Genomic DNA, 121,896 nt, shown 5'->3' on the forward strand with positions numbered 1-121,896 from the left:
CCAAAGAAGCAGAAAGAGGAATTCAGAAGGAAAATAAAAACTTCTTAGAGTTCTAGAAAGATCAATGCATTTTCTCGCTTCTAATCCTTCGGTTAGAGAATCCATCTTGTCCCATTTACCGGCCCTAAGAATCACGAGTAAAAATTAGCACCTGAAATCCTCAAACTTCAAAGCGCATTAGCCATCTACAAAAGCAACCCTAAGCTAAGTCAAATAACAAGGAGAAGACAAAGGCCATATTGAGTTGCCCTCAGTACACCCTATACAAGTATCTGGTCTCTGCTGCTCTGAGCGTTTTGAGATCTAAGATGTTAAAATCATCTTTCATGGAAACACACCTGCAACACACGACTGATTCTCCAAATGGTGGATATATTGATAAAATGGAGTAGAAAGGAAATTCTCAATGGGGGTGAAACTCCTAGGCTCCCATTCAGTGAATCTGTGATCAAATGCAAAGAGCGTGGCTTTAGAGGTGGGTATGAGTCGGGGTACAAATCCCAGACAGAGTAGTCAGCTGTTCCAAGGCTTAATTTCCCCATCTGTAAAGTGAGTCAACGATATTTCCTCCGTACCCATTACCCAGCCACTTCTAGCTATGGTTCCCAAGTCAGCACCACCACGATGGATGGGAAGAGTCTTCAGCAGCCCTGATGGTCAGAAGTAAACCACACCACGCATTTGTGCAAATGTTTGGGTTTCTTTTATGACGACATGTCACGTGGGCCTGCATTACTCAGATAATCACCCCATTTCACCCATCGGGTGTTTTCCAGTGAGCCCGTGGAAGCCTGAGGTCAAAGAAGCACTTGGTAATTAAATAATGCCCACAAGTTTCCTGAACAGAGATTTCAAGCCAAGCCCATAATGTAAGGAAAGCGCTGCCCACTTCCATCAATTCATTTCGGCCTCTGCTTCCTGAAAGGTCCCAATTAGCGATTGTGATCAGCTCCACTTGGGGAAACCTGAAAACCCTTCCAGCTAATTGGCCCAAGGAAGAAAAGAGGGACTTGAGTGGAGTTCATGGGACACGGGCTGACCTTCGTCCTCACCCTCCCCAGCAGTTATTTCTTGCATTGAAAGGGGAAGCTGAAGGGATACATATGATGGCGGCCAAAGCCCTCACGTTGGTATTAGGGAAAAGTAAATGGGGTTGGGGGCAAGGGATATCAAGACAGCTATTATAACGGAAACTGTATCCCCATCCCCAGAACAGAACACACACCAACATTCCCTCACTTACTGATCGGTCTTAGTGTCTTTCCTTGTTTCTAGAGATGGTGAGAGATTCCAGCAGACTCACTTCCTACCTGCCATGTTGGAAGGTTGGCGCCGGTTTCAGAGTTGAGATCCTCTTGTTGAGATCTGATTAGGCTCTTCTCTGTGCTATCCTTGAACAGAACCCTGGCTAGGACTGAGGACTCAGGGCTGGGAGTGGGCATTACGCACAGCAGTCCACGGGGGAAGATGATCGGTGGTGAAAATCCTCTGTGCACAGCCAGAAAAACCTGATATGAGCCCCAGAACTAGCAGCTATGGGTCTGTGTCACCCTTGAACAAGTGACTTGATAAAGCCTCAGTTCCTTAATCTATAAAATAGGCAGAAGATTCCTCACAACAGAACCCTGTTATGAAAAGTGAAATCATTCCCTTCCTTTGGAAATTCATTAAAATGTACATTGAAATCACCTACGAAAACTGTTTACCGTAGTGCTCGACACTTAGTGGACGCTCAGAAAGTGGTGTTTTGCCCTTACGAGTATCCAGGGAGGTAAATGTTCCCGAACCTCTTTTATGGAGGCATCTCGGTATAACTTATTTAAAGATCACACACCCGGTAAGGGCTGGGGTTGGATGGGGCCTGAAACTCAAAACCCAAAGCTTATACCCTCCCCTCTACAGTAGGGATCCTAATTCTTTGCTGGGCATCAGAATTTCTTGGGAGGCTGGTTAAAAGTGAACATTCCAGGCCTCGTCCCAGATTCTGATCCAGTCGGTCTGTAGTAGGCCCCAGATCTAATGTCGAAATTCCCATAATTCCTCTCATTCACATTTAGATATTATTATTATTGTTATTATTATTACCACAAGTAGTAGTGGTATTCAAGTTACTATTAGTTTTTACTTTTACAACTAAGGTGAAAGTTCAGTATAGCTCCTGGTTCAGAGATCAAGACGAAAAACACAATCACATACATGTATGCACACACATACATATGTAAAAAGTACATACTGGATCCTACTCACTCCAAAGGGTGATACAGAGTACATGTACTAAAATTCCGTGGGCCAAGTAAATGTATATTTTAATAAATTTGTTAAGTTAAACTATGTTCTGTGAGCTTATAATTTTGGCCATAAAAACTGTTAAATTTCTCAAAGAGTCTCTGCGTTTTAGGGAGATTGTTTCGATAACACTGTGGAAGATTAGGGAAAGTGAAATCCATTCACTCATCCAGCAAACACGTGTTGTTTATCTATTTTGTGCTCGGCACTGGGATAAGTGTGAGGGATTCAGAAATCAACAAGACTAGAAGCTTCATGAAGCCCCAGAACTTGTCTATCTTGTTGGAAAAACAGATACACTTGAGTAAATCAAATAATGCCAGAATATGGTAAGTGCTATAAACGAAAAAAAAAAAAAAAATCAGGGTGCCGTGGCAGAAGTATTGGGAGCCAGGGAGCGTGACACAGAATGCTCTTTCTGAAGAGCAGAAGTTTAAGCTGAGAACTGAAGGTGGGAAGGGCTCAGACGTGTGAAAAGCCAGCAGAAACAGCAAGCACAGAGGCCCTGACACAGGAAGGAGACGTGTGGGCTCATGGGAGGGAAGGCAGCTCTGGGAGCTGAAGAAGCAGGAGGCCGTGAAGTGCCTCACAGGGAAGGAGGCCACAGTGGGGGCAGCCGGGCAGGTCTGCCCCATCGCTGCCCCTGGATCCCCGGTTACACACGCAGCGACCGCCCACACGGGGACCTGACACAAAGGCCCTGTGGGCTGTGACACACCTCGAGCCTGAGGATCTTGTTTCTCTCTTCCTCTCCCAGGACAGCTGCTGGAAGGACAGCCTCTGTCCCCTTCAGCACTGGGTCCTATGGAGCCCAGGCCCCTTGAGAAGGAGGGAAGAGGTCGCTTCCAGGGGCCACCCCCATCACAGGCGCCTCTGTCTCCCACGCCAGGCTAGGGACGCTTTGATTAACCCACTAGTTCCCGAAAGGGATGGCCGGACCCCCAGGGGACCTCTGGCAACGTCCACAGACGTTTTTGGTCGTCACAAGTGGGCAGTAGATGTTACTGCCATCCAGTGGGTCAGGCCAGGGATGCTGCTATCCAACCTACAATATACAGGATGGTCCCCTCAACAGAGTCATCTAGACCCAAATGTCAACAGTGCCAATGTTGCAAAACACTGGCTTCTATGTGGAATCTAAAAAAATGGTACAAAATGGAAACAGGGTCACAGATGTAGAAAACAAACTTATGGTTACCAAGGGGAAAAGAGGTAGGGAGGGATAAACTGGGAGATTGGGATTGAACACAGACACACTACTATACATAAAATAGATAACCAATAAGGACCTACTGTAGAGCACAGGGAACCCTACTCAGTACTCTGTAATGACCTACATAGGAAAGGAATCTAAAAAAGAATGGATATGCGTAACTGTATAACTGATTCACTTTGCTGTACACCTGAAATTAACACAACATTGTAAATCAACCATGCTCCAATAAAATTAATTTTAAAAAACCACAACCCTGGCTCAGAGGTTCATCAAACTTTTATTTCTTCTCTAATAAAGCCAAGGTCTCCCACTGCAGTTCTCCCAAGGATAAGGAAGAACTCAAATCCTTGTAAATGAGGCAGAGAAAAGAAAAAAGGCAGGCACCGACTGATCTACTGCGTGCCAGCCAGTGCACTTCACATGCGTTAACTCGTGTCCTGTGCTTTCGGTTTTTTGATTGCTTGTTTATTTGCAACAGACCTATGTACGATGGGTACTTTCACTACTAGAGAAGGGGACTGAGATCCCCCTGGGTAAAGGCAACTTTCAAAATCACAGAGCTGAGATTCAAACCCAAAGCTCAGTGACTCCCAGTGGGGTGCCCTTTTCTGAATTCCAGCAGAGCTCTCAGGTCAGCTGCAGGGGGAAACGGAGCAGTCAAGTCTGACTGTAGGAGTCTGGTGTCTTGCCTGGGAAATGTAAATAGTTTAGAGTACAGGGGCTGGAGGGTAATCATCCTGTCTGGTTCCACAGGCCACCCAGACAGCTCTGAAGCCCCTCTCCACCACGCACACCCCACGGTCACCTCGCTCCCCGTAACCCATCTCCTTGCAGATTCTTGTCATTCCGGGGATGAGAACCTCCTTCTCAACCAGAAGGAAAAAGGTGAGAGGTGAAAATACCATTTGGCAACCAAGTTCCTCAAGCAGAGAAACACTATTACAGGCTGAGGAAATGGTACGGAGGCAAGACTCAATCAACGTGTGCTGACTTGATGCCTACTGTATACAAGGCTCCCCACTAAGAATAGTGAGGACTGGAAAGGTGAGTAAGAAACATTATGTGGACCCCTTTCATTCATTATAAGATGGTTTATCAGGCGTATATTTTATGCCAAGCCAAAGGCGAGGCTCCGAGATACCAGGATAGAAAAACAGTACCCCTGACCTATGGTCAAAGGTGCTTTGAGGTCAGGGGTCTTGTTATTAATTGTATTAATAAATTAGTACAAAGTGTTAATGTATTAATAAAAGTACTAATTAAGATATGGATTGAAAGCAGCAGTGAGCTAGGGGGAGAATGGACAGACGAGGTCCCAAGTGGATGAATGAATGAATTAAAATTAAAAAGGAGAAATTATCATTCAAAAGCACAGCTAAAGTTCTGGGAAAGGGAAGGTACAGAAGTGAAACCTGACCTACAGGAGAGAAATCAGGAAAACCTTCGTGACCAATTGTCTTTTCATGTTAACAAGATTCAGACATGTGGATATGAGACGACTTGCATCCCGGAAAAGGAGAATGAGTCGAAGTTCTGAAAAAAGGCTTCCCCTGACTAGAAGGAGTCATTTATCCAGAGGCCAGAGCCACCTGGAAAGAAGGATGCATGCAGCAGGATGGTCTGAGTGCCCATCACAGGGGAGAAAGTATTTGGAGCCCTTCTTGTAAAGACTCACAAGAATACAAAGTAGGTGCTTTTATTAACCCATTTAACAGATGGGAATGATGGAAAGCCCACCTACAATCCCATCAGGTAAGTAGTGAAGCGCAGGTGGGATCCAGGCCTTTTGGCTCAGAGCAGGTGACTGCAAACTACAGTGCCTGGGCCAAACCTGGGGCATCACCTGTCTTTATAAATAAAACTTTATTGAAACACAGACATGCCCATCCACTTGCACACTGTCTATGGCTATGATGGCAGAGCTGAGTAGTAGGGCAAAGACCATCTAGTCTGCAAAGCCTTCAGTAGTTACTATGTGGCCCTTTCTGGAAGAAGTCTGCCCCCTGCTCTCCAAAACTCATTCTCTTGACTTGGGTGACCCAGCACGTCCCGAGCTGGTATCACCAGATGGAACCCTCCACCTGGGGGCCACTCCCAGCCTTTGGCCACTGCCAGCCGTTTCCCCCTCTGATGGGGAAGCTGAACCCCAGGGTCTTCTCAGGACGTAGAAAGCCCTGTAAGCGAGCACATCCCTGGGGTGCTTGAATTCCTGTGGCATCGCCGCTATTTATATTGCAAACACCGCAAGAACTCATTTTTCATGCTATTTCAGCTGAAAACGGCCGTGGCAGGCCCACAGTCTGGAGATCAGGACGGTGGGGGCGAGTGGGTCTGTGCAGCTGGGCTCAGCCAACCGCCCGGGCTCCAGGTTGCCTATCCCAGGTGCACTGGGCCCAGGCCAGGCTTTCTTCCGGGACAGTGGGCTTGAGGAATGAGGGCAAGTCGAGAGGAGAAAAGGCGCCTGGTGGGAAACGTGGCCACCTCTCATCTAGAAAAGCCTAAAAACACAAGGTGGCGTGCATACACCCACCTTGTTCGACAACCCAACATGGGTCATTAATTGAAATAAAATCAAACCAAATGGAATCCAGATGTTGGTAAATATGCACTTGCATAAAATTCAGAGACATGTCACCCAACGGAAAGGCACCAAAACTCAAGCAGGAGTTATTTGAGGGACCTGGGGTTACCTCCTAGTCTCTAGCTCAACCACTTGTCTTTGGTTTGTTCTCCTTTCATGGCACTTAGGACTTTATCTGTCCTTTTCTCTTCTCTTTGCCTAACTAGAACTATCTTGCATTTCTCCCCGTAAGAATGGAAACTCCACAAGGAACTGTGTTTGTTTGTTGTTAACTGGTGTATCCCCAGGGCCCAGGACACAGCCTGGAACAGAGTATGTTTCCAACTAATCCTTGTTGATTGAATAGATGGTTCTATTTTCATGTATGTCAGATGATCCACAAGAAACGTACACATTACTCTTAGAAAAAAAAAAAAAAACCACTGTTTTAAAAATATGTATCAATCGAATCAAAGAATGGAAATCGACATTTTATTTAGCAAATATTTATTGATTACCTACTGCGTGTCCACATCACCAATTTCCCCTCGCCTCCAGAAAGCCACGCATGATACAATATGCAGAGCAAATCTTCAATGAATACTTCGTGAATATCCCTGACCACACAAATTGCACCACCGCAGTTACCACCTACTTTGAGAATGATATATAAAAACAGCAGAAACAACAACTCAGCTATAAGAGATTAAATGTTCCAGTGAGCCCACCACCACAGTCCCCAAGAGTCTGGAATGCATTTCCCTGGGAGATAATAAAACTGAATCGCAACCGTAGCGCAAAGAACCCAGCGTTGTTTTGGAGAAGTTAGCAACAGACATCGTGAGGCCGGCAGGTCCCGTGAATAAACAAGTCAGCGTTTATGAAAGTTTGCAACACAAAGTCTAGCAACCTATAGGCTTCATTCTACCCCTCTCCATCAAGCTGCAGACTCGGAAGACCAAAGTCAAGGTACAGAATAAACTTGAGATGTTGGAAGGACAACTACAAAGCATCTGAGAGTTACATGAGTGGATACATGCTGAGTGTTAAGCAGGAGATGCTGAGGCAGATCTGGACTCATTTTTTCCCTCTTCACAAACATGGTAATGAAACGCTTATTTTAAAGGCCACTTATTAATGTCAAGTAAGAAAAGACGCCCAGAGAATAGCCAAGATTGCAAAGTAACGGCTGGCCTGAACGTGCTACTGAAGTCTGGCTCTCCAGTGAAACAAGACTGGTGCTTGGATAGAATAATAAACCCCACGACTCTGTGGGTCAACCTGCCCACTCTGAGCTTTCATCATTAAAGATGCTTGGATCACCCTCACCGTTACCTACACCACATCTGCCAGCTGGTAAGTGGTTCCGATGCAGTAGGGGGACGTGAAGGGCAGCTGGGAAAATGGAAAAAAAAAAACTTGTAAAAGAGAAATAAACATCCCTAAGAAGATACTACCCTCCACTAGCCATGTCCCAGAACTATAAAAATAAAGAAAGAAAATAGATCTATACTGCACTGAGCAGAGGGGCAATCCTTCCATCCCGGGGAGGATAAGAGAGCAACAAACCAAAACGGCAGGCTAACGTAGCTGACGCCGCAGTCTGTACGAAAGACGGTTGAAGTAAATGCTGGAGAGGGCGTGGAGAAAAGGGAGCCCTCCTGCACTGCTGGTGGGAATGTAAACTGGTGCAGCCACTATGGAGAACAGTATGCAGGTTCCCGAGAAAACTAAAAATAGACTTGCCATATGATCCAGCAATCCCACTGTTGGACATATATCTGGACAAAACTATAATTTGAAAAGATACATGCACCCCTGTGTTCATAGCAACACCATTTACAATAGCCAAGACATGGAAACCACCTAAATGTCCATCGACAGAGGAATGGATAAAGAAGATGGGATATATATATATATATATATATATATATATATATATATATATATACACACACACACACACAATGGAATACTACTCAGCCATAGAAAGAATGAAATAATGCCATTTGCAGCAACATGGATTGACCTAGAGATTATCATACTAAGTGAAGTAAGTCAGAGAAAGACAAATACCACATGATATCACTTATACATTGAATCTAAAATATGACACAAATGAACATACCTGTGCAACAGAAACAAAGTCACAGACATAGAAAACAGACTTGTGGTTGCCAAGGGGGAAAGGAGTGGGAGAGGGGTGGACTGGGAGTTTGGGATTAGCAGATGCAAACTGGTATATATAGGATGGATAAACAACAAGGTCCTACTGTATAGCACAGGGAACTATATTCAATATCCTGTGATAAACCGTAATGGAAAAGAATATGAAAAAGGAGATATAGATAGATAGAAAGATACGTTTATGTATAATTGAATGACTTTGCTGTACAGCAGAAATTAACACAAAATTGTAAATCAACTATACTTCACTAAAATAAATTTTAAAAAAAGAAAGACTGTCGAATGATGGGTTATCAGACGTTATCTCTTCCTTCCACAAATGAGAATTAATCACCTGCTGGGTGGCAGGCCTCGGTGCTGGGAAGAAAAGGACCAGTCTCTGCCCTTAACGACAAGTATGATTAACTCCTTAGGAACATGGTGAAATTTGCTAATGGCCTTCCATGACCCAAGTTTGGTGCTAGACTTCATAAATGTCACTCGGCCACTCAATAAGCACTGATTAAGCATGTACAATAATCACACTGTTCTACGCACTAGGGTCACACTGAACAGACAAAAATTCCATCTTCATGCATCTCAGTGCATGTCCATAAAACACCACCCCGTGGCTATTACTCCAGTTTTAAGGAGACGAAGCGAGATTAGCTACAACCTACTCAAGGTCACACACTAGTAACGGGGCCAGAGCCAAGACTTGGGCCCCGCCCACCTTCAGACCTTTCCTTCCCCACAAATGTCTGCAAGGACCACCTGGCAAAGGTTATGGTGGGTCAGGTTTATTAATAACAGCAGCTTGTGTTTGTTTTTATCTTTGTTTCTACACAGACACACTTTGCCTATGAAATCCACAGTTTTTTTTTCACTTCTGCCAAGATAACAATAACAATAGTAAAACAACACAAGAATAACAATAATAGCAACAACAGTCATAGTAATGCTCCTTTCTCGTATTTCTCCAAACACATAGCCCTTTCAGGCGAATTATTTTTGGCCTTTAGACAGAGCTAGAGTTAACAAGAAATACTTCACTTTCTGTTCAACACTGTTGTAAGGAATCATCAGAATGACCGTGGTGATGACTGGCAAACTGCTGCTCGTCAACCTCCATATTGAGGAAGTGATGGGCAAGGTGGGGGCCGTGGGGAAACGGGGTGCATGAGGCCCGTGTCTAAGGGGCAGCTGCTTCTCAACCTCAGCTGATGGTCACCTTGCAAAAAGGAAGCCAAGCGTGCCCAGAACTTCTGATTTTTCAAGGGAAGCCAGAAATCTGGATCGCTATGCCAAATCTCCCCAAATTTCAATATTGGCAATACATTTAAAAAAATACGTGTACCAACATTTTGCTGGCTAAACGATACAAATTTTGGGGTTAAATCTGTCACAGGCCTCTGCATTATTCTAAGTGTTCTTTCCAGCAAATATCATGCATATTGAACAGCATTTTAATACATCTATCTAGAATACCTATCAATGGTCTCTTCCTTTCCACACTTAGAGCTATGACGTAAAACCACCTCCACAGAGAAGGAAGAAACCGTGTCTGTATCGAGTAGCATTATAGACTCCAAGCACCAAGCACACGATGTTGACAAGTGCCGTCAAAATTCAGAGGGAGGGAGAGGTCACCCAATTCTCAACTGAGTGTCCTGGAGGAGAGGAGACTTTACCTTGGATTGAAAAGGAGGGGTCTAATTTGGACTTAGAGAGAAATGGCAGAAATTAGATCAGAAAGGCACAGAGCATGAGCAAAAGCTTGGAGATGAAAGTGAGCAAACACTGTTTAAGGGAATGTGAATACGAGAATGTCGATAGGGGTGAAAAGAGGACAAGGGAGCTGCAGATGGCGAGGACAGAAGGTTACACTGAGGCAAATAACCTTGTACAAAATGGCGCCCGTATCTGGTCTACTCTAGAAAAGGAGGGTAGGGGAGAAACTGAACTCTGAGGAAGGGGCTGTGTTGTAAGTCTTTTGACATCCCCAACACTTAACACAGTGCTTAACATGTAGAAAGCTTCCAATAAAAATTTAAGGATGAAATGAGCTCATATATGTGAGGCATTTTGACCAACACCAAGTGTGCACAACACCAAGGGATTAGGAATATTGATGAGGAGACAGTTTTCAAAGGAAACTTATATCGGACCCTCGAGAGAAGACTAATAAATTGAAGGTCTCTGGCAATTGTTAAGGGTGTTGTCAAAGTTTAGCAGGCATTTTCCTTCTTAAAAACAATGAAGGGAAACTCATTCCATGGATTTCTGATCCAACTGGGGATATTAAGCCAAAAGTGAAAGGGAAATAGAGGTTAATATGTGGCCCTTTTTGGATGTCAGAGTCAAGAGACACACCCTACCCTTCCCCTACAGCCTCTCCTAATATAAAAAAAAAAAGCAATAGCTCTTAATCTAAGAGCACTACATTTTACTTTCATCAAAAGCTATGTTTTATAAATTGAGTTATTTGTAGTGAGGTGGACGGACCTAGAGTCTGTCATACAGAGTGAAGTAAGTCAGAAAGAGAAAAACAAATAACGTATGCTAACGCATATATATGGAATCTAAAAGAAAAAAAATGGCACTGATGAACCTAGTTGCAGGGCAGGAATAAAGAGGTAGACATAGAGAATGGACTTGAGGACATGGGGTGGGAGGGCGAAGCTGGGGCGAAGTAGAGTAGCATCGACACACATACACTACCGAATGTAAAATAGTTGGCTGGTGGGAAGCAGCAGCATAGCGCAGGGAGATCGGCTCGGTGCTTCGCGATGACCTAGAGGGATGGGATGGGGAGGGTGGGAGGGAGGCTCAAGAGGGAGGGGATATGGGGACACGTGTGTGCGTATGGCTGATTCGCTTTGTTGTGCAACAGAAACTAACACGGCATTGTGAAGCAGTTATACTCCAATAAACATCTATTTAAAAAAAGAAAAGAAAAGACGTTGATAAAGATCCCCCCCCCCAAAAAAAATAGTTATGGTTTACTTTCCACTGCGTGACAACGCAAGGTTTGGAAGCAGACCCGGGTTCAAGTCCCAGCCCAGCCACTTACCAGCTCTGCCACCTTGGATAAGTTACTGAGCTTCTCTGAGCCTCTCCATAAAGGGATGAGGCAGCAAAAACAGTGCCTATCTCACATGACTGATGAGGATGACAGGAATAATGTACAGTGAAACCTGATGACCTTCCTGTAAATATCAACTTGGACACAAAATGATCTCATTTCAAGGAGACATCAAAAGCCAAGGAGCCGATTCTGTCCAGATGAAAATCCCACAGAGATTCCATCCAGGATGTAAATTGCTTCTTGATAGTCATCTCTTTCCTGGCTCCTAAGTACAGCGTTCTGCTACCACGCGTAGATGTTTCTCTCAGCAGGGTAATCCACACACACAGATTGCCCACAGCTGTCCCAGCCACATGAAAGCCCCACACACTCCCCGGTGCCCTATGGGTAAAAGGTAGTCATTCATCAAATGCTGAAGACTCAGCACCAGACACACTGAAAGGTCAGCCCTGGGTTTTTACTGCATTGGTATTAGCTTTCCCTGTCTGCAGCCATTTGCTCAGTACAAAGCTTTACAGTGTTTACAAATGGTGGAGGGTCCTGGCCTTTTCTTCTTATTGACTTTTAGATCCTTGCATCATTAATCTTTCATTTTCATTGGAAACTTCGGCTGGCCGTGAAAAGGAAACACTGCCTTCTGCTGTATGACTCAAGTTCTGCTGGGCTGTGCACCTCTACAGGAGGTCTGGGTGTGATAGGGTGTGTTGGGGGAAGAAGTTTCAAAAATTGAAACTGTTATTTTGGTGACACTGTGCTTGCACTTGAGACCAGCCACACCTGCCTAAGGAACTTAACACAGTGTTTACTATATTGTGAGCATTCAATAAAGAGCATCGGTTGTTATTATTATCTTATTATTAATTTTATTCCATTGTAGTTATTTCCGTAACTTGTATGCTTGAGAAAAGAGAATATTTGTCAACAATAGGAAGTGACTTCTGAAGCAAGTAACACTTTCATCGGTAATAACTATTAAAGAAATAGCAGAGCAATAACAAAAAATAGCTATCATCACTACGTAGTCCAAGCTTCAAAATGCTGAACGTGGGCACGATGCAAATTTGTTATCTTTCCTACTTTTTGTGAAAAAAGAATTGTTTTCTTCCAGGTTTCTTTTAAATAATTTTCTACATCGACATCATCAAATACAACTTTCTTTGATGATGGAAAAGTTGTATAACCTAGCAAAAAGCTTACTGGTACATCCATGTTATTAAACGCTCAATGTGATTGAGCAATTTTAATTAAGATCTAATAACATAGTCTATGGTGTGTATATACCATACTTTACAAAGCTATCCCCTTACTTTTTCTTCTTGTAATTGCTTTCCATTTAGTATTGACAATTCAAAGGATACTTTTCAGATACCTCACAAAAATATGCAATGAAATTGGGAAAGCTAGCTGTTCTCTTAATAATCCTAATCTCTTAGAGTTTGGTACATCATCTAAGCCTAACCAACCTGTGAGAAAGAGTCAACATCATCCTAATCCATTCATAAGTACGCCACTTAGATAGAATTATTGTATCCTTATTGTATTATATCCTTCCCCATCTCTCATTTCTAGTCTGTTAGCTTTGAATCACCAGCAATGCTTCTTATACCGCCCAGAAATCTGAGGAAGAACAGAAGTTTAAGAAGGAAGAAAGGCAACCTGGGAATGATGCTACAGAGAGTGCACAAGTGGATGAGAGAGTCCTGGGGGGGGGGGGGGAGGGGGCAGCCCGATGGCACAGACAAGCTGCATGATCGCCCATCCCTGCAGCGGTGCCACCTCCTGCCCCAGCCCCAGAATACTTCTCTCACCACTTTCCACAGGTCACAGAAGAAGAATTCATTCTCTCTTTATACCACTTTGTGCCAAGTATCACCCCATCCACTACCTCATTTGATTATCACAATGACCCTGGATGCGGGTGAAGGGTGTAAGTTGGGCAGATAACATTACCATATTCACATTTTACACAACAATCTAGAGATACTAACTTGTCTAAGATTACATGACTACCCCACACCAACACTAGAATTAGAACTCAGATCTCACAGCTTCCAAGTCCAGAGGTCTTTTTAGTAGCTCGTTTCTCCATTTCCTCCTGCTCCCCAAGAACAAAACAGGGCAGCTGTCTGGACTGGTGAATAAACAGTAAAACCGGAAGGCTACACATCCTGCTAAGTTAATAATTAAGGATTTCTGATTCCAGGAAACATGGAGGAAACACACTCCACCCTGCCTCTCCCACTGAATATAGCTATAAAAACATGGACCTAACGCATGAAGGTGTTATTTGAGGACTCTGAAAAGTAAATTGTGGCAATAAAATCAGAATTTAAGGTAACACTGAACTGGTGGTAGGTTTTCCACTTCTTTTCCCTCCAGTATACTTTGGCTTGAACTCAACACTCTAGACTTGGCAGTGGACACCAGGACAGAGCAGAGGAAGCTACTTCATTCTGGCCTGAGGCCCTGAAGAAGGAACTTCTAACTCCAGAAGACAGTATGGAGATTTCCTGTTTTGTTTTCTTTTTCTTTTCTCTATTTCTCACACCCCCAATCAATTTTGTAAGGGTGGTAGAAGTGACTAGAAGCAGGAGCCCATGGGAGCCAAAACTCTGATGGAGAAGAATGCTTCTGTCAATTTGGTGGAGTTGCAATCCCAAGAGGGTGGGGAGGACCTTTATTTTCCTCCCTCTGTTCCGCCACCATTGGCCCTTGACACAGACAACTGAAGTGACTAATCCTTAGTTTTCAGAGGACAAAAAAGGAAGAGCCCTAGGGAATGAGAAAATACGGAAGAGAAAATACAAGAAGAGAACTCAGGAAAACAGACTCATAAATGTGTTCATGAACTCTGGGGTTCACTCCCCTACACTGCAGGCATTGATCTGATCCTATTCAGCACACCAAGCACGTTGATCAAAGTCAAACTACCTCCCAGGACCCAGACTGGCCACTAGGTGGAGAGCATGCTGGACAGATCTGAATAGCATTGAAAATGCTTTGAAAACCAGAGGACATTAGAATCATAGCCCACAGAATGTGGGATAGAACTTGGGGCCTGACCATAAAAATAGGTCAACTGACTGCTGAAAGAAAAACATCAACATTCTCCAAGGATTTTAGAAAGACCCAGAGTCTCTTAACCTAACACTAAAAAAGTTTAGGATACAATCCAAAATTACTCAGCATATACAAATGTTGAAATTACTTGACAAAGACTTTTTTAAAACTAGGATAAAAAAGCTTGAGCAAGCAACTACAAACACTTTGAAACAAAAGGAAATATAAGAAGTCTCAGTAAAGAAATAGAAGATATAAAGAAGACTCAAATAGTTTTAGAACTGAAAAGCAAAACTGAAAGAAAAATTTACTGGATGAACTTAATAGCAGAATAAAGATGACAGAATAAAGAGTCACCAAAATTGTAGATAGATGAATAGAAATTATCCAATCTGAACATAGACAAAAAGATTGGGGAGAAAAAAAAAAGGAACATACCCTCAGGGATCTATGTGATAATGACTAGAATTTTAACATTCACATAACCAAAATCCCAGAAATGAGATAGTATAGTACTGAAAACTATTTAAAGAATAATGGTTGAAAACGTCCCAAATTTGATGAAAGACACAAACCTACAGATCCAAGAAGCTGAGTAAACTCCAAAAAGAATAAACCAAAATAAATCCACACTAAGACACAGCATAATCAAACAGTTAAGAACAAAAGACAAAGAGTAAACTCATTATCTATAATGGAACAACAATTGAAATGACTGTAGATTTCTCATTAGAAACCATGGGGCCATAAGAAAATGGCACAATATTTTTAAAGTTTTGAAATAAAACAACTGCCAGTGCAAATTCTTTATCCAGCAAAAATATCCTTCAGAAATAAAGGTGAAATAAGGACATTCTCCGATGAAGAAAAACTATGAAAAAAATCAGCTAGAACGGACCTGATCTATCCAAATTGCTAAAAGAAGTTCTGCAGGAAGAAGAGAAATTATGCCAGATAAAAATGTGGAGTATCAGTCATGAAGAGCAGAGGAAAGAATAAATATAATAGACTACTCTTCTTTCAAGGCCCTTAAAATACATTTGAAGGTTGAAAGAAAAATTAAAACTTTGTCTACTAGGGTTTTCAATATATGTAGATTTACTATATGAGACAATTATAAAGGGGGGCATAAAGACATGCATATGATGGAATGTGAAAAGATGCATATGGTGTAATGTAAAGAGATGCTTATGATGCATGTCGTGGTAAGGTGTTTACATTCCACTTGAAATGGTTAAATGTCGATTTTCAGTAAAGAGTGGAAAGCTAATATATATACACATACACACATATTTACATACACACACACATACTCACATATACATATCATAAACCCTAAAACAACTACTTAAAAACTTTACAAAGATAAAATAGATAAAAGATTTAAAAGAATAAAAAATGGCAGATAATTTTTTAAATGTTTAAACAACCCAAAACGAAGCAGGAAGGAAGAAACAGAGGATGAAAACAAAACAGACATGGTCCTTACTTTCAAGACAACAATTAAAGGAGCAGATAAATATTTGCATTTCATGATGAAACTCCTGAAGGAAAATGTAAAGCAGAGCACTCTGACATAGACTAACCATCACGATCAGGAAAAGCCTCTGTGTGGAGACGAGCTTTCAGTTAAGACTAAGAGCAGATCTGGGGAAAGAGTATCTCAAGAAGATGGAACAGCATGAGCAAAGACCTCCAAGCCAGAAACAGATTGGGTGTTAAAGGAACTGAAAGATGATGGTGGCTGAAGCAGTGAACAAGGAGAATGTGAGATAAAAGAGGTAAGGGAGAGAAAGACTGTGAGATCTCCCAGGCTGTACTTACTAGTTTGGATTTCATTCCAAGCACAGTGAGAAGCTGCTGAAGTACTGCATTTGAAAAGCAAAGGATTCTATTTTTAATGTTCTGAGGAACCTCCATACCGTTTTCCATAGCAGCTTCACCATTCTGCACGCCCATCAACAGCGTAAAGGGTTCCAATTTCTCCACATCCTCACCAACACTTGTCTGTTGTTGTTGATAACAGCATGAGTCCATTTATATGAGGTATATAACATAGTCAAACTCATAGAACCAAAGAGCAGAAAGGTGTTTAAAGTTTTAGTAATGCAAGATGAGTATGTTCTAGAGATCAGTGATTATGGGCTTAAAGCTTCAGTAATGCAAGATAAATAAGTCCTAGAGATCTACTATACAGCATTGTGTCTAGAGTTAACAATACTATATTGTACACTTAAAAATCTGTCAAGACAAATATCGTATAATATCATATATGTAGAATCTTTTAAAAAATGGTACAAGTGAACTTATCTATAAAACAGAAATAGAGCCACAGATGTAGAAAACAATCTTATGGGTAACAGGGGGGAAACGGCAGGAGGGATAAATTGGGAGGTTGGGACTGACATATATACACTACTATATATAAAATACGTAACTAATAAGACCTATTGTATAGCCCAGGGAACTCTACATAACACTCTGTAATGATCTATATGGGAAAAGAATCTTAAAAAGAGTGGATATATGTACATGTATAACTGATTCACTTTGCTGTACACATGAACCTAACACAACACTGTAAATCAACAATTCTCCAACAAAAATTTAAAAAAGAAAGAAAGAAAGAAATGGAGGAAGACACACAAAAAAATCTGTCAAGAGTGTAAATCTCATGTGTTCAGTGTTCTTACTACAATACAATTAACAGATTTAAAAATAAAATGAAGATGAGAATTCATCTGAAAAAGGAAAAGGAAAGGAAAGGGTTATTCTGGAGAACGCTACCTACCCCCACCCAAGGTGGGAGATTCCTGGGCAGAGTGTATATGTGCTCCCTCGGGCTTTGGCTGAGGATAACACAGCAAAATAAACAAGGAGGTCCCAGGCAAGAGCAAGCTTTCTCATTCCTTTGACAGCTGAATGGTTAGCTTCCCTGGGCAGAAATGTGTACAAATCTGGATTACATCGAACAGTCAGATGCCTTATCTAAAAGACGACAGCCAAAGCTTGATCTTTGGCCTTAGGGGAGAATTAAAAGATGTTTATGTTTCAGAAATAATCAGAGTCAGACATCTCAAAATTAAAATTCTTTGTCAGCCTATCAATATTTATGAATGTGTAAAATTTCCGACAGCCCCATTCCACAATTTCCATGCACTGCAGGTTGAAAGAAGTTTGACCTTGGAGACAGAAAGCATTTCTCTGCCAGCACATTTCTCACTTACTCTGCAGAGCAAAGCTTGTATAAAACTATACCCATCTTCCAGTTAAGTTACCTATATTCACCTTTCTTGTTGAAATCAACCAGAGTGAGACTTCTTTACTTTCAGCAGACCTTGCAGGATTGAAACAAGTAAAACTACAGGTTCCTCCATATACAATCAACTCCAAAAAAACCATGAATTAATGAACCAAGACTATTACATACTATAGCCAATCTAGTTTGAAACAATGGCAAGATTTGCATTCGGAATAAAAGGCTCCTACTCATAGTTTTGACATTAACTCATCATGTGAACTTGGTCAAGTCTTTTTTTTTTTAATTTTTTTTTTTTACCTTAAGTGGCTTCATATCTATTATCTGCAAAGTAAGGAGTTGCACATTTTATGTGTATGTATCCATGTATGTGTGTGTGCGTGCGTGTGCGTTTGTGTATGTAAAGATGAGGTTCTCTAGAAGCAGAGTCTGAGACAGGGATTCAGAGGCATGTGATTAACTGAGGGACACCAACCTGTAAGGGAGGTGAAGCAAGAGAGAAAGGAAAAGTGTTGAACAAGGATACGGTTAGGGTTATGCTTAGGCTTAGCCTGACTCACAAGAAAAGATTAAACAGACCAGGAGCAAAACACATAAATCTGTAACTCACAATAGTCCCCACTGTGAGACAAGAGGGTCAGCCTTTTTTTTTTTTACCCTGTTATCAGGCACTGGAATGCCCCCAGGATGGAGATAATAATTAATTTCTCTTGGGTGAAGAGGCTACCCTCAGGTGAAGATAATTCTTTGGAGATGCGCTCCCTGGAGCAACATTTACAGCAGCTGGGGAATGGACACACTGCCCCATAGAGGAGCTCTGGACAAGGCACTAACATCTATGTTGTGTCTATACGAATAAGAGTGTATTGCACACACATGAATGAAGGTAATGGAGGTCCGTGCGTGCACGCGCACACACACAAACACAAACGGGGGAGGTTAGTAGTGAGGAGAAAGAGTGAGAGGGAGATTGACTTCTATTTTCTCTATTGGCTTGCAAGGTTATTATGAAAACAAAAGATAATACTTGAGAAAATACTAGAAACTCATGCCTCGTGCATTCTCAAACCCATCACAAGCTTCCCTGACTCCCTTTTGCTATTCTCTCTGCCTCTGACTGCCCTCCCCAACAACCAAGTTTACTGTGACCCCAAGTGGCTATCAGGTCCCTTTGGAAAGTCCCCAGGTCTACCTCCTCCTCTGACCAGCCCTCCTACTGCTTACTCATAATGTAAGACACCATTAATAAGGACCCAAGAACAGTACCCTGTTGTGTGGTACCCATCTTGGGAATCCATAATTAGAGGGTCCAAATCCCAACTCTCCATTTAACACTTATGTGACCTTTGGCAAAGTCAAAACCTCTCTACACCTGCCTTCCTCCTCACCTCAAGGTGAGCGGCGGCACCGACCTCAAAGTTTTTATTCTACATGTGACAGCTTTTGGAAGCTATGGTGATACATTATTTGACGGTTCTTTTCTCTGTCCGAAGGAATGCATTTCTAGCATCTCCCAGTTAAGCAGACCCATAATACCCTTGGAAACTCACGACTCTATCCAAGAAGGAATGGTTCTACTTGGACTTAAAGGAAACAAAAGGAATGCATAGTTCTTGCACTGAAGGAATCTAATGCTGAAGAGAGGAAAAAGCATGAAAATGGGGTTGGGGGGTGTCCCAGGCCATGAGCCAAAAGCCCTGATAGCAGCTGGCTCAGCAGACAATGCTCAGCTATTTTTAGCCTCTGTTTGGGTATACTGATTTCCGGGAAAATATCCTCTAATTATGGCGTCTAGGATTGTATCCTGCCCTCCCACCCTCATCCCACCAGAAGCCGAAATTCTGCACTGTCAGGCAGCTCTTTCTAAGTGCCCCTCAAACAAGACAGGGATTCTCAGCTTTCTAGAAACGCCATCCTGGAACTGGCTTTAATTTCAACAGCCATCCAAGTGCTTTGCTCATAGCAAAGGGCAGTCTTTGAATCCTCCCTGCATCAGGCTGCTTCTGGTGCCTGTTGGCATCCAGCACAAAGCACTGGCATGATTTTTCTCCTTGTTTTCAAAACAATGCTGCAAAAAAAAAAACCCACAATTCCATCTTAGCATCTAGTGTAGTGGGATAATGAAGTGTAACGCCTATTCTGGTTACACGTTGCCTTGTAACAAGTCACTCTAACACTTAGTGGCTTCAAACAGCCATGTTGTTCTTTCTTGTGGTTCTATGGGTTGGCTTGGCTAGCTGGGCAGTTCTGCTGATCTTCCTTGGGGCGTTTCATGCCACTGCCGATGGCGGTTGGGGTTGGTGTTATCTAGACGTCTAACTGGGATGTTGGCTGAAGCGTTAGAGCATCTTGTAACAGTGTCCGTGGGGAGGAAGAATCCACAGGGTAAGGGGAGGAGAGGAAGAGGCAAACGTGAATACCTTCATCTCATTACTTTAAATGATGAACCAAAACAAGAGTCCAGGAGGCCATCAGATACCAGCATATGGGCCCTTGCCTCCTTCCTTTCCACCTCTTCTCTTTTCATGACCTCGTCAGCCACAGTTATGGGGTGAAAATGAGCCAGAAATGATGGGAATCGTTGAGCCAACATCCAGGCATGACCTTAAACACACACTTCAGATCTAAATGCACACACACACCAGTCAACAATGGGAGCTGAAGGAACCATTTATGGAGACACTTTCATGAGGCTCGTAATTTTCTATCTGAAAGTATGAGTGCTCTCTGGGGTTCATCACATTTCTGATAAGAACCTCTGCTGCTCCTGCAGTGCGTCTCATGTCACAGGCTTACAGCCCTGGAAAAAAGTCGTGGAATTCTGAGTCCAATTACCTTTCCCAAAGGGAGTACTAAAAGGGATAAACTAATGAAAAATGATTATATATTTCTGAAACTTTGTGGCTAAGCAAGTCCAAGGTGATAAGACGACCATAGATTTTCTTTCTGAAAATCACATATCTGGATACAATGCCTCTCCTGCCTGCCTTACCTAAAATAGCAAGTTATTACCCTTCACCCGGACTTAATTCTCTCCGTGCGTTTCTAACTGCCTGATATTATGTCCATTAGTTTATTGTTTGACTCTACAAAATGTCAACTCCATGAAGGCAAGGACCTTATCTATCTTGTCCACTGTCTAGCCCCTTCAGTAGTACCTGGAACACAGTAGGTAATCATTAAATATCTGTTGAATTAATTAATTAATATTATTTTAATTAAGTATAAGACACTGTAGTATTTGCTCTGTGAGGTTCTGTTCTGCAAGATAAGAAGTTATCCTCCAGAGCTGTGCAATGGACATTAGTAACTATACTGCTCAGAGAACTACAAGGGCATTTAGATGAATGAACGGAAGGCTATTCAGACAGCACAGAAAAAATCACGGAAGACTATTCATTTGGGCATTACCCACTGAAGGTGACAGAGACATGATTCAGACAAAACTCCAGCCCACAGTGGGCTCGCTGCGGCGTGGGTACTGTTTGAAATGCCCACCATCTGAGAATCAGACTTCCTGACTTCCTGACTCGGATTATTAACCTGTATCTGGTGGAACTCAGTTTCCTCCTCTGTAAGATAAACATCTATGCCTGGATAATCACTGAGGTTCCTTTCCATGACAACAGGGGACGGATCTAGGAACAAGGGAACTGGGTTTGGGCACCAAGTCCTCAGTAAGGCAAGACCCATAAGCAAACTGTCTGCTGTCAAGATCTATCCACAAGCCACAGGAAGTTCCCTACAGGGTTAATTATAACAAAGAGAAAATTGGAAACCAAATTAGAGACATTTTCGAATTTATTTGGAACTAGTTTTAGACTTAAAGGGAAAAATTGCATGAATTGTTGACTTTCCATATACCTCACCCAGCTTCTCCTAATATTTTAATTGTCTCATTCTCCTTAATGCTCTAAAATATAAGTGGGTTCTATCTAGTTTGGGGTCTTTATTCTCTCATCCTGCTCTGTGCTTGGTGTCTTTGCTCAGCACTGGCAAACTATCTTCTATTATGTCTTTGATTATTTCCTCATTTCCACTGTCTCGATTCTCTCTTTAGGGAACTCCTAGTCATTGGGGATTTGACCCTTGTATGCTGATCATCTATGTCAACTGTTCTCCCATGTTTACATTCTGAGAGATTTTCAAAAATGTTTCTTCCTGGTGTTAAAGCACATTTCTTTCTTAAGACTATTACAGCAATAATAGTTTCAATTTAGAGCAAGGTTTCTCATATTGGTACTACTGGCATTCTAGGATAGGTAATTCTTTGTCTTCGGGAACGATCCTGTGCACTGAAGGATGTGTAGCAGCATCCCTGGCCTCTATCTGCTAGATGCCAATAGCACCGGAACCCCCATCATCACAATCAAAATATCTCCAGACACTGCTAATCACCCCACGTTGAGACAACTGATTTAGAAGAACTCTAATTTCCCTTATTTCTTCTCTTTTTCATTTGGCCACAGTCACTAATACAGTTAGGGCTTGTTAAATTTCTCTTCTGTGTCTTGAATTATTTCTGTATTCCAGAGTCAAATGTTCTGTTTGTTCATCTTGGTTCTTCTCTATTGTTGAGATTTCCTGCAAACGTCTGGTGGTTTTGACTTTCTGTATATATTTACCAATGCAGGGCTTCATCAATTAATATAAGTCACTGGATTGAGTCTCCAGTTTTTTGAGTAGGTTTTTGCCCCCAACAGACCTCTTCCCTGAATCAGAGTGAACTCGGGGTGAAGTGTATGAGTAAGCAGGCTTCACTATAGGATGGACGAGTTCAGAGCAGGCAGACAGAGCAACTGATCACTTCACCAAATGTCAGATCACAGTGTGTTTACTCTGCGGCACTAACGCCCATACCAATGCTCTAGAGAGGTCTTCCAATAATCACCCTCATTCCTGCCTCTTCTCCAACCCTCATACTCTGTAACCTACTGAACCCAAGCCAGGAATGTCTTGAGGCTCCAGGAAAGAATAATTCCCAAATTGAACCAAACCATTACCACCTGGCCCTAGGTGTGCTCTGGGCCCCTTCCTCCAAATGTCCTTCAATAAGTAAATGATTAAATAAATTGTGTTACAACCATACCATGGAATAAAATTGTGTTACATCCATACCATCAATAAAAAAGAATAAGCTACTGATGCCTGCAACGATTTGATTGGATCTCAAGGGAACTATGCTGAGTGAAAAAGCCAGTCTCACAAGGTTATATAGTGAATGATTCCATGACAAAATTCATAGAGGTGGAGAACACATTGGTAGTGGCTGGGAGTTAGGGATGGAGGGGGAGTGGCACAGCACAGGTGTGATTATAAAGGGTAGCACAAGGGAGATCTTTGTGATAATGGAATACTTCTGTGTCTTGATTGTGCTTTTAGTTACATGAATATACACATGTGATAAAACTGTAAACACAAACACACAGAGCATGTAAAAGTGATGAAATCTGGATAATCTCTGTAGCTTGTATCAAGGCTGATTTTCTGGCTTGGATATTGGGCTAGTTATCCAAGACACTACAAGTGGAGAACCCTGGGTTAAGGGTAACTCCCGTCACGGAACCTATAAGGAATCTCCCTGTACATTATTTTTTTCAACTCCCCATGACTCAATTGTTATTTCAAAATAAAAATATTTTTAAATGAGGTAACTGTGACTCCACCTTCATGCTCACCTCCATACATTCATGACCTTCTCCGGACACAGTGAACACTCCATCTCCCATTCTTAGGCAAATAGGGGTTTTATTCCTTCTATCATCTTTCCAGTGGGATTTCTGGAGGTAGAGGAAGCAAACTCTTTGTGTTCACGTATGTGCAGACAGCAACCCTGAATTGGAAAGCACGCGTGCATTTCTTTTGAATTAAGAGAACTATAAGGAGGGCTCAAAAGGTTGAGTTAATCGAAACCCCAGCTTAAAAAGAATAGAGATTTAGGGCTTCCCTGGTGGCGCAGTGGTTGAGAGTCCGCCTGCCGATGCAGGGGACACGGGTTCGTGCCCCTGTCCGGGAGGGTCCCACTGGGCCCGTGAGCCATGACCGCTGGGCCTGCGCATCCGAAGCCTGTGCTCTGCAACGGGGGAGGCCACAACAGTGAGAGGCCCGCGTACCGCAAAAAAAAAAAAAAAAAAGATTTAAAAAGAGTAAGTTACATTTAGAAATATGTTATGTACTTATTTGTTTAGGAACTCTAAACTCTATCTATGAAATGAAGTAGCACATCAGAAATGTTGGACATTGTCAGACCATGTCAACTGAGCATACTGTAAAATTCCCCTTCACAGAGTTGTAGCTTTAGTTTTGGTTGACGATCTTTCCAAGGACCATACATGTCAAAAAGGCCTTTGCATGCACTGTGGAACTTCTTTTAAAGCTATTTTCCCACAGCTTACTCAGTGTCTCATCTGAGATATCACTTTATAAATCTCCTTTAGAGCAGTGATTCTCAAAATGTGGTCCTTGCACCACCGCATCAGAATCACCTGGACAGTTGTTAGTAATGCAAATTCCCAGGACACACGGACTCAGAAACTGGGGATGGGACCCAGAAATCTGTTTTTATAGGCCCTCTAGGAATTTCCAATGCATGTCAGAGTTTGAGAACTACTACCTTAGAACTTAGTGATGGGTTCTCTGCTGTTGGATTTGGTTGCAGTGAGAAAGTTTTCTATGGTTTAAAATAAGAGAAAAGGGCTTCCCTGGTGGCGCAGTGGTTGAGGATCCACCTGCCAATGCAGGGGACACAGGTTCGAGCCCTGGTCCGGGAAGATCCCACATGCCGCGGAGCAACTAAGCCCGTGCGCCTAGAGCCCGTGCTCCACAACAAGAGAAGCCACCGCAATGAGAAGCCCACACACCACAACCAAGAGTAGTCCCCGCTCGCCGCAACTAGAGAAGCCCGCGCGCAGCCACGAAGACCCAAGGCAGCCATAAGTAAATTAATTAATTAATTAATTAAAAGAAAGAAAAAAGAAAACACAAGAGCATTTTAAAAATAGATACATAAAATAAGAGAAAAAATATGGAGTGATGTGGAAATCCCTTATAAAATTATTTTTATTCTAACTTTCTGCCACTGGGAACCTTGTATATTTTAAATTTCTTTTCCTTTTTGGTTTCAGTTAGTTTGTTTTGCACTCGCTGCTAGGAAACTTAGAGTCAAATTGGAAGGTCAGCCATGGGAAATGTATTAATCCGCAGAGTTATCATGTGGATTCCTTCCTCAATTTCCTTTCCTTGCCCCAATTTCTTATTTTTATTTTATTGGATTTTGTTCCTTTGGGGAGAATAGAAAGTTTTAAGTACAGTCAATAAATCAGAGAATCCTTTACAACAGTGGCAATGTGTTCTTATACGCTGACACATGTTCTGTTCCGAGTGTGAAATACAGCTTGAGCGAACAGATGTTACCAGATATTAAATTGTTTCAGAAGTAGATGAGAGAAGAGGAAAATCCAAATACTGCCCAGAAAAAAAAAATATTTTCATGTATAACTCCCAGGGATAGTCTTACAGAATAGAATTACTATTGCTCTTTTGTTTAAACATAAGAGAAAGCATTCAGGCTTAGATTTATTATATTAGTATATTAACCACTATTGCTCTTTCGGCTTCTTGCCTTTGGGTGATGTTTTCTTGCTGAGAATTATTTTCTATTTCCATCATGTTGAAACAAACAACGTGTGTTTCCATTGTCTTTTTATATTTTCTGAGCCAACAGTCTGATATAATTCCCATTTCAAAATGGATGCAGGGGACACAGGTTCGTGCCCCGGTCTGGGAAGATCCCACATGCCGCGGAGCGGCTGGGCCCGTGAGCCATGGCCGCTGGGCCTGCGCGTCCGGAGCCTGTGCTCCGCAACGGGAGAGGCCACAGCAGTGAGAGGCCCGTGTACCGCAGAAAAAAAAAAAAAAAAAAAAAAATCAATAACTGTTTTTTGAACAACATGTGCTTCCTTTTTCTAAAAGTCTGAACTTCGGAAGATAGAGAAAAAGTATAAAATATATTCTCTGAAGACTGAAAACCGACTCGCATAGGGTGTTTGTGCTCCCACTGGACAGCACTGCTCTTGATCCTATGTTCCAGACCACAGAACTCCACATCCCTTCAAACCTGACCGACTCGTACTTGGAGACGCCGCCCGATCACTTGCTAGGAGCTGGTCCCAACCAGGCCCCTGACAACCGGCCAAGTCCCGTTCTAAATCAAGCAACTCCACAGAACCTTGAAGCTACCACTCAGCTGCTCCAGACACCAACACCTGCTAGAAGCCCGTGCTGCTCTCACCGACCACACAGAGCCCCGGGGCATCGATACGGTAACGCTCCAGGCGTCTGATAATTCTCTCAGAACCCAGCATGTGTATTACTTTCGAAAATGACTGCCGTAAGAAATCACCATATACCAAACGGCGCAGAATAATACAAATTTATTATCTTACCGTTCTGGAGGTCAGAAATCTGAGGACAGACTCGTTGGGCTAAAATCGGGAGGTGAGCAAGGCTGTACTTCTTCCAGGAGGTTCCAGAGGAGCATCTGTCTCCTTGCCTTTTCCAGCTTCTGGAGCCCACCTGCAACCCTTGGCTCTGGACCCGTCGTACCCGCAAGGCCAGCAGAAGCTGTTGACTCTCACACCCCGTACCTCGACACTGACGCTTCTTCGCCTCCTGCTTCTACTTTTAAAGACTCTTGTGATTACATTGGGCCCACCTGATACTCACAGGTTACCTGCATACTAGCCTCTATTAAGGATCGTTGATTAGGAAACGTTTCCATCTGCAGCCTTAATTTCCTTCTGCCACGTAACATGTTTACGACTTCTGAGGCTTAAGACAGGGTCATCTTAGGAGTCATTATCCGGTCTACCATGACCAGTGAGCCAACAAGTGAGTAAATGAGTGACCAACAGACTAGCCTGGTGGACTGACTGAGTGAGTGTCCAGCTCGGGGTGATGACCGCTCAGCTCCTTGAAAGCAGCCTGTCTCCAGGAGTGACTGGATGGCAGCGTGGGAGCTCAGCTTCCCCCACTCACTCCGCCGCCCCTCTGAGCTTCACTTGCCTTGCCTGTCACATGAGGTTAACAGGAATACCTATTTCGCAGGCTGATTGTGAACACAACATGAGAAAACATGTCAGTGTCCGGAATAGAGCAACAACACAAGAGAAAGGCATTGAAACAATGAAAATGGAAGAAGGAGGGGGGAGGAGGGGGAGGCGAGAGGAAGGGGGAGGGGAGAGGAAGGGGGAGGGGGGAGAACCAATGTTCCATGGTACTAAGGTATACTAAGTCTAGACACAGAGCATCCTAGAGCCGAAAGTATCTCGGCAATCATCAAATGGGAAAGAAAGGCAGAGACGAGAAACAATGTCATTCAACTGTGACAGATATAAGATTAGCAATCAGCACCAATTAGAAGCCATGAGACCTCTCTCTTCAATACCACTCAAGCCTTTATCAAGACTGTGATGCCGAGCAAGGATGCTCTGCATTAGCAGATGGTGGGTGTTCGCCCAGCCGTGGAGGACACTTCCTTCCAGCTCTGGCTGTGTAGGGAGCCCTGCCTTTCTGATGCGTGGGAGCCACACTCCCCTTCAACTTTAAGATAATATTTCAGTCATATGGGGACATTTTTCACCATGGATATAATGCAGGATACATAATTGTATATTCACGATAGCAGCAGTTATGTAGAAATAAACACTTATTTTACTTGAAATTATTGCAAAAAAATGTGTTCACGTTGTTTATCTCAGTGTTGTATTTGCTGGGGGCTTTTCATTTTTTCCTAACTTTTCTTTGTTTTCCAGATGTTCTAAGTGAGCACGATTTTTATAATAAAGAAATGTAGAGGTGCTTATCTTTTACAAAAAACCAATGAGAGAGATTACTTCTGGAGGACATTGATTTTGTTCTGTCATGACCCCAGATCTCTAGAACCTGGATGTTCAAAAGAAATATTTCCTTTGTACTCTGAAAAATACTTCTTCTAGCTATGTCTTCCCCTATTTCTAGGAGATCTCTGATTTATCCCACCTTGTTACACACACACACACCACCACCATCAAGAAACGTTCTAACGTTAACTACCTCTGTAAGCAAGCCTATGGACCATATAAAACTGAAATGTGCCCATCAGTGAAAACAAGAAATCAAAGCCTGTGGCTATGTTCACATCCCATAGTCACCATCATCAGCCTCGCTCAACCGAAGTTCTCTGGCTTCATGATGTTTTCCCTTTCTGTTATCGGTACATTCATTATCCAGGCAAACTCTTTTCTAATAGAATTTCATATCAAATAAAGAAACACACTGAGAGACAGTAACCCTAAAGAGGAACACAAGTCTAGTCTCTCATAACCCACATTCCCCTGGATGCAATTAGTGTAATCTCTTTCTGAACGTGCTCTTAAGACAGGCTTTTACCATGGACCATTTTTCATGTGTCTTGGTTTTTCATCACTCAATTCTTGAGTAAGACCACAGACATTAAAATGATAACATATCATGTTGAAATCATGGTTAAGTTCAAGGGGGAAATAACATGCTTTGTCTACAGTTAGAATGGAGGAAAGTGATTGCAGGTCACGGCTGCATCGTTTTCATAATATTTGGACTTGTTTCTTACTGTCACATTTGGGTTAATGGAGTTACATTTCGAAAGCTGGTCTAAAGCATTCAGAGGTCATTGTGTACATGGCGGGGATGGAGTGGGGGTGAGAGGCAAGTTTTCTCAGAACTTTAACAATTCGTTAAGATGGCAATCAGATCCCTATTACAGAAAGATCTCAAAGCCCCCAAATAAAAAGGGAAAGAAACGGTCTTACTCAAAAGTACCTATGAATTAAAAACCCATCTGAGAAAAAAGAAATCAAGCCCTACCTGATTTCCAAAACGATGATTCCCAACAAATCAGACTTATGAGATGTTCAGGGTTTATTATATTAATTATTAATAATATAGGGCTTCTAGGAGTCTCGTGAGTGATTGGCCTGCCCTTCTCTGTTGTGTCTCTGAAGATGCAGAAATTTCCCAGTGTGGCCCCTGTCAGCCCAGCTTGTTTCCTTGTATCCTACATTCATTGACTTTTCCCCCAATTTTCCCCCACTGACTACCACCTCTTTCTGTAGCTTCATTCCCTGAAACCACCTGACATAAAGGAAGGTCATCAGCTCTCAGGGCTTAGAATTTACCTGACCTCACCAGCCTGCTCATGTTTTCTAAAAATCTCCTGTCTCCACTTTGATAATAATTGTGATCATAATCACATTAACAGCAAACACTCACTGGATGCTTTCTATGTGCCAGGCATTTTTTACTTATTTCGTTTAAGTCCCGTGACCGCCACGTGATGTAGGTATCCATTATTAAACTCTCTGAGCCTCAGTGTTCTCATCTGTAAAATACGGGTATGTAAAATGACGAAGTTCACACAGTGGGTGAATACTAGGTCTGAGAATCACACCCAGGAATTCTTAATCCCAGAGTCCATGCTCTTAAATACTGCCCTATGCTTACTCTGGTCTACTTGCTATCAAAATTTCCAAGGTCAGCCTCATCCATTCGGATAATAGAACTTGTCTTCTAGACTGTATCATATTCCAAAGGATGGACATACATATATAGATAGACAGATAGATAGATATAGATATATCCCTCCTTTGATATATAAAATTTTAGAATTACAGAAGAGTTGTAAAAATAGTACAGTTTCCATCCATCCTTCATCCAGCTTCCCTGAAGGCCATGGTTTTTTCGGTCTTTGGGTCATCATTGTCAAATTCAAATCAACTGAACTGCAACACGGTAGGGACACAGAAAGAAAACCAGCTAATATTTTAATAGTACCTCACATGGGTGGCTTTCCCCCTTGGTGGAGGCTCTCGGCTGCCCCTCTCACACTTTTCCTGTTATTACTGATAATTTCCTCCATACATAGCACAGGCACTGACCACAGATCTATACTGTTGACATAACAGATAGACCAAGGATTCTTAATTTTGCTGGGTCCTTGATGAATTTAAAGAATTGCCCCTTTCCCTAGAAAATGCAGAGGTAAACAATCCCATGTAATTCAGGCAGTTTGTAGACCCAGGGTACCGCTCTTGTCTGTTTTATTGTTTGAAAGCTAACGATTGCAGTCTGACCTGCTAACCTCACTCACTATCTTTTCCTCAATCTTCATAGGGCTTCTCCACACCACTAACCCCGGGAAGGCTGCCAAGGAATTAGAGCCACTCCTCCCAAGACACAGCTTTCAACCACTGAATTGTTGGTTTGGGGCTGCGGAAATGGCTGTTTGCCAAAGAATACATGTTACTGCCACCAGGACAATCTCATCAGGCAGTGAGGACAGTGGATCCACGGCTCCCACCATGTCAAATCCATTACTTCTGGGATTTCCTGACAAAGGGGCAGCCCAGTCAGCTCCTCAGTTACGTACTTGCTGAAGGTCAATCCACTTATCCATACAGACCCCAGTGACTTCTCACAAATTAGTATTTATGAGCCTGATATCCTGTCCAATCTAAACATTCTACGTGGAATGTAGCTGGTTTCTTTCTTGATAAACTGAAAGTCTGAACTTCTCAGGCTAATATTCTACTAGGGGATCAGGTGGTTATTAATGAAATCACAACACCTAACAAAGGTCTTAAAAGAGAATCAGAGGACAGTTGGTCCTTGAGTTACTCCAAGCAAGAGAGTGAGCCCTCTTCGGGTAATATAAGAGCAACATGTTGATTGCCTTTTCAAATATTAATGGGTTAAAAAAAACAGGCTATTTTCAAAAATACTCACATTTCAAAAATATAAAATTAGTCTATCCTCAGCATCATATGATGAAAAGAACTCAGGCTTTGGAATTAAACAAATAAACCTGAGCTTGGATGTGCCCCTTGACTGAGTTGTGCAACTTTGCTTATCTTCTTCTGTAAAATGAGGAAATAATGCACATGAAAAAGCACTATGATGAAGATGAAATGTGGCAAATGTGCACAAGGGACTTTGCAGCAAGGACTAACTTAATGAATCTTACTTCTCTTTCCCCTAAAATTCTTTCCACAACTCCCAGGTATCCAGCAGCAAGAAGGTAGACAAATCTACAACTTAAGACACATCAAATTTTGAAACATATTTAAAATTTAGGGAATGTAAGCGATTAAGAATGCAAATCTCTATGTATGTCAGCTATTCAGAAGTCAACAAAGAACACTTAAAATACACCTAACAGCAAAAGACCTAAATAGACATTTCTCCAAAGAAGACATACAGATGGTCAAGAAGCACATGAAAAGCTGCTCAACATCACTAATCATTAGAGAAATGCAAATCAAAACTACAATGAAGTATCACCTCACACCAGTTAGAATGGGCATCATCAGAAAGTCTACAAACAACAAATGCTGGAGAGGGTGTGGAGAAAAGGGAACCCTCTTGCACTGTTGGTGGGAATGCAAATTGATACAGCCGCTATGGAGAACAGTATGGAGGTTCCTTAAAAAACTAAACAAAGAATTACCATATGACCCAGCAATCCCACTACTGCGCACATACCCAGAGAAAACCATAATTCAAAAGGACACATGCACCCCAATGTTCATTGCAGCACTGTTTACAATAGCTAGGTCATGGAAGCAACCTAAATGCCCATCGACAGACGGATGGATAAAGAAGATGTGGTACATATACACAGTGGAATATTACTCAGCCATAGAAAGGAACGAAATTGGGTCATTTGTAGAGACATGGATGGATCTAGAGACTGTCATACAGAGTGAAGTAAGTCAGAAAGAGAAAAACAAATATCATATATTAATGCACATATGCGGAATCTAGAAAAATGGTACAGATGAACTGGTTTGCAAGGCAGAAATAGAGACACAGATGTAGAGAACGAATGTATGGACACCAAGGGGGAAAAATGGGGTTGGGGGTGGTGGGATGAATTGGGAGATTGAGATTGACATGTATACACTAATATGTATGAGACAGATAACTAATAAGAACCTGCTGTATAAAAAATACAAATAAAATAAAATTCAAAAATAAATGAATAAAATAAAATACACCTAACAGAATGGCTATCATCGAAAAGTCTACAAAGAACAAATGCTGGCGAGGATGTGGAGAAAAAGGTACCCTCGTGCACTATGGGAATGTAAACTGGTGCAGTCACTATGGAGAACAGTAAAAAGGTCTCTCAAAAAAATAAAAACATAACTATCATATGACCCAGCAATTCACTGCTGGGTATATATCCAAAGAAAACAAAAACACTAATTCAAAACATACATGCACCCCAATGTTCATACGAGCATTATTTACGATACCAATCTATTTACAAGATATGGAAACAACCTAAGTGTCCATCAGCAGATGAATGGATAAAAAGATGTGACACACACACACACACACACACACACACACACACACACACACACACACACACAGAGTGGACTATTACTCAGCCATGAAAAAGAATGAAATTTTGCCATTTGCAACAACATGGCTGGGCCTGGAGGAGATTATACTTAGTGAAATAAGTCATACAGAGGAAGACAAATACTGTATGTTCTCACTTACATGTGGAATCTAAAAATTAAAACAAATGAGTAAAATAGAAACAGACTCACAGATACAGAGAACAAACTAGCAGTTACCAGTGGGGAGAGGGAAGGAGGGAGGGGCAAGATAGGGGTAGGGGATTAAGAGGTACAAACTACTGTGTATAAAATAAATAAGCTACAAGAACATATTCTACATCACAGGGAAATATAACCATTATTTTGTAATACCTTTAAAAGGAGTATAATCTATAAAAATATTGAATCACTATGTTGTACACCTGAAACTAAGATAATATTATAAATCAGCTATATCTCAATATAAACAAAGAAACAAACAAAACTGATTGCAATCAGTTCTGGGCAAGCTGGGGTAATCACACTCCAGCCTGTCTTTCCACTGAATGCAAATATCAAACCTGGACAGAATGTGTGGAGCAGTTATCTAAGAAATATATGGTAGCAGGCAGATCAGGGAAGCAGAATTGGAAGCATCACCGAACTGGTGGTAATATCCCCACTTTTCCTCCTGAGTGTCACCCAGCCCAGACACACACACAGCTCGAACCCAGAAGTGGACATTGGTGTGAACACCGGTATTCAGACCCAAGGATTAGGAAAGGGGGCTGCAAGGATCAGAGACAGTAAGAGAAGTCCCTTTTTCTTTATTTAAAGTTTCTGTCCCAGCTGCTGAGCAATCCTGTCCCATTGCAACAGCAGCAGCAGACTGGGAAGATGCCTAAAACTGAGGAAAGGGAATCCTTTTCCCTGACCAGAGAGCATGATTCCAACAGCATTAGGCAACTAGCCATTACATTTTTCCCCCTCTATCTTCAGCAAACACTAAACACAATAAATTTTTAAATAATCATACCCAGACATATCATAACATGGCTTGAAAACTAAAGACAAAGAAAAACCTCTTAAAAGCAGCTAGAGGAAAAAGGCACATATAAGGGAACAACAATTCAAATTTCTATAGATTTCTCATCAGAATCCATGGACACCAGAGGAATGAGAACTTTTAAAAATTTCTGCAGGTAAAGAACTGTCAACCGAGAATTCTACACCCAGTAAAAATGTCCTTCACAAATGGAGGTGGAATAAAGACATTCTGAGATGAAGGAAAATTAAGAGGATTCATTGTCACCAGAATCTTCTCTGAAAGACATGTTAAAGGAGGTTCTTTAGACAGAAGGGAAATGATACTGGGAGGAAACGTGGAACATCAAGAATGCAGGAGGAGCACAAGAAATGGTAACCATCTCAGTCAATAAAATAAAGTAGTCTGCTCCTCTTTAGTTGGCCAAAATTTGTATGATGGTTAACATAAAAATTATAACACTGACTGATGGAGTTTTCAATGTCTATAGATGTAATTATACATATGATGCAAATATACATATGATAATTACTACATATATATTACATATAATATATATAAATATGTGTATAAATACATATGATAAATACACTACATATAAATAAAGAGGGGAAAGGTAAAAGTACCTATATTGTAGTTAGGTTTCTATACTCCATTTGAAGTTGAAAATATTAATTCTGAGCGGAAAGTGAAAAGCTAAGTATATTATATTATATCATGTTATACTATACTATATTTTATATTGTAATCAACAACTAAAAAAGAAACAAAAACAAAACACAAAAAAACTTTTAAAGTGATACAGTAAAAATCTCAATAGAAAAGTTAAAATAGAATACTAAAAAAAAAAATCGAATAATCCAGAATAAAGCAGAAAAGAGGAAACCTATAAATGAAAAACAGAAGGAAGAAACAGAAAACAAAAAAAACAGAATGGTCCACCTAAATCCAAACACATCATCACATACACATGAAATGTAAGTAGACTAATCACACTATTTAAAAAACAGTTATTGTCAGAATACATTTTAAAAATAAGATCCAAGGTGGGCTTCCCAGGTGGCGCAGTGGTTGAGAGTCCGCCTGCCGATGCAGGGGACGTGGGTTCGTGCCCCGGTCTGGGAAGATCCCACATGCTGCGGAGTGGCTGGGCCCATGAGCCATGGCCACTGAGCCTGCTAGTCCGGAGCCTGTGCTCCGCAACGGGAGAGGCCACAACAGTGAGAGGCCCAAGTACCGCCAAAAAAAATAAAATAATAAGATCCAAGGATATGTTCTCTACAAGACACACTTTTAAATATAATGCTGTAGGTAAGTAATAATAAAGGGATGGAAAAAGATGTACCATGAAAATACTAATCAAAAAAAAAGGTGGAGTGACTCTATGGATATCAGACAAAGTACACTTCAGAACAAGCAAAATTACCAGAAATAAAGAGGAACATGGTATAATGATTAAAAGGTCGGCTGACAAAGAGACATAACAATCAAGTGTGTATTCACCTAAAAACAGTTTCAAAATACACGAAGGAAAAATTAACAGAATGAAAAGGAGAGACAAAGAAATCCACAATTATATCTGAAGACTTCAACCTTCTCTTTCAACAATAGATAGCATGATTAAACAACAACAAATCAGCAAGGATACAGAAGAATTAAACAACCCTCAACTGACTTGATTTAACTGGCCTTTGTCAATTGTCAATTGTCCCATTACCAAGACAAGAAGGACACTGTTTCAAAAGAACCCTAGCGGCAGAAAAATGGTATTAGACAACATCCTGGACAAGTTGCTATCCTGGATGGATAGCACGTGTCTTAAGTCCAGGATTAGCCTGACTGGTGATGAAGAACAAGCAGCCCTTTCTGGGCTTTCGTCTTTTTACCTGTGGAACAGGCAGCTGGTGGACAGGGCAATGAAGTGCATGTTAAGAGGTTGAAGACAGACAGTCTAGGTTAAAATCCTAGCTCTGCCTCTTACTAGTTGGATGAGCTTGGTCAAATGCCTTGACTACTTCTCTAGTCCTCTTTATGCTTCTCGGTGTAGCACTCCCACATTCATATGTAAAAGAACACACAAAAGCACCTACGCTACATGGGGAGAGGAGGGGTGTGAAGTGGGAGGTGGGAGGGGAGAACGAGGTAATCTCAGTATCACACTTAAAACAGAACTTGGTCCATGGTAAACAGACAACAAATGTTATTATTAAAGCTATTATTAATTCCAAAATTATTGAGATAGAGCAGTGTTTCTCAACCTTTTTATTATTGCCTCCTTGAGAAGCTGTTTTCTGACATTTTTTTTCACCTAATCATACCTCTTCTCCCTGAAATTTTAATACCACAGATCTATACTGTATATCTGTGTATGTGCTGTGGCTCTTTGGAGAGCCACAAACCAGTTTAATATTTAAGAACCAATTTTCACCCTCTTGGGAGAAATATTACCCCTGTTGAAAATGCACATGTTAAAGAAATCAATCTCTAACTTTCTATAATTCTAAATTGGTATAGATCATATTATAAGACCTTTAAAATTACATATTTATGTTACATAAAATGTGAATGAAAGTTGCCAGTGGAATTGTTTATTTATTGTTAAATTACGCTAGGCAGCATTTGGGAGTATAATGGGTTAAATCAAAGGGTTTGGGAAAGGCTCCCTAAATAGTACAGGCAGGCAGCTGGCCAGAGACTCGGTCTCATTAGATAAATATCATTACACCCTGGAAATATATTTATGGTTAAGTTACTGGTATACACTATGAGTTTGAAGATTTATGAGATTATAAAAAATTTTTAGTCATGAAGAATATGAGAAAATGAAATATTTTTCTTTTAGTCATGTAACTGGGCAGATTGAAATGTTCTCCTAATTTCTCTTGACATATAGCCCATCTCTCATTTGCTTATAAGGGTGTCTGTAACTGCAGCACCTGTCAAATACTTATTTCCAATGATCAACGATCACATTGCAAAGACAGCCCAACCTCATCTTGTCTTTAAAGGTGGAGAAAGAAGCCTAATACTAAATGTCTCTTCTGGAGCCAAGAAAGCATGTATTTTCTCAGCCCCTAAATCACACATTGATGGTAAAATAAGGCCCAAGCAGCTGTTTGGAATACTCCAGCCTTTCATTCCTTACTGACCTTAGAGATATTCAGCCTAATCTTGATAAATTAGCAGAGTATCATTTACCCTTCACGTTGGCTTATTTTTTTTTTTTCCCTTGAACTTCTTCTGCTGTGTTTTTTCTTCCATTCTGGTCATAATGAGTTATTTCACATTGGTTCCACCTCTGATGCCATCCAGTTGACAATTATTGAAGTATTTCGAATTATTTTGGAAAGAAAGAATATAGTGATGTCAGAGAAGTAAGCTGACCAGTTTCCCAAACAGGGAATGTCTTCTGGGAAGATCACACTCAAGGTCAGATTTTCACATGAAGGAATTTACATTATCAGTTGATTGTGACTCTGGAACTGACTCAATTTAATCAAACCCCTAAACGATTAATATAAATCATAACGTCAAACTTCTGGTTTTAGTTTCTGGCTTTATTTGTTTGTTTTGTTTTTTCTTTACTCTGAAGAAAACACCTATCTAGTGACTGAAAAATAGATGTCTGTCATTCAGATCGTACCTACCCAAATAGCAAGGAACACACGGACACAAATTAGTAATTGTTAGATCAGAATGTAATCCCCAATAAAGGGGAAGATGCGTGGGAAATGATGGTGTGGAATAGCAAAGACAAACGGTTGACATGTGTTCCACTATTATCCTTACTGAACCAATGACAGACATTGTTAATCAATCACTGAGCAGTTTTCATGATAAGCTCTGATGCGGACCTGTATCCGTCCCACGGAGTACTCGAGGCAGCCCCATCCAATCAATCAGAGTTATTATATGAGATGAAATCTTATACGCTATATTGGCCTAGGGGGATAATTAGTCCAAGCCATGGATCTCCTTTTTCTGCCATAAGGCAGAGAACTCTTCACTAGTTATCAGAATTTATATCTACAGCAGGTTTCATACTCTTCTCTCACTGCTGGGACTAGAAAATTATTGCCATATTCTCCTTTTGTTCTGGTGGAGCATATCTGACAGATAAAATTAGAGAGATAGAATAACGTTGAACTTTAGGAAAAAGACTTTAGTGATGAAACCTGAGCCTCTGTAGTATTTGTCGAAATCTCCATGGAGATTTTGTGCTTCTTAAAAGCACCGATGCTGGCCATCCAGGAAAGGGAACTACCCAGCCCATGTGATTCCACGGTCCTGACTCTGGCATTACAGATAACGCTGACTGATCGCAGCCTTGCTTGATAAGCGAGGACAGACACAGTACTCAATACTTCACAACAGGGTGCTCTAGACTGCTCCTCCCAAGCAACTAGATATGGCGTGGCAGGCAATCATTAGAGTTAAACAATTCTCTCTCCTTCTGAGCACGGTAGAAAGACACTGAACCGACATTTGCCCAGTCCCTTTAAGGTAAGTGTGGCCAGGGGATTTTATGGGCCAATGCTATTGGAACTGAAGAGACACAAAGCTCTAAGAGGCAGTTCGTGACTTAACTGCATCAACCACGTGGCCTGAATCATTCTACATGGTCGGTGCAGTATGAGTTTGGGGCTTACAGGGATGTGGCTTAAAGCCTTCAGTCTAGCCACGATAAAAACCATGATGGTTAATTTCATGTGTCAACTTGACTGGCCACGGGATGCCCAGATTAAACATTATTTCTAGGTGTATCTGCAAGGGTGTTTCTGAATGAGATTAGCATTTGAACTCATGAAGCCAGTCAAGCAGATGGCCCTCCCCAACATGGGTGGGCATCTTCCAATCCATTGAGGCCAGAATAGAATAAAAGGCAAAGAAAGGCGGAATCTGCCCCTTTTTCTCCTGCCTCAATGTGTGAGCTCATTTCATCTTCTCCTGCCCTCAGACTAGGATTTACACCATAGGCTCCCCTAGTTCTCAAGCCTTCAGATTCAGACTCAATTATACCATCAGCTTTCCTCGGTCTCCAGCCTGCAAAGAGTAGACCACCAGACTTTTCATCCTCTGTCATTGTATGAGCCATTTCCTCATAATAAATATGTGTGTCTATTACTGGTTCTGTTTCTCCGGAGAACCCTGACTAATACAAGCATGTAGACAGAGCAAGAAGTAAGCCTCTGTTCTGTGAGGCCATCAAGATGGAGGGGTTGTTCCTTCAGCATAACCCAGCCTATTCTGAGACATGGTACAAGGGAAACTTTTTTGCAATCCTTGCAAAATCTTTCTGGGAACTCTCAATAGGAAAAATTTGGCCTCCTCAAGGTACCTTCAATTTTGGCAAACTTTAAACATATAAGCAGATAAAAATAAGCTCTCTTGATACTGGGGGATCTTTTGAGATGAGATCTTGAAAGAGGACCAGAGAGCAGGTTTGAACACAATCGGGACGAGAAGGGGGAAAGAAATGAAGGAGAAATACACATGGGAACAATTCTTCAGGCCTCATGAAAACTTGTGCTGATCCCTGCTTTTGTATTTCTCCAGGACAACTGGGCAGGGACCCAAGCCAATCTGTGTTGGAATAAGATACACTGAACCACAGTGAGTGTGTTGGCCCCAGAACTACCATTGAAAGCAAGATGGGGAGAGGAATGGTTAAATGTTACCAAGCATCATTTTCTGGGCAAACATTTAATTTTTTTGTTGTTTACATGTCCCTTCCACAATAGGAAAAAAATTCAAATAACTGGTTTAAAGAGGGCTTGGTGCTACAAAAGATAGTATTTTTTTTCTGCCTAGCTTTCGCAATATATAGCACTTTCAGGCCATAAAACAGTTTTCAACAATATGATTACAAATTTTAAGGGGTGCTACCCAAAAACTATAAACTACAAATGCAACTTCTAAGAGTGCGCACAGTGCCAAACAGTACAATTCTTTATATAATAGAAAACACGTTTTCTTGGGTAAAGTAGACTGCTGATACTTTAAATAATGACATAATAATTAATTCCCAAACAAATGAACTGAAGGCGCTTCCTTACTCCCCCCAGCTGTGATTTTCTTATCAAGGATATGTTTTAGAAGAAGACTTGAAAGTGATAATGTCAACTCGCATAAAAATACTGTGCTTTCCCAGTCAAATGTCATCAAAACTACACATTCAGTTACGGTTTTATAAAAGTATAAGGTCCCGGGAACATATTTCATAATTGTGCGTGGCACTTAAAAGATTTACTTTTATAAAACATTCCAAAGGAGAAATTCAATTATTGGAGAGAAATTATGAATAATTTTTCCCTTCAAATCAGATATTTAGTATTTTTATGAATGGCGTAGATTAATTCATCCATTGATTTCATCAAAAATATTTCTAAGCCTTATCAGTCACCAGGTTCAGTTCTAGATGCTGAAGCTACCACTGTGAATAAGACAGACAACAACCATGGACTCACAGAGCTTACACTCCAGCGGGGGTAATAAATGAGCAGAAATGATAGGCATAGATGGATGGATGGAGAGAGAGAGAGAGAGAGAGAGAGATGGATGGGTGATAGGTATCACTAATGATTTCTTATTATATTACATATATGTTCTATAGTCTAGGGATAAAGAATGATGGTCAGAGGTACTATTTGAATAAAAGAGTCAAGGAAGCCATCTCTGAGGAAGAAACCTTTGGGAAGAACCCTAAATGAAATGAGGAAGAAGATTCCAGGTAGAGGGGAGAGTTAAGTGCAAAGACTCCGGGGCAGAAACTAACGTGTAAGATTTAAGATACGGATCTTGAGATGGCAAGATCTAAGATGGAACAATGACAAAAGACAGTAGAATAGTGTGAAGAAAGGCATCATTGGAGGCAAGGAGGTCAAAGACAGAGGACCCAAAGCATCAGCTGGTTCATTTTGGTGGATGGTCCCATATCCTTTAGTTGAGTGATTTTTCATTAATTTTGAATCTAATCTTTCTTATCTGTTAATGTAAAGCCCAAGATTTCACTCTAAATGCCATGTCTGCCTGTCCCTCAAGTGTTTGATATATAGTGTTTGTATTGTTATTTGGTTCTAAATATTTTCTAAATTCCACTATGGATTTTTTTTTTAGTTGAGCAATGCTCTGTTTGAAGTGATGCATTAAAATTGCCAAACATATGGCCTTCTATATGTGCCCATTACATAACTGTGTTGCTCAGATCTGTATTTTCACTGATGTCTGTCTGTTTAATCTATTGGTATCTACAAGAAATATGCTTCAATCTCTTAGTACAGTTTTGTATTTGCCCATTTCTCCTTGTAATTCCATCCATTTTCTGTTTTAAATATTTTGTGATTATCTTGTTACTTATACACATTCAGGGTCAACTTTCTAGTTCCTTTCTGGTTAGTGATTTCCTTGTATTAGGATTAGACGAATCCGAATAATGTGTTTTACCTTACAATCTTTTCTGTCCAACATTAATATGACCATTTTAGTTTTGCCTGATATATATTTTTCCATCCTTTGACTTTCAACTTTTCCATGTTATGATACATTTAAAATATCTCTTGTAAACAAAAAGTGGCAGGTTTTTTTCCCAGTCTAAGAATTGCTATCTTTTAACACATGAATTAAGAAATTTACATCTATTATGATTATCGAAATATTTAGATTTAATTCTATCACCATTTTTTTTTTTTTTTTGCCGTACGCGGGCCTCTCACTGTTGCGGCCTCTCCCGTTGCCTAGCACAGGCTCCGGACGCGCAGGCCCAGCGGCCGTGGCTCACGGGCCCAGCTGCTCCGCGGCATGTGGGATCTTCCCGGACTGGGGCACGAACCCGTGTCCCCTGCATCGGCAGGCGGACTCTCAACCACTGCGCCACCAGGGAAGCCCACCACCATTATTTTTAAGACCAATTATTTTGTGAATCAAATTCCAATGACAACTTGATAGTGAAAATTCAGATTATACACCCAAGTATGGCACAAACTTGTGACTTTGTTTCCTGTTGGGAAGGTTTTTTCCCCTATACAGACCCCCAAACAGCACCAAGCTCCTGGTTGTTCCCCCAACTAGGGAGCACAGCTTTTCTACTGCCCCGTTCACACTGAAGCAGCACTTCCTGGTTTGAGGGTCTCCACCCCAAATTCCAGCCTTGCACTGCCCATAGGGTCACTGTGTCAGTTTGCTAGGGCTGTCATAACAAAGTACCACAGATTGAGGGGCCTAAATAACAGAAATTAATTTCCTCCCTATTCTGGAGGCTAGAGGTCCACGAGCAAGGTGTAGGCACGACTGGTTTCCTCTGAGGCCTCTCTGCTTGGCTCACGGTTGGCCATATTCTCCCTGTGTCTTCATATGGTCTTCTCTCCGTGCATGTCTGTGTCCAAATCCTCTCCTTAGAAGGCCACCAGTTCTACTGGATTGGGGCCCGCCTAACGACCTCCTTTTAACTTAATTACTTATTTAAAGTCCCTTTCATCAAATACAGTCACCTTCTGAAACACTAGGGATTAGGACTTCAGTGTATGAACTTGGGGGAAGGACATAATTCAATCCACAATAGGCAGCCTCCGAATCCAATCTGCCAGGCAGCCGGAAGTGGAGGTTCTGAGTGGTCTTTAATGCCTCTCTCTGAATCTAGTTTAAGACCAAGCTCCACTGCTAACATTTCTAGGAAGTTAATCCTGGTCCGATGCCCCTGGACAGCATTCAGAGCTTCCTCATCCAAGGCACTGTGTACATACTTCCCTTGTCATGCTATATAATCATTGGCTACATATATCCTAATAGAGAAGGATGGTACGATAACACTGGTGATGACGCAGCCCCGGGCACAGGAACTCTTTGAGGCAGCTACTTTTATTAACCACCTTTTAAAAATAAAGAAGCTTTGTCACAGAAGGTTAATTAATCCACCCAAGATCACAAAGCTAGGGAGTGACACCATTAGGATTCAACACGGGTCCTCAGGCCAGAGTGCACATCCTTACACCAGTATTTACTGGCTTAGGAATCCAAGAGACTAGGTCTGAATTTCAGCTCTGCCACTAAATTATCAGTAAGCCTCTGAGAACGTTGCTCTAAATGTACCTCCTTTGCTCCTTTAACAAATACTGAGGACCAGTGATATGGCACTCGGTGAGACGGGGCTGGGGATGCACAGTGAGCCACGCCCGGCATGGACTTTGATCTCGTGGAGCTTACCGTCTAATGGGGGAGCTGCCCCTGGGGGGACGGTGTGGGGGGATGATTTCAATGAGGTCAAGTTATAAACCAGGAAGAAGGCCCTGAAGGAGAGGAATGTGCTACAAAGTAGAAACCTGCTGTAGAACTGGAATGGCAGGGACGTCCTGCTGGAACGCATGGATACCAGGAGGAGAAACTGGCAAAAACTAAGCAAAGGGTATGGTAAGAATACAAAGAGAATATTCCAAAAGGAAGAGCACACCCCAGTGTCCTGTGGCGGAAGGAGGCTGGGCGAAACCAAAGAAATGGAAGAAGATCCATGTGGCTAGAAAACAGAGAGGGAGAAAGAAGGTGGTGTGAGATGGCTCTGGAGAGGCTGGCAGGGAGACAAAACGCTAAACCTCTCTGCAGATTTCTACCAGAAGGGTTTTACCAGGTTTAACTCATCCATAAACTGTCAATGATACAATAATAATTCCTTCCTTGTAAGGCTGCAGTGAGGATTTGCTTGGGGGGGGGGGGAACTATGACAGATGTCTGGGTTGTGGTCAGCACTCAGCCATCAGTCTTTTTTTCAGTTTTTCTCAACTGTATTTTTTATAAGGAATGTCTAGTCAACAGTCTTGTCCACTGGGGTTTTAGCCCTCCTTTAAATTGATTTCCACACAAAATGTAGGACATTGGTATCTCACTCCGCGGCCTGTCCTTTCAATCTTTCATTTGCATGAAAATTACTAGATCAAATAATGTCATCCTGCAGAAAAACCGCAATTGTGAAATCAAGCAAACGTTGCAAAAGTGGCCAAACCAGAGGATGTGCCAAATGCCACCACTACCGATTAGAAGCGAGAGTGATTTGGGACGACATCTTTAAGAAAGAATGAGAAGTCTTTCTTCCAAAGAGTACCACAAAAACTCTCCTTTTAAGATGTTAAAAAAATAAAATAAAACAAAAAAACCTCTCCTTTTATAGAGAGAACAGAGGGTAGTGGCGTTGAACAGTATTCTTCCCCAGCTTTTGGTACAACCGAGTGCTGAGGGCTGACGCGGCAAGTGCCACATTTTATTTAGAGCTTCGTCATCTTCTCTAGGGCTATACGCTCCCTCACTTCTCATATGTAATATAAAGAACTCCCTCTTTCTCATCTTTATCAGTTATAACATTTGGAACCATCAAGCTCACCACTGCAAGGAGATTTAGGTTGAGAAGGATAGCTAGACTTTGCAGCTCTGACTCTGCCCTAAGATTTATATTTCTTATAGGAGTCCTGGTGCGACCACCCCACTGGCCTTGGGTAGGGTTGGAGCAGGAGAAATGACTCATACTTTAGCCTAAATGTGGACAAAAGACCCTTCTCTTTATACCCCATAACTTAACTGAGACAATGTCAGAAGAGTCGCATCCGACTTTGCTAAAAGGGAAATCAACACCAAAACCAAGAGTACCTAGAGTGCAGATAACCTGTTCACCGAGAATGACCAGCTCACTGTCGGCTTGTGGCTCCACGTAGCTGAAGGCAACTCCAAACTTCTCGCCTCTCTTTAACTCTCAGCACCTAGGAGTTCATGCCTACGTATCTGAGATCTTATATGCTCTAACTAAACACTGAGCCCAAAAGTGAGAGATCCATGTCTCCTTTGTGGTTTGTCTAAACCGATCTCTTCCTTGGTTGACTAACAGCAGGAATAAAATTCACTTGTAGCCTCACCTCCTATTCCTCCTTAGGCTCAGGCTTTATTGGGCATCTCTCTAAACAAACTTAGAAATGCGAGATCCACATACCCATCAGAAGAGGGTCATCTCCTCACAAATACTCCATTCTCCAAAGCCCACTTTTCTCAAAAAATGGGAAAAAACTGTGCCACAGAAGATAAGTCTAACACCCACTCACCATTCTCTTGTGATACATTTTTAAAAACGCAGGTGCTGCTTTCAAATAATTATATCTAAATTCTATTTCAAAATACTGTAATAATTTTCAAGCTGTTACATCTGTCTTCTCTAGCCTCCAAATACCTTTATTTACTGAATTGTGCAAGAATAACTGTAAGATAAGTCAGAACAGGCCGTGACCCACCCTCTCTAATGAACTATAAGATCTCAGAGGGCCAGGCTGTGTCTGAGTGATCTTTTATGCAGCTATGATTGTGCACATCCTGGTGACTCTGTCTTGAATCCCTTCTGGTAGACACTTTTCAAGCTTGTTGGCTTCCCAGCATCTCAACTTTCTTCTAAGTTTGGAGAATTCTCCCTGTGTCCCACTACAGAAGCTGCAAATGTCAGGTACTTCTTTTCCCAGACTCCCTTGCAGCTACAGCGTGAACATGTGACCCAGGCTCTGCCAATCAGATGCACCCACAATGGACTCTGAAACAGGACCCAGCGGTACCAGGAAGTGGGACCATCTCAGGCAGCAATAGAGGCTGCAGCAAACTTGAGCTCCCAGGACACAACTACAGGGCTGTAAGTCCAAGTATTCAGGGCTTGTGCTTTTCTGCCGAACCAGTTCTAGGGCATGGTTTTGATCTTTGTCTCTGTGTAAATCGGAGCCTGGTTTCTAGCCCTCCTAAAAATACCCTTTTAATAAATCCTTTTCTGCTTAGATCAGCCAGAATCAGTACCTGGAATGCCCAGTTAAGCGTCCTCACTACACTTTTCTTACCTGGAGAACCAGCTCAAAACTCCCACTAAGTGGCTGATAAGTGAAAATAGGAGGCAATCACCTGGCTATTATTGGTCTAATTCCTGCAGATAAACAGGAAAACGGATTTAAAAAAAACCAAAACAGACCAATCTCCTACTTCGGAGCCTACGATCCAGGTCAGGATGCTGTTCTCCTTTCTGTGGAAGCACAGATTATCCTCCCAGATAACTACCCGTCAGTCTGATAACAACACTGTATATCTGTAGCAACACACAGAAAATCATTCGCAGTTATGATGAAGGTAAAAATGCTTTTTAAAAAATGCTTTCCACTTTTAAAAGATGGAAACCCTCAGCTGAAGAGAGACTTGTTTTTTTCAGGTGAATATTCTGGACCACAGGTTTCTGCATGATTTTGCTGAAAAGTAAACGACATGTCATGGTTTCAGAGCAGAAAGAGACCATGCCAAGTGAGTCTGCATAATCCTATCCTTCAGTTTTGTCCCAGACTCAGGGTCAAGTGAATCGTGTTTAATGGGAGAAGTCCTCTCTCAAGTGCTGAGGAGTAAGACCTTTCCAGAACAGAGAATAAGGCCCTGTCACCCTCCAGGGTTATTCTCTCCTCATGCCCTCTATATTAACCCAAAAGCTTCTGTCTGGGGAATCCTCCCTTGCCATGCCGAGGATGGAGACACACAGGGTGTCCTCTGAGCAAACTTGGGAATGTACCTCATCACATTGTCACCAAGATTTTACGACAGAGCAGTGAGCAATTATGTGCAAACAGATTCACAAGTGGGCCATTGTTTCAGGCTGTGGTTACTCATATGTCAGTGTGCTTTCAAAGTGCATGCTTCTTACCAACGGGGTCAGCAACAGACCCTTAAATTACATGGTTGTGGGTATAAACAGAGCCTTCCAACCCTGGCTCTCAATCAGAACAAAATTTGTGCTGAGGCATAAAGAAAGTTTTGTGCTGCTGGGAACGTTCATCCAGAGAAATCTACAAACAGTGAGCTGCTTTACTACAGATGCCCAAGGGGACCTTAAGATAACACTTTGCTATCAGTGAGTTTCAGGCAAAATTTATCTCCTGAACTGCCAGTAGAGAAATCCTACCTAGAATCCAATAGGATAAATGGGGCTCAACCTGCTTGTCAATTTCAAACAACGGGTGGGTGGTCCTAAGCATCGGCTTGGTGGGAAAGAGTCCAAGATTGATTAGCAATGTCTACCCTGGGATGGGAAGTGAGTTCCATGAATTTTAAAAGCCCTGTCACCCAATGTCACAGTGTCAATTAAGCATTGCCTGATTTCCTCAATTCAGTCCTGAAATCTCCGTCCTTGGAAACTCCAGAACTGTTTCCTTCTGCTTCTCTTATAATACTAGATTCCACTCTACTATTTGCACGTTTCCATTTGCCTCTTCTAGCTCTTTAATTCCCCAAGGCAAGAAACTTCAGCTTATCTACTCCTGCATTCCTCTTGGGTTTTAGCAATCTTCCACCCAGCCTTTTACCTATTTCTCAATTCTGCAGCAAGTGTGGAATTTCTCCTCTGTTTTGGAATTGGTTAGACTGGAAGAGAAGCATAGATAAGATCCAGTCCGTACCTTCAATAAGCTTATGGCCCAGTGGACTACTTACTGAGTGAATGAAGCAAAAATTGTATTCTGGTTCCCCCACTGGTGTGATCTGTGCTAATGACCATCTCTTACAGGGGTTGGTGGTTTATTACTTATGAAGTAGGTTTCCATATACATTGTACTCTGATGTCATCCCAGTGAGATGGACAGAACAGTGAACTGAAGTCATATCAGAATGGTTAAAAGACTTGCCCCCAGTTTCACCATGATATGTTTTCACAAATCAATTAAGGAATGTTTTTGAAAGTAACCATGAAGCAAATGGCTCCATAGTGCTGTGACCTGAAGGCTGAGCTCTGACAATCATCCCAGCTTCAAACACAGAGCAGGAACCTCAGTGTCTGGATTGGCTGAATAACAGACACCACCACAAAGATGTCCACATCCTAACCCCTGGAACCTGAGAACATGCGAGGTTTCATGGCAAAAAGGGAATTAAGATTTCAGATGGAATTAAAGTTGCTAATCAGCTGACATTAACATAGGGAGATTATCTTGGATTTTCCAGATGGGCCAAATGTAATCACAAGGTCTTTAAATGGGGAAAAAGGAGACAGAAGAGAACCAGAGAGACGCCAGCATGCGGAGGACTCAGCTGGACATTGCTAGCTTTGAAGATGGAGGAAGGGACCACAGCCAAGGAATGCAGGCAGCTCCTTTCAGGGCTCGAAAAGCCCCTAGACCCTCCTAGAGCTTCCAGAAGGAACAGCCCTGCCAACACCTTGACTGTAGCCCACTAAGGCTCATTTTGGACCTCTGACCTCCAGAATTGTAAAGTAATAAATGTGTGCTGTTCTGAGCCATTAAGCTTGTGGGAATTTGCACAGCAGCAGTAGGAACTGAATTCAGAGTCCCTGTGAGCAAATCAGTTTCAAAATAGCCTTCTTCACAAGATGTGTGTGTGCGTGTGTGTGTGTGTGTGTGTGTAATAAAAGGATATATACACAGGGTCTTCTGCACAGCAGAGCAATCACAAATGTTAGTTCCCTCTGTCTTCCCTTGGAAATATCACATCCTGAGAGTCTTTATATTTTTATCACAATTGAAGCAAATTTTGGCCTATACGATTCTCTGACAACATTCCAAAACACTGAAGAAAAATAAACAAGAAATAAAACTCTTCTTCCAAGAAAGTAGGTCTCCACCCTAACTATACATGAGAATCACCTGAGGGACTTTTAAAAAACAGAGATGCCCAGGCTCTCTCTCGGACCAATCACATCCTTCTCTCCAGGAGGGAGTCTCAAGCATAGGTCTTCCTTTAAAAGCTCCCCGGGGAATTCTAAGGTGAGATGAGGGCTGAAAACACCCCCCCAAAGCCATGGAGGAGTTTTTACAGTAGAACTGGGAGCACAGCTCTCTTGATCCTTCACCCCTGTAATTGTCCCTACCACGCCCACAATATGACTTCCCAGCACCTTCTCCTAAATATACTAGTTTTCCTGTTTTGTATTTACTCCAGAAAGCTCTTGCCAAAAGAAAACCGACTCAGAAGTCCAGTGGATTAAAAAAAAGACGAAAATGGGATTTGGGAGCCAGGAATCCTTCAGATTCCAGCCTTCTGAATGTCCTCTGAAACCAAAATTTTTGTTTATCAGTTAACCCTGGAGGTGGGCTGGACTTGTGTACCTGTCTAGTGTGGCATGTCCCAAACCGTACACCGCAGACCATTAGATCCTCAGGACATTAACAGATGTTGTCAGAAAAAATAACAATCATGGGGGATCTATGATCAAGTATCTTAGAAAATCACCATCCACGCTCTCCCACACTTAGACATTAAAGGCTCTGAGATGTTCTGCAGTTGAATACGCACGCGCGCACACACACACACACACACACACACACACATAGTTTAACCTAATACTTCCTAAACTTACTTGACCAAGGAACTGTTCTGTTAAGGAATACCCGTCATCCGGGGGACCCAGTGTGGAAACGCAATTCCTTCTTGTGAAAGATCAGAAAATGGGGGCTTAGGGTATGATGTACTTTGCCCAAGGTAAGGAAGCACCGTCTGCCAACGCCTCCCTGTCTCTCCCTGAGCCACCTGGACTTCCCTGACCTGGGCTATTTTCAGCTCACTGACAGCTTCCCAACCCAGGGTGCCTATGCTTTCCATCACTGGCTCTGCCCACCTCGAAGCTCTGCTCACGAGAGGCCCTCTTAGCGGCTTTTCCCCTCCCCCCGCCCCTAACCCTACTTCTTCACCTGTGCTTCCCAGGGTCAGTCTGCTAGTGACCCTCCTCTCCACGCTTTCTTTTGCAGGAACACAAAGAGTTATTCACAGAGCAACTTACGCACAATGACCTAGATTTAAGGTCTAGTTCAGACACTAAACAGGTGATTTTTTTTAAAGATTTAATTTTTTTAGACCAGTTTTAGGTTCATGGCAAACATGTGCAGAGAGTGCAAAGATTGCCCATATACCCCCTGCCCTCACACGTGCATAGCTCCCCCATTAGCAACATCCCCGCTACAGTGGGACCCACATTACAATCAGCGCAGCTACACTGGTACATCCTTATCACTCAACGTCCATAGTTTGCATGAAGGTTCACTCTTTTTCTTTTTTTAATTTTTATTGGAGTATAGTTGATTTCCATTGTTGTGTTAGTTTCAGGTGGTCAGCAAAGTGAATCAGTTTTACATATACGTATATCCACTCTTTTTTTTTTTTTTAAGATTCTTTTCCCGTACAGGCTATTACAGAGTACTGAGTACAGTTCCCTGCTGTATAGCACAAGAGGGTTCACTCTTGATGTTGTACATTCTGTGGGTTTGGACAAATGTATCGTGACATGTATCCATCATTACAGTATCATACAGAGTAATTTCACTGCCTTAAAAATCCCCTGTCCTAATGACTGGGTTTTTTACAAATGAAATCAGATTCAAGCTCCAGATTCCAAGTTTTCAGCAGACATAGACATTTCCTCTTGAGACCAGCAGTTAAATTCTACTGTCAAAATCAAAAGAGTTTAAGCTTTCTCTTCCTTCTGACACTAAAAAATTTTTTTTAAATGTTTTTTGAGAAATAAGGCTGCGTTAGAGATAAAGCATTTTTGCCTTATCTTCAGAAGCAGGGCCTCTCCATTTTTGTGCCCACTGGTGAAAGGTCACAGACAAATAATCAGTCATGTTGCTAGAATGTTCTTTGAGAGCTAAGAAGGAAACAGAAAAGCTTAAGACATTTGAACTCAGGAATTTCTGAATAGGCTGCACATCTGAGGTGGCTCCAGGCAGCCAATTTTTTTTTTTTTTTTTTGAAAACAGTAAATAAATTGCTCAAGAAATTAGCTGTCAATAGCAGGGGTATGAAAACCCAGCCAGAGCTCTAAGTTTGGCCAAGGATCTCAAACTGTTTTCCAGATATTTGGGGCTCAGTAAACTCTAACACACTTTCCCCAGCAACTTCTTTTCCCCTTTAATTTCCAAACCCTGAAATTACAAGAGAACTTTGATATATGCTTTTTAAACATTAGTTGATATCAAGCAAGCAGATAAGCATTTCCTGATTATTGTTTTAATGGAAGGATTTTCAAGAAGCTAACATTTGATTTCGGTGATTGCGATTTTTCCCCGTATTTAAATTTTGCACATTCTGTATGCCGAGGGTGGACATTTACGGTTGAAAGCTCGTGAGAGAAACTTACATTGTCACAGGGAGGGAGGGAGACACAGAGAGAGACAGAGAGCGGGGGAGAGGGAGAGAGTCTACAGGAGTTTCAGGAGACCTACGCTTAGAGCGCTGGGAGGAGAGAAATATCTAGTAAGGTAGAGAAAATGCAGCCCTTGCCTTTCACCTTGGAGGAGACTGATGCTGTCTAAGGCCAGTTGGACAACAGTCAGAAGAGGCATTACAAATAGATGAATAAGTTGTTAGAATCCGTCTGCTCCGCTCTGAATATTTTCAGGACTGACTGGATCCAGAGTTGTGTGCTTCAAAACACAACTACATCTGACTGCTCTTCATCAAAAGTCACGGCTGCCTAGAAATCCATTCCCAGAAGTCCCGCTCTTGTGCCCCATGAGGGTGTGACCTGTCACTCCTTCCTAACTGCCTTCTCGATCCTCAGCTCTCATCATAACCATTGCCAGAAACTTCCCACCATCTTGGGGTCTGACCTCAATCCCAGACAAATGACCAGACCATCTGACTCTCCACTAGCTTAGCTCTGAAACCAGATTTTGTTTTGAAGGGCGGAGATTCCATGTGAAAATGTTGTTCTCTATCATCTTGACCTCACACCGTGGAGCTCCTGCTAATGGCAACACCAGCTCATCCCCCCATTTCCACCCAAGCATCCCACTAAGCATCTCTCCATGGACATTCTACCTACACAATACAGTGCTCATCACCTTGCAGGTGCAAACCACCCTCTGTGGATTACATAGGGGGTCTCCTACAGGGAATGTTTTGAGAGAGTGATGGAAAAAGTCCCCTTTGACCAAAAATGACTCCCTCAGAAGCCTGCCATGGGACTGAAAAGTCCACCATTCTTTTCTCTGGATTAAAACATGGAAGGCAACTGTCTAGGGAGATGGGGAACTGGTGAAGTCATAATCGACCACAGGTACGCAGGCTAAAATGAACTTATCGAATTTGCTCTGGCCACCAGCAGGGCTAATGAAAATAGATCATGGACACAAAATATTTGTTTAGATATGACAAGGAAAGATGCCTGGGGCACGTGGGGCTGAGCAATCAAAATGTTTCTCCTTAGAAAAGGGAACCCGCCTGCACTGTTGGTGGGAATGTAAATTGATGCAGCCACTATGGAGAACAGTGTGGAGGTTCCTTAAAAAACTAAAAATAGAGTTACCATATGATCCAGCAATCCCACTCCTGGGCATATATCTGGGGAAAATGTTAATTCAAAAAGATACATTCACCCCAATGTTCATAGCTGCATTATTTACAATAGGCGAGACATGGAAGCAACCTAAATGTCCATCGACAGATGAATGGATAAAGATGTGGTACATATATACGATGGACTACTACTCAGCCATAAAAAAGAGTGAAATAATGCCACTTGCAGCAACATGGATGGACCTAGAGATTATCATACTAAGTGAAGTAAGTTAGAACAGAGAAAGACAAATACCATATATCACTTGTATGTGGAATCTAAAACAAAATGATACAAATGAACTTACTTACAAAACAGAAATAGACTCACAGACACAGAAAACAAACTTATGGCTACCAAAGGGGAAAGGGGAGGAGGGATAAATTAGGAGTTTGAGATTAACAGGCACAGGGAACTATATTCAATATTTTGTAATAACCTAAAATGGAAAAAGAATCTGAAAAAGAACACATACGTGTGTATTATATATCTGAATCACTTTGCTGTACACCTGAAACTAACAACATTGTAAATTAACTATACTTCAGTAAAAAAATGTTTCTCCTTAGTTATGGGAATAATAAGGAGGTGGGCAGGCGTTAGGAGACAAAACAAGAGTACTACGTGCCCCTAGAAGAACCTAACCCCAAGGAGAAGACACACAGGTAGGAAAAGATGATGAAATGACCATGAAAACAATGCTGCAGTCATCATTCAGGGAGAAGACAGAGTGTTAGACATTTACAATACAGCCACTGATTGGATTATCATGATCCTTATCCTAGGTAGGTATTCTCATTTCCAGTTTACAGAGGAGTATACTGAGGCTCATAGAAAATTCATCCCTTACCTTCTTCACACAACTAATAAGTGGCAGGTTGTGCGTTCAAGCCCAGATCCCCCTCCAAAGTCATCATCATTCCATTTGGTCACACCATCTTCCTAATAATGTCTTAGCTGTAGTATAGTTAGGGGCGCACATATGTGCTTTCTCAGGGAAAAAGAAAGACAGAGAAGGAAAAATTCCACTAGATTTAAGACTAGAGGTTTGGCGCAGAGAAGCAGCAACGTCACTGAACTCAACGGACGACTGTTCCTTAGCCTCACGCCCCACGATTCACCTAAGTCTGTGGCTCCCAACTGGGTACTCAGAGGTATTGCAAGGGGTCTGTGTATCCATATGTACATTGAACCTTGTCTGCAGACAACATACATCACGGACATCTACTTCTGTGACTGATAATATACCAGTTGATTCAAAAGTGTTATTGAATTTACAGGAGATATTTATCATTGTATATTTCCCAACCCAGGAATATTAAAAGCATAATTAGAATCATATGAGATGGGAGTTTTTGTTATTAAAAGGGGATTTTCAATCCTACAATCCAGAAATTCCATTCTTAGATATATACTCAACAGAAATGCGGCAATGTGTTCACCCACAGACATTATACGGGAACGCTCATAGAAGTGGATTCATCATTTCCCCAAAGCGGAAACAACCCAAATGCCAACAAGAGTGCAGTGGATAAGTACAGTGTCGAACAGTTATGCCACGGAATACGATGCAGCAGCAAATGAGAACAGCCCACAACTGCACATAACAGCAGGATGAATCTCACAGCGTGATGTGGAGCGAGGAAGACAGAGACCTGAAAACAACCCTCTGTGTAATTCCACTTAGATAATATTCACAGACAAGCGAGACGAATCTGTGCTGTGCAAAGTCAGGAGAGAGTTTACCCTGAGGTGTGCAGTGGAACTTGAGTGATGGGGGCCTGTAGTGTTCTGTTTCTTGATCATCTGGATGTGGGTTACGTGAGTGTATCCAGTTAATGAACATTCCTTGAGCTGTGCGTGTGATTTATATGTGTTTTTATATTGCTATTTTAATAAAAGATTTTTTAAAACAGAGGCAGTCATACCTATAAGATACATGACCACCGCTCTCTGTAAAGGTTCAGCCCAGCCAGGTGCCTTCCTATTTCCACCCTGGCCATCTCCCCAACTTCAAATCCCGCACCCCACCCTCTCTGCCTATAAAAACCATTTCTTGTTCTTTCAGACTCAGCTCTGTTGCACCACCTCCAAGGAACTCTCTCCCATTCTCTAGCCAGGAGTGAATTCTTGCTCCCCAAGCCCCAGAGAGCTTTAACAGCGATTTCTCTGATGACAAAGCAGAGGTCCCCAGAGCCTAGCATAGCACAGTGCTTGCCAAATGATAGGATAACAGCAAAGGTCTTCTGTTGTTATAATAACCTCCACATCTTAACCTCCTAAAGAAGCATTTATGTTCACCTTACTTCCTGCCCTCAAGAAACGCATAGTCTTGGAAGAAACGTATGTCTGCTAACTTTGTATTGCTCACCAGACCCAACCCATTACCATGCATCCAGCAGGTGCTCAGGTAATGAATGAAGACATATGTCACCTGTAAAAAGAACTTGCAATGAAAGATACCTTGAAGATCTCAGCAATTCTAGATCATACATGAACAAAGGAAAACCAAGAAGAATTCGATATGAACATTGCCCTTTCCCCCCCGGTGGCTGGTATTTTATCGGATTGATACTAGACTGAATACCCCTTGGTGGGTCCAATGATCTCTACAGGCAAAAATGTGCTTTTGTTTTCTACAATAAGAAAACTGAAGGGTGCTGAGATGTTTTGATCGTGGGGATGAAAAGCTCAGCCCAGTTCCAAGCCCCTTGGATCAACCTTGGCACACACTTCCACCACGAGGAAAAGGCATCCGACAACAAAACCGGCAAGGCTACATCCCAGGAAAGATGACAGAAGTGGTACAGACGGATAAGCCTTCAAATCCACTTCAGCCTGGTGCCCCAGGAGGGGCCACGGCATTTCTGAAGGGTCCCCAGAGAGAGGCCTCAGTCTATCCTTCTGCCTCCTTCCTTCCCTTTTTCCTCCCCTTTTCTCACTAACCTGCACAGGACAAATTCACTGTGAAATGATTTTTTTTTTTAATCATTAGGGCAAAATGAGCGAGGCTGGAGCGCTAAGATTCCTGAATTAATAATATTGCTGCCATCCGTGATTTGGGCTTTCTCTTTTCTGTTGGCAGAAGCCAACACATGAGGAGATATTTTCCAGCATAACAGTCAAACTGTGCATTTTTAGATTTGTGGGCAGGCTGAGTGATCTCCAGCCAGAGTCTCAGCCCTCAGTCCTACATTCCAGTGTCATTCTCTGACCACAGCATCATTTCTGGTCTCCCCCAAGTCATTGCTTCGGAGAAAATGAAGCGTGTTTTCAGAATTTAATTTAAGAATAATCCAGGCAACCTAAGGCCAACTGACAAGGTAGTGGGTCCAGCCAACAGAAGGAAGGGCAGACATTGAAGACAGACGTGGTCAGCACCTCCCACCAATGAGACCTTTTATGCCTGCATTGAGGATTTCATCGAAAGTTGGAGTGCAGGTCCAAGCAGCTTCAAGTGCCCACATCTTTTGCTTTTTATTCCAATCACAAGAAAACAGAGCATGTGAGTTAAAACGTGTACTCCAGGCATCATTACCATTCAGGTATCAGCTGGAACTGCATTTCTCACGGAAGCCTAGCCAAAGCCTTGTTCAAGCTAACACCCTTCCTTCAAAGATTTTACCGCAATTGGCATCTGCTAATAGTTACTTGGGCAATCCAGGGGGGCAAGGATTGAAGTTGTCTTGTTCATGGCAACCTGGGAAATACGTGGTATAGTTAACACATGCTAGTTGGCTACACAGACTACTAGGACACAGCAATCAGCAACACCGCCCCCCTCCCACCATGGTGGAAAGCAGGGAAGCAAGAGAAGTGTTTTTCATGCTCGTGGTGAATCCATGATCAAATTTTCCTTCCTTTTTCTTTCTCCCAGACTTCAGGGCCCCAGTGTCTCCTGTCCCTAACTTATGGTACCACCATCCTCCAAGTTAATCGGTTTCAAAACCTAAGAAGCATCATTGGTTCCGTCTTCCTTGTCAGTCTGCCTACTTCCGACTCACTGATGCTACCTCTAAAAGCTTTCTTCCAGCCGCCTGCCCCTCTCCTCCAACTCGTATCACTCCTACCCAGGGTCTTGTTCCCACTCTCCTGGACATCGAACTGGCCTCTGACCGTCACTCTTGCTTTTAACCAAATCTCTTCATTTCTAGCTAGCAGATCATTCTCGGTACTTTCAGATCACCCCCTCCTAGAAAAAGCACTCATGAATTCCTCACACTCAGGAATAAAATGTATGAATTTTGTGAATTACATGAATAAAAGGTAAATGCCATACTTTGGAATACTCCTCGGTCCCCAAGCTGTCTCCAACTTCCCTCCAGATGATCTTTCTATGTCCAGTTGAAATGCCATTTTCATGCAGAAAGTCTTTCCTAAATCCATCTCCACCTGAAAATGCAACCAAATGCTGTCACCACATTTTTGGGAATTTTGTAAATGTTTAATTTTATAAATTCTAAAGTACCTCCTAAATCGTTCCTATTAGTCTGGAAAGATCTTCCAGCCATCATCTAGATCATCTTGGTCTTTGTTTACTCCCAAATGCCTAACACTATGCCTGGCACAGAGTAGCTTTTCAAAAACTATTTCTGGAACTTAATTAAATTCATTCCTTCATTCGTTCTTTCAAACGTGCAGTCTCTGTTTACCAACCCCACCCCAGGGATAAGATGTAGAATAATTACGTGACCTCAGACACATAACTTTCATCCTTCTATAGTTTCTTCATCTGCAAAACGAGCTATGCTGTGGACCAAATAAAATAAGGCACGTGAAGCACTTAGTGTCTGACGCATAGTATATGCTCAATAAATGTTAACCTCTTATTATTATTATTTCACAAGGTAGTCTGTCCACTGTGGGGCAGCTATGGTTACTAAAACATTTTTTTCCCCAATTCTGAGCTAAAACAGACCTCCTTATAACTCCTCTCCATCGACCAGAGCTTCTTTGCCTGTGGGCAACAAGCAGGCTCAGCTACACTTTAAAAAACCTAATTTGCAGCCCCAGGCCTGGAATGAAGGGAAGAAAACTGGGGTCAGCTGGGGAGAGAAGCTGGAATTCATTAAATCCATGGGTTTCCGAAGGGCTAAGGTTCTGTAAGTTGGTGTTCATTTTCTACCTTAGGACTTTTGCTCTGGGAGTCCAATATACTGCTTAAATTTCTCTTATTTCCTTCAGCTGTAGGATTTGGGTAAGCAAGGAAAATTCTGCAAAATGACTTCACCATTGGCAGTCATTTGCCCTTGGCCAAATTGGCTTGCAATTACTCTAAGAATGTCAGGAGTTTGCAAATTAGCTTAGGCCGCCTGATGCTAAGTAGTCCCCTTGGGGTGGGTCGTGTCCATGACTTGAGTCTTGCACAAGATGGATCCAGCTGCCCTGAAGAAGTGTGTGCCCTGCTGTCCTCACTTCCCCCCCAGCACCTGGTTCAACTCCTGCTGGGAACCATGACACCTCAGGACTTGTTTTCATTTCTCCAGTTTCCCACCCCCTCTTCCACTGGACTTTGTACCTCTTTGTACCTCTGGGTTAATTATTTTTTTAATAAATGGCCTTCAACTGACAGAAGGCTCCTTTCTTTAAGACACCAGGCTTCTCCCTTTCGTCAGTGTGCTCTGTTCTGCAGTGCTGTCCGTTCGCACAGACCACGGTGTGCAGAAGCTGCTACACCCACGCACAGGCATAAGAGCTGATGACGCCACAAGCTAATTTTCAGAAATCTTGAAGTTCAAGAAGAGTCTGTAACTCTCCAGGGGTAGCAATGACTTATTTTCAACTAACTTCAGAGTAATCCATAGTTTTCTTCAGCTCAAGCATGTTAGGAGAATGAATTATGTAGTATTTTTACACAATTCACTGAGTATCTACTCTAACTCACAGCCTGACAGCATAGCCTCCTAACCAACTTCTGCCTCTACTTTTGTCCTCTAGAATCTATTCTCTACCAGACCCCAGAGTGATTTTTTTTTTTTTTTTTTGCGGTACGCGGGCCTCTCACTGTTGTGGCCTCTCCCGTTGCGGAGCACAGGCTCCAGATGTGCAGGCTCAGCGGCCATGGCTCACGGGCCCAGCCGCTCCGCGGCACGTGGGATCTTCCCAGACCGGGGCGCGAACCCGCGTCCCCCGCATCGGCAGGCGGACTCTCAACCACTGCGCCACCAGGGAAGCCCCAGAGTGAATTTTTAAAAGATGTAAGTCATAATATCTTACAGTCTTGCTTAGAAATGTTCCACAGCTTCAACCATATTCCAAATGAAACCGTGGCTGTCCAAGCTTTATATACCTTGGTTCCTGAAGTTTCTCTGCTCGCTCACAGCCCGCTGCCCTTTGCCTACTACACGCAAATGCCTCCCAGTTCCTCAAATGTATCAACTCCGTTTTGGCTACGGGCCCATAGTTTTTGTACTTCCTCTTCCCTCCTGGATTCTTCTTCCCCAAGTTGTAAATATACGTCTCAGGCGCATATTTTTGCTCCCACCTTACATTTAGCTTTCTCTGAGAACTGTAAGCTGCGAAGGTGCTCTTTAAATAATTCAGCTTATTTTCTTTACATCAGACTTCTTGGGATGGCCATGATTTATGTGGTCAGTGGCCCCACTTCTCTATACATAAATAAGAAGTCTAATGAGAGTCAACAAATATAACTGGTTTCATTGCCCAGTGTGGGGAAAATATATCAATCCTACAGTCATTAAACGAATGTGAATCATATATAAAAGTTACCGACATAACAGTCACAGAGCGCCAGGGAAAAGGATTCAGAAGAGAAGACACTCCCTCCCCTTTAGCAGGGTGTTGCTCACTTTGTAAGAAGGAAACCTTACCCACAATGGAGCTTCTCACTGCCACTGAAAGAGGCAAGTTTGATGGGATTGCAACAATAAGCTGTTTCTTTAATATTCCAATTTCCTTCTAGGATTGAATTACCAGCCTACTTCATACTCCTCAGATGTCACAGGGGCAATAAAACTAATCAGAAGAGGAATTTCTCCTTGACCACTGTCCACAGTCCGTTCCCTCAGAGGCAGGCTCTTGATACGGAAACTTCTCTCAGTGCTGAACAAATAAGCCTGTGGCTTGTCAAGTTAGCAACAGGCGTGTCCAAGATTCACAATGCCTAGAAGCTGAAAGCACAAAAATAAAAGTCAAAAATAAAATAGTAAAAATAGTAGCAATATGAGTAAATCCTAGCATATAGTAAGTGTTTATTCTGTGCCAGAAGTGATTCTAAGCCTTTCTTATATGTTATTTCATTTCAATCCCATATCCGTTGCTTGAAGATGCCAATATTACCTCTCCATTTTACAGATGAGAAAACGGAGGCACCAAGAGATGAAACAAACTAGCCCAGGGTCATTCAGGCAGTGAAGTGGAGTGTCAGAATTTGAACCCAAGACATCTGACTTCAACACCTTCATCTCAACAATTTACTGCTCCTCCGTGTGCCAGAGAGGCTTGGAGGTCAGCACATCACCAACAGTGCTGACAACACCCACGTACTCTGAGTCCCAGAGGGACAGGGTTTGCGGAAGTGGCCATGCAAGGCCTCTGCCAACTTGATGAAATCGTGAGTGACTGAGAAGTGCGATGGGCCCACTCCACCCCGTGCGATACAATCGCCCAAAACGTTCCAGGAATTCTTGCGACATCTCCCCTCTCTTCCACTGGGCAGGTCTTTTGTACCTAACCCTTGTCTGCACCGTTTCAGGAGACACTCCACCATCAATTTCTTCTGTTTCATCATGTAGCCAACGATTGTTCTCAATCTCATTTCTAATCACGTTGACCCCATTACCCATTACCTACTGAACCACCTGGGTTTGATTCCCAGTGTTGCCACTTACTGTTTGGGGAAACGAACATGTCACTTACCCTCATCTAAGGTTACGGGTCTTCATCTTACATCGGACTAAAATAAGTTTCTTACAATGTTCTTTTGAGGATCTAGTTCATAGTGACTGCTCAAGAAAAAAAATGGTAGCTATGTGGCAAAATAAAGCACTTAGCATTTAAGACCTTCTGTGTGCATGGCTCCTACCAACCTTCCCAAGTTTATTCTACAGGAATGCCCTTCAACAAATACTGCTACCTCGGGGGTTCACCGGCTCTCCTCTAGACCAGCATTCCTCCAGGGGTGGTCCTTGGACCCTCTGCAACAGATTCATGTGACATGTCCTTAAAATTCACATCCTTAAGCCCCACCCTGGCCTTGTTAATCAGAATTTCTCAGGATGGTTCCTGACCACCTTCATTTGTAACAGGCTCTCCAGGCAATACTTACGAAGCCCTACGATGCAGTCCCACTTGCCTTGTCTACGACAAGGTTCTCTGTGCCTGAGACTCCTTCCCGCTCTCATATCCATCACCCAAATCCCACCGATAATTTGAATCCTGACTTATATTTCTCCTCCTTCATACAACCATTCGAGATTCCTCCCTCCAGAAACAATGTGTCCCTGCTTTGAGTTATCGCGGCCCTTATTCATGGACATGGCGACTGTCCCCAACGTTTTCAAGCTCCTAGAGGCGACAGTCAGTATGTAAATCGCACTAGCATCTCCGAAGTTATCTCTCACAGGACTTCGCACAGAGTTGGTGCTCAGTGAAAATAACTGAATGGGCAGGATAAAGCCCAATCCCAATATTTTTAGATCTTCTTGATAAATTAAGTAATAACCGACTCACTTGAAGAAGAGAAGGGAAGCTGACTGAGCAGACTTTATTTATTTAAATAAATAAATTTATTTATTTATTTCTGGCTGCATTGAGTCTTCGTTGCTGCGCACGGGCTTTTCTCTAGTCACGGCGAGCAGGGGCTACTCTTCTTTGCAGTGTGTGGGCTTCTCATTGCAGTGTCTTCTCCTGTTGCGGAGCACGGACTCTAGGCGCACGGGCTGCAGTAGTTGCGGCACGGGAGTTTCAGTAGTTGTGGCTCACGGGCTCTAGAGCGCAGGCACAGTAGTTGTGGCGCACGGGCTTAGTTGCTCCGTGGCATGTGGGATCTTCCCGGCCCAGGGCTCGAACCCCTGTCCCCTGCATTGGCAGGCGGATTCTCAACCACTGCACCACCAGGGAAGTCCTGAGCAGACTTTATTATCTTTCTCTCCTCCCCTTCTTCTCCCTGATTCCTGCTGCCCCTTTATTCCTTAGCCCAAGTCTTAGAGTGGGAACCCTTCATGTCTTCCCTTTAGCACACTTGAGGCTGGCTGCCAAAGTTAGGTCATTTCTCTTTCTATTTAAGAGTAGGCAAAATAGGAGATCAATAGAACAATAATAAACCCTGTAATGTCGTCAGATTTCCCTGGTATAGGCTCCTGTTTAGCTCAAAGGGCTGGAGACATTTCCCCAGCATCTTGGTTAGATTCTGACTTTGTGAACGCTGCAGGTTGGTTGCTGTTCTCAGTACAGCTAAGCAGAAACACTCACTCAATTTGCTCCCTTGTTAAAGCACCGCAGTACTTTTCACTCCTACGTCTTAGGCAGCTCAGGCTGCTACAGCAGAACACCATAGGCTGGATGGTTTAAACAATAGACAATTATTTCCCACAGTTCTGAAGGCTGGAAGTCTGAGATCAGGGTGCCAGCATGGTCGGAAGCTTGGTGAGGATCCTCTTCCTAGTTTATAGACCACCCAGCATCTCACTGTATCTTCACATGACTGAGAGAGAGAAGGAGAGAGGGAGGGAGGGAAAGAGACAGCATGTCTCTCCTGTTGCTTCTTTGAAGAGCATTAATCCCATTCATGGGGGCTCCACTCTCATGACCTAATTACTTTCCAAAGGTCCCGCCTCCAAATACCATCACGTTGCAGATTTGGGCTTCAATATATGACTATGGTGGGGGGGGGGTTGCGGAGGGACACAAACATTTAGTTCATAACACTCCAAGCGCCATGATCTCAGTACAGCTCATCCTGAGTTTTGCTGGAAAGGGCACACCTTACCCCCAGGCAGTGGCAAGCAAAATGGCAGTGACTATGCCACTGTAAGTTCAGACCCAACAGTGTAATCACATTTCAATAAGGCAAGAGCAGGAATAATCACTTTCCCTCCACACTCATCTCACTCACTGTGCTCCAGCCACTTCGCTCACCCTGCAGTTCTTCAAACACACCAAGCTCCAAGCTCTTTCCCATCTCAAGCCCTTGCCAATTCCCTCTGCCTGTGATGCCCTTCCCCTATTCCTATAAATATACAAACCTTTCCTTTAAATCATCTTTCCTTTAAGCATCGGCTTAAATATACCATCTGCAGAGGGAGCTTCTATGGTTGTATTTTTTTTTTTAATTAAAGTAACCTCCTTTCCCAGTTCATTCCTATTTCACCCCCTTTTTATTTCCTTCTTGACATGTACCACAATCTCCAATTCTTGTATTCATTTTCTAAATTTCCTGGCTCCTTGTCGGTCTTTCCAGAAAGGATAAAAATGGAACGAGGCCAAGAACTGTGTCCATCTTGTTCACCATTCCTGACACATAGTAGCAACTCAATGAATATCTGTTGAATGATTGAATAAAATAATTACACAATATATAATCGTAAGGAAAGGGGAGTCACACAATAAAAACATCAAATCTTTTATTCATATATAATGTTATAACCAGGAGATAATCATCTTATTTAATTTTATAACAATATCAGATTTCAACATGAACTCCCTGATTTAAGTTATTTTGTTGCTAAAAGGAACAGGTCCTCCTCTTTATCCCGGACTGTGATTTGCCATGATACTTATTCTATAGACTATGAATAATAAATCTCATGTCTCCCAATGGAACTCAACTCCTAGAGATTAAAAGTTGACATCCTTACGAGACATCAACCAAGAAAAGACAACTTGAAGAAGCAAGTGTGGCTATTTTAGAAGAAAAAAAGGTCTACGTTCTGTTTTGACTTTGCAAGTCTCAAAGAATACTTTCATGACAATGCGCAGAGAACTACGTGAAATTAAATAGCCACAGTGGAATGTGGATTTAATTGCTTGAATTGCTGCATTAGCTAAAACAAAACAGCTGTGATCACACTCTGGGGTAAAAACCATTGTTCAAGCAAGACTTCTATTAAAGATCGCCCCAGCGATGAGTCTGGCTTTCTAAAATCAGGCATACCCCTTCCTGGACCACACGTTGTCCTTAGGGTAACAGTGATTTCAATTTGGGGGGCATGTGGGTTGGAGAAACGTTGTCTGTGCCATAGGGCAGGGCACAGGACTGCTTGATAGATTTTTCTCTTTTCCCCCAAATACACAGCTCAAGTTACTCAAAATTACTCAGCAAAGCAAATTCCTTTCATATTTCCATAATCCCAAGACACAGGAAAGGTGTTGGGCTGGCTGCTGGGGCTTTTAGAGTTCCAATGCACTAAAAGATGGAACTAGAAGCAAACTGTGTCCAAGTTCTCCCCAAAGAATCTGTGTGAACAGACCTTGGTCCCTGAGAAAAACGAGTCTCTGAGGTGGTGGTTTTTGATATTTCTTGGGATCAGAAACCACCCTGACATAAAAAGAAAGTCATAGAGACTTCCACAGAACATTCTCGAATGTACTAATACCAAGTTGGAAGCCTAGTCTCCAGAAGCTCTGTGAACACCCTAAAATTATCCATGGACCAGAGACTCAGAACCCTTGTTCTAAAATGCAGAAGAGGGGCTTGAGATGGGGAAAGTCAAGAATGCAAATGTTTTCTTCACCAACCACCATCGTGTATCTACTCTAAATAACTCTGCCACACACCACCTCTAACCCATCTGCAGACCTGGAAACGTGTGACCAATATCATGGCAAGTAAATAAGTAGAAGGGAAAGTTTGAGGGAAAAGCACAGAAGGGAAATGAAGCAGAAAGCCAAAATTTTAAATTCTTCATATTCTGTCCAGTCCTCCATTCCTAAGATTCTGTTCCATTGACCTCACAAGTCAGTCACTGTCAAAGTCAAGTGTGCCTCAAAGTCAACCTGAGAAGGTTACCTTAAAATGCAGATTTCTAAGCTCACCTGGTTTCTGATTCAAAGGGATTCTGTAGTTTTTATTAAACACCCAGATGCTTCTGAAGCTGGCGGCCACTTAAACCACAGTTTCAATTACTTCCAATCCTGTTTCTCAGCGTCTAAGAAATCCCAATATTTCAGGATCCAAAATACATACTCCTTCCTCTTATATCCAGAAGTGACACAAACACCCTTTGTCTGATCCTGAGTACCAGAGATGCCACTCTTTCCTTCTCATCTACACCCCTTTTAAGGGGGAACTTTCAGGGAAGAGATGCAGTGAGCTGTTTCTAGATGACCCGGTGCCTGAGAATTGCCCAACTTCTGATTATCAATTGACTGCTAGCCTTATTTCATCTGCAAAGTCCCTCTTGTCATGTAATGAAACATATTCACAGGTGTGACACCAGGGGAGGTCAGGGGGCCCATATCTTTCCTGAGGCAATTGCCTACCTTTTCCGCCCATCCTTCAAGACCCTTCTTCTCCAGAATGTCTCAATAATGATTTTACCCCTAATTCCCACAGATGATCCCTCCCCTTTTTGAGTTCCTATTTCACCTGGTTTAACTGCTTATTGTGAACTATAAAATAGAGATAATGCCCCTTTTTGTTCTCTTATTGCTTCTTATCTGCCACCTGAGTACTAGTTCTTTGACAACATGACAATGCTTTAAATGCCTCTTCATCCCACACAATATACAACGAGTCATAAGCACGGAGGAGGGGTGGCAGCACCTGTTGCTTTGGCCTGCCCAGTATCTATTCCCCGCTTTCCCCCATTCTTTCCTGGTAACCATATCTCAGTTTCCGTTCAGAAAACTACCCTCCTCCAGCCTAAATCCATTTGTTTCAGAGAGCCTAACTCCACTCCCTGATTCCAGATATGGGCACATGATCTAGGTTGGGCCAATCAGCATAAACCATTCCCCTGGCACAAATGATTGGTTCACAATTGTCACATGACCCAAGCTAGGCCAATGAGATTCAGTGCCGAAAACTTGGCAAGTATAATCCAGGAAGTGAGTAGTCTCTTTCTGTGCAGGTTCCTGGGGCCAGTGAGCTTCACCAGGCATCTTGTCATCACTAGAGGAGGAGCTGCTCAAGAAGGAGCAACACAGATACAAGCAGGGCTGAGAGATACAGAGCCAGTGACCGAGTCCTAGGGACCTGGTTCCTGGATTCAGCCAGGCCAGAAGCTAGCCCTACCTCCCAAACGGCTCAACAGCGTACAACTAATAAATATCACCTAGTATTTGAACCAATGTGAGTGTGTTTCTATCCCTTCAACAAAAAGGGTACAGATTTATTTAATAAATACTGACTGGTTGAATTAATAGCCATTTTCGTCTTGGGAAATGTTGGATGTATTTGGGTTCTTAAAGCCTACAAATCACTTCTTTGCAGAAGAAGGTTCAGTTGCTTAACTTACGTCTTTGGCAATGAACACTGATATGGTCATAAACTTATGGCCTTTGGAACTGGACAAATGAACTTGGATCCCAGCTCTGCCACTTAACAAATTGTGTAGCCTTGGGCATTTTACTTAGAAATCTTTAAGCAGGGGAAGATCACAGCAAAAACTGTGCACTGTTATTGGAGGATCATTTTTATGTAGATGATGGAATGAAGGATGGAGAGACAGACGCAGGAAACTGTTATCAAGTTGAGGCGATAGCAGATGAGACTTTAGACTAAGGCAGCATCACTTGAGACACAGACCAGAGAACAGATTGCAAAACCTACAACATAGGAGCAAACTGAATGTGGGATGTGGGGAAAACAAAGGAGTCAAAGTTCCTGCAAACGAGTTCAATTATTTTTAGTATGAGACATTAAAATAAAGAAAGAAATGCAGCCTGCTAGCCAGGTGGTGGGGATGCTCTTCAGTTCTAGTCAATCTGTTGAGTTATCTTTAATAACACAGACAGCTTTGGAGGTAGATCTGTAGCTTCCTTCTTCTTGAAGAAATTGAGCGGCTTCTCACTTCTAGGCAACAGAGGGAGATCTTTCTAGCAGGTGATGCTTTCATGGCTTTGATTTAATGTTGTGTTTTCCAAGGGGCTTCCCTGGTGGCGTAGTGGTTAAGAATCCGCCTGCCAATGCAGGGGACACGGGTTCGAGCCCTGGTCTGGGAAGATCCCACATGCTGCGGAGCAACTAAGCCCGTGTGCCACAACTACTGAGCCTGCGCTCTAGAGCCCGCGTGCCCCAACTACTGAAGCCCACGCACCTAGAGCCCGTGCTCTGCAACAAGAGAAGCCACCGCAATGAGAAGCCCGCACACTGCAACAAAGAGTAGCCCCCGCTCATCGCAACTAAAGAAAGACCACACGCAGCAATGAGGACCCAACGCAGCCAAAAATAAATAAATAAAATTAAAAAAAAAAAAAAAAAGAATAAAGTTGTGTTTTCCAAAGTATTAGAGGGGTCTGCTGGTGGTAGAGTACGTGGTTTTAGGTGGATTACAGGAAGACTAGCTGCACACAGACAAGACATGAAATAACTGAATCACATCGGGGAAAAGCTGTTCCCTTTCAGGTCTTTTGATTATTTTGTCAAAGAAAAGAAAAACCTCATACGGGGCCTAAACCATCTTTAACACGTCTTTCTATCACTTGCTAATCTTCTTGCTTAATAGGCAGCAGGTCTCAGGCTTAAAATCTTGAGGAGGCCACGGTATCCATCTGAGTAATACCATTGTGTCTTTGCTGAAGTTATCTTTGCACGTGCTTTCTATCAATGGGAAGTGGAACTTATTTTCCACTTATAATAGCTATTCGTCTTTTTTTTTTTAAGATAAATTTATTTCGTTAAAAAAGATGACTCCATTCAAAGGCAACTAAAGAAATGCAGCACACAGCCATGGCAGGAATTGGGGAAGGGATCCTCCTGGGCCAGGGGTTCTAAAACATCTTTCATCAGTGGTGGAACTTCTGGCACTCTGACAAATGTCTTCTTAGGAGGTATGTACTTGGAGCACCACTGAAAGTACACCTTGCAGCTAAAAGCCTACAGTGAGTAAATAAATGTGCCTACTTTCTGGACAGGTACCAGTGCTGAGAACAGCCCCGCTCGGTGCGCAGCATCCCTGCAAGCCCTTGGGAGCCCAGCACGATCTCCTGAACAACTCCTGATTCTAAACAATGCGGGAGTTTGGTTCACTCGTCATGAATAAACACCCTCAGCCCCAATGTTTGGAAACGCAAGGGCTTCTGCTCCCAGACGCCGCTCTGCTCGGCTGCGCGTCCGAAGGATAGATACATCAGCCCTTCCCGGAAGCGCCGCCACGCTTCTGTAAAGGTGCCGCCGGAAAACTCAGGACAAGCACACCAAACAGTCTGGCGTAGGGGTGTGTGATTTCGCGAGCGATCTTTTGTTTATTGAAGGGTCGACTTTTCGAGGGGGAAAAAAAACCACTTCTGGCTGAGCGGCGGAGTTCCAACGCTACTAAACTTCTCCCCCTAGTGGACCTTTCATTAAGACGTAAATCATTCAGAGCTGGAAGCACAAGGACCATGCAGCTGGTAGCTTTTAAATTTCACAGTCAAAAACGGCATTAATTGTTTCTAGATTTTTTGATGATGGTCATTCTGACTGGTGTGAGATGATATCTCATTGTAGTTTTGATTTGCATTTCTCTAATGATTAATGATGTTGAGCATTCTTTCATGTGTTTGTTGGCAATCTGTATATCTTCTTTGGAGAAGTGTCTATTTAGGTCTTCTGCCCATTTTTGGATTGGGTTGTTTGTTTTTTTGTTATTGAGCTGCATGAGCTGCTTAGAAATTTTGGAGATTAATCCTTTGTCAGTTGCTTCATTTGCAAATATTTTCTCCCATTCTGAGGGTTGTCTTTTGGTCTTGTTTATGAAGCTTCATTACGTCCCATTTGTTTATTTTTGTTTTTATTTCCATTTCTCTAGGAGGTGGGCCAAAAAGGATCTTGCTGTGATTTATGTCATAGAGTGTTCTGCCTATGTTTTCCTCTAAGAGTTTGATAGTTTCTGGCCTTACATTTAGGTCTTTAATCCATTTTGAGCTTATTTTTGTGTATGGTGTTAGGGAGTGATCTAATCTCATACTTTTACATGTAGCTGTCCAGTTTTCCCAGCACCACTTATTGAAGAGGCTGGAGAGGGTGTGGAGAAAAGGGAACACTCTTGCACTGCTGGTGGGAATGTGAATTGGTACAGCCACTATGGAGAACAGTATGGAGGTTCCTTAAAAAACTAAATATAGAACTACCATATGACCCAGCAATCCCACTCCTGGGCATATACCCTGAGAAAAACATAATTCAAAAAGAGTCATGTACCAAAATGTTCATTGCAGCTCTATTTGCAATAGCCCGGAGATGGAAACAACCTAAGTGTCCATCATCGGATGAATGGATAAAGAAGATGTGGCACATATATACAATGGAATATTACTCAGCCATAAAAAGAAACGAAATTGAGTTATTTGTAGTGAGGTGGATGGACCTAGAGTCTGTCATACAGAGTGAAGTAAGTCAGAAAGAGAAATACAAATACCGTATGCTAACACATATATATGGAATCTAAGAAAAGAAAATGTCAAGAAGAACCTAGAGGTAAGAGAGGAATAAAGACACAGACCTACTAGAGAATGGACTTGAGGATATGGGGAGGGGGAAGGGTAAGCTGTTGCAAAGTGAGAGAGAGGCATGGACATATATACACTACCAAACGTAAGGTAAATGGCTAGTGGGAAGCAGCCGCATAGCACAGGGAGATGAGCTCGGTGCTTTGTGACTGCCTGGAGGGGTGGGATAGGGAAGGTGGGAGGGAGATGCAAGAGGGAGGGGATATGGGGATATATGTATAGCTGCTTCACTTTGTTATACAACAGAAACTAACACACCATTGTAAAGCAATTATACTCCAATAAAGATGCTAAAAAAATTTTTTAAACAAGGATATACCACAACACATCTATTAGAATGTCAAAATGCAGAACACTGACAGCACCACACATTGGCAAGGACGTGGAGCAACAGGAACGCTCATGCACTGCGGGTGGGAATGCAAAATAGTACAGCTACTTTGGAAGACAGTTTGGTAGTTTCTTATAAAACTAAACATACTCTTACCATGTGATACACCAGTGATGCTCCTTGGCATTTACCCTAAAGAGCTGAAAACTTACATCCACGTGAAAACCTGCACACTGACGTTTATTGCAGATTTATTCATAATTGCCAAAACTTGGAAGCGACCAAGAAGTCCTTCGGTGCGTGAATGGATAAATAAACTGTAGTACATCTAGACAAGGGGATATTATTCAGTGCTACAAAGAAAGGTGCTATCGAGCCATGAAAAGACACAGAGGACACGTCAATGCACATTACTAAGTGAAAGGAGTCAGTCGGGAAAGGTTACACACTGTGTGATTCCAACTATATGACATAATGGAAAAGGCAAAACTATGGAGATGGTACAAGGTTAGTGGTTGCCAGGGGTTGCGGGAAGGGAGGAATGAATAGGCAGAGCATAGAAGATCTTTATTGCTGTGAAACTCTTGTGTGTGATACTATAATGATGGATACGTGTCATTATATATTTATCCAAACCCAAAGAATATACAACACCAAGAATGAACCCTAAGGTAAACTATGGACTTGGGCTGATAATGATGCATCAGTGTAGGTTCATTGATTGTAACATAGGTACCACTCTGGTGTGGACGTTGATATGGAGAAGACTGCAAGGGGTCGGGGCAGGGGGTATTCAAGGATTCTCTGCACCTCCTGGCCAACTCTGCTGTGAACCTAATACTGCTCTAGAAAATAAAGTCTCTTTCTAAAAATAAGAAATGCATACATCCATAGTTAAATAAATAAATATTAAATACTGGGGGATCTTGTTTTGGACACACTGTTTTGGACATCGGAAAGATGTAGACCCTTCCTACTCCAAGTGTGGTCTGGGACCACCAGCACCAGCAGTACCTGGGAGCTTCTAGAAATTCAGAGTCTCAGGCCCCACAGCAGACTCACTCACTGAGAATCTGCATTCTAACAAGACCCTTGAGTGATTTATAGTAAAGTGTAAGGTGTACTGATGCAGAATGTCTGGTCCCTACCTTCGAGGTGCTTTCAGCCTATTAAAACGTTTGGGGAAAAAAACCTGTCTTTGGTGGAGTTTGAGATGCAAAGAAAAGCAGCAATGGTCCACAGTAAGGAACTTCACGCTTTTGATTTCATTTCTCAGTTCCTCCACCCACAAGTTTTTCCCACCTGTCATTCCCTCTTCTCCATGGGTATAGCTCTTGCTAAACACTCTTCAGTAAGTATCACGGGCAACGTGCCATGTGCCAGGCACAGTGATAGACACAAGGCATGGACCCTTTTCTGAAGAAGCAAACGGAAAAGTTAATAGGAAATTAAGGTTTTGACTACCTCCCCTATTAGATTAAACACAATAATGGGAGCATGCACAGGGACTCTTGAAGGAGACTATGAGAAGGTCATGAACTACCTTCCAGCATCTACCAGGTGCCAGGCGCTATTTATGTCATTTACTTCTCACAGCAATTTCACAAGATGAGAATTATTTTCCTCATTTACCTGATAAACTGAGTCACTAAGTGACTTAACAATTGGCCTAAGATCTCACAGCTGAAAGCAGCCAATTACCACTGGCTTGTTGGGCCACACACCGGTCACCTCCTGGCTGCTGCATTTCTATTATATAATGCTGTGTCTTACAGCTGTGATGGCCCTTTAGGCCATAAGCCCCCAGGAATTTGAAGAATTATTGAAGAGGGAATCTCCTTTTCTGTGAGATGGGCAAGGAACGGACTGGACTGATCACGTTTAGTTCCTAAGGAGCAGGGAAGCACCGGTTTACAGCTGGGTTCTATTGTAAATGAAATCTGCTTTCTTCTGTTGGCTCTTAATTCCACGATCCCTCCTGCCACAGGGCCTTTGCACAGATCTTTCTTCCTAACCTCCTTCCTCTGTAAAACTCCCGTTTATCCTCCAGACCTCAGCTGAAATATTTCCTACTCAAGGAAAGTGTCCTGACCTCCCAGGGCAGGTGTTAATCCCTCTGTTATTCATTCTCATTGCACTACATACTACTCTTTTGAAATACCGTATTTGCAACTGAACTATGATTATTTAATGGCCACTGCCCTCCCTAGACCTACATTGTCCAGAACAGCAGCCTCTGGTCACATGTGGCTATCGAGCACTTGAAATGTGGCTGGTGTGACTGAGGAACTGGATTTTAAATTTTACTTAATTTTAATAAATTTACATTTAAAAGCTGATTTGCTTAATGGAAATTTTGAAAGTGTGGAACAACTTGAGTATGTGAACTACTTTGTAAGTTAAAAATTTTATGAACTCTTGGGCTTCCCTGGTGGCGCAGTGGTTGAGAGTCCGCCTGCCGATGCAGGGGACGCGGGTTCGTGCCCCGGTCCGGGAATATCCCACATGCCGCGGAGCGGCTGGGCCCGTGGGCCGTAGCTGCTGAGCCTCCGTGTCCGGAGCCTGTGCTCTGCAACGGGAGAGGCCACGACAGTGAGAGGCCCGCATATCGCCAAAAAAAAAAAAAAAAAAATTTTATGAACTCTAAATACAGATCAAGGATTTCCAGAAATTTAGCATCTGATTTGAGATGTACTATATATGTAAAATATACACTAGATTTGGAAGACTCACAATGCAATATCTTATGAATCATTTTATAGTGAGTATATGTTGAAATGATGATAGTTCCGAGATAATGGAACAAATATACATTAACAACAGGTTTCTAAAATTAATTAGTTTATGAAATTAACAGGTTAATTGCACGTTTCTTTTTACTTTCTAGTGTGATTCCTAGAAAAGCAAAATTATATATATGATGTACATTATATATCTATTGGTATGTACTGCTCTAGACTGTAAGGAAAGTCCTTGAAACTGGAACCAAGTATTTATTTAACTTTTTTATGTTCACTTCCCAACATAGTATATGGTAAACAATAGGTGTTGAAGAGATATTTGTTTGACATTTGAATAAATGAATGATTGTCCATGTCTGTCAAGGCTGAGAGACAAGATGGCATATTTGTCCTATATTTTCTAACTGTTGCTAATTTTTTCCTTTGACTAGCACAGGGCTTTGAAAATAATGATAATAATAACTACAACTATCATTTCCATTCACCTACTATGTACACTTTTAATCTATTGGAAATTTGTTATAAAAATTAGAGAGAATGTATGGAAAGTAACTTGTTCAAAGTCACATTATTAATGGTCAGAATTTAGCCAATGCTTTCTTATGAATACTTGAATGAATGAGAAAACAAACTTATGAAGCCCAAGAAGAGGGAAGATAAACTTTTTCCAGGCCTCTGTTGCCTTGAATGTGAATATGGATCCTTTCAGTTTTATCTGATTCAAGATTGCTTGCCCCAGCTTAGAAAGGCTCATAAGAGATTTTCAAATATGAAATCCTGGAATAGAAACAAGAAAAATACCCTACTGGCAGGCAAGTAACTTGCTCAGGTTACAACAATAATTAGATTTGGAAACGCTGAAGACACATCTGCCTTCGGGAGCTTAAGAGAGAAGGTCCTGGCTGTGGTTCCCTCCTCATCTGTCATGTGGCCAAAGACCCTCCAAAAGCACCACAAAACCCAATTAATTAGAAATAGATGAACCTCCATGTTCTCGGGCCATACAACACTTCAGGCCAATGGGCCAACCTTCCAGGCTCAAGGAAACACATTATGCATTTGGCCACGTGCTCTGCTCTCAACTTTTAAACCCGTGTGTCTATTTTAATGGCAATTTGAGCCATCTATTTCCGATCATTTGCATTAGCCTCATCCGAAGCAATTTTGGAAAGAAGCTACAATCTAGTAACTCCCTCAGTGCTGTCTGCTAGACCTGAACTCCTCTTCCACAGTCCCTCCAGCAGAGTCTGCTGGGTGGCATTTGTATAAGCTCAAGACAGCATGGAGATTAAGAACTGGGACCCTTGAAGCCAGACAGCCTAGGTTCAATTACAGAAGCCTCCCTGGGTGCCAGGCACATTTCTAACCATTAGCTATTATTTCTATTACATTTAGGGGCAAGTGACAGAAAGCCAACACTGGAATGGTTATACATGATAGCTAACACAGGCAGTCCAGGGCTGGAAGGATGACCCCACCTCACCAAGAACCCCACATTTTCTATTGTGTTGTCCCAGCAACCTCAGCACACAATTCTCACCTTCTGATCCAAGATGGTGACCCCAGTTCCAGTCAATGTATCAACACTCCAGCCAGAAGGAAGGATGAAAGAGGAGAAAAATCAGAGACCCTTCCTTTAAGAATGGTTTCTTGAAGTTGTACACACCACTCCTGCTACATCCCATTGAATAGAACTTAGTTTCATGGTCATGTGTCATCTTAGAGGAGACTGGGAAATGTAGCTCTTTAATCTGTTATTCTGTTATTGTTGTAGAAAAAAGTGAAGGATGGATATTGGGGACAGCTAGCTGTCTCTGTGACAGAGTCAGAGTGGAAGATCAGAAACACCATCTGACATGCACCCCAATGTTCACTGCAGCATTATTTACGATAGCCAAGATATGGAAGCAACCTAAATGTCCACTGACAGATGAATGGATAAAGAAGATGTGGTAGGTATATGTATACAACAGAATATTACTCAGCCATAAAAAAGAATGAAATAATGCCATTCACAGCTACATGGATGGACCTAGAGATAATCATCTGAAGGAAGCAACCCAGACAAAGACAAATACCATATGCAATCACTTATATGTGAAATCTAGAATATGACACAAATGAACCTATTTACAAAACAGAAACAGATTCATACACATAGAAAACAAACTTACAGTTACCAAAGGGGAAAGAGGGTTGGGGGAGGGATAAATTAGGAGTCTGAGATCAGCAGATACAAACTGCTACATATAAAATAAACAACAAGAGGTGCTACTGTACTACACAGGGAATTATATTCAATATTCGGTAATAAACCATAATGGAAAAGAATTTGAAAAAGAATATATATATACATATACGTGTGTGTGTATGTGTGTATATATATAACTGAATCATTTTGTTGTACACCAGAAACTAACACAACAACAGTGTAGATCAACTAGTCTCCAATTAAAGAAGAAAAAGCCATCTGGATCTAGAATGCATGCCAGATGGAGGAGACCTTTGGGTAATGGAATGTAGTTTGAGAAATCTGCATCCGGATCTCAGTACCCAGCCACCTCCACATTCTGTTTGCTTCTAGATCCCATAAATGAAAGCTGCATAAAACGCCAAATAAATGTGTACTCTAATCATTGTACAAAAGTGACCACAGATCTCTTCTTTCTGCTCTCAGCAGAATTATATCCATGGCAGGCTTCAGATGCTTGTGGATACAGAAAGAAAAGATCTGGTGACTTCTAACATTGCTTCAGCTTAAAAGGAAGGCTCCTCAAACACCCACCAGCAGTCACACTCCAAAGCCAACCTCTAGCCCTTTGCCCTCCATCAAAACTGAGAAGGTGATGACACCCCAGCAGGCTCAGGGTGCCCCTCCAGAAACTGACCGCACATGCCCATGGTAGACAAGGCATCTTCCCATTCTGTCTGAGCCTTCACAAATAAAAGTTGTTGACAACACGTACACAGATAATAGGAAACATTTTTTTGGCTGGTGAGTTAGCTTTTAAGTCGGGCTTGAATACTGTAGCAGATACTCTGGAAGCTTCCCCATTATCCCCCTGCACTCTCTCCTTCTGAACAGAAATGTGTTTCCCAGCCTTGAGGTTAGGTTTGGGATTGGCTTAAACCAACCAAGGGTATGCAAGCCTGTGTCCACAATAATTATTGCAGTGTTGGGCTTGTGACTGAACGAGATGTGCAGGAAGATGGCAGGGGCTAGGGGTGTGGCTTGGAGAAAGAAGCATCAGTTGATGTTGGCCATTGTCTTGGGTTCACAAAGAATATTCAGCCTTAGAATTAAGACATCAGATTAACAGCCTAGATTCCATAGAAACTAAAATGGCAAGACGAAAGCTGGTCTGTAATGATGTTGGTTGGGTCAGTGGCTTGAAACTTACCTAAAGTCCACCATACTAATGGACTTTGAAATTCACAAACCATTAAGTTCTCTTTATAGCTTAAGCCTCCTGAGTTGAGGTTTCTGTTAAGTAGTATTCTAATGGACGCTGAGTCATTAAACAAAAACCTGGGAATATTTAACACAAGATGAATTAATCAGGAAGCTATAACCGGACATTGCCACATCAGCCACACCAAAATCGGAATGCTGGTCTATCATTTCAGCACCTGTGTGAGCACAGGCAAGTTATTTGAAGAAAACGTGAGACTCTGTGTTTTCTGCCATGATTTTTTTTCCTTCTTTTCTTTTTTTAAAATTCTTATTGGAGTATGGTCGATTTACAAAGCTGTGCCAGTTTCAGGTGCACAGCAAAGTGAATCAGCCACACATATAAATATATCCACTCCCTTTTTTCTTAGATTCTTTTCCCATATAGGCCATCGGAGAGCACTGAGTTCCCTGTACTATACAGCGAGGCTCCGTTTCTTAATCAGGAAATTGGGAATAACTATTAATCTCACAGATTGTTGTGTGTATAAGCCATACAACCTAAATGAAACTGCCCTGGACCAAGCCTGTTTCCTAGACAGAGAGATCAATAAAGATATAATAAAGTCACAGATAAATGGAAAACTAAGACTTTGGTTTACCGAAAAATAAACTGTATGAAGAGCCTCTCTAACATACACCCAAAGAGGAACATGGACAGAGCCTGGATGGACAAAGGTGGACCTCAAACTTCACAAGACATCACATGGTTGACAGAGAGCCCAGACATTCCTCAAGTAAAGTTTACATATAGTTTAAAAAAATAAAAAACTTTTATGGCACAGTTCCATCAGTTTTGACAAATGCTTGCAGTTGTGTAACCATACATCACAGTCAAGGTATGCAACCGTTCCATCATCTCCCCAAATTCCCTCATGCTCCTCTGAAATGAACTCCTTCCTGCATCCCCAGCTCCCACTCCCAAGAGATCAAAACAAACCACTGATCTGTTTTCTACTCCTACAGTTTAACCTTTTCCAGGATGTCATATAAAAGGAATCACGCATTATGTCGTCTTGTGAGTCTGACTTCTTTCACTTAATAGGGTGCGTTGGAGATTCATCTATGTTGGGGCTTAAATTGGTCCTTTGTTTTTACTGCTATCCTGAACATGTGATTAAAGCCTACCTTTCTTCTTAACCATATATGCCACATGAGATGACAGACTGTGGGCACAGGGAGCTGGCTTCCAATGATCATTTTCATGCCCCTAATTTTTTAAACCCTTTATTTACTGAAGTATAGTTAATTTACAATGTTGTGTTAGTTTCAGGTGTACAGCAAAGTGACTTAGGTATAGCTATATCTATATCTTCTTTTTCAGATTCTTTTCTGTTATAGGTTATTACAAGATACTGGATATAGTTCTCTGTGCCACAGAGTAGGCCCTTGCTGTTTATCTCTTTATATATAGTAGTGTGTATCTATTTATCCCAAACTCCTCATTTATCTCCACCACCGCCCCCCGCCCCACCCCACTGCTATCCCCTTTGGTAACCATGAGTTTGTTCTCTCTTTTTTTTTTGGCCACACCGTGTGGCTTGCGGGATATTAGTTCCCTGACCAGGGATTGAACCCACACCCTCAGCAATGAAAGCTCAGAGTCCTAACCACTGGACTGTCAGGAAATTCCCTGTAAGTTTGGTTTCTATTTCTGTGAGTCTATTTCTGTTCTGTAAATAAATTAATTTGTACATTTTTTTTGGATTCCACATATAAGCAATATCATGTGATATTTGTCTGACTAACTTCACTTAGTATGATAATCTCTAGGTCCATACACGTTGCTGCAAATGGCGTTATTTCATTCTTTTTTATGGCTGAGTAATATTCCATTGTATGTCCCTAATGTTAATATGTACTTGCAACTGTTGAAGGGAAAGAAGCATGTTAGAGTATGTCATGGACTGAATTGTGTCCTCCCCCCACCAAAATTCATGTGTTGAAGCCCTAACTGCCAGTGTGACTGTGTTTGGAGATAGGGTCTTTAGGAGGTAATTAAGGTCACAAGAGGTTATAAGAGTGGAGTCCTAATCTGATAGTGTTGGTGTCCTTATAAAAAGAGAAAGAGAGACCCAAGATCTCATGCGAGGACACAGTGAGAAGACGGAAACTAGAAAGAAAGTCCTCTCCAGAAACCGACCCTGCTGGACCTTGATTTGGGACTTCTAGCCTCCGTAACTGTGAGAAAACAAATTTCTGTTGTTTAAGCTACCCAGTCTGTGATACTTAAATATGGCAGCCCCAGCAGAATAGTACAGAGTGACTCAGAAGAAAAACCTGGAGTTGGTAATCAGTGAGATGCATTTAGTCCTAACATCTGTTTCTTTTTTGTGGGATAAAGATGGAAACAACCTTCCATGATGAAGACTAAACTACAAGGGTAATATGTGTAAGTTGTCTAGCACAGTTCTTGGCACCTGGAAACGCTCAATATATGACACTTCCTGTTGGCGAGCTTTGTGTCCATCCCTATGAACCTTACACATACAGGGATGCTCAGGAAACATTTGTAAAAAGTAACTGAAATGTAATTGGACATGCTAAGGGACCTCTCTGTATTTTAATTTTTTAATTTGCAAAACGAAGTAATTGATGCAAAAGGATGCTTCTGACATCTGACACCCATCTATTCTGCCTCCCACAATCTAAACAGGAAAGAATCTTTGAGTAGTCATTTTCAACGTAGTATAAGCAGATTTCAGTCAGCTATTATCACAATGAGATGTTTGCATGTAATTTACCAGTAATTATGAAAAGGAAACGTGTACTGCCTTGAAGCATGACGTCTCTACAATAAGTTGGAAAAGACTGGGATGGGGGGCAGACAGTGAGGTGCTTTCTTGGGCACCTGAAATCATAATTGGTAAAGAGGAATGAAAAGTGTCCTTGGACTTCACAGCTCCCTTGGGGAAGGAAGGGGGAATAGGTGGCCATGTTGTCTATGCGTTGACACCCAGTGGTGTGCTGGAGTAGGCCCCTTCCAGCTCTCAAGAGCCCATGGTAGACTTCTCTTCCTAACTTCACATTCAATGATACCATGTTAGTAGCTTAAAATTGGTCATGTGGGAGTGTTTCCCCACAAAAAAACTAGAAAATGCTATAAAGCAGGGCTTCCCTCACCCTCTGCAGAGCCAGTGGTTAAACATTTACCAGCACACGCTGGGTCCATGGCCCAGGCTTGCTACTGCTTCCCAGGGCTTCAGAAATCTCTAAGAATGGATAGCAGGGATCTGGGATGCATGGACCACAGGAAAGATTCAAGGAAGTTAAGGGGGCCCAGATTTTGGAGTTTGGATGCCAGACCTTGCTTTAACTTTCACCATTTTTGAGATTCAGTGGATTATTTGTGACCTGGCTCTGAGAATTCAACCATGGGTGGTATTGAGAAAATTATCCTCACAGACACTGATTGTACTTTTTTAACCTAGAATCTCCACTGCCAAAACAGTCATCCCCAATAAAAGTATTAAGAATATGCAGAAAGATTTAGTCACCAGGAGGTTCCACACAACATTCATTGTTATTCAGTATATGTTGGAATCACCTAATGTCCAGCAACAGGGAATCTGGCTTAACTTCATTAAGGTGGATGCTATGGGTACTGTGCAGTCTTTAAATATTCTTCTAAAGCTTGATTTTTACTGTTATGGGAGAAGAGTGATGATAAAGAAGTGAGAAAAAGTTGCAAAACAGATTGAATGATCAGAGTTTTATAAAATGCAAAAGCCTTGAAGGTCATAGAGTAGCTCACTAAGAGTCGTCCACTTTTTTTTCTGTGATGCTTTTCCGCATTTTCCAGTTTTTCTGTGGTGAGAATGCACTACTTTTCGAAATAAGAAAAAATAGAAATACTATTTTCTAAAATCACTTCTCCAACTAGATAATTTGAGAAGTTAAGTCCTAAAATTTGGTTGATCTATATAAAAGTAACACTAATTTAATTAGCAAAATGTAATAACCCTTATGCCAAGTAGTCAACATAGCAAGGATTATGAAATCATAGATTGTACCTGAAACAACTATTTCTTCCTCAGCCTCCTTCTGCCATCTTCCTCTCCTCCTTTCTCTTCTTCTGATAATAATGTTTTCTAAGCATTTTCCATGTATCAACCACAGCACCAAGTAAATGAAATAAACTTGTTTATTCTTCAGAAAAAAACTATGAAATAGTTACTATTTATATTTCCATTTAACAGATGGAAACACAGAAGCTCAGAGTCGTGAATAACTTGCCCACATCCTCATAGCCATTCAGTGCCAGACCCAACGTCAAACCCTAGTTAACAAAAGCACTCGTTTTGTGCTGATGACAAATAATCCAGTTAAGCTTTGTGACTCATGTAGTCTCACCTTTAAGGAAATGGCAGGCTCAACACTGACAATATTAAAGTCAATTTACATTTTCAGTTCCGTGGAGTCCTTGGGCTGAGTTGACAAACATATTCTAGAACACTAAAAAAATTCCAAATCGATGACCCATGTTTGCAGGTACTTATTCTAAAACATAAAGAAACTTTTTTTTACCTGTAAACTACCAGCATGACTTAGAGGCAGTCCACAGAGTTTTGTTTTGTTTTGTTTTGCGGTACGCGGGCCTCTCACTGCTGTGGTCTCTCCCGTTGCGGAGCACAGGCTCCGGACGCGCAGGCTCAGCGGCCATGGCTCACGGGCCCAGCCGCTCCGCGGCATGTGGGATCTTCCCGGACTGAGACACGAACCCGTGTCCCCTGCATCGGCAGGCGGACTCTCAACCACTGCGCCACCAGGGAAGCCCAGTCCACAGAGTTTTTCATCGGTCAAGCAATAGCTAATTATCAAGCACCTCGTGTATACAAGGCACTGTGACTAGATTCTGGAGATACAGCAGCAAACAAGGGAAACGTGGAGCTGGCAGTTTTCCAAGAAAGAGTCAGGCGCTCAGTAAGCAAAACGGATGGTGCTATGACGGAAAAGCACAGGGTTCATCGTGATGCTGCCCCCCTCTCCTTTGACATCCTAACGGGAACACCCGTAGCTATGTTAAGTCACAGCCTAACCTTATCATCATTTTTATAAAGCTGACTACACTTAGCAATTTTTTTATCCACTCTTTATTCTTTGCATCCCCTCTTCCAGATTTTTGTGAAATAATTTCCAAGATTTACAAACTAGAAAAGGGCAGGACTCCTGCAAAACACCTCTTAGCAATATTCTGGGAGCCTGAGACCTCGTAAGAGAGCAATGATGAGGTGGCTGAAGTAATGGCATTTGCTGTATTCCTCTTAAAAGAAACAGCAATCCTCCCATGCTCAGCCCCTGCTCCTTTCTTTATTTTTCTTTTTTTTTTTTTTTGCCCCTGATCCTTTAATAAAAGCACAACACTTTCCATCCTGGCACTAGACTTCCAGGAACCGCCCCCACACACACCCCAAGGTACCCAAGGATTTCCTCTTCTCCTTAGAGAGAGCATCTCTCAGTGTGATGTCTGGCTTGCTTTGCGGGTGGACTTCACCTGAGCTTCCCTTTGCGTCAATACATGTGTTATCCAGCAGAGGGCAGGCTTGCACAACGCACCCTGGTTACTCTCCCGTTAGGAATAAAACGGAAGAGGTGGTCGATTTACCAGCATCAAGGCAGGTTAAAGCTCAGAGCAAACTCCAGCCTGTGTGCCTAGAGATCACAGCATGAGAAATATTCTGCCCCGGGAGTCAATATGCCTGGGCCCCAGTGTCGATCTGGGAGTAACCAATGTCATGGCTGGACGGGCCCTTGTGCTTATGATTGCAAGACACCCTCGACAATAACCATCAGGAAACTTTGAAATGGAAAAGATTTATTACTTACAGGTGCTGGAAATTACATGGCACACCTGAAGCCACACAGCGAAGTCACGTGGGGAGGGAAGGTGGGCCGGAGGGGGAGAAGAGGAGAGAGAGACAAGGGACAGAGAGACGGACAGACAGAGAATGCACCAGCGCTACACAGTTCTGCTAGTACTGGGTCCACGGTGGGGCTGGGGTTTTGCAGGCTCACCCTTTATTGGTGAATTTAAGACATAATAGGGAATTCAAACCAGGGAAAGAGGCCAAATGGTCAGTTATTGAAATCAACCAAGATTTCCAAAGCAAAGAAGCCTGAGGATGACGGGGGGCGGAGGGCTGTTTTTTTCTCTAGCCTGTGACTAGTGTTCATGTGAGACAGCCATCTTTGAAGTGGATGCTTCGGCCATGAAAGCTTAAATCAGCCACTCACCTTACAAAAAGAAAAGCCAACTGTCAGTATTTACACCGTAGGGTCTCAATTTCCCCAGCTGTGTGGCGAAGGCATTGTCTTAGATGACCCCCAGATTCTATTTCTCCTGGAAATTTCTATTTCTCCTGGAAATTTCTATAATTAAATTTCTAAATAATACTACACGCTGGCCTATCCTGAAAAAACTCTCTTGAAGTTGTCATCTTCCTAAAATGCAAATTGCAGCACGTGTGTCCTCAGTTTATAATCTGGGAGTAGGAGTTGGAATGTGAGCTCATTCACCCCTGATGGCTCCAAGCTTCTCCTTCCAGCAGAGGGCGAGACTGTCTTCCCAAGTCTGAGTTAGAGGTTGGGGTGATTGTAGTAGTAGTAATAATGATCAGCTAATATTCATTGATGTGCCAGGCAATGTGCAAAGCACTTAACGTGAGTTATTTCATGTACTCTCCCACCCACCCCATTTTCCAGGTAAGGTCACAAAGCCACAGAGAGATTAATTGTTCTAGAATGGGCTGATGGGAAATGATGGAGCTGGGATTTGAACTGCAGAGAATGAGCTCACAGCTGTTCTCCTTGGTGCCTTCCAGGAATCTGGGGATGGGAGAGGAGCTGACCAGAGACAACTATGGGTCCTGCCAACTTACAAAATATTCACAACCTAAAAGTTGAGAGTTATGTTTTATTCGGCAGGAATTTTTAGGACTTCAAGCCCGGGAGACAGCATCTCAAGTAACCCTGAGAGACCTGCTCCAAGGAGTAGGGGAGCCAGGTTGTATAAAAGTCTTGCAACAAAGGGCAGGCGGTCGGGAATGTCAAAAGATTATTGTTAATTAAAGGAAAACCAGGTATCTCAAGTTAAGGAATTTAGCGCTTTTCTATGTATGGGAAGATGCAAGAGCCTGGGCTCACTGAAATCATTCCTTTGATGTGCACCTCAGCTATCTGGGGCCAGTATCCTGTATTTTCACATCCTGAGTTTCCTCAGGGCTCACCGTGGGAAGTGGCTGCAGTCTGATGGCTGCTAGATGGCAGGTATTCTTTCCTTCCTGAGTTCCCTCAGGGCTCACCAGCTCTGTTGCAACCACTGGTGGCTGTGACACCCTTTGTTTACTGATATGGCAGGAAATATTCCATTTCTCAGTCCTTATGTGGAACAAGATTGGTTCATTCATTCACTCACTCACATCCTCTCTCAAGACATACCAAGTGCTGGGCTTCCCTGGTGGCGCAGTGGTTGAGAGTCCGCCTGCCGATGCAGGGGACACGGGTTTGCGCCCCGGTCCGGGAAGATCGCACATGCAGCGGAGCGGCTGGGCCCGTGAGCCATGGCCGCTGAGCCTGCGTGTCCTGAGCCTGTGCTCTGCAATGTGAGAGGCCCGCGTACCGGAAAAAAAAAATTTTTTTTAATATATATATATATACCAAGTGCCTACCTATGTCACTGGAACTTTATTAAGCGCCGGAATCCATAATTTTGCAATGATGGCATCCTGTCCAGTCACATGATTTTCTACGCAAACTCAGAAGCCTGGGGTTAAGACAATTTCAATCCTGACCTTGAGCTGAGGTTTGGCTGGGTAGGCACAGTGAAAAGTGGATTTGGGGGGAGTGGGTAAAAAGTGTCACGGAGACAGAGAATCAGACAATCAAGCATGAGGTCCAGTTAAAGACAACAATCCCCCCACCAACTCCCCCCGAAGCTGCAGCTGTTCAAGGTTTTATGAATGTCCTCCCCTCCCTTTTTCCTAGCACAATCCTCACTCTCTATTACTAAATGGGCCAGTTGCACCAGATGAATGACCAGGGGTACTAAGTTCCATCGTAGCTCTGCCCTGACCGTCCATGCAACGTGGAAAAACCATTCGCTATCTCTGAGCTTTCTTCCCTCACCTATAAAATGAGGCACCACTCACACCAGTCAGAATGGCCATCATCAAAAAAATCTACAAACAATAAATGCTGGAGAGGGTGTGGAGAAAAGGGAACCCTCCTACACTGTGGATGGGAATGTGAATTGGTGCAGCCACTATGGAGAACAGTATGGAAGTTCCTTAAAAAACTAAAAATAGAGTTACCATATGATCCTGCAATCCCACTCCTGGGCATATACTGGGAGAAAACCATAATTTGAAAAGATACATGCACCCCAAAGTTCATTGCAGCACTATTTACAATAGCCAAGACCTGAAAGCAACCCAAATGTCCATTGACAGAGGAATGGATAAAGAAGATGTGGTACGTATATACAATAGAATATTACTCAGCCATTAAAAAAGAATGAAATAATGCCATTTGCAGCAACATGGATGGACCTAGAGATTGTCATGCTGAGTGAAGTAAGTCAGACAGAAAAAGACAAATGTCATATGATATCATTTATATGTGGAATCTAAAAAAATGGTACAAATGAACTTATTTACAAAACAGAAATAGAGTCACAGATGTAGAAAACAATCTTATGGATAACAGGGGGGAAAGGGAGGGAGGGATGAATTGGGAGACTGGGATTGACACATACACACTACTATATATAAAATAGATAACTAATAAGGAACTACTGTATAGCACAGGGAACTCAATTCAATAGTCTGTAATGACTTATATGGGAAAAGAATCTAAAAAAGAGTGGATATATGTGTATGTATAACTGAATCACTTTTCTGTACACCTGAAAATAACACAACATTGTAAATCAACTATACTTCAATAAAATTTTTTAATTAAAAAAATAAAGTAAAAAAAAATTAAATGAGGCACGATTCAGTTAAATTACCAGAGAAATATTTTGAACCAAGTAAAATGTGCCTGGTACTATGCTTCATGCTGAGGACACAGAACAACAATCTCCCTGCTCAAAGTGGTCACATTTGAACACATTCTAGATATTTTCAATTGATGATAATAGAACAGTGGTCCTACCTCTGATGGAAGGTTCTACAGAATACCACAACTACTATGATGAATAGACCATGATTTGAGGCACCTAATTTGGGCCAAACTCTGTATATGAATTATTTTTGTAATCCTTTACCCCAACCCTCTGGAAGAGATTCAGTTATTGTTTCCATTTTACTGATAGAAAAACTGAGGATTGAAAAGATTCAGTTACTTACCAGAAGTCACACTGATAGTGTCACCTGCCGTATCAGTAAACAAAGGATGTTTTAGCCATCAAGCCATCACAAGACAGCCACCCCACAATGGTGCACTGAGGGGATTCAGGATGGATAAAAACAGAATACGGGTCCCAGATGGATGAGGTGCATATCAGAGGAATGATTTCAGTGAGCCCAGACTCTTGCATCTTCCCATACAGACAAAAGCACTAAATCCAGTAACTTGAGAAGTCTGGTTTTCTTTCATTAACAGTCATCTTTTGATGCTCTGACTCCCTGGTTTTTTTTTTTTTTTTTTTTTTTTTTTTTGACTCCCTGGTTTTTGTTGCAAAAACTCCTATATATCCTGGCTCCTCCCTGACTTCTTTGGAACAGTCCCTCAGAGCCATCGGAGAGGCTATCTCCTGGGCTTAAGTCCTCAGAAAAGTCTGCCAAATAAAACATAATTCTTAACTTTTAGGCTGTGCTTTTTTTTTTTTTTCAGTTAACAACAGTAAGAACTAAAACCAAGCCTCTCAGAAACCAGCGACTGTTCGTTCCTAACCCCTATGGAAGCACAGAACATGGGACCCAGCTCTCCTAGGAGGTGAAATTTCAAGTGAATTTCAGGTGACACCTGCCTGATTCTTGAGAATGAATTGTGCTAATCTTATCAGTTCCTCTCCTAGAGTTAAATTGCTCTGCAGAATTTTCAGTCCTGATCCAAGAAAATTGGTTTAAAAGGCAGAACTGAAATTTGAGAAAACTAGATTTCCTCAAATGTTTCCCATGACTTTCAGTCCAGAGCTCTTCAAAAAAGATGTGAAATGTTACTTTGATACATACCCCCCAAAATAACACTGTCCTGTTTTGGCTAATTCATAGCTCTAGGTTGAGGAATGTCATTTATTTCCAGGGCCATCCTTGGGTACAACACAATTATGGAAAAGAACTATCAGTGCTAATCTAGATCCATCATAGGCCCAGAAAGTCCTACAGAATCTGAAATGCTGACAAGAAGTTCAGATCTGCTGGAAAACATCTATTAATCATATATCTTGTCATTTTAACTAACCTGATGAAAATGTTTAGCTTCCATGACTTACTAATTCCCTGAGCCACCTTTAAAGTCTTGTGCTCTTTTCTAAGCCAAAGAATGAAACAGATTTGAAGGTTATGTTGAAAAGAGTATACAGCCGAGATGGCTGTTATAGTCGTTAATATTTAAAATGACATTTCAGACGCTCCAACTAACTCAAACAGAAATTTTAGTAGGCTATTGGCCATTTTTTTAAAGTTTTTTAAAGGTATAATTATGTACTGTAAAATAAATTTGTTTTCAGTGGACAATTGAAGGATTTTTAGTGAATTTTCACAATTTCTCAACGATCACCACAATTCGGTTTTAGAACATTTCCATCACCCCAAAGAGATCCCTTGTCCCAGTCAGCAGTTATTCTTCATTTTCACTCCCAGCCCCAGGAAATCACTTATCACCTTTCTGTCTCCAAAGGTCTCCCTTTCCTGGACATTTCATATACATGTTAGCCTATGTTTCCGAGGTTCATCCATGTTGTAGCGTGTAACAGAATTTTGTTCCTTTTTCTTGCCAAATAGTGTTCCATTGTATATAAGAACACGTGCTGCTTAGTCATTCCCCATTTGATGGACATTTGGGTGGTTACAACTTTCTGACCTTATGAATAAGGCTGCTATGAACATTCATGCATGAGTCTTCGTGTCAACGTATGTTTTCATTTTTCTTGGGAGATACCTAGGAATGGAATGGCTGGATCATATAGTAAATATATGTTTAACTTCATTTTTCACTTTATTTGTTTCACTTTCCTTTTAGGTGTAACTTTTGAAAGTTTACGTGCTAAACTGTTTTGCAAAATAGCTGTATCATTTCCCTTTCCCACACTGGTCATTTTTTGTAAAAACACATTAATGGGAGCATGAGTTTTCTGAGCAGTGGCATTAACTCCACAATGTTGGGAATTTCAATTCTCTTTAATCCATTGAAGGCTTTCTGGTTTTAAGCTGCTTCCGACTTTGTTTTTGCTCCATGGGTGGGGAGAAGCTGAAAGAATATTAGGCCTCTTACTAAAGAATCCAGTAACTGTATATTTAAATGATCACCTCCACCCTTGCACATTTCCTGATTGTTTGCGATAGCCTTGTGGCTTCTCTTACTGGCTGCAGGCTACAATGGTGAACTCCACTCCCACCCCCAAATTTGGGAGAAGTGCCTTTTTTCATGGTTCTCACAATATCCCAGGCAAGCCTTTTGTTACCATATAATTTTCCAGCTGCTCTCAAGGAACTATATTTTGCTCACTTTTGTTTGCTCCGTACTCAGCACAGACGCCTCATTGTATGTACTCAACAATATCTATGGATCAATGAATGAATTAATGAACACAGAACAAGCCTATCTGTTAAGTGTATCATCATGGTCTTAATCTCATTTAACGGAAATATGTTACAAACGCAGGTAATGAAAAACTTGAATCTCTGTCTAGGTAATTTCTGATTTTCTTCCAAAAGAACTAGGAACTAAACCTAGCATCAACTTAGTCCCAAGGCTCTAAAGGAATCTGTGAGCTCTAGAAAAAGGCTGTCTGTTCATCTCTCATCAGCTTTGTGGCCTCAGTCGAGTTAGTTAATTTCACTGTCAGTTTCTTTATCCAAAAGCCCTGCTGTGAGGATTAAAGGAGATAATCCACATAAATCCCTTAGTTATTGTTTTATGGTGCCACCTTTTTAACATTTATTGAGTATTTACTAAAATCATTATGAATATGAGGAAGGAGGTAGATGTGTCTTGCTTGTAAATGCAATATTCCCTGCTATAGGCCATCCTAGAAAGTGATGGTGCAGGTCACAACCCCAGAGAGCTGGACTTAACATCACGTAACGATCTCATCAACCAAGCTCCAAATTGTAGTCATCGATTGAGAGGTTGTAAAATACAAGATCCTAAGGCAAAGATAGTGAAAGACAACGAATATGTGTACATGTGTGTGCGTGCACGTGCACACACACACACACATCTCCGCTTTATTCAGATCTCAGTGGATTCCTTTAATTTCAGGACTCACATCTAAGTGTAACCAAGCAAGTCCCTGGACAGAGTCCTCCCCCATATCCTCTGCTGACGCTCCTCTCTTAAGTACCCAGGTAATAGGATCTGATGCATATTTCCTGAGTTTTTCAGATGCTAAAAACCACCAACACATTGAAGAAATTAACTACTTGGTGATCATGAGCACGTAGACCCCAGACCTTCTGGCGCCTAAAGATCCATCGTCGTCAACCAGAGAATTGTGAGCTGGTCACCTGCCTGGGAGGCCCCTCCCTCACCTGGCCTTCAAAAATGCTTTGCTGATGGGCTTCCCTGGTGGCGCAGTGGTTGAGAGTCCGCCTGCCGATGCAGGGGACACGGGTTCGTGCCCCGGTCCGGGAAGATCCCACATGCCGCGGAGCGGCTCGGCCCATGAGCCATGGCCGCTGAGCCTGCGCGCCGGAGCCTGTGCTCCGCAACGGGAGAGGCCACAACAGTGAGAGGCCCGTGTACCGCAAAAAAAAAAAACAAAAACAAGCAAACAAACAAACAAAAAATGCTTTGCTGAAACCCTTTGGGGCGACTGGGGTTTTCTGAGCATGAGCCACCCTTTCTCCTTGCTCAGCCCTGCAATAAACCTTCCTCTCCTGCAAACTCTGTCGTTTTGGTCTGTTTGGTCTCACTGTGTGTCAGGCACACGAACTCGCGCTGGGCAAGACGAGGAGGTTCATCTTGAATGGAGGTTGGTTTTAGCACAACACCCAACATCAAGAGACACGCTGCTCTCCAGTGGTTTCGCTCAACGCCACCCGCCTCCTCAGTCTCTCAGAGGAAAGAACAAACACCCCCAGAAAGCTCTTTAGAGTCCTCAGACAGAGAGAGGAAGCCATAGCTGTGGAAATGCTTTCACCACACGTCATCCAATTTGAGAACGTCGGGGTTACTAGGGTGCGGTACATCCTTGGTGCTGCACGGCCCAGCGACATGCATTGTGCAGCCCTGTGAGGCTACGGAACCGTGAGGTGGCGACAGATGTGTATGTGAGCATGTGCACATTTACGGGAAGATGCCATCTTTGGAGAAAAAATTTGATTGGAGTCCTCACCTACCCCTTGCTAGTCTTGGATAAATCATTTAGCTTTTCTGAACCCGTTTTCCTCATGTGGAAATGGGGATCAAATACTTGGCTGACAGGGACTTCCCTGGTGGCGCAGTGGTTAGGAATCTGCCTGCCAATGCATGGGACACGGGTTCGAGCCCTGGTCCGGGAAGATCCCACGTGCTGTGGAACAACTAAGCCAGTGAGCCACAACTACTGAGCCCACATGCCACAACTGCTGAAGCCTGTGCACCTAGAGCCCGTGCTCTGCAACAAGAGAAGCCACCGCACCACAATGAAGAGTAGCCCCCGCTCGCTGCAGTTGGAGAAAGCCTGCACGCAGTAATGAAGACCCAACGCAGCCAAAAAATAATTAATTAATTAATTAATTTAAAAACAATACTTGGCTGACATAAAAAAGAATGAAATAGGGCTTCCCTGGTGGCACAGTGGTTGAGAGTCTGCCTGCCGATGCAGGGGACGCGGGTTCGTGCCCCAGTCCGGGAAGATCCCACATGCCACGGAGTGGATAGGCCCGTGAGCCATGGCCGCTGAGCCTGTGCGTCCAGAGCCTCTGCTCCGCAACGGGAGAGGCCACAGCAGAGAGAGGCTCGCGTACCGCAAAAAAAAAAAAAAAAAAAAAGAATGAAATATTACCATTTGAAGCAACATGAATGGACCCAGAGATTAGCATACTAAGTGAAGTAAGACAGAAAGACAAATACCACGTAATATGTGGAATTTCAAATATGCTACAAATGAGCTTATTTACAGAATAGAAACAGACTCACAAAGAAGACAAGCTTATCATTACCAAAGGGGAAAGTGGGGGGAGGGATAAATTAGGAGTTTGGGATCGGCAGATACAAACTACTATATATAAAATAGATAAACAACAAGGTCCTACTATATAGCACAGGAAATCATATTCAATATCTTGTAATAAACTATAATGGGAAAAAATATGAAAAATAATATATATATATACATATGTATGTAAAACTGAATCACTTTGCTGTACACCAGAAACTAATACAACATTGTAAATCAACCATACTTCAGTTAAAAAAAATTTTTTTAAATACTTTACTGGGTTATTATGATAATTACATACAATAAATGTAAAATTGTCCATCAAAGTATATTTCAAATCATAGTCACTCAGAGGTAATAGGTGTTACTACTCTACAATGTCTATATGAATATACTTACACACACACAAATATGCCATTATGCTAAATCAATTATTCAGAAATATATTTATGAATACATATCTGGTGACATAAAGCTCCCAAACATAAGATGAGAAGATAAAGATACACGCTTTCCCAGACTCTCTTCCCCATTTAGTTTGCAGAGTTTCTTTTACATTGGTCCTCCCGTTTGCGCTCACTGATTGCCACTAAGCTAACTTTTTTTGGACATGTATATTCTGATTACCTGTAACGGATACTGTTGTCACTGAGACAGCAGAATAAATGAGCTTGTGGAGGACAGGGGGGCACCCCTGACATGCTGGTTCCTGGCTACCCCGTGAGATCAAGCAATGAGGAGAAAGGTGGCGGACAGTGGTCCCAGCTACACTCAAGCATCTGAGTTAAGGGCATGGCCCCCACACTCCGGGGAGGAGAACCCACAATGAACACACACCCTCAGAAAACTGGTAGCTCCTCAAACCGCACCCACCTTCCCCTTCCCCCAAGACCACTAAAACCCAAACACACTTGTCAAAGAGGAAAGACCATTGCCCAAATTGGTTTGGAATGCTTTTCCACTTCAGAGAAGGGTAAATACTTGTTTGTCAAGGAGAGGGTGTTGTCTGGCATCGTGGCTAGCAAAACCCCAATGTAATTTATTACACCGCATTTTCCTAATTGCTTATAAAATGTATTCTACCATTCTGTGTAAATAACAGCGAGCCTTGCAGTCATTAAGTGTATGTAATCAACAGATGTCAGTTGTTCTCCACTTAAGCAACTTAGAAACAACCAAAAATGAATTAGGATTATTGAATGCCGATGTGGAAAGCTGAGATGTTAAATATTTAACGCCCCGAACATAATGATGCAGTTAATTTTGTGTGCTTGTTAGTTGCGGCTTTATCATTTTGCATGAGTGATCCTGCAAATGCGTTCATTTCTCTTCAAGGCTCATCGGGTGTTGCTATGGAGACAAGAGCTGCTCTGACATATTCCCACCGGCCCTGTTTGCCGGCTTTTTCCGTAAACACTTAATTATGCGTTGCATTCTGCAATCAGTGTGGTTGCAGGAAAGTTCGCTTAGCTGATTTCAGGATAAAGATGAGTTTCCCTCAGAAGCAGATGCTTTCTTAAGTGTTGAGTGTGATTCTAATAAGTGGAGCAAAATCAAGAAGCCTCCAAGAGAAAGGCAAACAAATGAGAAGGCAAGGATTCATTCTAATTACTTCTGATTACCTACCTGTATAAAAGCTTATCAAAGTCTTAACAACAACTTTAACTCCATACTGAAACCCTTGATAGTTTGGGGAGGAGGATGGATTATTCTAAACCACACAACCTAAGCATACAAATCAAACAAACAAACAAATCAACAACAACACATACATACATATACACACATACACACATATGGGGGCTAGTCTGTCTAGGAAGAAGGTATTATCAAAATATAACATCCTTCTTCTTTGGTCAGGGATTCTCAACGTAAAAAGAGACCTCTGGGGCTTCCCTGGTGGCGCAGTGGTTGAGAGTCCGCCTGCCTATGCAGGGGACACGGGTTCGTGCCCCGGTCCGGGAGGATCCCACGTGCCGCGGAGCAGCTGGGCCCGTGAGCCATGGCCGCTGAGCCTGCGCGTCCGGAGCCTGTGCTCCGCGGGGAGGGAGGCCGCGGCAGTGAGGGGCCCGCGTACCACAAATAAATAAATAAATAAATAAAAATAGACTTCTGGGCCTCTGGGGGCTGCGATCGTCCCCATCTTTCCACAGGTGTAAGCGGCAGATTGTTTCTGTGTGTATAGGTGCATCTTTCCAGAAAGAAGCTCCATAACTTTTATCAGAAACCCAGAAAATCGTCAGACAAAACAAGATAAAGAACCAGTGATCGATTGTATTCTAGTGAAAGATACTCCATCTCCTCCTGAGGACGTGTGGACTCTTTCGCGTCCTGTGCGATTACCAAAATGCAGGAAGCGTTTCTGTGGCAGGGACCCCACCCCGAGTTTGTTCTTTATCCAACTCTGGATTCTGATAGAGACATGCCTGGAATTCTCCCTCATCTGAAGGAACAAATACTGGGTTAGATGAAGTAAGCTGATCTGTGCCCAGCATTCTAAGTTACAACGAAACTTGTGTCCCAGTGGACCCCTTAGTTTTACGAAAATGCTTCAATTTAATGAATGAAACATTTATTTGACAGATTCTCATAGGAATCAGATTTCTATTTGATTTGCTTTTTACTAGGTATTTACTGTGTACCAGGCACTTCCTTATACACACTCTATTCTATATCCCCCTTGTGATTTCAATGTAGTTATTTGCACTGAAACTAGAAAAGGGAGACAAGGGTTTAGAGCCAAGCATAATTCAGACAGAACTATTGATACAAATTTGGGTATGAAAGAGACATGCTGGCTCACACTTCACCTTTACTAAATGTCAACAACGTGAATGTGAGTATTTGTGCAGCCACTTGGCATGTGTAACACCACCTTAAAAGCACAGCTGGCTCTTATGATCACTCATGGTTCTACGGGGGTTCAGAGGGGAGAGCTTGTCCCTTCTCCACGATGTCTGGGGCTTGCCGTGGTTTGACACAATGGCTGAGGACTGGACCACTGGGACTGCCTAGCACCCTTCTTTATGCAGCCTCAGGGTCTCTCCGTGTGCTCGCACATAGAGCCGCCTTAGCATTAGAATTTCAAGGCAGTCAAACTTCTTGCATGAGGGCTCACCATGCAAGTCCAAATTTTCCAAAAGCCAGGGCAGAAGCTGCAAGGCTCCTTAGGGCCTGGCTGCATCAGTCCCAGAACATTATTCTATTCATCAAGAAGATGCTCAATGGGACTTCCCTGGTGGCGCAGTGGTTAAGAATCCGCCTGCTAATGCAGGGGACACGGGTTTGAGCCCTGGTCTGGGAAGATCCCACATGCCGCGGAACAACTAAGCCTGTGCGCCACAACTATTGAGCCTGTGCTCTAGAGCCCGCGAGCCACAACTACTGAAGCCTGCATGCCTAGAGCCCAAGGTCTGCAACAAGAGAAGCCACCACAATGAGAAGCCCGTGCCCACAACAAAGAGTAGCCCCCGCTGGCCGCAACTAGAGAAAGCCCGCGGTGCAGCAACTAAGACCCAACAACGAAGACCCAATGCAGCCCCCCCTCCACAAAAAAATAAATAAATTTTTTTTTTTTTTTTTTTTAAAAAGAAGATGCTCAAGCCAGGGACTTCCCTGTTTGTCCAGTGGTTAAGACTCCACGCTCCCAATGCAGGGGGTCCGGGTTCGATCCCGGTTAGGGAACTAGATCCCACATGCCACAACTAAGAGCCCGCATGCTGCAACTAAGACCTGGCACAGCCAAATAAAAGAAGATGCCCAGGCCAGTCCAGACTGAAGGAGAGGGGGATTTAGCTCTACCTCTCAACGGCAGGAGTAGCAAAGACTGCATAGCTACGTTCAGCAGCTCAAAAGGTAGGGCAGATCTATTAGGTAACATTGTTAAGCAACTGTCCTAACTTCTATACATACACATGATGTCAATTACCTCTACAAAGCAGCCCTGTCACCCCACGTTACAGATATGAACACTGAGGCAGAGTAGGGATTCAACCCAGGACGGTCCTCAAATTCTGTACCATCGCCTACGATGCCTCCTGGTTCCACCACCACTTCACTCAAGTTACAATCACTGCAGCCTCCGCTGATTTCTTCTCCCTTCCTTCACACTTGCTACTTGGATCTTACATGAAAGATAACGTAATTATCCATCATCTTTTTTGGTATATAGGCGTCTCCCCAAAGAGATCACAGAATCACAAAATGGGAGAGCTCTGGGTTCTGAGATGGGAAAACAGAAGGGTATACAGGGCCTGGGATTACACAGATGATTGGCGGCAAGAGAACTGGGCTCATAGGAGGGGAGCAGCTTCTGGTCCTGCTCCTGGCTCTGGCTTCTTGTCTACAGCTTCTGGTACCATAGGGGAGGAAGGAATTTTCCTCTACCCTTCTAGGTTCTTTTGGCTGGTCTACTAATTGAATTGACATAAGACAGATGAGCAGGAGGAAAACAAATTGCATTTTGTACGTATGGGAGCCTCACACTGACACTGAAGCTTATATGCCATCCTGAGCTGAGGAGAAAGAGGTAGGGGTCGAGGGCTGCAAAGGGAAGGAAGACAACTCACAGGGAGGTTGGTAAACCAATCTTCGTCATGGCATGTGCAGAGACAGCGGGACACAGAGAGGAATTTGAACAAACAGGCCCAGCTGAGGTCCTCCAGCGCCCTACACTGAGCCTCTACCTTTGTAGTTATCTTGGGTGATAGCTCTCTTCCTGGACCAGGTCCTCTATCAAAATTCTTTTTTAAGAATTTGATTGAAGTACAGTTGATTTACAATGCTGTGTTAATTTCTTCCATACAGCAAAGGGACTCAGTTATGCATATATATATTCTTTTTCATATTCTTTTCTATTATGATTTATCATGGGATACTGAATATAGTTCCCTGTGCTGTACAATAGGACCTTGTTTTTTCTCTGTTCTATACACAATCATTTTTTAATTTAATTTTTATTTTATATTGTATTATACTTGATTTACAATGTTGTGTTAGTTTCAGGTATACAGGAAATTGATGCAGTTTTAGGCAGTTAAGAGGGAGATAAAAAGTTCTTCCTGTTCCTTTTGGGCTTTGACTGACTTCAGCTCAAAATAATCCACATGCCAAAGTGGCACATTAGGGGGAGGCTGGTTCTGAACCCCTTCTGTACATATGAGCCTCTGAAAAAAAAAATTGTGTGGTGAAACCAGTGATTACTGGTGATATTCCTTTCCTCTCTGTCTTGTCTAGGGCTGAACCTTGTCTAAGGGAAGATAATTTGCTCTCTAATGAGAGTACTTGAACTGCATTTCTTTCACTTGCTTTGAGATTTCTGTCAATTTTTTCATCTAGTTCTAATCTAATAGAGCCTAAATCCATTTTCAGCTAATTACAGGAAATGCTTCTAATGAGTAAATTAAGTCTGCTTCTACTCCGGGAGGCTCACCAACCAATACCTTTCCCTCTATTCCCAACAATTCACCTTTCCTCCTTCTTAAAGGGCTTGTCACTCCCAATCTCCCCAAATCACCAGCCATGGTAGAAGCTTCCAGAGGTAAATCTGCCCTCAAGAGGAAGTGGCCATCCACCAATGACAGGTCCAAGACCCCTGGATTTACTGACCGCAAATTGCTGATCGTTGTAGCGCTACGAAACGTTCTTCTGGCTTTATGAAAATAAAAGATGGTTTTGCCACATGCTTGGAAGCTACAGTGTCTGCCAAAAGCAAAGTGGTGGGAGTTGGAATTACCCAAAAGAATGCTTTGAAAATGTGAAAATGCCTATCGCATCCACAGTGCTACTTTGCTTCCTTTCAGAAATGCGCCGAAGCAAACTCCTGGTCACACAGCCCTCAGTGCCTGTGCTCATGAAAGAACTAGAGGAAAAAAAACAACAACTTGGCTAAGATTATGCTTAGCAGTAAGTCCAGCTACAGATATAATGGCAGCTTCTGGCTGTTAAACAGAATTATCCATCATGTGGCCCATGAGGTTATAAAGATAAGGGAAACAAGAACCAACCAAACAAAAAAAACAGAGAAGTGTAGATCCTTACATATTTCTCAAGCATCCGACTGTTTTACTCAAAACCAAATATGTTGGGTGGGGGAGAACTTGCCACCCCAAAATGTCTCTTGGGCATGTGGATTATTTTGAGATGAAAACAATCAGGGCCCAAAAGACTTGGGAAGAACTTTGACCTTCCCCCTAACCACCTAAAAGAACTTAGATTGAGAGCCTGTTCCCAGAACAGAGCTATCACCACAGATATCTGCAAAGAATGTGGGCTAAGTGTGGTGGGGAAATTCTAGGCTGGGCCTAGAGATCAGAGTCCCGTCTCCATCCCATTGTCTCTGCAGGCCCAGCCAACATTTGTTTACCAAATATTTGCTTTTCCACCTCCACGTGAATTGCCTTCCTCTCCTTTTAAATCCCAAACCACTACCCCCAACATCCTCTTTTGTCTTTGGCTGAAGACGATATTTCAAGTGAGGGCGTCAGTCATTTTGGCAAGTTACTCGGTTTTCCTGGGTCTCCCCCATGTATACATGTTTTTAAACTTTTTAATTTTCTCCTATTAATCTGTCTCGTGTCAATTTAATTGTTAGACCAGCTAGAAGCACCTAAAAGGGGAGAGGAAAATTTCCTCCCTGCCGACCAACATTGGTCAACTACCCCCACTAATCCTTAAAGCAGTTAATGATATGTCTGTAAGACAAATAAAGCAAGGCATAGTGTGTCCGTCTCGCTGGAGGTGTCCTACACCTCATTGACTCTATCCGCAACCGACTCCTCACAATTCTGGCTGCCCAGAATCTCCCTGCTTTCTGACGTCTTCGCTTGTAGTTAATGGTGCACAGCTCCCTAAGGTCAAAACGGAATTTTATTTTGCCTGCCTAGCCTCCAGGGTTAATCAAACGTTTGTGATAGATATTCCAATCATTGACCTGGCAATACTTACAAGAGAAAATTGATGCCTGGCAGAATTAAACAACAGTCCATGTAAAGTTTATCCACCATTTAATGGAAAGGTTTGAACCCAGGTCTCTAGTCTCCAAAGACCTTATGCTGTTTCCTATCTCAAGCTGCCATTTCTTCCTTAGATTATTCTGTCTCCTCATGAGGCTTCATCACTTCAGCCTGGTCCCGTTGCCCATCCTTCTCTTAAATTGTTCATGGGATGGTCTTCTCAAGCGAAACACCAGCTGAGAAAGTGGTGATCTTGGAGGTTAGATGGTATTAAAATGGAATTAGGACAAGGGAGCTGGCAATGCCTGAATCTCACCTTTGCCAGCCATCCCTTTGTCCTCCTAGGAACTGGTGAGATGGATGCATTGGGAACTATTGTACCTGAAAAATGAGACTCCGCTTTATAAGAGAGACATGGTTCCTGCCCCCATGGAGCTTTCATTCTGATGGTAAACATGCTGTGCTCCACTAGTGATATCTGTGTTGGACTTGGCAGGAAATGGCGATAAGGGTGTGCTACATTCCTGCCAACTCGGCACACTACTGCACACTGCTCACTAACCACCACGAGGGAAAAACTCTCTACAAGAATCAATACCTAATTCATGGAAATGTTTTCCAATACCCAAGCCAAATTATGGGGTTTCTCACTTTTCCTCTCCCTCCAATAAATCTAAAGTTTGGCCAGCTTACTGAGGAAAACATACATATATAACTTAGGATTGAAACCACCTGCAAATTTCATTTTGTCATTTTTGTATTCCTTCCTTAAATCAACCAGGCTTTTGACTTGAAGTGTTCAAATAGGCAGGCTTGGCTTGAAGAGCTATTCAAACCATATTCAAAATCCACAGTTTGCCTTTTTTTATGAAGCGCATTGCTTTTGCAGACATGATTTTGCTAGCTTTTAAAAATGGGCTATTAAATTTAGAATATCAGAGAGTGGAGCCCTGGGGATTCTAGACAGTGGGGGTGGGTAAGCAAAACCTTGATGTTATGAAGATAGATGGTAAATTCAGGAGACAATGATAGGCCATTCTGGGGAGCAGAGGATGACTCCTAAGGCGTGTGCCATGCTGGGTGCAAGGGTGCAGGGAAGAAGCCTGAATTACAGGCTAAGGCATTTGGTTGCTGTTGTTTTTTTTTTCCATAAGGACTTTCTGTTGAACACAGACATTTCCTTATTACTGAGCCATAAAAAGAAACGAAATTGAATTATTTGTAGTGAGGTGGATGGACCTAGAGTCTGTCATACAGAGTGAAGTAAATCAGAAAGAGAAAAACAAATACCGTATGCTAACACATATATATGGAATCTAAAAAACAAAAAAAAGATCATGAAGAACCTAGGGCAAGACGGGAATAAAGACACAGACCTACTAGAGAATGGACTTGAGGACATGCGGAGGGGGAAGGGTAAGCTGCGATGAAGTGATAGAGTGGCATGGACATATATACACTACCAAATATAAAACAGATAGCTAGTGGGAAGCAGCCGCATAGCACAGGGAGATCAGCTCGGTGCTTTGTGACCAGCTAGAAGGGTGGGATAGGGAGGGTGGGAGGGAGGGAGATGCAAGAGGGAAGAGATATGGGGATATATGTATATGAATAACTGATTCACTTTGTTATAAAGCAGAAACTAACTCACCATTGTAAAGCAATTATACGCCAATAAAAATGTTACTAAAAAAAGTATCTACAATAGGATCATAATAGGTAAAACAAGGAAAAGACTTCTCACAATTCTCAAACACACTTAATACAATCATAATTTAAAAAATAGACATTTCTTGTCTAACAGTGCAGTGGGCTGATTTGTGAGGTAGTGAGCCCTCTGGCTCTGGGGGTGATCAAGCAGAGTACAGTACTCTCTGTCAGAAATGCTGCAAAATCAGATGGAAAGGTACACTAATTCAGAGGTTATAATGTATGCCCCACAGAATCTGCTTTTTTAAAGGGGTGCATGGAGGGGGGAAGGAGACAATCAACCCCAAAAATTGGTGAGATAACACCAAAAGACTCCAGATTTTCTTAAAAAGTACAGAGCTCTAAAGACACTGGGCCCATTCCATTTGGACACATTTGATAACGAGCAGGTTTTGCTGAGTAACTGTTTATCCCTTAGGGTCAGGTGCACTAGTCTGCCAGCTCTACGTCACTGATTTCAAGCACCTGCTGGGTTCCTGAAGGCATCTGCATATTTGACCCTGGGCCTTGATGCTCTGTAAAGTTTTTTCCTATATTTGATGGTGAGCAATCATGCTTGACCATTCTGGACTTGAGAAAAGGGACTTGCACAGTCTAGTCTCCAGCCAAAATAGGCCACCCAAGCTCACTGCGCTTCCTGGAGAAGGGCAGGGGAGAGATCTGAGTTGATTTGTCACCGAGGTCTTTCAGGAAAGGAGGGGAGCAAAGTTTGCCACTGGAAAATGTGTCTCTTTGGCATGAGGATTCTTTTAGGCTGTTTTTTTTCAAGAAATAAAAGGCTCAGGAAGAGCTTTTGCCTCCTCCCCCTTAACTGCCTAAAAGAATTTAGACGGGGGTGTGGGTGCTGCCCCAGGAAGAGAGCCCTTACCAGAGCCGGCTTACAAGTAATATAAGCTACGGGGGTGTGGCTGACTGCGGGAAACTCAGCAAGGCCTGTTTCATCAAAGTCCCTGTGTCCCATGGTCTCTACATAGGACGGCAAACGTGTTTACCAAACATTTACATTTTCCCATCTTCCTATAAATTGTCTGAAGTCCCAAACTCCTACCCCCTTTTCCTTCTCTCAGATGCCAGATTAGCCTCAATTGCCTCACTTGTTTTGGGGAATCACATTCTTATGGAGCCCCCATACGTATGTCTTTAAATTGGGTTTTTCTCCCGTTAATCTGTCTCATGCCAATTTAATTACAAGGCCGGCCAGAAGAGCTCAGAAGGGCAGAGGGAAAATCTTCTTCCCCAACAGGAACTACAGTGTCTCTTTCAATCTGCATTTTCACAATAACATTCTTCTCCCATGAAAAGATGTTACTTCCCATCCTAAAGCCTCTTAAATCTTGAATTCATCCAAAACACTCATGAGATGAGGCAGAATCACAGGCTCTTGGGTTTGGAGGGGAGGGGCTGGTGATGCCTCCATCATGAAATCAGAAGTTTTCAATACTGTGATTCTCTCCAGTCCAACCTCCTGTGCTACCACATTTCTGCAGGCAGAGCAGGGGAATCTTATTTGTGTAATTACCTGAACTTTGCAGATAATGAATGAGAAGCATTTTGAAAATCGAATTCCCTTTCCACTCTTCTCTCCACACAGCCCCTTGAGTGGTGCATCTAAAACACAGATGTGATCATACCATGTACTCACTTGTAAACCTCCATCCCCTCTCTTTACCTGCAGCCTTATTAACAAAGAGAGACATTGCATGTGTGAGGTGATGCAGGCAGTGCACATATGAGCCTTTGATATGTCAAAACTCATGTATGGGGGCTTCCCTTGTGGCGCAGTTGTTAAGAATCCGCCTGCCAATGCAGGGGACATGTGTTTGAGCCCTGGTCCAGGAAGATCCCACATACCGTGGAGCAACTAAACCCGTGAGCTACAACTACTAAGCCTGCACTCTAGAGCCCATGAGCCACAACTACTGAGCCTGCTCACCACAACTACTGAAGCCTGAGCGCCTAGAGTCCGTGCTCCACAACAAGAGAAGCCACCCTAATGAGAAGCCCACGCACCACAACAAAGAGTAGTCCCCGCTCACCACAACTAGAGAAAGCCCGCGCGCAGCAACGAAGACCCAATGCAGCCAAAAATAAATAAATAAATTTATTTTTAGAAAATCATGTATGCAATTTAATATGTATTATGTAAAAACATACCAGCACATCAAACTCATAATTTCAGTTGAAATGTAAAGTTTCTTTAAAATATTATGTTCTTAATACATATAAGTAAACAATATAAATTTAAAGAAAAAGCACTCCTGTGTGGAATCTTATTTTTAAAAATGATACAGGGGAGCTTGTTTGTGGAACAGAGACAGACTTACAGATATTGAGGACAGACTTGTGGTTACGAAGGGGGAAATGTGGGTGGTGGGGAGGGATAAATCAGGAGACTGGGATGAACATACACACACTACTGTACATGGAATAGATAACCAACAGGGACCTACTGTAGAGCACAGGGAACTCTACTCAATATTCTGTGATAACCTATATGAGAAAAGAATCTGAAAAGAATGAGTATATGTATGTGTGTGGCTGAGTCATTTTGCTGTACACCTGAAGCTGGCACAGCATTGTAAATCAACTATACTCCAACAAAATTTTTTAAAAAAGAAAAAAGCACTATAAGTAAACAGTACTGGTAAATTCCAGCTAATTATTGTAGCATAAATGATAGGGGGAAAATTACCATTCTGTGACTCCTAATAAAATGATGTATCTAGTCAAAGATCATCAGTGACTCTTCAAACCATTAGGATGGAAGGTTGGTGGGAGTCTTTTTAATAGAGGGACCAGGCTGACACCACCGGAACCCATTGATCAATCTTAGCATTTCAGAAAGTGAAACCACCAGATTTTATGTGCCTCTCGATGTGCTGCAATCAGAAATGTCCAGGGCTTCCCTGGTGGCGCAGTGGTTAACAATCCACCTGCCAGCGCAGGGGACACGAGGTTGAGCCCTGGTCCGGGAAGATCCCACTTGCCACGGAGCAGCTAAGCCTGTGTGTCACAACTACTGAGCCTGCGCTCCAGAGCCCACAAGCCACAACTACTGAGCCTGCGTGCTGCAACTACTGAAGCCCGCGCGCCTAGAGCCCATAATCCACAACAAGAGAAGCCATCGCAGTGAGAAGCCCGCGCACCGCAATGAAGCGTAGCCCCCGCTCGCCACAACTAGAGAAAGCCCGCGCACAGCAACAAGACCCAACGCAGCCAAAAATAAGAAGAGTACATTATGCTTTTGCTCAGTGCTTGCTTGCATCAGTGGCGTTCAAGCTACTTTCCACTCTCATTGTTTTCCGGCAGTTTGAAGAAACCCTCCCCCACAAAAAACATAGTAAGCACTTAATAAATTAAAAATAAAGGGCCTTGAATACATATTGAGCACTTACTTAGCACCAGGTCCTATGCTGAGTGACTGGATTACACTGGTGAAAAAGATTGGCCTGAACCCAAAGATCTTACAATCAAGGCCTTTTCTAATCATGAACCAAACATCTTCACAATTAAACTGTTTCAAGAGGGAAGATTGTCCCACCTGTTCCCATAGTCCTAACCATCTCCTGTAAACAGTGGCTAGGGGTCCTTTTTCCTTTACCTTAATTCTTGCATGAATTCTTGCACATTCTGACCTTTGAAAGGAATATTCTTTACAATTTTCTTTTTTGTTGTTTATCCCCTCCAGGACTGAATGTCTGGCCAGAGTCATCATGCAGGTTATGAAAAATCAATGCATTGCTGCTCTGAGTGTCCGCAAAAAAGATCATGCTCTATCGATTCCCCAGACCACATTAAAGCCCTAAATCAAAATACTGGCAAATCCTTACCCATTTTCAATGATTTTATCCGGCTAAAGAGCTACTTTGTAAGTTTTCTGCTGTAATAAAATTCTGCAGCCTACAAGAGCCTCTGGTTTCAGACACCAAAACTATTTGATTAGAATAAATCCAGTATCTGGTGCTCTGGAGAGTAACTGATTTACGGCTTAATGACTTTCCAAATACAGTAAATTCTAAGGCAAATTATCTGCAGGGAACAGCATGCCGTGGTGGAGCGTAGAAGAAAGCTGTGTTAAGGATTCTTAGTGCCTGTTCTTGTTGCCAGAAATAGCGTGACTGCTCTGTACTTAAATATCACCTAAGATACCTTGAACCTTCGGCACTTGATTGAAGAATGTCTTCAAGATTCAGATTTCCATGCATATAGTTTAAATTTAAGGATGTTGCCTCCCCTTGTCAACTGAAAAAAAAATTGTACAACCTAAAAGCTGAGAATTATGTTTTATTTGGGGGACAAAACTGAGGACTTAAGCCCAGGACTCAGCCTCTCACGTAGCTCTGAGGGATAGCTCTGAAGAGATGAAGGAGGAACCAGGATATACAGGAGTTTTTGCAACAAAGACCAGGGAGTCAGAACTTCAAAAGGTGACTCTTAACTAAAGAAAACCAGACATCTCAAGTTAATGAATTCAGCAGTTTTCTATGTATGGGAAGATGCAAGAGTCTGGGCTCATTGAAATCATTCCTTTGCTATGCACCTCAGCTCTCTGGGGCCAGCATCCTGTGTTTTTGCATCCTGAGCGTCCTCAGGGTGCACCGTTGGGGGTGGCTGCAGTGGCTGATGACTTGATGGTGGGCATCGTGTTTCTGTCGTGAGCTCCCTCAGGGCCCACTGTCAGGGCAGCTGTCATGTGACGGCTTGATGGCTGCAACATCCCTTGTTTACTGATACGGCAAGCAACACTTTTTCACTCACCCACTCAACAAAATCAAAATGGCTAGAGAGAACGAAATTCATGCAACAGCATAGTGCAAGAGGAATCGAAATAAATGGAAAGTTAGGAGACCTGGTTTCAATCCCTAACACTTCCATTCACTGAGTATACACAGATGTCACTTTTCTCCTTAGCATCATGACCTGTGAAATGACGTACCTGGACCACATCAGAAATCACAGACCGGCAGCCAACTGGCAGGATTTGGCTTGCAGACAAGTTTTCTTTGGGCTGCACAGTATTTTAAAAAAAACAAAAACAAATAAGCAAACAAACCTTAGAAACAACATAGTAAGATTTTTAAAGGTAAGAGATGTCCAAGCAAATTCCCCATTTCTAGCTTCTACTAAAAAGTCAGAAGATTGGGTCACATACATCTGCACTCCTCATGGACACAGCTGCTACAGCTGTGTAGCTTCTACCCACTTTAGATGGGGCCCTAGCAATCCAGTTTCTCACCATTGCCACACTCCCCAAATTGGTCCTTGAGATTGAGGTAGAAGTGATTTTTTATTTATACTCACATGACTCTGTCGTTCCCTTATAGTAGAGAACTATTTCATTTTCTAAGTAGTGATAGAAAAAAAAAATATGTACAAGGGCAGGCAGACTATAAAAGCCACTTGGTTCAATAAAAGTGGCAAAGAGAACATGTTTTGTGGAACCGAAGACTATTTCTGTGTCATATACAGACAGGATGTGTCCTTGCTGAAATGATGCAACAGGCTGATTTCACTCATTGAATAACATGGACATTAGAGTTTTCACCTCTCAGATGAGATGATCTCAAGGGCTCCTTGTAGTTCTAGAAACTTAGTCTATGAACATGTATGTTCTGTTATTAGAAAAGCCACTTATTCTTCTTTTAGGACTCTCTCATTCTATTTAAGAGTAACTCACATACAAGCAAACTGACGTCTGTGGAGAAGAGGATCTTACCATATTAATTGGAAAAGTATGACTTGACAAAATGAAACTCTGCTTATGTTTAGAACACACACAAGCCCATCCATATATACTCTGCCTCCATAGGTGAAAAATCACCTATGCTCTGCAGCTGGGGCAGAAATATAATTGCTACGGTAGTGGGTGGCATATTGATAAATTGTATATAGAAAGACAGTTCATTGCTCTAGGTGTACATCAGCATCCACCAACTACAGCAGGAGTTGTTAATCTGGAGTCCACAGATCCAATTAGGTCCTGCACTGGAATGGGCTTGAGAGGATATCTGAAACGTCCTAGAAAAATGCACATTTTTCCATATCTACGGCTCCGTGCATTTTTCTGAGATGATGATCCGTAGCTTTCACCAAATTCCCAAAAGTCCCATGACTCCCCACTCCCAAAACTTAAGAACCACTGAGATACACAGGGCATCAATTTAGCAACCAACTGTTTATGTGTTCTTGCTGGGGAAGAATTACAATGACCTTATTTTCAAAACCAAAAGGTGGGGGTGCAGATTTGGCTACAAAGCTGGAAACCAAGATAGGATACTGAAATGAGGATTGTTCCAGAAAACTCAGGACATAAGGTCACTTTAGAAATAGGGACCTCAGGATGTGATGGGAGCTGGGAAAATGTGGTTTACCAGGGGCCATGCCAAAGCAGGTAGAACAAGTAGTTGTCCTGAAGACCATAGTGTTATTGGCAAAATCGGTACTAGCACTGGGATCTTTTGTCATCTTTTGCAGTGGCATTTCCATAACCCCACCCCCTTGTGTTTATTCTAGAACAGTCCCTCTTCCCTGTTCCCCCCCACACACATACACACACACACACACACACACGCACACACACACACTTCCTGTTTTATCCTTAATCGGAGAAACCCTAGCAAAACATCTCCACTTGTGGCCTCCTGTCTCTGGCTCTTCCCCTAGTCCAGGGCCACATGATATAGTGATTATATACCATGGATTTATTTTTTCTTTTCTTGCTCTTTTTTTTTCTCTTTTTTTGGAGCACCTGTGATTTCAAAGACCTTTTTCTTTTCTTTTTTTAAAATTGAAGTATAATTGACTTACAATATTATATTAGTTTCAGGTGTACAACACAGTAATTTGTTATTTTAATATATTACAAAATGATCACCACAATAACTCTAGTTACCATTTGTCGCCATACAAAGTTACTACAATATTATTGACTGTATTCCCTATGCTGTACATTATCTTCCCACGACTTATTTTATAACTGGAAGCTTGTACCTTAATTTTCCTCACCTATTTCACTCATTTTCACCCCCCACCACCATGCCTGTGCCCTCTGGCAAACACTTGTTTGTTCTCCGTACTCATTAGTGAGTTTTCATTTTGTTTTGTTAGTTCATTTGTTTTTTAGATTCCACATACAAGTGAAATCAAACTGTATTTGTCTTTCTCTAATTTCACACGGTATAATACTCTCTAGTATGTTGCTGCAAATGGCATTATTCCATTCTTTTTTATGGCTGAGTAATATTCCAGTGTGTTTATATATCACATCTTCTTTTATCCATTCACCTTTCAGTGGACACTTGGATGCTTTTATATGTTGGCTATTGTAAATAATGCTACAATGAACATAGGGGTGCATATATCTTTTCAAATTAGTGTTTTTGTTTTCTTTGGAAAAATACCCAGAGTGGAATTGCTGGATCGTGTGGCAGTTCTATTTTTAATTTTTTGAGAAACCTCCATACTGTTCGCCATAGTGGCTGCACCAATTTACATTCCCACCAGCAGTGCACAAGGGTTCCCTTTTTTCCCTATCCTCACCAACACTTATTTGTTGCCTTTTTGATAACAGCCATTCTGACAGGTGTGAGGTGGTCTCTCATTGTGGTTTCAGTTTGCTTTCCCCTGATGACTAGCGATGCCCAGCATCTCTTCATGTGCCTGTTGGCCATCTCTGGGTCTTCTTTAGAAAAATGCCTATTCAGGTCCTCTGCCCATTTTCTAACTGGGTTGTTTGTTTCTCTGATGTTGAGTTGTATGACTTCTTTGTATGCTTTGGATATTAGCCCCTTATCAGATACATCATTTGCAAATATCTTCTGTCATTCAAAAGCTTTCTGATGCAGTCCCATTTGCTTATTTTTGCTATTGTTGCCCTTGCCTGAGGAGAGAGATCCAAAAAAACATTGCCAAGACCGATGTCAAAGAGCGTACTGCTTGTATTCTTCTAGAAGTTTTATGGTTTCAGGTTTCACATTTAAGTCTTTAGCCCATTTTGAGTTTATTTTTTAACATGGTGTGAGAAAGTATTCAAAGACCTTTTTCTGATGTCAGACCTTGTTTCAAAGCTCAGAACCCAAATTTTAGTCAATTAATGAGTCTGTATCAAAGTAACAAGACAGAAAAAATGAAAAGGAAACAAAAACTTCTCGTACTGTACGTGCTTGTTTGTCAGTCAACCCCCAAAATGTTCTTCAGCCCCTCACTCCTGCACTAGACTAAAAGCTGCTCTTCAGAGTGTGGTCCCAGAACCAGCAGCACTGGCATCACCTGGGAACTAGCCAGAAAATGCAAAGTCCCAGGCCCTTCCTCGGTCTTAGAGAATCAGAATGTGCATTTAACAGGGTCCCAAAGAGATCTGGATGCACATTAGAGTTTGAAAAACTGTGTTAAAGGCACAGCCCAGCTGATGGTGAGAGCGCCCCCGCTGGCCAAGGGTTGTTATTACATCCATTTAAATTAGAGAAACCAGAAAAGGCTCGAATGTGCAATGTGAAGTAGCCTTATAGATCATGCAGTGTCCCTTTTCCTTTATAAAGACTATAAAACGGTCCCCCTCTAGTCTATTTAATGGAGCATGATGGAAGAGCCAAAGCACTGTTATTCTAAATGTCCAAAACCTGACTTCTAATTGTAATCCTGCAGTTACTTTTATTTCACTTTATTTCTCTATCTGATACAAGACAGAGAGAAATCACCTTTCCTGTCCATGGGGCAGCCTTTCTGTGAATGTCAAATGGAAGCGAGTGTAGGGTCATGGTTAAGAATGTGGACCCTGGGTTGAAACAGCTCCAATTATAAAGTCTCTATCTAGCAGTGCTTAGCTGAGTAACCTTAGCTAAGTAGTTTGCCCTCTCTATAATAATAGTACCTATCCCATCAGATTGTTGTGAAGGTTAGCGGTTAAAACATTTAAAAAGCAAACAGCACTCTGTGGGCACATAATTAAGCAGTCAGTAAGTGTTATCATCTATGTGAAAGCATTCTACAAATTGTGAAGAGCTCTACAGATGAGGGAGCTTGTTTTTACTGGTGGGCAGACATGCAAGGCTATCAGCTCTAGATGAGAATTAAAGATGTCACCCATGGCTCACGAAGGAATTTCCCAGACCTCTGTCCCAGTGGCCCGAAAACACACATAGAGGGGCACCAGGACGTTATTTGCAGAGTAACTCAGGCTTCTCCACAATGCTCAGGCAGCAGAGCCGGGAAGTCACACGGCTCTTTGTGAAAATCAATGAAACAGTGTCTAATTATGAGCGTTTGTACTCATCGTATGCGCACCGACGTTAACTGCTAGCATTGCTGTTGTTTTATTTTTAGTTTTGTAGAAAATTATCTTGTGAAAGATTCTAATAAACAGAAGAGGTAGGGTGGCACCAAAGGGTTAATCAATAGGATTTCCTCAGTTTTACCCACGTGATTTTATCACACTCATTTTGTGCAACTTAGACGCTGTTTTGTGAACAAACCTGAAATATACATGATAGCCCATTCTCAAGGCTCTGCCTCCCAGGTTTGACCTTTAAATTATCACACTTTTCATTCATATAGAGATACAAAGCTGCAGAACAGAGAATAATATTTGTCCTGTTGGAGGTTTCCAGGAACACTGTGACCTGACCTACACGGACAGCTGCAAGAACAAAGGATTCCAGCACCAAGAAGTTTATAACAACCAGCCACACCCCTGCCCCTTTTAGCTTAAGAGAAGCTTGAATCCTAACTCAGAGAAGATAGTTCTTTGGGACACTAGTCCACCATCTTCTCCGTCTGCTGCCTTTCCGAATAAAGCCGCTACTCCTTGCCCCAGCACCTCATTTTTTTATTGACCTGTCATATGGCGATCAGTATGAGCTTGGACTCCATAACAAAACACCATGTTTTAAGTACTTTACATGTAGAAACACATTTGGTCCTCACAATAACCTTATGAGTTAGGTACTAAGAGCATCCCCATTGTACACATGGTGAAACTGAGGCCCAGGGAGATACAGAGATTTGCCCAAGGCCACACAACTGGAAGCAGGTGAAGGCAGGACTCTGGTCTGAGAGATTCCAAAGCCATTGCTCTTCCTTCCCGGGAGACAGCCTCACCCTATTGCTTGGTTTCTGCCAAGGTCCAGTTCACTGACTATCTGGGAGAAAAGAGTGAGAGCCACCAGGACGATGGGCCTGTTGCATAGCAACCCTGAGCTTGAGCCTGGTGAGGGGAGATAGGCTCCTTAAGTTTTTAAAACACCATCACTAAAAATAGCCTGAGCTATGACAGCTTAACACGAGGTCTCCTCCAAGAGAAACCCATCGCGCAATGGAATGTCTTTGCTGTGTTGTCCTTGAGAAAAGCACGTGAAATTATGGGAGGCTGGGTGTCGGCAGCTTTTCCCAGAAAACAACTACTTCATTCCACTCCTTCACCTCAGAGGGGAGGGTGCAGCCATGTGTACATGGCTCATGAAAGTGCTATCCCCATATTTTTTTTCCCACTCCAAAGCTGGAATTCAACCCAGGTCGGGCCAAGAGCGGTCTGCCTGATTGCAAAACATGGCCTTCGGCTTCCCTGTATTAATCTCCCAGAAATTAATCACCTTGGTTGGAATCACCTTAGGTACAAACGTTTATAATGCCTACATTTGTCACTCCAGAAGAGACCGTGCCAATTCCAGGGGCACCAACTATAAATCTCATACTTGACAAAGAACATTAGATATTTAATTAGATGTTAAAAAAACTCTTCACCTAGTACCTTAATGATCACCGGGCCCTCTCCTAAGGCTGATGATTAAAAGAACTCCTGTCTGAGCCTGCTGTGTTTCTCTGGGAATCAAAAAGTGCTTATCACAGTAACTACGGAGCCTGAATGTTGGCCTGCCTTGGGTAGAGGCACACGAAACAGTAACTACGGAGCCTGCACACTGGCCTGCCTTGGGTAGAGGCACACGAAACAACAAAGGAAGTTTAAATGCAGCCACTTGCCCACAAAGAACAGTCGGCCATTTATTTATTCAAGGCAGAATAATGGTCCCCCAAGGTGTCCATCTTCTAATGCCCAGAACCTGTGAATTTGTTAAATGACATGGCAAAGGGAATTAAGGTTACAGATGGAGTTAAAAGTGCTAATCTGCTAACTTTAAAATAGTGAGATTATTGGGATTAACATATACACATTACTATACATAAAATAGAAAACCAATAAGAACCTACTGTATAGCACAGGGAACTCTACTTAATATTTTGTAATAACCTATAAGGGAGAAGAATATAAAAAAGAATAGAAATATATTATATGTATGTATAACTGAATCACTTTGCTGTACACCTGAAACTAACACACACTGTAAATCAACTATACTTCAATTTTTTAAAAAGGAGTATTTAACTCAAAAAATAAAATAGTGAGGTTAGCCTGGATTATCCAGGTATTCCCAATGTAATCACAAGGTTCTTAAAAGTGCAAGAGGGCAGCAGAAGAAGAGAGTCAAAGGAATATATGATTAGAAAAGAAAGGCACACAGGGATGCAACACTGCTGGCTTTGAAGATGGAAAAAGGGGGTCCATGAGCCACTGAATGAAGGCAGCCGCTACAAGATGGAAAGAGCAAGGAGATGGTTCTCCCCTAGAACATCCAGAGCCTGCCAACACCTTGGTTCTACCCCAGTGAAACCCCTTTTGTACTTCTGACCTCCTGAACTGTAAGACGATACATCTGCTTTGCTTTGCTTTGTCACCAAGTTGTGGCAATTTGTTACAGTGGCCATAGACAGGCCATGAATACAAGCACTTACTTGGTACTTAATTATCAGCACAGTGGTCAGTACTAGGCAGACAACAGTGAAGCTATGGCTACCACCTTTCCCCTCCTGCAGTTTATACTCTGGTGGTGCAGACAAGAAGGGAAAATCAGTAATTAAAGGCGATAAAACAGGCAAAGGAGAAAAACAAAGAGCAGTTGGCGGAAAGGCTAACAGAATGGGGATGATGGGAGGTATCTCTGAAGAGGTGACATCTTACCCTAAAGAGAAGGAGTTGAGGGGGAGAGAATTTCAGGTGGAGAGGACATCTGCAAAGGTCCTGGGGTGGAAAAGAGCTTGGCACATTCCAGGCACTGAGGGAAAAACAATGTGGTTGGAGCACAGCAGGCCAAAAGAAAGAGAGGCATGAGGTGACATTGACCAACAAAGAAAGGGACAGTTGTGCTGGGCCTCGAAGACCTTGGTTCCAGTTTGGATTATCTTCTGAGAGTTTGGGTTTGAAGGATTTTAAGGAGACTGCCAAGATGCAATTCAAATTTAAGAAGATCTCTTTTGCTGCTGTGCAGAGGAACAGGTTGAAATGGAAGGATGCAGAGACACTAAGCCATTCCCCACGTGGGGAAATGACTGTGGCTTAGATTTGGGCAGTAGCAATGGAGATGGAGAGGGTCAGGTTCAAGATGTATTTTGAACACAGAACTTATAGACTCGCTGATAGGCTACCTGTGAGAAGCAAAGGATGGGTTCACTTTTATTGCTGCCACCACAGTTTTGTTCAGCAAGAGACACACAAGAGGTTGGGTGCCACCTTTATCTTGTACACTAGTCAATTCTTGAAAATATATTCATTCATTCGACAAGTGTTTATTGAGCACCGACCATGAGCCAGGTGCTGTTTGGGTACTGGAGATACAGCAGTAAACTCAACATAAGCCCTCTTCCCGTAGTGTTTATCTTCTAGTGGGTACGACAGACAACAAATAAATAAATGTAAAAACGTACAATGAAATTTCAGTTTCACAGTTATAGGCGATGAAAAGAAAAGCAGGGGATGGCTACTTCAGATAGGCCCGAAATCCCGGCTAACTCATGGAAATCACAAGTTCATTATCTAGCCTAATTAGGAAATAGAGATGTTAATTGCACAGTTAAGATAATTAGTAATAACTGCAAACAGGAGTTGTCTGAGCCCTGAGGCAGCTACCTCGTTTTTTCTGTCAAAAAGTGTTCCTTGGTGAATCTTGAATTGGGCCATGGAGAACGCCTTTATTTTTGATACAAGGAAAGGAGTAGAAAGAATAGTATAAATCAAGGGGTAGAGGTGGAGGGGGAGGAAAAGAAACGGGCAGGCTGAGACCAAGCAGGACCCTGTAAGGCCCTCCCAAGCACAAAGGCCTTTCTGTGTCCCCCATTGCTTGTTTGTAGGAAAAGGGTTTCAGCCTCCTAGACCTTCCCTGAGTTCCAAAGGGCAGATTCAAATAGCTACTAATTAGGGGAGTGAGGAAATGCAGAAAGAAACAATAGTGCAGCATGGGACCTGGCGCCCACGCTTCCTGGGGGCGGGGCGGGAGCTGCGCAGAGAAATCTGATACGGATCTCTGAGTTCTTCCTTCAGAACTAAGGCCTCCACTCAGGCAGAGGAAGGTAACCTCAGGCTGAGCACAAGCCCAGACTGGTTGGAACCAGAGGCTGATAGCTGAGATTCCCAGAAAGCCATCCTGTTATCTCACCGCCAGAGAATCAGAGGAGGGTCACACACCTGCAGCCCTCCCCCCCAAATGTTGCTTCTATAAAAGCTTCTTCCCTGAAACCCATCCGGTCTTTTGCGCAGTAGCCGCCCTGTTCTCCTTGCATGGCCCTGCAGTAAATAATCCTTTCTCCACTCCAAACTCCAACATTTCGGTTTGTTTGGCCTCACTGTGCACTGGGCACACGAACTTGGCTTCAACAACAGTGACACGGCCAGGTCTCAGCACCAGACTTTGCCAATCTCATCACTGACAACTGGACCACTGCACGCTTTCTTAGAGACGCAAAAGTGTCAGCGAGAGGAAGAATGGGGAATTCCAATCAGGCTAACTGATTTATCTTTAACTAACATACCTGAACTGTATGATTTGTGTCGTATATTTAAATACAGAATTCCCCTACAAAATTAAACTTCCTTTTCATTCAGAGATTCCTGAAATTGCTAAGACCAGAAACACACCGCTGCTCAAAGGAGGTTTACCAGCCCCCACCAACAAAAGCAGTCTGGCAGGTAAATAAAGTCTTGAAATTGCTCTGTGCTGAAACTAGAAGCCTAGCCGAATGCTGAGCACGTCACCAACACAAAAGAGATGTTAGACTTTGGGCTTCTTAATGGCAGGGGCCAGCTTGCCAGCGTTCGGTTCTGGCCTAGTGCATGGTGGGTGCATATGACGATGTGAGAAGACAGATTAGTTGGTGTATTTGAGGAATAAATTAGTAAAATAATCAAGTGTGACTGTACCACTACCATGTACAAAATGGCTCTGTTTCTTGCAGCGATGCCTGGGACATAGTCTTTAAAGTAAAAATGTCTTTATAGAGAAGGCAAAAGACGTACGAAATGATCGATAAACATTTGTTAAGCAACTGCACCTAAGTCTGGGACACGATGCCCAGCGAAAGTCAGACAAGATACACGTCACAGGAGAGCTGCTTTTTGAGAGGTTTTCATGCTCTAGAGAGAGAGAAAATATCCAAGTGAAATGTGAAGATGATGAGGATGATGATGACGAGGGGGAGAATTTCCACTATTGGTTGAAGTCTTACTATTTGTTTAGAATTCACTACCATGTTGTATTTATCATCACATTCAATCCACACAACAGCCCTAGGAGGAAGTCACTGGATTATCCACATTTTACAGATGAGAAAAGTAAGGATCAGAGAGGGTAAGAAACTAGCCCCAGGTCACACAGCCTACAAATAGTGGAGCTGGGATTTAAACCCCTGTATCCTGCCCTCAGAAATCCTGTTTTATGCTGCTCCCACTGATCATGTAATGAGGGGGCACTTGATCTACAGAGAAAACATCTGGGAGTGTAAACTGCAGCCTCATATTCCATGTTAAATACAGGAAAAGTTAGCAGCTATTCACTCTACCAAATGGAATAGAAAGACTCCTACTCTCTGGCAGAAAGAGAGATGAAAAGGCACTTTTTTTAGAGGTTGTAATTAGCATCAGTGTCATCCTCAACATCATCATCCTTTGAGAGAGAATAACTTTAATGACATCATATTCTTAGCCTACACTGATATAACACAAACTGACTCAAACTTCAATCCATCAAAAATGCAAGTTTTATTCAACTATTAAAACTATATTTTTGAAAAAAAGTGATCTGGAGAAAAGTCCATGCTATACAATGTTTGGTGACAAAAAGAAGGATATGAAACTGTATATAGTGTAGCATACTCCTATTTGTATGTCAGAAAACACCTTTCTAAGAATCTATGAGGGAATTCCCTAGTGGTCCAGTGGTTAGGACTCTGAGCTTTCACTGCGGCCACCCGGGTTCAATCCCTCGTCAGGGAACTGAGATCCCGCAAGCTGCGCAGCACAGCCAAAAAAAAAAAAACAAAGCACAACTTTAGGACAATTGAGGAAATCTGACTATGGATGGTAGTGGTATCGTATCAGTGTTAGAAATCATAGTTAGTGTAAAAAAATGAAAATGAAATGGGAAAGGAATGAAATATCATTCATAAAAAAGATATGAGTTAAAATATGTAAAAAAAAGTTACAGACAAATATAAATACTATAAGTATTTCTGCATGGTGGTATTTCAGGTTATTTCTATTTTCTCCCTTAATTATCTTCTTTTTACCAAGTTTTCTAGGCAGATTTATAGGATTCCTTTATCTGAAAATTTTTAATCTCAAAATCTACACACACACACATCTACTTATGGTATTAAAAATCAAATAGAAATTATGCTGTTATTCACAGACTATTTCTAAATTTATAGAAGTCAGTTGGTATACTGAAGAAGAATCAAGAATCCAGGATAATATTTCTTCTTGATTCATTAATTCTACTTTATTAATATGATGAAAGGCTATTTTCCTAGTTCCAGGAGGGTGTGAAATAGGCTTTTTTCCTCTAAATGAATAACCATTACCTGGAGCCAAAGACTCATACACGACGGGAAGAAAAACACAAACATGATTTAAGGCTTCCTCTCATTTTCCCAGAAATCCAGTGTAAAAGAGAAGAGAAGAATCTTAGCAAAAAAGGAAAATAAGAGTTATAATTTCTCACCAATCCAGACAGAATCACATGTACCAGAGGGGGAAGGGACCATTGGACCTTGGTTAGATGGACTCTAACTTCCATGGCCAGAGAGGTCAGGCAGACCAGCCCTCCTTCAACCTAATGAAGGAGGCTGGAAAACATCCCCACTATCCCCAGGCACTGCCAAACAAACATTTAGCATATTCTGTGTTTCAAGAAAAATGGGAGGGAGTATTTGTGGAAACAAAAATGATTCCTATTTTTTCCCAAAGTTTGAGATGTAGGTAAATAAAAAATTTCCCTCTCATCTTTCTCTCACTTGTGCTAATGTTTGTCTTACAATGATGGAAAGGGATGCTCAGCTTCAATGACTAGAGGACAGACAATAGGGAATGGTACAGACTATGGTGAACTTAAGGGGCAAGCTGTCAGCTATCTCTAGCTAATTCGTGGCATATTCTAAGCTCAAAATGTAGCCTGCAACAGAGTTACTGGGGAATCTTTTTAAAATTAATCCTGAGCCACAAAACCAGAGATTCTATTCACTTTGTTTAGACCAAGGTTCTGGAATCTGCATTTTAACAGTCACCCTGAGTCAGCAGTAACCAATAAAAATATAATGTGTGCTACAATTGTAAGCCACATTGTAACTTTACATTATGTAGTAGCCATATGTCTAAAAAGTAAAAAGAAACAGAAGAAATTAATGTTAATAACATATTTCATCTCACCTATCATTTCAGCATGTGATCCTAATTAACAAAATTATTAATTTTTCCTACTAAGTCTTCAAAATGTGGTGCGTATTTTACACTACAGCACACCTCAATTCATTGTAGCCACATTTCAAGTGCCCAGTTGTTATTGCAAGGCACTTATCTTTCTGGTTCATCTTTATGAAAGTCATACTTAATACTGATTCCCATTGCTGAAGTATAAGCTGCTTGTCTTAGTCTGCTGAGGCCCCTATAACAAAATACTGCAGACTGGGTGGCTTATAAACAACAGAAATGTATTTCTCAAAGTTCTGAAGGCTGGATGTCCAAGATCATGGTACCATTACAGTCGGGCAGGGGAACCTCTTCCAGGTCACAGACTTCTCATTATATCCCCACAAAGTGGAAGGACTAGGGAGCTCAGCAGGGTCTCTTATATAAGAACATTAATCCCATTCATGCGGGCAACACCCTCATGACCCCATCACCTCCCAGAGGCTCCATCTACTGATACCAACACTTCGGGCAATAAGTTTCAACCCGTGAACTTTGAAGGAATACAAACATTTAAACATAGGAGTGCTCAAAACCAAAAAATGTATTTGGCCCTCACGTGCTCCAATACCTCTCTCCAGCTCTGCCTCATATTAACCCCATGACCTTGGACAAGGGGCCCCTTCCCCTGTCAAGATGACAATTTCCTCATCTACAGCTGAGTCACTTGGACTAGGAGATCTCTGGAGACCCTTCTTTGACGGCATAGTGCTAATACACGGATTATCTGTCCTTTGGTCCCAAGAAAAGAGTATTTTTCTTTTCTTTCCGTCTTTGTTTTGTGATGCTTCTCAGGAAGTTAAAAGTGAGGCATGAAGGACCTGGTATAGACATGGTCTAAAGGCATGGTCCAAGGCATGACCTGGTTTAGTTAGCCAACCAGGAAGCTCCATTTCTGTGAGGCTGTGAGTCATCACCAACCTGTAAGGCACTCACATCTGGGAGAGCCCACCTCTCAGAAGGAACGCTGCTCTCAACTTCATGCCCCCTATGAGCAAGCTGATTACTTACTGTGCATATAAGTTAAACTTCTGGTGTTAATTAGGACAAGTGAGACAATGCTGATACAACAAACAACCTTCAAGTCTCAGTTGCTTAAAACAGAAGTGTATTTTTAACTCATACAACATATCCAATGTGGGCCAACACTGTTTTGGGTTTGAACTGTGTTCCCCCAAAATGCATATATTGATGCCCTAACCTCAGAATGTGACCTTATTTGGTAGTAAGGTCATCATGTAACTTGTTAAGATGAGGTCTCCTGGAGTAGGGTGGGCCTTTAATCCAATATGACTGGCGCCCTTATAAAAAGGGGAAGTTTGGAGACAGATGCACACAGGGAAAGAGCCGTGTAAAGATGAAAGCAGAGACGGGCTGATGTTTCTACGAGCCAAGGAATGCCGAAGATTGGAAGCAAACTACTAGAAGCTGGGTGAGAAGCATGCAATAGGTTCTCCCACACAGCCGTCAGAAGGAACCAACCCTGATGACACCCTGACCTCCTTGACCTTGTGTTGAAGCTTCTAACTTCCAGAACTGTGAGATCACACGATTCTGTTATTTAAGCCACTCAGTTTGTGATACCTTGTTTACAGCAGCCCAAGCAAATTGTCCCCCAGCAGCCTGAGATAATGAATACTTTGCCATCTGGTAGCTGTGCCCTGTGGAACTCATGGCCTTCTCAGTAGTAAGAACCAAGGAAGAGCTGCCAGGAGGATCTTCCATGCTTTGGCCCAGAAGCGACACAGGCCACTTCTGTTCAAAGGCTGTTGGTCAGGACGAGTCATACAGGTCTTGACAGCAGGGCTGAGAAACAGACACCACGTTGGGTGACCATCACTCTCTGGCACCTTCCACCAGGGACCCTCCCCAGAGACTAAATATTTCTGCCAAGCAATGCTTTGCTGGGTGGTAACTACGTAGGCATTCCAGTCTTCTCCCTTTGTAAGTTGCAGGGGCGTTGGAAGAGCTATCAAGAAGTACTAGAGGTCCAGGGACAGTTTCATTTCATTTCAGATGACCATTGTAATTGAACTGTTGTAGCTTGAATTGGCTGTCAAGAGTGTTGTACCAAGACAGACTCAGCTCTGGGATGATGACTGACAGCAATTATGACAGGTGAACAGTGGAAGAGAAAGAGAGTATGTATACCACGGACTTGCCCCTCCAGTTCGAGGGGGAACAGACTTGGATGATGGGGCAGCGGTTATATCTGGGTCAACATAGAAAAGGGTCAGAATGCCTGAGCTTAGGCCTCTTTTCCGTATAACATGATAAAAATCCTTCCCCAGGTATGTGTATCCCTTTGTGATTTTCAAACTGCTTGTACTTCAGTTACCTCGTTTGGTATTCTCAACACTCTTAGAAGATACGCATTTTAGATAAAGGAAAAAAATGTTTCAGGGGAGTTAGATGATTTTCCTGAAGGCATGCAGTGTGAGTGGTTGTCAAAACCAAGGTTAGAACCTGCATTTCTCGCGGCTCCTAGCAGGAGCCCTTGCCATAGCCCTGGCACAGAGGCCTGGCTCTCATTAGTGACTGGAAAACCTCCTGGTCTCTGTTCTAGAAAAGTTTTTGAACCAACAACCAAAAAAGAAAACACTTTGCTCAGCAGCCCATGAATAAGACACCCTCTTCGAGCAAGCTTGTGGAAAGCTCTTGGAGTGACATCAACAAGGAGTTGGCCGCCATGATTCCTCTCGACCTTCAGGACTCAGTAAGGTATGACCGGTTCTGAAGGATGCATGGGTTAAAGTGCTTTTACTCCATCCAATCTATCTCACAGGGCAGCATTGTAAAGGAAACCAAAGCTGCCTGCTCCGGCATTCAACAAAGAGGCCCCCATGGAAACACACATGCAAGCACCAAGCTCTCAGGTGTCCAGGGAACACAATCAGGTAGTCATTCCCCTCCCCAAACCACCGGCTTGAGAAGCTTTCCGAACGCGCAGCCTGAGCAAGGTTATTAAAGTGTTTCCTTTTAAGATGACTTTTTAATTGCAAAATGATAATATCCCAGCATCTCTGCCTCACTGACATCAGGGAAATATTTAGAAAGCGTTTGTGTGTCCTAAGAGAAAGGCTGGTACATAATTGCAAATTATTACCACTTTTGCAGGTCACGCTGACAAGATTATCTCCCAGCAGGCTGACAGTCAGAAATCTGCTTCTAATCTGGTGGTGTTTCACAGCTGGTAACCTTTTTATTTATTCCTGGATAGAATGGAAATGAGTGCTGTGTGTCTTCTCCTCTCACTTTCATGGACCATTTATCATATCAAAGCCCATTTGTCTGCGTACCAGCCTAACCAAATTAGGTAAACAAAGTTCTAGAAGCAGCCGACAGCTGTTAGCGAGAGGAGTAATCACAAAACACAAAGCTTCATGGCAGCAGCTGCCACATAAACACAGTTTTCAAAAATATGGCAGCTCAGAGGCAGTTTCGGGAGAGAATCTTCAGAGGACTGTTAGAGTGCTCATGATGCTGAATTTGAAAAAGAGGTTTGCATTTCCAGTTCCTTAATATGGTAGGAAAAGCCCTGTATGATCTGCCCCGCCCGTCTCTCTGAGCTCTTCAACTCTCTGTCCATCCCCCTCCGTTCCTGCAGTGCCCTGGTCTTCTTTTGGGTCCTCCAATGCTCTGAGCTCCTTCCACCCCAGCACCTGAGTGTGTACATCCCTCCTTCTGCTGAAAGGTAGAGCGAACACACAGACAACACACAGACACCTGCATGTTCATTCATTCACCCAACACTTACTGAGCATCTAAGGTACCAAAGGACTTGTGCCAAGTGCTATCAAGATACAGAGATACATGAGACATTGATTCGCAGGTTCAGCCATCAGCACAGCCCACGGTTTGTGTTTAGACATCCATATAAGAAATCATGATAGAAGCCAAGACTTGAAAAGCTTCATAGGAGAATATATGCCCACAGTTGTTCTAAGAATTTTATGCACATTAACGATACAAAACAATCGTAAGAGGTAGATCCTGTTATTAGGCTCCTTTGAAAAGGAGGCTTAGGGAGATGATCTGGTCCGAAGTCACAAAAGGATAAAGGAAGGAAGAGGGGACGGAGGTCTGGGGCAGGGCCTGAGACTCTGCAGCCTAACAAGCTCCCGGGTGATACAGACGCTATTAAGCCAGAGACCACCTCTGGACAAACAGGGCTCTGGAGTGGCAGTTCTCAGTGTGTGGTTCCTGAAGCAGCAGCAGCACTGTCACCTGAGTGCTTGTCAGAAATGCAGATTCTCAGCTCCACCCCAGACCTGCTGAATCAGAAACTCCAGGGCGGAGCCCAGCTGCCTGTGTGAACAAGACCTCCAGGTGATGACACAGGCTGAAATTTGAGAACCACTGCCCTAGACAGCAGTGTATTCTCTAGTCTCCTTCATTTCTGGGTGTGTTTTTTTTTTTCCCTGCTGGACACTCTGTCTCATTTCCAGATGAGGGAAGAAGCCTCGATGTCCTTACTGCACGCACGGTGGGGCCAATGCACAATCCTCCCTGGCAAACCCTCTCAGTTTCTCAAAGACGGTGAATTGCGCGGAGCATTCCTAAAACCCCAGGCCAGACCCCCGACTCAGCTGTTTCTAGAGTCACCATTAGCCCCTTTAGCCTGAGTTATAAAACTCTCAAAAAACATGTGTATATACACATATATATATAGTTTATATACCTCTGTGTGTGTGTATATATATATATATGTTGTTGATTTGATAGATTTGTGGTAAGATACACACTGGACTATAAGGAATGTTTCCAAGATCTAAATGTAATAACAACAACCCAATAGAAATGAAAACTGCTGAACATGTAGTATTACAGAAAAACACCTCACTCTGATTAACATGGTATCAGTATTTGTTAGATAGAAGATTATAATCTCTTAATAAGGGTACAAGCAAAAGGGTACAATCATAATTTTATGAGCCTTGAATTTAATTTCAATAGAAATTGGAGACATTTGTTTCCAATCAAATTTGCCTCTGGATTCTGGGAATCTGTACTAGTCAAGATAGAATGGGCTGAGTAGTAAATAAAAGAGATTTTCAGTGGTTTGTCTCTTTCATGATCACACAGCATGTCCAGCCTTGCGTGTGTGTGTGTGTGCGCGTGCGCGCGCGTGTGTGTGGTGGTGGTAGTGGGGAGGAGTGCTGTGCTCCACCCAGTCACTCACGACCCCAGGCTACAAGACCTCTGCCATCTTGGGGCACAGCTCCCTCAGCCTGTGGCCCCAGATCCTGGTGCAGGGCAGAAACTGGACACCTAGCTGTGGCTTTTTCACTCTCTCAACCAGAAGTGGTGCACATCACTTCCACTCACGTTTCATTGGCCAGAACGAGTCTCATGGCTCTGTTTAGCTGCAAGGGAAGCTGGGGAGAGTAGTCTCCTATACATCCAGGAAGAAAAAGAGAACTAGAAATTGATGAACAATAGTGATGCCTTCACACGCAGCTGAAATAAGTTCATTTGCATCTCCATAAGTGTAGTAAGGTGTCAAAATGAGTGACAATCAACTGAAGAAGATCTCTACAAATCAGCATGTGTGAGGCTGCCACTGACGAAGCATTTATTATGTGCCAGACGCTGACTATCCTATTTTGCATACATCATCTCAACAGGTGTGAAAGCAGCCCTCAAGGTGGTCCCATTTTTTACTTAGCCAGGGTAAACGTCTAGCCAAGATCTGAGGCAAGATTTGAACTCACTTCACCTGACTCCAGAGCACTCATACCCAACCCATGCGCAGTCCCCACAGGTAACAACGCCAACCTCCTCCCATTGTTTCAAAGCTCCTGCTGGTTCTATATTGCCTTTCTGTGGACTGCATAGTTGCTTAAGTCAGATCCTACTAAGGATGGTCTTTAATCTCTGCAGGGCATTGTCTAGTGTACTGAGTCCAGGACCGCAGCCAATTAGAACTTTGTAAGGTCAGGTCTCTGGAAACATCATTAGTTAAACACACACACTTGTGTATACACACACGCAATGCCCCCACCCCTCAGGGGTCAGCACAGCCTTAAGACTTAGATGCTGATCTATTCTCACTCTGTCTTCTGTTCTATGAGAGAGATGGGGGCCCTGGTCCTCCCCAGAGCTAGAGGAGCCTATCATCTGCGGACATGCTACAAGGAAAATGTCATTTGGAAACAATTAGCAGGACATAGACATGGAATGAACAAGAGAGGAGGCTTCTTGCTTCCTTCCCTCAGCTCCCCAGAGATTCAAAGATAAACTTCAATGCCATGAACATCTTGCCACCTTGCCCTTGGCTTCTGGTACAATTTCCTCCTCTTTCCCATTTGTACGATTCATGTTCTCCAGTTGTCTTTAGTTTTATATCAAGCAAATCGTCTTAGACCAGTTTTTAATAGGCAGAGTATACATCACAAATAAAGGACATCAGAGGGCATATATGTATTCACATATACACACATGTATGTATGTATATATTAAGTAGCAATCAAATGGACACAGAAAAATAGACCTTAAAAGTCTAAAAACCATGTTCAATAAGGAGCAAAATGTCATAGAGTGGATATGGACATTGGAGTGAAATGGTTTATATCCAAATCCTAGCCCAGATACACCTGCTCTGTGATGCTCAGTTGTCCATCTGCTCGCTGCCTCGGTGCACTCACCACACACACAAAAAAGAAAAGCATCTCTACCTCGGAGGGTGGTTACAAAGGTTAACTAAGCCCGTCCATGTAAAGCAATGAGCGCACTTTCCTACAACGCCTCACACAGGGCTTGAAACATAAGTGGTTGTTGTTGACGCTGATGTGTTGCTACTGACCTCACCATCCTTCAGTTGGGGTAAGGAGCATAAAACTCACCTTTGGCAGAGGGTCCAGGAGGGGAAACGAGCAACTCCGGGGCTGCCAAGGCTGAGGAAGATTCTGTGGGGAGTACCTTCTTACCTAGAGAGAACAGGATGCACATTTTAATCTCTACACAAGGTCGGACAGGACTCACATTGTAGAAACGATGAACATCTCATTTCCCATGAGGCTGTACAAATTAGCCTAGTTAGCTGCACAGTATCTATTCGGGGAACAAAACGTTTCTTTAATTAGGAAGAAAGACAAACAACATTAAAAGAAACGTGTTCTGCTTTTTGTCCCTGCCTCTAAAGCACATCTGTATTCTGAATGACAAAGCAGAGAGGAAACACAGCCTGACGGGCAATGCCCTTTTTCCCAGAGGATGACTCATCTCCTTAACATCCGGACAAGACACGTTTATAAGGATGGCAACTTTTGAGAGCCACTGGTTTGCATGTTTTAGGCTATGTCTTTTGCTTCCCTGTAGATACAATGGAGCAAGTTCATTTTAAATGCACAATCTTATAAAAATGTATAAAAGCAGGTACGAGGCGTATTTCATGCGTGTGTATCATCGGTACAGATATATCAGTGGATTTGTTTGTGGGCTGGTAACCTGGCCAGAATTCCAGAAAACAGAGTGGCTTACTCCTCTAGCACTTTCTCTTCCCCAATAGAGAAGCCAGAACCTCCTGGAGATAGCGAGGTAACTCCAACATCTTGACCCTCTTAGAAGATGCTCCTATAAGGTGATTCTCTCCCTCC

At 42.5% G+C, this 121,896-nt stretch overlaps 1 long non-coding RNA gene across 1 annotated transcript; it reads right to left on the reverse strand.

Moving 5' to 3' along the window:
• Nucleotides 1–54,918: 54,918 nt before the first annotated feature.
• Nucleotides 54,919–121,229, reverse strand: LOC132416716 (uncharacterized). Its single transcript, XR_009517691.1, has 3 exons — nucleotides 121,144–121,229; nucleotides 58,241–58,540; nucleotides 54,919–55,802 (listed from the first exon to the last, which is right to left on the reverse strand). It is a non-coding gene; the product is annotated as an uncharacterized lncRNA (long non-coding RNA).
• Nucleotides 121,230–121,896: the final 667 nt, after the last annotated feature.

The sequence above is a fragment of the Delphinus delphis genome, chromosome 20, assembly GCF_949987515.2.
Source record: "Delphinus delphis chromosome 20, mDelDel1.2, whole genome shotgun sequence".
NCBI classification, from domain to species: Eukaryota; Metazoa; Chordata; class Mammalia; order Artiodactyla; family Delphinidae; genus Delphinus; species Delphinus delphis.